Source organism: Pseudophryne corroboree, unplaced genomic scaffold (assembly GCF_028390025.1).
Source record: "Pseudophryne corroboree isolate aPseCor3 unplaced genomic scaffold, aPseCor3.hap2 scaffold_1009, whole genome shotgun sequence".
Lineage (NCBI taxonomy): Eukaryota > Metazoa > Chordata > Amphibia > Anura > Myobatrachidae > Pseudophryne > Pseudophryne corroboree.
The window spans coordinates 71,043-212,455 of NW_026967636.1; the positions used below are offsets into that span (position 1 = coordinate 71,043).

A 141,413-nucleotide genomic window follows, 5' to 3' on the forward strand; every position below is an offset into this window, starting at 1 on the left:
GGCGCTACCAGCAGGGTCTCGCAGTTTGTACATTCTATGCCGTAACACCCTTCTTTCCACCTTTTTCAAGACCCAGCCCAGCAGCCTCGCCGCTGCCACCACCGCTAGCTGCAGCACTGCCAGCGGTGGGGTGCCCCTGCTTCTTCTCACACCACAGATAGCTGGGCAGCACTGCAACTGCCTGCCTGATTGCTCCGCCCCCTTCCGGCTCCCAAGCACCTCTGCTGCCCAGTGATCCAGGAGCCTGCTGCTAGGAAGAAGTGGCCGAGCTTCAGCAAGCGAGTCTGGACAATGGCGGAGGAAGCCATGATAACCAGATAATGGGGAGTGGAGAGCCAGTTCCAAGGTAATACTTTATACAGCTGGTTGAGATCCTGGTCGGTGGATATGGATTCCAAGAAAACCCTGGAGGTGCTTCCTTTCAAGGGAGACACTCTCTTTGGAGAAGACCTCAATAAGATTGTAGCTGATCTGGCTACTGCTAAAACAGCTTGCCTACTTCGTATGACTCCTACCACGCAGAAGGCTAAAAGTACTTTCCCTTGGCCCTTTCATCCCTCAGGTAAAGCGTACCCAAGGTCAGGCATACCCAAAGCAAGCTCATGCTTCCAGACCTGCCAAGCCCAGACTGAAGCAAGCCTGGGCTGCCCATCAGCCTGCTTCCAAAACGGACAAGCCTGCCGCATGACGGTGCAGGCCTCCCTCTGGGGGATCCCAGGGTGGGGGGCCCGACTTCTAGGTTTGGCATAGAAAGGTATAATTCTAAGCTAGAGAATTCTGTTTGGAGCTCACCTTGTACTTTGTGAAGAAATAATCAGCATTGTGGCTGAGCAGATACATGTAGTGTGTGGCTGCAAACTGCATGGATCTGCTGCGTTGTAATGCTGATACTTTTTTTTTTGCAAAGTACCAATAGCTTCATATAATGTTCACAAATTTTATGCAGGATCAAATAGCTCAATAGGTAGGGTGTTTGATTAGAATTCAACAGGTTATAGGTTTGAATCCTGGGTATGGTAGTTTGAGATGTGTTATTTAATAAAGTATGTTGTTCTGACTGCTGGGATATCATACTAAATAAATGGAGTTGATCAATTTTTTTTTAATTTTTTTTTTAAACTAGGGACAATTTCCAGATACTTTTCTTTATAACTGAGATTGCCCCCTGGAACTTCACATCAGTTGACAACTATGCATGAGTGGGCAGTGCTTGCTCTGGATCTGCCCACCCATTTATGTGCCGTCATAAAAGAAAGCACAACTGACAGTTATCCTGGGCGTACACTACACAATTATCTGTCAGGCTATCTATCCAGTCTGGATGGATGGAATGAAAATCTGGTAATGTATAGTAGCAAATGTCAATTAACCATTTGCTCCCAAACACTAGAAAAGTGGTCAAAAATGGTCATTACACAAATTGGTTAAACCCAAAATTTAACCAATTTGTTTAGGGGACCATGCTTGTCCATTTTCTAGTGTTTGAGAGTAAATCGTTGATGGTCATTTGCTCACATAGATAACCGGATTTCTATTCCAACCAGCCAGTGTTGGAGATATGGTCTGCCAGATTACATAATGCATACCAGAGCCATAACTAGACTTTTTGGTGCCCTGTGACAGAGAATTATATGCCCGCCCCCTCCCCTCCCCATTTTTGCAATATGGACAAAAGGCGCATGCCTTGTGGGGAAGGGGCATAACAAGATTGGTCTCAGAGAAAGCACATGAGATATGAAGATATATCTAGTATACTTGACACTCAATGGTTTGTGGTATTGCCGGGGTGCCCTCCTTAAATGCATATACAGTCACACATGGCGTGTTTGTGCAAATGGCATATCAGCAGTCAGCACTAACTGGTGACATGCCATTTGTACAAGTAAGCCATGTGTGACTAATATATAAACATACTTTATTAAATAACACCTCAAACTGTCATACCCAGGATTCAAATCTATAACCTGTTGAATTCTAATCAAACACCCTACCCATTGAGCTACTTGATCCTGCATCTATTCTAACCTCCAAAAACAGATTCAGTTGCATTTTCCAGCGTGTTTTGTTTGCGCCTTTGCAAATGTCTTACATCGACAAACTTATTTAGTACTATTTTGCAAATAGGGTTACATTGTCGCAACATTGTGTTCCCTAATTGCTTGATTTTTTAAATGCAACAATTGATAAAGACACCTGATAATTGCTCTGTGGAGTGTTATTTTGTGTCTACTTCTTATCTACATTTAATTCCCTACCTCTAATCAAGGCATTTTTAAATGCTGGGGGCTGCCAGGACGTGAGGCCTACCTAGACTTTAGATCGGAATTTGAATGTACTTGTGAACTAACTTAATTTCCTACTTCTAAATTCATTCCTAAATTCACTACTTACATTAATCCTGTAGTTGGGCATTTTGAGCCTTCAATTGTGGGTATTGTTTTGTGTCCAGACCAGCAGCTGGTGGTGTGCATTTGCTGGAAAGGCATCGAAGACCTCCGATATGCTGCATCTCCTGATGTGTGTCTCCCTCAAGTGGCTGTCAGCAAATGCATGCTAGACACACCATTCCAAGCTGATAGTGACATCACGGAACATGCATCATAGAACAGGCATGCTAGAATATGGGTCTTCAACCTGCGACCCTCCAGCTGCTGTGGAACTACATATACCAGCATGCCCTGCCTCAGTTTTAGCATACCTTAATAGCAAAACTGTGGCAGGGCATGCTGGGATGTGTAGTTTCACAGCAGCTGGAGGGCCACAGGATGAAGACCCATGTGCTAGAGCCAAGCCGCAGGTACATTGAATGCTAGCAAGCTGAATGTTTAAATCCTTTTTGTTCCGCAGCATTCCAATGCGGAAGATTCCATGGAACCAGAGATTATTCCATTGAGAAGGACATGCTGCCTGGATGACTGCACTGTGCAAATTAAATCACGGAGCCAGTTGGCTTGTGGGTGGCTCTGGTGACTGGGTGGTTGGGTGGGCGGTGTGTCAGAGGTGGAGCACATGCAAATGAATGTGTATCATCCTGCTAGTGAGAGTTAAAACTCATGCAGGAGTGTGCCTGCTTGTCAGTGGGTTATGCACCTTGCCAGGCGTCAAATCTACATGGAGCAGCTGGAGGGGACAAGAGCAGGTTTGCAAAATATAGATAGAAGAGCATATATGCTGGCGCATTCTCCATGATTGTGTCAGCTTATGTTTTGGTGCACTGCACTTTCCTCCACTAAGTTTTAGCCATTTTGGTTAAACGCAAGTGTAGTTGCTTCTCGCCCTTTTGGCTGTGATCTTGTATCGTGGTTGAAGAGTCTGCTGGAGGGATTGTTTTCTTCATTGACGAGAGACTGAAGATATTACAGGATGGAAGGCTTGGGAACACTATCTGTTTTTCAGTTGTGGAAGAGTTGAAAGACAGCTTTTACTTGCCAATATCTCTCTTTTGCAAAGAGCTACGCATTGGAAAATTCAGGGCTATACCGTGTAGATGAAGCACTAACAGGAGGCTTTAAAATTTTCATTCTAGTTTCCTTCGTTTGGGAGAAAAATGCAAAGGTACAAGACAGCTTTTCCTTGCCAATATCTCTCTTTTGCAAAGAGCTGCACATTGGAAAATTCAGGGCTATGCCGTGTAGATGATGGCCTAACAGGAGGCTTTAAAATTTTCTTTCTAGTGTCCTTCGTTTGGGAGAAAAATGCAAAGGTACAAGACAGCTTTTCCTTGCCAATATCTCTCTTTTGCAAAGAGCTACGCATTGGAAAATACAGGGCTATGCCGTGTAGATGATGGCCTAACAGGAGGCTTTAAAATTTTCTTTCTAGTGTCCTTCGTTTGGGAGAAAAATGCAAAGGTACAAGACAGCTTTTCCTTGCCAATATCTCTCTTTTGCAAAGAGCTGCGCATTGGAAAATTCAGGGCTATGTCGTGTAGATGATGGTCTAACAGGAGGCTTTAAAATTTTCTTTCTAGTGTCCTTCGTTTGGGAGAAAAATGCAATGGTACAAGACAGCTTTTCCTTGCCAATATCTCTCTTTTGCAAAGAGCTACGCATTGGAAAATTCAGGGCTATACCGTGTAGATGAAGCACTAACAGGAGGCTTTAAAATTTTCATTCTAGTGTCCTTCGTTTGGGAGAAAAATGCAAAGGTAGCTTGTGCCATCGCCACTCTGCTCCTTGTGCCGCCTTGGCGGTTTACATGAGCCACTGCGGTGACGTTGTCTGACTGGATCAGAACCGGTTGGTCGCAAAGTAAGGTCTCCGCTTGACGTAGGGCATTGTATATGGCCCCTAGTTTCAGGATGTTGATGTGAAGACAAGTCTCTTGACTTGACCAAAGACCTTGGAAATTTCTTCCCTGTGTGACTGCTCCCCAACCTTGGAGGCTTGCATCTGTGGTCACCAGGATCCAGTCCTGAATGCCGAATCTGCGTCACTCGAGAAGGTGAGCACTCTGCAGCCACCACAGGAGTGATACCCTGACCCTGGGGGACAGGGTGATCAACCAATGCATCTGTAAATGTGACCCAGACCACTTGTCCAGTAGGTCCCATTGGAAAGTATTCGCATGGAACCTGCCGAATGGAATGGCTTTGTATGATGCCACCATCTTTCCCAGGACTCGAGTGCAGTGATGCACTGACACAAGTTTTGGTTTCAATAGGTTCCTGACAAGAGTCATGAGTTCCTGGGCCTTTTCTATCGGGAGATAAACCCTCTTCTGGTCTGTGTCCAGAATCATGCCCAAGAAAGACAGACGAGTCGTAGGAACCAACTGCGACTTTGGGATATTGAAAATCCAGCCGTGTTGCTGTAACACTTTCAGTGAAAGTGATACGCTGTTCAGCAACTGCTCTCTTGATCTCGCTTTTATGAGATCGCTCAAGTACGGGATAATTGTGACACCTTGCTTGCGCAGAAAAACCATCATTTCCACCATTACCTTGGTGAAAATTCTCTGGGCCGTGGAGAGACCAAACAGCAACGTCTGAAATTGGCAATGACAGTCCTGTACCTCAAATCTGAGGTACGACTGATGAGATGGATAAATTTGGACATGAAGGTATGCATCCTGTACACAAATGCGGACAACAGGTGTCAAGCCGTGTGTTGCCTTTGTCAAGCTGTAATAAGTAGGGGTAAGGACGTTAACCACCTCAGAACATCCTCCCTTATACGTCACCTGCAGCGCATTAATCATAAGTCAGTGACAAGTTCAAAAACTTTGGATGACAGCGGAAGCAGTCCACTGACCACTAAATCCCTTCCTCTTGTAACCAAGCTCCTGCAAACCACACCACCAACTCCCTCAGTGTCAATTTCCTCCTTAGACAGGAGAGCCAATAGTCCTGCAGGCCATGTCACTGGCAAGTCTGACGAGTCCTCTCCTGCCTGGGATTCCTCCGATGCATCCTTGAGTGTGTCAAAGTCAGAAAAATATCTCTATGCACACTACCATATTTGCACCTCACACAGGTCCGTGCTGCGCATGCGTACGCTCTCCCGTACGTGCGCATACTCACAGTCGCGGGCACCCGCAGGCGCATGGTATGCGTATTTACGGTAGAGTTTATGCGATCGTAGCGTGCGACTCAATCATTACATATTTTCACTTATAATGTATTTTGTAGATCATGGTCCCTTTGATAGATTCTGAAAGTTTGGTTAATATAGAATGTTTATGAACAGAGGAATCCCTCTTTGTTTGATACGAAGGGTCAGACAGGAGTAATACAGTGGTGTTTAGTATCCATCGGAAGAATATTTAATTAGAAATATTCCGGTGTTGGTTTGAAGCAGATCAATCGCTCGTGCGAATAGTTATGGACATAAGAAGTTTATGAACATTTACTTTATTTGCACTTTATTACCCATGCGGCGGGAAACCCAGTTTCCCTCCCACCTGAGCAGTTGGAAATAGTCACAGCCCACCTGTATGAATCAACCTATGACCTTTTGTTATAATGCGAAGCCGAATTCCTGTGTCCAATGAACAATGAGATTGTAGGGACCATTGAATTGTATTGTGTGTGGGGCATAAATAGGCAGGCCGACCGTATCCAGTTCACTCTCTTCAACGGTTCTCATTGCTGATAATCGGGAGCTGGATATCGAGGCGCATGCGATCGTTTCCCCTTGTGCGTAAGTGTTTCTCCGCAATCATATTGATGTTATTGTGAGCCATCTCTCTCTCTCCTTTCTCTTTCTCTCGTATTTTCCTTTAATTGTATTGTATGTTATTTCCTGTGTAGTTATCTGGTTAGTTGGTTTATGTTATATTGTAGTGTATCATTTGTACTGTGATTCCTTTTTGCAAGTATAATAGTCATAATACATATAATAGGTTTCGGACCCTAAGCCCAGGTATCTGTGTATTTCTTATAGTGTTAAGTATTCCCTGAGCGTCGGAGACGCTCAAGCAGCTTTGTAGTTAATCAGGTTACACCAGGTTGCACTTACACTCTATCACCACACTAAGGTTTACTGTGTATTTCATAGTTAAAGGTATAGATATAAAGGTTTAACGTTGGGAGCGTCTGCACCGCTGGTGATCTCCTCGTGGTCCCGAGCGTCCGCTACGCTATAGCGAATCATTACGTTAGTCGGCAGCCAATAGCGTGCCTGCCTGTGATCTCTGGGCCGTAAGCGAACGTGACGCTTGAGCGTCTCGACTACGGCTGAGCGATCGCTACGCAACTTGCGTACCCTTACGGTACTTCTTACGTAGATAGCGTACAGTGTTCTTAGACCTCTTAAAGTGTTTTATATACGATAAATATTCAGCTTTATCAATTGGGGGCCGTCCAGTCCTTCACATATCTGCACTAGGTAGATCAGCAGACATTATCCCTCAGCAAAGGGCGGGAGGTTGTATCTCTCGTAGTGCTGACGGGATAAGCGTCTGCTTCGCTTAGGTAAAGAGTGCTGAAGGAATCCGGGAACCGGAGGTAAGAGCAAAACGCTAGTGTCTTTTAAAACTGTTTATTTTTCTGTCTTGCGGACACGCACATATATATATCTGCATTTCTTTTTCATCTGTGTATTTTCGTATATCACTCTCCTGTCTGCTAGTTTTATAGTTGATAAACGTGCTGAGAGAGATTTGCCGCTATTTCAATAGTTTGAGTAAAGACAACATAGTTAAAGTGTAGACAAACACACAGTTTTTGCCTGGGAGATAAGGCGAAGTCAGTGTGGTGTGTGGTAGATGATCAAGGATCATCTACATTGATAAAAGTATAAATTGTGTTACGGTGGATCTTTGCTTTGCGTACACGTGTCTCTAACAAAGACTTGCGTACGCAATCCAAAGGCCGACGCACGCAGCGTATATTACGCAACGGAGCGTCTGGGTACGCCCACGTAACTCAAACAACAGGCGATAAATAGCGCAACGCGATAAATAACGCAAGGCGATAAGTAGCGCAACGCGGTAAATAACGCAAAGCGATAAATAGCACAAATTGATTTCAGCTTTCCAAAACTTAGTTTAAATACCTTACTTTACTGTAATACCTCTGGGGAGAGCTATCAGACTACGGGAAATGATTTTTCTGATCAGAAAACTATAAGAATGATATTGGGTTGAAAACGGTATGAGTGTATTGAATCCCGCTTTGTGGACTTTGTGATCTGTGTGATAATCCAGCTTTGTGAACTTTGTGATCTGTGTGGAACATGATGAGCACGATCTGAGTGAAAACGTGCAACAGAGTGTGATAAAATTACGCTCTGGCTGTTTTGGAGCACAGTAGATAGACTCCAATGATCCTACCATTTATGGGCAACAAGTGTCTATAAGTGGTACGATTGGACCGCACGGTTGTATGTGTGACCAATAACGCAACGTGATATGAGGTCGTATATCCATGCGTAAATCTTGCCCTCATACGTGTTGTAGGGAGCACATGCAAGCGTGATTTGTGTAAAGAAAAAGGAAGGGAATTTTCTCAGGAAAATCTCTAGAGATAGGGCCTGCAACGGCTACACGTGTCTGCTAGAAGGCGGAACGGAGATACCCGGAGCAGAAGAAGTTCAGTGGAAGAGCTTTAAGGATTTCCAACGAAGTTCTGTGTTTGGTGCATTTTAGGAAATTTTTCTGTGTTAAAAAGGTCCACAATGGCAGCCAAGTGCACAACACAGAGACGGTCGGAGGTCAGGATTCAGACTCCAGAGGCTTGCAGACCCCGAGGGTCTGCTCGGTTAGTAATGTGGGGGAAATATGGTCCCCACACTGAGACCTTTTGTGATGAATGGACACGAATGACTGCGGGGGATAAGGCACCATTTCCCGGGATAGGTAGTTTTAACTCAGAGGTGTTGCATAATTTAAGGCGAAGGATATGTCTCATTAAATCAGCAAAGAGACGAATCAAGCATTATGATTGTTTACAGTTATGGCAACAGGAGGGTGAAATGCAAAGAAATGTAACTTACTTACCTAACTTTCATCTTGAGAGGAGAGACATGGCAATGGAGGGGATTATGGTTGCGGAGAAAAGCACAAGGGTGAACAATAAAAACGCTCTTAGCAACAGTAGTATAGATAATAAGAATAAGTGTAATAAATGTAACAATGCTAATTGTAATACTGATGAATGTACAACTATTAACCCATGCAAGTCGCACCCCATGTTAAACTTTCCTCAGGAACACCAACAAGAAAGTGAGCCCAGAACGATGTCGGCACCATTTCCAGAAGCCATCACACAAGACATCCAGGTGGACGCGACCCAATCGGTAAAGACTGTAAACAAACCCCCTAATGGAGGGTCAGGTGAGGTCGTGTCCACAGGTACGTATGGTATTATACATCACGCACAAACAAATGTACCTTATATCGTAAAATCAATTCAGAATGACATTACTGGACTTAATCCTGTTAGGGTAATCGCAGTACCAAATGGGGAAACTGACTCTTCAGGAATCACTCCTGTCAGGAACATCGCCATGTACTGCCCCTTTTCCCGAACAGAATTAAGAACAATTCTGTCTGAATTTCCTGATCCCAGGAAAGACTTAGTTGCTTGTCAAAGATACATTAGAGTGCTAGGACATACTGCAGAGCCAAGTAACAAAGATTGGAGGACAGTTTTGAGGGCATGTTTACCCCCCGATGTTGATTCATTGAAATTTATCGCTGATTGTAAGCTAGATGAGGAAGTGCCACTAATAAACGAGTATAACCAAGATAATGTAAAAAGAATCAATCTACAGTTGAAAGAATATTTTCCTACAGTAGTAAAGTGGAATAAAATCTATACAATAAAACAAAAAGAAGATGAATCCGCAGAAGAGTATTTTCACCGGGCTCTGCAGGATATGGCTAGGTACACTGGTATAGATGACATTGAAACTAATGTACACCACAGAGAGGTAGCTGTGTCCGTATTAATGAACAACTTAAAAGACACACTAAAAATTAGGGTACAAACCTCAATACCTCATTGGAGAGGTATCTCGGTGGCGGCATTAAGAGAGTCCGCTATCGAGCATGACCGAAATATCCAAAGAACCAGGGAAGCGCAGGGAGAGCGGTTGATGACACTGAACATCCAAGCACTAGAGGATGCATCAAGTCGACCGGAACCCCAGGCCCCTAGCATATGGAGAAAGCCAAGGATTTGTTACCATTGTAGAAGAGAAGGGCATTATGCCAGCAACTGTAATAACCCACATAAAGTCAGACCCCCTAGACCAAGAAATGAGCAAAATTATAACACACACGATTATAATCAGGGATCACATAGGCAGGAAAGGTGATCATTAGGACTGATGGTAAGCCTGAGGTAACGGTTAATAAAATGGGAGGTCGTTCACTGAAGACACAGGAATGACCAGGTGAAACGTTGTAAATGTATTTGTGAAGAAAAATGTTTTTCTCTCTCTCTCTATCCCCATCTCTGACGATTATTGAAAGATCGCTGGTTAGGAAGGAATATTGCATCACCAGAATGTTCGTTTGGAAGACTGAGAGACAGCACCTTTGAGAGGACAGCAGAACAAGAAGAACAACAAGACGAGAGAACTTATTATCATAACAAGTTCTCTCCCCCACAAACTGTTTTCTTATACCCCCATTACAAATTTCTTCTTTTCTCCTCCTGTAAGATGGACTTGCCCCAAGAGACTGTGATATGGATTTTTCCTGTCGACCATGATGTTGACCAGAGCAGTCTGTTTCGGTGAAAGTACCAGTGAGGTCGAGAAAGGATCCAGAAAGGTTCTAATGACTGAGACGGAGGTGTAAATTTCCAATAGCAACCCAATCACCAGGCAAAGGCGAGTACCGGGCACGATCTAACAACCTTGTTATTTGCAAACGTTTTGAAGGATTGTTAGTTTAAGAAGAAAACTGTATCTGTAGGCTCTGTAACAATGTCATCAAGGATGGGTGCATTAAGAAATGCCAATCCAGTTTTAATATCCATATGGACCGGCATCCATTGAGTGACTATCACTCCTTAGTGGGTAATGTGTTAAACAAAACAGATTGTTGGGTATGCTCTCAAGTACCTCAAGGTCATAGCAAATCAGGGCTAGTACCATTTCCTTTAACGATAGGGGAGGTACTTGAGTTAAATGGTGGGAGACCGGTGGACAGGAGGTTTAATATCTCCAGCCCTCCTAGTTTGAAGCTCCACCAATACCATGTGGATAGGTCCCTATTATGTTTCAACATCTCCAATCCCAGAAAGCCGGGAAATTGGGAAGTGTCATGGAGTAACCACACCATGACCTTTTCGCATAGAGCAGATAGAATGCCTACAGATACAGAGCTTGTACGCCACATAGCCAGTAGAGGAAAATCTTTCCGGTATAGGTACACCTTAGGAAATAGGATTACGAGAGTTGGAGAAGTATCACCAGGATACTGTGCACATATCGTACAACCTGATACGTGTATTAAGCAGATGGAAGAATTAGGGTTAGGAGATTTCACCTGGAAGGTGTGTAATATGGTTATGTCCTTCTCCGTCCCATATGTTCTCCCCGATGATGCATATTTCATATGCGGGAGAAAGGCGTACAAGTGGCTTGCCCCAAACTCTGAAGGATTGTGTTATATTGGAAAAGTATTGCCTGAAGTAATGACTGTAACACATGATAAAATGAAAGACATACATCGTGGTGCCCAAGCTCCTTATACTCACACCCATTACGAGCACGTTGTTAAAAGGCACCTGATAGAGAAGACAGAGCATCCGGCCTCTGATCTGATAAGTGAATCCACCGGGATTCAATTCTTAATCGCGTTAGATTTCACCCGCACCGCTAGAGGAGTGCTGAATTATAAATACATATCGGCGCTCGCAAATTTGTTAGACAATATCACTGAAATGTATGATGACACGTTTAGATATACGGGAAGGGAACCTCAAGCTTATAAAACAGAACTGGTGCAGCATAGAATGGTTCTTAATTACCTCACAGCAGTGACAGGTGGATATTGTGTTACATTGGCAACACAGTACGGCGTGAAATGTTGCACGTATATCACGAATAGCACAGAGGATCCGGTCGAGGTCATAGACCAAAAGATGGACGATATTCTCCAATTGAAGTGGGAATTTCGCCGAAAACACAATCTCACTCTTGCTGCTGTAGGTAATGAGCTGACTGGTTGGGTGTCATGGTTGAACCCGCGAAATTGGTTCTCCGGTTTGGGAGACTGGGCTCAAGGAGTCATAATGGATGTTGGGAAGTTTCTCCTATGTATCTTAGGTGTTGTCATATCCATTGGCTTGATATTTAGATGCGGTCAGGCTTTAATGAAGTGCAAACATCGTACCAGGGTAATGAGTTTGAGGAGTGAGGAAACTGTAATTAACCTGGATTTGATTTATGACCCAATGATAGAAACAATGATGTAATGAAAATGCGATTATACGGTCCGTTTCTTTCACCTGTTTTTCTGGTTTTTCTCCAAGATAAAAAGACCCCCTTGGACGAGGAAGTTGACGAGACGCTATACAGACAACGGATAGACCAAAGAAGAAGTTTTGACCACTTGAGATATGGACATTTGATGAACTTTGCCATGGATCCCCAGTTTCCCTAGAATTCTTAAACTTACGCTAGCCCAACATTTTTTGTAAATCTAATGGCATTGACAAAGCTTTTTGCTCACACCTAATGGGCAACACAGCGCAAAGAAGACGACTTTCAACTGATACCGAACAAAACTTCAACCGACAAATGTACATTAACCTGACATAGAATACCACCGCATTTACCGTAATTATGTCTTTTCTTCATTTCTACAACCCTCAGGTAATGACACACATAGTATAGGGAATACAGGCACAGATATCAGCAATCACATATTCCCCCATTCATGTATCATCAACTAAAATGTGCTCCCCATTTTGTTCAAATCCGAAAAGAGCTCGGTAAAGTTTGACAGCCTATCCACAGACCCGTACCACGGGATAAGAAGGAATTCAAATGTATACTTCGCAATACCTCGAAGCTTGATTTACAACACGTACGGCACGATGATACATGACCCCCCAAACATGGACTCATACACACATGCTCCTGCTATCTCACTAGGTCATACCCTCTTCCCACCTACTCCTCTCTCCTCCCTTACCCAACCATGGAAATGAATTAACCCCTGACATATATTTTTCTCCTTTTGAAATGTTTTAGAAGGTGGCAGTTATTATTGACTGCCAAAGGGTGGACTGTCAAAGTCAGAAAAATATCTCTATGCACACTACCATATTTGCACCTCACACAGGTCCGTGCTGCGCATGCGTACGCTTTCCCGTACGTGCGCATAATCACAGTCGCGGGCACCCGCAGGCGCATGGTATGCGTATTTACGGTAGAGTTTATGCGATCGTAGCGTGCGACTCAATCATTACATATTTTCACTAATAATGTATTTTGTAGATCATGGTCCCTTTGATAGATTCTGAAAGTTTGGTTAATATAGAATGTTTATGAACAGAGGAATCCCTCTTTGTTTGATACGAAGGGTCAGACAGGAGTAATACAGTGGTGTTTAGTATCCATCGGAAGAATATTTAATTAGAAATATTCCGGTGTTGGTTTGAAGCAGATCAATCGCTCGTGCGAATAGTTATGGACATAAGAAGTTTATGAACATTTACTTTATTTGCACTTTATTACCCATGCGGCGGGAAACCCAGTTTCCCTCCCACCTGAGCAGTTGGAAATAGTCACAGCCCACCTGTATGAATCAACCTATGACCTTTTGTTATAATGCGAAGCCGAATTCCTGTGTCCAATGAACAATGAGATTGTAGGGACCATTGAATTGTATTGTGTGTGGGGCATAAATAGGCAGGCCGACCGTATCCAGTTCACTCTCTTCAACGGTTCTCATTGCTGATAATCGGGAGCTGGATATCGAGGCGCATGCGATCGTTTCCCCTTGTGCGTAAGTGTTTCTCCGCAATCATATTGTCTTGATGTTATTGTGAGCCATCTCTCTCTCTCCTTTCTCTTTCTCTCGTATTTTCCTTTAATTGTATTGTATGTTATTTCCTGTGTAGTTATCTGGTTAGTTGGTTTATGTTATATTGTAGTGTATCATTTGTACTGTGATTCCTTTTTGCAAGTATAATAGTCATAATACATATAATAGGTTTCGGACCCTAAGCCCAGGTATCTGTGTATTTCTTATAGTGTTAAGTATTCCCTGAGCGTCGGAGACGCTCAAGCAGCTTTGTAGTTAATCAGGTTACACCAGGTTGCACTTACACTCTATCACCACACTAAGGTTTACTGTGTATTTCATAGTTAAAGGTATAGATATAAAGGTTTAACGTTGGGAGCGTCTGCACCGCTGGTGATCTCCTCGTGGTCCCGAGCGTCCGCTACGCTATAGCGAATCATTACGTTAGTCGGCAGCCAATAGCGTGCCTGCCTGTGATCTCTGGGCCGTAAGCGAACGTGACGCTTGAGCGTCTCGACTACGGCTGAGCGATCGCTACGCATCTTGCGTACCCTTACGGTACTTCTTACGTAGATAGCGTACAGTGTTCTTAGACCTCTTAAAGTGTTTTATATACGATAAATATTCAGCTTTATCAAGTGTAACGCCTACTGCTGCTGGCGCTGCTGTTGTTGCTGCTGGGAGTCGATCGTCATCCCAGAGGGGAAGTCGGAAGACCACTTGTACTACTTCCAGTAGGCAATTGACTGTCCAACAGTCCTTTGCGAGGAAGATGAAATATCACAGCAGTCATCCTGCTGCAAAGCGGATAACTCAGGTCTTGTCAGCCTGGGTGGTGAGAAACGTGGTTCCGGTATCCATCGTTAATTCAGAGGCAACTAGAGACTTGATTGAGGTACTGTGTCCCCGGTACCAAATGCCATCTAGGTTCCATTTTTCTAGGCAGGTGATACCGAAAATGTACACAGACCTCAGAAAAAGAGTCACCAGTGTCCTAAAAAATGCAGTTGTACCCAATGTCCACTAGTCCACATGTCCGTGGTTAAGTGGAGCAGGGCAGACTCAGGACTATATGACTGTGACAGCCCACTGGGTAGATGTATTGCCTCCCGCAGCAAGAACAGCAGCGGCGGCACCAGTAGCAGCATCTCGCAAATGCCAACTCGTTCCGAGGCAGGCTACGCTTTGTATCACCGCTTTCCATAAGAGGCACACAGCTGACAACCTCTTACGGAAACTGAGGAACATCATCGCAGAATGGCTTACCCCAATTTGACTCTCCTGGGGATTTGTGACATCGGACAACGCCACCAATATTGTGCGTGCATTACATCTGTGCAAATTCCAGCACGTCCCATGTTTTGCACATACATTGAATTTGGTGGTGCAGAATTATTTAAAAAACGACAGGGGCATGCAAGAGATGCTGTCGGTGGCCCGAAGAATTGCGGGCCACTTTATGCATTCAGCCACCGCGTGCCGAAGACTGGAGCACCACCAAACATTCCTGAACCTGCCCTGCCATCCTCTGAAGCAAGAGGTGGTAACGAGGTGGAATTCAACCTAGAATATGCTTCAGAGGATGGAGGAGCAGCAAAAGGCCATTCAAGCCTATACATCTACCCACGATATAGGCAAAGGAGGGGGAATGCACCTGACTCAAGCGCAGTGGAGAATGATTTCAACGTTGTGCAAGGTTCTGCAATCCTTTGAACTTGCCACACGTGAAGTCAGTTCAGACACTGCCAGCCTGAGTCAGGTCATTCCCCTCATCAGGCTTTTGCAGAAGAAGCTGGAGACATTGAAGGAGGAGCTAAAACAGAGCGATTCCGCTAGGCATGTGGGACTTGTGGATGGAGCCCTTAATTCGCTTAACCAGGATTCAATCTGTTGAAATCAGAGCAATAAATTTTGGCCACCGTGCTCGATCCTAGATTTAAAACCTACATTGTATCTCTCTTTCCTGCAGACACAAGTCTGCAGAGGTTCAAAGACCTGCTGGTGAGAAAATTGTCAAGTCAAGCGGAACGTGACCCGTCAACAGCTCCTCCTTCACATTCTCCCGCAACTGGGGGTGCGAGGAAAAGGCTAAGAATTCCGAGCCCACCCGCTGGCGGTGATGCAGGGCAGTCTGGAGTGAGTGCTGACATCTGGTCCGGACTGAAGGACCTGGCAACGATTACTGACATGTCGTCTACTGTCACTGCATATGATTCTGTCACCTTTGAAAGAATGGTGGAGGATTATATGAGTGACCGCATCCAGGTAGGCACGTCAGACAGTCCGTATGTATACTGGCAGGAAAAAGAGGCAATTTGGAGGCCCTTGCACAAACTGGCTTTATTCTACTTAAGTTGCCCTCCCTCCAGTGTGTACTCCAAAAGAGTGTTTAGTGCAGCCGCTCACCTTGTCAGCAATCGGCGTACGAGGTTACTTCCAGAAAATGTGGAGAAGATGATGATCATCAAAATGAATTATAATCAATTCCTCCGTGGAGACATTCACCAGCAATTGCCTCCAGAAAGTACACAGGGATCTGAGATGGTGGATTCCAGTGGGGACGAATTAATAATCTGTGAGGAGGGCGATGTACACAGTGAAAGGGGTGAGGAATCGGAGGATGATGAGGTGGACATCTTGCCTCTGTAGAGCCAGTTTGTGCAAGGAGAGATTGATTGCTTCTTTTTTGGTGGGGGTCCAAACCAACCAGTCATTTCAGTCAGCCGTGTGGCAGACCCTGTTGCTGAAATGATGGGTTCGTCAATGTTTTTCTTTTCAATCTAAGCCCCAGCAGTTTTCTGTAAGAATCTGCTTCGCTATGATGATCAACAAGTCACAAGGGCAAACACTCAGGGCTGGAGGCGTAGATCTTAGGACCAGCTGCTACAAGCATGGCAAAGGTGTCACTATCATTGGTGACACCCAGAGAGGCAGCGAGGGAGATTGTAATGCAGTGCGCGCAGATAAGCAGCGCAATGGTAAAATGGAGGCATGGTCTCATAGGTAGGGGTGTGGCCTGTTGGCCTGAATCTCCATTTTGTTGCTCCGGGAATCCCGGGGGTTGAGTGCTGCACCCGGGGACTAGTGTGTGAGTGGTGCTGGCTCCTGCACAGTGACAGAAACTGGGTGTTGCACGTAATGTCACAGTGAAACACCCATATTCTGTCACTGAAGAGGAGCCGGCACTTTGGTGTCACCCCCCTTGGCGGGTGACACTCAGGTGTGGGCCGCAACCCCGTTGTGATGCCACTGACCCATGGGAAGCTTTACGTGGCTTACCCATGTGTTAGTAGCCCCAAGCATCTTTTGTGTTAGTCCCTGAAGAAAAACTTCAAATATTTACAAATAAATTTTGTAATCAATGGGCCTAATTCAGTAAGGATTGCAAATTCTGCTAAGTAACAGAATTTGCAATCCTTTGGTTCGCATGCTGGGGCCACCCAGCATGCCGCCTCCCTTCTTGACCACGCTGAAATTGCAGTCGCAGTGCAGTTCAGCGTGATCATAAAAAATGGGTTAGCCTCCTGTTGGTGCAGACTGTATGTGTGCGCAGGAAGCCGCCACCATTTTTGTGATCGCAGCTGCTGCATGTGATGTCATGCAACCGCTCTGACCACGCCTCCTGTTTCTCCGTTGCCGACCCCATTTTGAAGCCCTGCCCACGCACCGCTCCATCTCCGACTTGGAAATGGAGTGTTGCTGACCCCCCCCCCCAGCACCGATTGACAGTCAGAGGCGATCGCATTAACTGCGGGGTGCCGCAGAAAATGCAGGCGCATGCGTATGCTCTTAGCAATTTTTGCAGTTGGACTGCTTATTGCGATTGCAATCCAACCTGAATCAGGCTCTATTACCTATCACAATGCACTGCGGGTAGTACAAAATGGGGTTAATATAAGAGAAAACCCCCCAGAGCTGTGCTCCTTAACTGTCCCTGGTGGCTAGTGGAGCGGCTGCCCAGTAATCAGTGTCCACGCCAGTGCGCACATGGCCCGCCCCCTACAGCCACGCTGGATCACGGTATAGTGTGGGCACAGAAGTCCCTTACCTCCCTTTCATCAGCGGCCTCGTGATCCCGGAGGGCGGTGTGTGTGTGACTGACCTTAGGAAGAAACCGGAGCCTCCGCTGCAGTGACCCAGCAACCAGGGCGCGGGAGTATACTGCGCCGCTGGGAGTGATGGAGCTGCAGTAAAGATGTCTATTAGACCTAGCCTGCTGCAGCCCTTGTAGATTCTTATAAAAAAAAGTTCTTCTTTTCTTGTCAAAATTAATAGCTAAGAATAGGCTGCCTGAGGCAGCCCCCTCTTAAGTGGCCTGCTACTGAAGGCACCAACTACAAACTGAGCTCCCTGTTCATGGAAGCGAGGTTATAGAGGAGGGGGCGCTGAGCATCTTGGGAACAGTCAAAAGCTTTGAGCCTGTTGGTGCCTCAGATCAAGATCCTACTCTACACCCCAATGTGAATCCTTGTGGAGTCCAGTGTACCCCACAGAAGAAATGAATGTGTCACACCCATTGGCAGCAACATTAGAATAGCTGCTGATGGGCACAATTGAGAAAGGAAGGGGGGAAAACATTTGAATCCAGCACATATATGTAATTTGAATATGTAATTTGTACCTTCCTACTTTAAAATGTAATGGATGAACCTCACCCTGTGAGAACTATCTTCATGATCAAGAGATCTCATACGCAAGAAAAGCATGTGCTGGGATAGGGCTGTGGAGGGCGGCTGCTCGGGCACACACCGGTCAAGTTAAGGAGATTCAACTGAGGAAGCACAAGGGAACTGCAGGGAGACCACATATTTTCAGATGAACATGAGAGGGCGGAAGGCTGCCTAATACTGAAGCACCCTCAAACATCAAACCATATGCAACAACTAGTACAAGCATTCCTGGGGAAAGGTCTGCAGCAGATGGATTTGCATACGGTGATGTCATCCAAGCAATGGGCATAGTTGGCTGCAACCCTCGTCTGCATATGAAAAGAGAAAATGGTCACGCAGGGCATGGCGGCCTTTGTGGGGTTGCGCTTGGATGACCCCTAGATCGCTTTATACACCCCCATCAGTATAGGGCTCATGTTGGCCATGCCCAAGCCCCTGAAGCATTCAAGCTGATTTCTTGCAGCAGCTGGACCCAGTAACAGCTCCAGAGTTGCTCTACAAGACAAGTAAAAGGGTGTGAGCCCTGCAGCACCACCTGTAGTTTGCATACACACATATATAGGACAGCATCTCTTATATGCCCCAGGGGCAATAAAATAGTAGCCTTATCTAGGGTATCCGTCCATGCCGCTACAGCACTACACACCCAGGCCGACGCAATTGCCGGTCTGAGTAAGGTACCTGAATGTGTATAAATGGACTTCAGGGTAATCTCCTGTTTGCGGTCAGCAGACTCTTTGAGGGTAGCCGTATCCTGGGACGGGAGGGCTACCTTCTTGGATAAGCGTGTTAATGCTTTGTCCACCCAAGGGGAGGATTCCCATCGTAACCTATCCGTTGATGGGAAAGGGGAATCCTTTTGGAAATCTGCAGGAGATTCCCAAGCTTTTTCACATAACTCGTTCAGCTCGTGTGAGGGGGGAAAGGTTACCTCAGGCTTCTTTCCCTTGTACATATGTACCCTCTTGTCAGGGATAGGGGGCTCCTCTGTGATGTGCAAAACATCTTTTATTGCCATAATCATATATCAAATGTATTTTGCCAATTTTGGCTGTAACTTTGCATCATCGTAATCGACACTGGAGTCAGAATCCGTGTCGGTATCTGTGTCAACAATCTGGATAGTGGGCGCTTATGAGACCCTGACAGTCCCTGCGACATAGGATTAGGCATTGGGTGAGACCCTGACTGTCCCAAAGCTTCTGCCTTGTCTAATCTTTTGTGCAATGAGTTTACACTAGCATTTAAAACATTCCACATATCCATCCAATCAGGTGTCGGCGGAGACACCACGTTCATTTGCTCCCGCTCCTCTCTAATATAGCCTTCTTCCTCAGACATGTCGACACACGCGTACCGACACACCACACACACAGGGAATACTTTTACTGAAGACATTTCCCCCACAAGGCCCTTTGGAGAGACAGAGAGAGAGTATGCCAGCACATACCCCAGCGCTATATAACCCAGGAATAGCACAGTAACTTAATGTTTGAACAATCGGTGATTTGTGACAGGCAGTGCCAGATTAAGGACCACATGGGCCTGGAGCTGAAATTTCTGAAGGGCCTATTGTGTATCGTCGCAGGGGATGTGACCAACAACAGCGGGGTTGTGTCACGCAGCGCCCGCCACACATTGTTCCTTGCCTGAGTCAAAGCCGCTCTGGGTCCTAGGTGTAAATTTACTAAAGGTTCTAAAAATGAAAAGTGGTGATGTTGCCCACAGCAACCAATCCAATTCTGTCTATCATTTCTCTATTGCATCTTAGAAAATGATGGACAGAATCTAATTGGTTGCTATGGGCAACATCACCACTTTTAATTTTTAGAACCTTTAGTAAATTTACCCCCTAGTGTCTGCTTTCTGTAGCAGGTAAGCAAAGGCGCAGGATCAAATTTTCTGGTGGTGGCCCCACAACCTAATTGCCTCAGGGGCACACTGCACCAGGTAGCCCCTTATACACATTGCACCAGGTAGCCCATTATACACACTGCACGAGGTGGAGCTTATTATACACAGGTAGCCCCTTATACACATTGCACCAAGTTTCCCATTATACACATTGCACCAAGTTTCCCATTATACACATTGCACCAAGTTTCCCATTATACACATTGCACAAAGTAGCCCCTTATACACATTGTGCCAGGTAGCTCCTTATACACATTGCACCAGGTAGCCCATTATACACATTGTACCAGGGAGCCTATTATACAAATTGCACCAGCTAGCCCCTTATACACACTGCACCAGGTAGCCGTCACTCACCATCCGGCACCTGTGGTCACCCGGCTCTATGTTCTTCTCATACTTCTGCCCAGCGTGAAGCTGAGCGGGAGTGAGTAGTGGCAGGAGGCAAATGGCAGCGGTAAGTGGCCGGGGAGCAGCAGGCAGCGGCCAGAAGAGGATGGTGGGGTGGCCAGCAGGAGGAAGTGGCGGGGTGCAGGCAGCATGAAGTGGCCAGGACTAGGGGCGGCCGGCCGGAAGCAGGAAGCGACGGGGAGCATTGTGATGCAGCCAACAGATGGGTGCTGATGGTGCTGTTTGGGTGACTGTGGCGGTCGCCCGCACCTAAAATTGACAGTGACGGGATCCCCTGAGCCGAATGAGCAGCGACCCTCCCCACATTCCTTCCCCACAGCCAACAACGCAGCCAACAAAGCCCCTCTCAGTGCACATAGGGGGTATTTCAGACTAAATTTAGCACATCTATGATCACTTTCACAAACAGCCCAGCACAGCGCTAGTCCGTCCCGCATGTGTGGCTCTGCCCCCCCGCACAGGTACAAAAGCATTGCACAGCAACAATGCTTTTGTAGCTAAGTAGCTCCCTGCCAGCACAGTGTCCCAACAGTCCGGACACGCCTCTGTTGTCCGGACCGCGTCCCGCCAACGGCGTTCTAACGCCGTTGGCACGCCCCCTCACCCCACGACTGCCTCTGCCTGTCAATCAGGTAGAGGCAATCACACCAGTGAGATGCTGATAGCATCTCACTGGCTGCGCATGCCGCACGTGCGCACTACGCATAGTAATTCAGACTGCGATCACTGCGGCTGCAGCGATCCAGTCTGAATTACCCCCATAGTGCAGTTGAATGCACAAGAATCGAGCATCCACAGACATACCTGCCAACTTTGGTCCGGGCCAGGGAGGGACTTAATCGTGCGCCGAAGGCGCATGCATGAAATTAGGGGCGTATCCTCACGGCAAGTGCCGCAATCGCAAGCCACGCCTCTGTTTTCGTCATTATGGGGGCATGAACACAGCGCTCAGAGAGCTGCTGGTCATGCCCCCTGTCTCTCTCTGCCGTGAATAGACACTGTGCGCATGTGCACAGAATCTGTTCACTGCTGCTCTACTCGGAGCAGCGAGTGACAAGGGGGGATCTCCCAACTGCTCCCCCACCACCCCACCTCGGGACACTGCGACCCGTGGGTGGGACAGACTGTAAAAAACTGGACTTTCCCGCCAAAATCGGGACAGTTGGGAGGTATGCAAAGACGCAAAGATCACCCGCCTGAGCATAGCTTCCAATGTGAACAACCCAACCCAGCAACATGCCCATATAACCACACACGCCTGTCCCCACCCCCCTCCACTCACACACACACACACACACACACACACACACACACACACACACACACACACACAGTTTCCCCAGTCCCTATATGCACTGACACACACCCTGTCCCCTCCAGTCACACCACACACACACACACACACCCTGTTCACCCCAGTCACTCCCGACACACACACAGCCTGTCCTTTCCAACCCACACACCTGTTGTCCACTGCCCTTCCACTCTCCCCCGTTTCCCCCAGTCAGTCACTGAGCTTCCGGACACAGCAGGAGTAGGCAGGGACACATACAGACGACCAGGAAAAGTCGGGGGCGTGGCCTAATTACGGACTCATGACCACGCCCCCTTTGAGGAAACCCCCCTCCCTACCATTCAGCAGGAAGCACCGCACGAGCTGGCCAGGCAGGCAGGGGGGTCACGGGACAGGACAATCGGCTATGTCACCCGGCGTCCCAGCAGGCAAGTCCACCGCTGGCTGCTGCTGTTCTGCATGGTGGTGGGGAGGCGCTTGTGTCCATGTCACAGTGTGACATCAAGGCGCAGGGGAGGAGCACAGAAAACTTTTAGCGCACGGAGACCTTTTGAGGCTATCTGGTGATTTGCTGTAACAGGGAAAACATGTTTTCCTGTTTACAGCAGCATGGATCCTGTGGGCCTATTTTAATGGGGGGCTTGGAGCTGCAGCTCCACCCGCCCCATTGTTAATCCGGCTCTGGTGACAGGGCCCCGTGCAGAACAGGGGGTGACTCCCACTTTATTCTGTCCGCGGCGGGAAATGAATAAACAACCAGAATCCTTTTGGGGATTTGAAACCATCTTGTCGAGCTGGCCCAGACTTTCTCAAACAGAGATGGAGGAACGTTACATCAGCTTTCATTATATATCTATATATACATACATATAGACCCCTTTGTCAGGAACAGCAGGGTCTTCAGTGATTTTAATATGTCCTTAATATCCACAATCATGTACTGAATGCTCCTTGCCAATATTGGATCTAATCAGGAAACATTATGGTCGACATAAGTATCAGTATCCGTGTCAGTATCAGTGTGTAGTAACTGGGCAAAATAACATTTTTGCGACCCAGCGGGGCCTGAGGTGAAAGAAACATAGCCATGAATATCACATCTATTCTCTTCGTCTGTGTCTGGGACACAGATTTATCCAACCTTACTCTGATATTACTGAAACATTTACCCAGTCAGTTATTGGTGGTGCCAACAGGGCCACCATCATATGTCTGCATTCCTAATATAGTTTCCTCTTGGGAAAAACATTCAGCCACCGACATGTTGACACACATATACCAAGTACCCACAGACACACCGGCTTATGGGGGACAGACCGTCAGTAAATCTGTCAGAGGGACACAGAGGATTTTTCAGCTCACAATCCAGCGCCAAAAGTACACAGTCTGGGAAATAATAAACTCTATAGTGATAGACTTGTAATGCTCTAAAGATGTTCTGGTGAGGTGAGGAAGAAGCCCCGCCGCTGCAATGGCGCGTATCTGTCCCGCTCAGAAATAATTAATTACGCTAGCGGGGTAAGGACAGTGCCCAGGCACTAATGTCCACTTTTTCCAGGATTTTGTGAGGAATTTATGCTGCCCAGGGTGCCCCCCCCCACCCGTGCCCTGCACCCTGCAGTGCCTGTGTTTGTGTGGGAGCATGGCGCGCAGCGTTCCGCTCGCTGCTCGGTACCTCAGAATGCCGTCACTGAAGAAGAAGTCTTCTGTTCTTCTGCTACTCACCTGTCTTCTGGCTCTGTAAGGGGGTGACGGCAGGCTGCGGGAGTGTGCATCTAGGCGTACCCAGCGATCAGCACCCTCAGGAGCTAATGGTGTCCTGTCAGCCTGAAGCAGAGCCATTGAACTCACTAGAAGTTGGTCATACTTCTCTCCCCTAAGTCCCACGAAGCAGGGAGACTGTTGCCAGCAGCCTCCCTGAAAAAACTAAAAACTAACAAGTCTTTTCAGAGAAACTCAGTAGAGCTCCCCTGTAGTGCATCCAGTATCACTGCGCACAATACTAAAACTGGAGTCTGGAGGAGGGGCATAGAGGGAGGAGACAGTTCACACCATTTGAAAGTCTTAAAGTGCCCATGTCTCCTGCGGATCCCGTCTATACCCCATGGTTCTTAATGTGACCCCAGCATCCTCTAGGACGTATGAGAAAACAAATAACGCACACACGAGGAGGAGAGAACTAAGGAAGCTATAAGGAGAAGAGGGGAGGGAGGGGGGGTTGAAAGGTAAGGTAGTAAAGGCATATTGGATAAACTACAACCTTATACATATTCATTAATGTACCAGTAGTTAGAAGTAGAAGAGCTCTAACAGAAACCACAAAGCTTATCTAAAGCCACACCACACTGGATATGCCCAATCTCATTTGATTTTTGAAGCAAAGCAGTATTGGACTTTGTTAATACATGGATGGGAGACTGCTTGGTAGTATCAGATTCTTTAGGTGTTTTTAAACTACCAACACCATTTTCTTGGTACATTTAATTTTTACATGTATTCTTTTATGTACCAGAAGTTAGAAGTAGAAGAGCTGTAACAGAAACCACCAGCTCATCTACAGCCACAGCACACTGGATTTGCCCAATCTCTCCTGATCATGGAAGCTGAGCAGTGTTGGTCCTGGTTTTAGTACTTGGATGGGAGACCACAAGGAAATACCTGGAGCTGTGTGTATTTTTACAATACCAACACCGTTCTCTTGATGCATTCCATTTTGAAACATTGGGGCAGATCTATTAAGCCTGGTGAACTGATAAAGTGCAAGGTGATAAAGTACCAGCCAGTCAGCTCCTAACTGTCATTTTTCAAACCCAGCCTGTGACATGGCAATTAGGAGCTGATTGGCTGGTACTTTATCACCATGCAAATTATCATTTCACCAGGATTAATAAATCGGCTGCTTACTCATTTATGTACGAGTAGTTAGAAGTAGAAGAACTCTAACAGAAACCACTAAGCTCATCTACAGCCACACCACACTGTATATGCCCAATATCACCTGATTTTAGGCCTGGTTTGTTCTTGGATGTGAGACCACCTGGGAATACCAGGTGCTGTAGGTAGTTTTATACTACCAACACCGTTCTCTTGATGCATTATATTTTGAAACTTATTCATTGATGTACCAGTAGTTAGAAGTAGAAGTTAGAAACAGCAAAAATCATCTACAGCCGCATCACACTGGATATGTCCAATCTCATCTGATGTTGGAAGCTAAGCAGTGTTGTGCCTGGTTAGTTTTTGGATTTCAGGTCCTGCCTTCTGGTTTGGCCACGGCACCTCGGAAATTCACCAAGGTCATGGCCGTGATGACGACCCTTCACCATCGGTGGACCAGGGAGGAATCTCTCCTCCCGATAAACATTCTGGAATTTCGGGCAGTGTTCAATTCATTGACACTGGCCCTGCCTCTAGTACAGAACAGGCCTGTTCAAGTACAATCGGACAACGACACCACGGTAGTGTACACAAATCATCAAGGCGGCACTCGAAATTGCATGGCAAAGCTGGAAGTATCAAAAATCCTCAGTTGGGTAGAACGTCATCTGCCAGCAATATCGGCAGTGTTCATTCCCGGAGTCCTCAACTGGGAAGCGGATTTCCTCAGTCGTCAGTACGTTCACGCTGGAGAGTGGAGAGGCCGCAGCAGAAATGTCTGCACTGGTGTCAGTAGGTGACTGAGGCAGGGATGACTGGGAGATAGTGGGTGACTGAAGCATGTATGACTGGGAGATAGTGGGTGACTGAGGCCGGGGTGACTGGGAGATAGTCAGTGACTAAGGCAGGGGTGATAGGGATATAGTGGATGACTGTGGCAGGGGTGACAGGGACAGTAGGAGACTGAGGCAGGGGTGACAGGGATAGTGGGTGACTGAGGCAGGGGTGATAGGGTGACAGTGGGTGACTGAGGCAGAGGTGACAGGGATAGTGGGTGACTGAGGTAGGGGTGATATGGAGATAGTGGTTGACTGAGGCAGGGGTGACAGAGATAGTGGGTGACTAAAGCAGGGGTGACTGGTATAGTGGGTGACTGAGGCAGGGGTCACAGGTATAGTGGTTAACTGAGGCAGCGGTGACTGGGAGATAGTGGGTAACTGGGGCAGGGGTGACAGGGAAAGTGTGTGACTCAGGCAGGGGTGATAGGGAGATAGTGGGCAGCAGATCACTGCCTCGCTGACAGCAGCACATCCCTGCTTCACTGACAGCAGCACATCCCTGCCTCATTGACAGCAGCACATACCTGCCTCACTTATAGCAGCACATCCCTGCCTCACTGGCAGCAGCAGATCCCTGCCTCACTGGCAGCAGCAGATCACTGCTTCACTGACAGCAGCACATCCCTGCCTCACTGGCAGCAGCAGATCCCTGCCTTACTGACAGCTGTATATAGGGCCTAATTCAGACCTGATCTCTGCTGTGCATATTCACACAACAGGAGATCAGGTCTGAAGTGTGTGTGTGTGTGTGTGCTGGTGCCGCAGTGCACCGGCACATGCCAGAGATGCGATCAGCATCTCTGCCCAGTGAGCGCCTCTGCCAACACATACTTATCTTGCATATGAGATCTCTTGATCATGAAGATAGTTCTCACAGGGTGAGGTTCATCCATTACATTTTAAAGTAGGAAGGTACAAATTACATATTCAAATTACATATATGTGCTGGATTCAAATGTTTTCCCCCCTTCCTTTCTCAATTGTGCCCATCAGCAGCTATTCTAATGTTGCTGCCAATGGGTGTGACACATTCATTTCTTCTGTGGGGTACACTGGACTCCACAAGGATTCACATTGTGGTGTAGAGTAGGATCTTGATCTGAGGCACCAACAGGCTCAAAGCTTTTGACTGTTCCCAAGATGCTCAGCGCCCCCTGCTCTATAACCTCGCTTCCATGAACAGGGAGCTCAGTTTGTAGTTGGTGCCTTCAGTAGCAGGACACTTAACAGGGGGCTGCCTCAGGCAGCCTATACTTAGCTATTAATTTTGACAAGAAAAGAAGAACTTTTTTTATAAGAATGTACAAGGGCTGCAGCAGGCTAGGTCTAATAGACATCTTTACTGCAGCTCCATCACTCCCAGCGGCGCAGTATACTCCCGTGCCCTGGTTGCTGGGTCACTGCAGCGGAGGCTCCGGTTTCTTCCTAAGGTCAGTCACACACACACCGCCCTCCGGGATCACGAGGCCGCTGATGAAAGGGAGGTAAGGGGCTTCTGTGCCCACACTATACCGTGATCCAGCATGGCTGTAGGGGGCGGGCCGTGTGCGCACTGGCGTGGACACTGATTACTGGGCAGCCGCTCCACTAGCCACCAGGGACAGTTAAGGAGCACAGCTCTGGGGGGTTTTCTCCTATATTAACCCCATTTTGTACTACCTGCAGTGCATTGTGATAGGTAATAGAGCCTGATTCAGGTTGGATTGCAATCACAATAAGCAATCCAACTGCAAAAATTGCTAAGAGCATACGCATGCGCCTGCATTTTCTGTGACTGTCAATCGGTGCGGGGGGGGGGGGTCAGCAACACTCCTTTTCAAAGTCGGAGATGGAGCGGTGCGGGGGCAGGGCTTCAACGGAGAAACAGGAGGCGTGGTCAGAGCGGCTGCATGACATCACATGCAGCCGTTGCGATCACAAAAATGGTGGCGGCTTCCTGCGCACACGTACAGTCTGCACCAATAGGAGGCTAACCCATTTTTTATGATCACGCTGAACTGCACTGAGACTGCAATTTCAGCGTGGTCAAGAAGGGAGGCGGCATGCTGGGTGGCCATGCCCTGTGATGGGTGGCCCCAGCATGCGAACCAAAGGATTGCAAATTCTGTTACTTAGCAGAATTTGCAATCCTTACTGAATTAGGCCATTGATTACAAAATTGTAAACAATATTTGAAGTTTTTCTTCAGGGACTAACACAAAAGATGCTTGGGGCTACTAACACATGGGTAAGCCACGTAAAGCTTCCCATGGGTCAGTGGCATCACAACGGGGTTGCGGCACACACCCGAGTGTCACCCGCCAAGTGGGGTGACACCAAAGTGCCGGCTCTTCTTCAGTGACAGAATATGGGTGTTTCACTGTGACATTACGTGCAACACCCAGTTTCTGTCACTGTGCAGGAGCTAGCACCACTCACACACTAGTCACCGGGTACAGCCCCCAACCCCCGGGATACCCGCAGCAACAAAATGGTGATTCAGGCCACGCCCCTACCTATGAGACCATGCCTCCTTTTTACCATTGCGCTGCTTATCTGCGCGCACTGCATTACAATCTCCCTCGCCGCCTCTCTGGGTGTCACCAGTGATAGTGACACCTCTGCCATGCTTGTAGCAGCTGGTCCTAAGATCTACGCCTCCAGCCCTGAGTGTTTTCCCTTGTGACTTGTTGATCATCATAGCGAAGCAGATGCTTACAGAAAACTGCAGGGGCTTAGATTGAAAAGAAAAACATTGACGAACCCATCATTTCAGCGACAGGGTCTGCCACACGACTGACTGAAATGACTGGTTGGTTTGGGCCCCCACCAAAAAAGAATCAATCAATCTCTCCTTGCACAAACTGGCTCTACAGAGGCAAGATGTCCACCTCATCATCCTCCGATTCCTCACCCCTTTCACTGTGTACATCCCCCTCCTCACAGATTATTAATTCGTCCCCACTGGAATCCACCATCTCAGATCCCTGTGTACTTTCTGGAGGCAATTGCTGGTGAATGTCTCCACGGAGGAATTGATTATAATTAATTTTGATGATCATCATCTTCTCCACATTTTCTGGAAGTAACCTTGTACGCGGATTGCTGACAAGGTGAGCGGCCGCACTAAACACTCTTTCGGAGTACACACTGGAGGGAGGGCAACTTAGGTAGAATAAAGCCAGTTTGTGCAAGGGCCTCCAAATTGCCTCTTTTTCTCCACCATTCTTTCAAAGGTGACAGAATCATATGCAGCGACAGTAGACGACATGTCAGTAATCGTTGCCAGGTCCTTCAGTCTGGACCAGATGTCAGCACTCACTCCAGACTGCCCTGCATCACCGCCAGCGGGTGGGCTCGGAATTCTTAGCCTTTTCCTCGCACCCCCAGTTGCGGGAGAATGTGAAGGAGGAGCTGTTGACGGGTCACGTTCCGCTTGACTTGACAATTTTCTCACCAGCAGGTCTTTGAACCTCTGCAGACTTGTGTCTGCCGGAAAGAGAGATACAATGTAGGTTTTAAATCTAGGATCGAGCACGGCGGCCAAAATGTAGTGCTCTGATTTCAACAGATTGAATCCTGGTTAAGCAAATTAAGGGCTCCATCCACAAGTCCCACATGCCTAGTTGAATCGCTCTGTTTTAGCTCCTCCTTCAATGTCTCCAGCTTCTTCTGCAAAAGCCTGATGAGGGGAATGACCTGACTCAGGCTGGCAGTGTCTGAACTGACTTCACGTGTGGAAAGTTCAAAGGGTTGCAGAACCTTGCACAACGTTGAAATCATTCTCCACTGCGCTTGAGTCAGGTGCATTCCCCCTCCTTTGCCTATATCGTGGGCAGATGTATAGGCTTGAATGGCCTTTTGCTGCTCCTCCATCCTCTGAAGCATATAGAGGGTTGAATTCCACCTCGTTACCACCTCTTGCTTCAGATGATGGCAGGGCAGGTTCAGGAATGTTTGGTGGTGCTCCAGTCTTCGGCATGCGGTGGCTGAAGGCAGAAAGTGGCCCGCAATTCTTCGGGCCTCCGACAGCATCTCTTGCACGCCCCTGTCGTTTTTTAAATAATTCTGCACCACCAAGTTCAATGTATGTGCAAAACATGGGACGTGCTGGAATTTGCCCAGATGTAATGCACGCACAATATTGGTGGCGTTGTCCGATGTCACAAATCCCCAGGAGAGTTCAATTGGGGTAAGCCATTCTGCGATGATGTTCCTCAGTTTCCGTAAGAGGTTGTCAGCTGTGTGCCTCTTATGGAAAGCGGTGATACAAAGCGTAGCCTGCCTAGGAACGAGTTGGCAATTGCGAGATGCTGCTACTGGTGCCGCCGCTGCTGTTCTTGCTGCGGGAGGCAATACATCTACCCAGTGGGCTGTCACAGTCATATAGTCCTGAGTCTGCCCTGCTCCACTTAACCACAGACAAGTGGACATTGGGTACAACTGCATTTTTTAGGACACTGGTGACTCTTTTTCTGAGGTCTGTGTACATTTTCGGTATCGCCTGCCTAGAGAAATGGAACCTAGAGGGTATTTGGTACCGGGGACACAGTACCTCAATCAAGTCTCTAGTTGCCTCTAAATTAACGATGGATACCGGAACCACGTTTCTCACCACCCAGACCTGAGTTATCCGCTTTGCAGCAGGATGACTGCTGTGATATTTCATCTTCCTTGCAAAGGACTGTTGGACAGTCAATTGCTTACTGGAAGAAGTACAAGTGGTCTTCCGACTTCCCCTCTGGGATGACGATCGACGCCCAGCAGCAACAACAGCAGTGCCAGCAGCAGTAGGCGTTACACTCAAGGATGCATCGGAGGAATCCCAGGCAGGAGAGGACTCGTCAGACTTGCCAGTGACATGGCCTGCAGGACTATTGGCTCTCCTGTCTAAGGAGGAAATTGACACTGAGGGAGTTGGTGGTGTGGTTTGCAGGAGCTTGGTTACAAGAGGAAGGGATTTAGTGGTTAGTGGACTGCTTCCGCTGTCATCCAAAGTTTTTGAACTTGTCACTGACTTATGATGAATGCGCTGCAGGTGACGTATAAGGGAGGATGTTCCGAGGTGGTTAACGTCCTTAACCCTACTTATTACAGCTTGACAAAGGCAACACACGGCTTGACACCTGTTGTCCGCATTTGTGTACAGGATGCATACCTTCATGTCCCCATTTATCCACCTCATCAGGCGTAACTCAGATTTGCGGTACAGGACTGTCATTGCCAATTTCAGACGTTGCTGTTTGGTCTCTCCATGGCCCTGAGAATTTTCACCAAGGTAATAGCGGAAATGATGGTGCTCCTGTGCAAGCAAGGTGTCACAATTATCCCGTACTTGGGCGATCTCATAAAAGTGAGATCAAGAGAGCAGTTGCTGAACAGCGTATCACTTTCACTGAAAGTGTTACAGCAACACGGCTGGATTCTCAATATCCCGAAGTCGCAGTTGATTCCTACTACTCGTCTGTCTTTCTTGGGCATGATTCTGGACACAGACCAGAAGAGGGTTTATCTCCTGATAGAAAAGGCCCAGGAACTCATGACTCTTGTCAGGAACCTATTGAAACCAAAACAGGTGTCAGTGCATCACTGCACTCGAGTCCTGGGAAAGATGGTGGCATCATACGAGGCCATTCCATTCGGCAGGTTCCATGCGAGGACTTTCCAATGGGACCTACTGGACAAGTGGTCCGGGTCACATTTACAGATGCATTGGTTGATCACCCTGTCCCCCAGGGTCAGGGTATCACTCTTGTGGTGGCTGCAGAGTGCTCACCTTCTCGAGGGATGCAGATTCAGCATTCAGGGCTGGATCCTGGTGACCACAGACGCAAGCCTCCAAGGTTGGGGAGCAGTCACACAGGGAAGAAATTTCCAAGGTCTTTGGTCAAGTCAAGAGACTTGTCTTCACATCAACATCCTGGAACTAAGGGCCATATACAATGCCCTACGTCAAGCGGAGACCTTACTTTGCGACCAACCGGTTCTGATCCAGTCAGACAACGTCACCGCAGTGGCTCATGTAAACCGCCAAGGCGGCACAAGAAGCAGAGTGGCGATGGCACAAGCCACCAGAAATCTTCGCTGGGTGGAGAATCACGCAAGCGCACTGTCAGCAGTGTTCATTCCGGGAGTGGACAACTGGGAAGCAGACATCCTCAGCAGACACGACCTACATCCGGGAGAGTAGGGACTTCATCAGGAAGTCTTTGCACAGATTACAAGTCGGTGGGAACTGCCACAGATAGACATGATGCCGTCCCGGCTCAACAAAAAGCTACAGAGGTATTGCGCAATGTCAAGAGACCCTCAGGCAGTAGCTGTAGACGCCCTAGTGACACCGTGGGTGTTCCGGTCGGTCTATGTATTTCCTCCTCTTCCTCTCATACCCAAGGTGTTAAGGATAATAAGACAAAGAGGAGTGAGAACAATCCTCATTGTTCCAGATTGGCCACGGAGGACCTGGTATCCGGATCTGCAGGAAATGCTCACAGAAGATCTGTGGCCTCTCCCTCTAAGACAGGACCTGTTGCATCAGGGGCCCTGTCTGTTCCAAGACTTACCGCGGCTGCGTTTGACGGCATGGCGGTTGAATGCCGGATCCTAGCATTCCGGTTGAGGTCATCCCTACGCTGATAAAGGCTAGGAAGGATGTAACGTTAAAACATTACACCGTATATGGCGAAATTATGTTTCTTGGTGTGAGGCCAGGAATGCTCCTACGGAAGAATTCCATCTGGGCCGTTTCCTTCACTTCCTACAAACTGGAGTGAATTTGGGCCTAAAATTAGGCTCTATTAAGGTCCAGATTTCGGCCTTATCCATTTTCTTTCAAAAAGAATTGGCTTCTCTTCCAGAAGTTCAGACTTTTGTAAAAGGAGTGCTGCATATTCAGCCTCCTTTTGTGCCTCCGGTGGCACCTTGGGACCTTAACGTGGTGTTAAGTTTTCTAAAATTACACTGGTTTGAACCACTTAAAACAGTGGAGTTAAAATATCTCACATGGAAGGTGGTCATGTTATTAGCCTTGGCTTCGGCTAGGCGAGTGTCGGAATTAGCGGCTTTGTCACATAAAAGCCCATATTTGGTATTCCATGTGGATAGAGCGGAATTGCAGACCCGTCCTCAATTCCTACCAAAAGTGGTCTCATCTTTTCATATGAACCAACCTATTGTGGTGCCTGTGGCTACGCGTGACTTGGAGGATTCCGAGTTACTTGATGTGGTTAGGGCTTTGAAAATTTACGTGGCCAGGACGGCTAGAGTCAGGAAAACTGAAGCGCTGTTTGTCCTGTATGCAACCAACAAGATTGGTGCCCCTGCTTCAAAGCAGGCTATTGCTCGCCGGATTTGTAACACGATTCAGCAAGCGCATTCTATGGCTGGATTGCAGTAAATGAAATCGGTCAAGGCCCATTCCACGAGGAAAGTGGGCTCTTCTTGGGCGGCTGCCCGAGGGGTCTCGGCACTACAGCTGTGTCAAGCTGCTACTTGGTCGGGTTCACACACCTTTGCAAAATACTATAAGTTTGATACCCTGGCTGAGGAGGAACTCATGTTTGCTCAATCGGTGCTGCAGAGTCATCCGCACTCTCCCGCCCGTTTTGGAGCATTGGTATAATCCCCATGGTCCTTACGGAGTCCCCAGCATCCTCTAGGACGTTAGAGAAAATAAGATTTTAAACCTACTGGTAAATCTTTTTCTCGTAGTCCGTAGAGGATGCTGGGCGCCCGTCCCAAGTGCGGACTACTTCTGCAATACTTGTATATAGTTATTGCTTAAATAAGGGATATGTTATAGTTGCATCGGTCCTGCACTGATGCTATGTTGTTTTTTCATACTGATAACTGGGTAGTTTATCACAAGTTATACGGTGTGATTGGTGTGGCTGGTATGAATCTTGCCCTGGATTAACAAAATCCTTTCCTCATACTGTCCGTCTCCTCTGGGCACAGTTTCTCTAACTGTGGCATAGAGGGAGGAGCCAGTGCACACCCAGAACTAAAGTCTTTCTTAAAGTGCCCATGTCTCCTGTGGAGCCCGTCTATCCCCATGGTCCTTACGGAGTCCCCAGCATCCTCTACGGACTACGAGAAAAAGATTTACCGGTAGGTTTAAAATCTTATTTTCTACTTTATTCTTTTCTATCCTAGTTTATTACGACCAACTCTCATCCAAGGAGTTTGATATTCTACTACCTGCATGCAATTTAAATTGCTTAAATTGTTTATATGGTTGATTTGTCCTTCACAATCCATAATCTGCAACTTGGATGTACTTGTGTCATTGAAAATCTTATAATAAAAATGTATATACAGATACTCAACCTGTATATTGAAAAAAAAAAAAGTTATAAGACATATGCATTCAATATTTGAAGAAACAAAATAAAATAAAGCTATCTATTGGGTTTCACTAACAAGCACATTGGAAGACTTGACTACTGTTAAAAGACATGCATTACATGGTATTAAGCCACAAACCACAATGTAGTAAAATAAAAACAAACTTACATGTGTATCAAACCTATGTGAGGCTTACATTGATAGTGCAAGATCAACACTCTATCAACTGTGCAAACTAGACTGCACATAAATGCCATAAAATTTATCTGAGATTTTAGTAAATAAGGCCCGTTGCTGTCCGGGTCACGCAGCCGTCACGGCCCGCCCCCATACGGTCCGGTCATGTCTGCGTTGTCCTGACTGTGCCCCCAAAATGGCGGCACAACGCCGCTGGCCCGACTCCTCCTGCCCAGTGACCGCCTCTGCCTGTCAATCAGGCAGAGGCGCTCACTGGGCAGAGATGCTGATCGCATCTCTGGCATGTGCCGGTGCACTGCGGCACCAGCACACACGCACTTCAGACCTGATCTCCTGTTGTGTGAATATGCACAGCAGGGATCAGGTCTGAATTAGGCCCTATATACAGCTGTCAGTAAGGCAGGGATGTGCTGCTTCCAGTGAGGCAGGGATGTGCTGCTGGTAGTGAAGCAGTGATGTGCTGCTGTTAGCGAAGCAGTGCTGTGCTGCTGTCAACGAGACAGGGATGTGCTGCTGTCAGCGAGGCAGGGATGTGCTGCTGTCAGCGAAGCAGGGATGTGCTGCTGTCAGCGAGGCAGGGATGTGCTGCTGTCAGCGAGGCAGGGATGTGCTGCTGTCAGCGAGGCAGGGATGTGCTGCTATAAGTGAGGTAGGGATGTGCTGCTGTCATTGAAGCAGGAATGTGCTGCTGCAGTGAGGCAGAGATATGCAGCCCACTATCTCCCTATCACCCCTGCCTGAGTCACACACTTTCCCTGTCACCCCTGCCTCAGTTACCCACTATCTCCCAGTCACCGCTGCCTCAGTCAACCACTATATCTGCGATCCCTGCCTCAGTCACCCACTATACCAGTCACCCCTGCTTTAGTCACCCACTGTCACCCTATCACCCCTGCTTCAGACACCCACTATCCCTGTCAACCCTGCCTCAGTCACCCACTATCTCCCAGTCACCCCTGCCTCAGTCAGCCACTATCCCTGTCACCCCTGCCTCAGTCTCTTACTGTCCCTGTCACCCCTGCCACAGTCATCCACTATCTCCCTATCACCCCTGCCTTAGTCATTTATTATACCTGTCACCCACTTTCTTCCCATACTTACCCAACCCCTTCCTATCACCCCTCCCTCAGTAACCCACTATCTCCCTGTCACCCACTATCTCCCAGTCACCCCGGCCTCAGTCACCCACTATCTCCCACTCATACATGCTTCAGTCACCCACTATCTCCCAGTCATCCCTGCCTCAGTCACCTACTGACACCAGTGCAGACATTTCTGCTGCGGCCTCTCCACTCTCCAGCGTGAACGTCCTGACGACTGAGGAAATCCGCTTCCTAGTTGAGGACTCCGGGAATGAACACTGCCGATATTGCTGTCAGATGACTTTCTACCCAACGGAGGATTTTTGATACTTCCAGCTTTGCCATGCAGTTTCGAGTGCCGCCTTGATGATTTGTGTACACTACCGTGGTGGCGTTGTCAGATTGTACTTGAACAGGCCTGTTCTGTACTAGAGGCAGGGCCAGTGTCAATTAATTGAACACTGCCTGCAATTCCAGAATGTATATCAGGAGGAGACATTCCTCCCTGGTCCACCGACCCTGGAAAAAGTGTTGCTCCAACACCATGGCCCAGCCCAAAAGACTGGCATCCATTGTCAGGAGGACACAGTTGGTGATCCAGAAGGGATGGCCCCTGCTCAACTGTTGGTCCTGTAGCCACCAGCTCAGTGTCAGACGAACCTCCGGAGTCAAGGAGATCATTTGAGACATCATCCGATGAGGCAGGCCGTCCCACTTGGAGAGGATTAACCTCTGCAGAGGGCGGTAATGAAATTGAGCGTACTCTACCATATCGAAAGCCGACACCATGAGGTCTAGTACTTGCATCGCTGTGTGTATCAACACTCTTGGGCGAGAGAGGACGATACTGTCCTGAATTTTCAGGACTTTCTCTGGAGACAGAAACAATTGTTGGCTGTGTGTGTCCAGCAGTGCCCCTAGGTGCACAATGTTCCGAGCAGGGACCAGCGAGGACTTTTTTCAGTTGATGAGCCACCCGTGGACTTTTAGGAATTGGACCGCCAGTTCCAGATAACTGTGGAGAACCTCTTGGGAGTTCACCAGGATCAGCAAGTCGTACAGATTTGGCAGGATCCTGATTCTCTGATGGTGAAGGGTCGTCATCACGGCCATGACCTTGGTGAATATCCGAGGTGCCGTGGCCAAACCAGAAGGCAGGACTTGAAATCCAAAAACAAACCAGGCACAACACTGCTTAGCTTCCATCATCAGATGAGATTGGACCAGTGGCGTAACTACTGCCCCCGCAGTCCTCGCGGTGGCTTGGGGGCGAGGGGCTGCGGGGGCGCCACTGATTTACAGCAGACTGACATGCGGACGAGCGTCCGCATGTCAGTCTGCAGTCTCCTTCCCTCCGCCGCTTTTTGAAATTGGCAAATTGGCAAAATCCATTCGATATATGATTATGGCAATAAAAGATGTTTTGCACATCAGAGAGGAACCCCCTGTCCCTGACAAGAGGGTACATATGTACAAGGTGAAAAAGCCTGAGGTAACCTTTGAGGGGGTCACACGAGCTGAACGAGTTATGTGAAAAAGCTTGGGAATCTCCAGATAAAAGACTGCAGATTTCCAAAAGGATTCTTATGGCGTATCCTTTCCCATCAATGGATAGATTACGATGGCAATCCTCCCCTAGGGTGGACAAAGCATTAACACGCTTAACCAAGAAGGTAGCCCTCCCGTCCCAGTATACGGCTACCCTCAAAGAGTCTGCTGACCGCAAACAGGAGATTACCCTGAAGTCCATTTTTACACATTCAGGTACCTTACTCAGACCGGCAATTGCGTCGGCCTGGGTGTGTAGTGCTGTAGCGGCATGGACGGATACCTTATCTGAGGGGATGGATACCCTAGATAAGGATACTATTTTATTGACCCTGGGGCATATAAGAGATGCTGTCCTATATATGTGTGTATGCAAACTACAGGTGGTGCTGCAGGGCTCACACCCTTTTACTTGTCTTGTAGAGCAACTCTGGAGCTGTTTCTGGGTCCAGCTGCTGCAAGAAATCAGCTTGAATGCTTCAGGGGCTGGGGCATGGCCAACATGAGCCCACACTGATGGGGGGTGGGGGTGTATAAAGCGATTTAGGGGTCATCCAAGCGCAACCCCACAAAGGCCGCCATGCCCTGCGTGACTCTTTTCTCTTTTCATATGCAGACGAGGGTTGCAGCCAACTATGCCCACTGCTTGGATGACATCACTATATGCAAATCCATCGGCTGCAGGCCTTCCCCCAGGAATGCTTGCAGTAGTTGTTTCATTTGGTTTGTTGTTTGGGGGTGCTTCAGTATTAGGCAGCCTTCTGCCCTCCCACATTCGTCTGAAAATGTGTTCTCCCTGCAGTTGTTGTTCCCAGATGAGAGTTCCCTTGTGCTTCCTCAGTTGAATCTCCTTAACTTGACAGGGGTGTGCCCGAGCAGCCGCCCTCCACAGCCCTATCCCAACACATACTTATCTTGCATATGAGATCTCTTGATCATGAAGATAGTTCTCACAGGGTGAGGTTCATCCATTACATTTTAAAGTAGGAAGGTACAAATTACATATTCAAATTACATATATGTGCTGGATTCAAATGTTTTCCCCCCTTCCTTTCTCAATTGTGCCCATCAGCAGCTATTCTAATGTTGCTGCCAATGGGTGTGACGCATTCATTTCTTCTGTGGGGTACACTGGACTCCTCAAGGATTTACATTGTATATGTACACCAGAGTAGGATCTTGATCTGAGGCACCAACAGGCTCAAAGCTTTTGACTGTTCCCAAGATGCTCAGCGCCCCCTCCTCTATAACCTCGCTTCCATGAACAGGGAGCTCAGTTTGTAGTTGGTGCCTTCAGTAGCAGGCCACTTAACAGGGGGCTGCCTCAGGCAGCCTATTCTTAGCTATTAATTTTGGCAAGAAAAGAAGAACTTTTTTTATAAGAATCTACATGGGCTGCAGCAGGCTAGGTCTAATAGACCTCTTTACTGCAGCTCCATCACTCCCAGTGGCGCAGTATACTCCCGTGCCCCGGTTGCTGGGTCACTGCAGCGGAGGCTCCGGTTTCTTCCTAAGGTCAGTCACACACACACCGCCCTCCGGGATCACGAGGCCGCTGATGGGGGCGGGCCATGTGCGCACTGGCGTGGACACTGATTACTGGGCAGCGGCTCCACTAGCCACCAGGGACAGTTAAGGAGCACAGCTCTGGGGTTTTTTCTCCTATATTAACCCCATTTTGTACTACCCGCAGTGCATTGTGATAGGTAATGGGGCCTGATTCAGGTTGGATCGCAATCCAACTGCAAAAACTGCTAAGAGCATACGCATCCGCCTGCATTTTCTGCGGCACCCCGCAGATAATGCGATCACCTCTGCCTGTGAATCGGTGAAGGGGGGGGGGAGGGGGTCAACAACACTCCATTTCCAAGTCGGAGATGGAGCGGTGCGGGGGCACGGTTTCAAAATGGGGTCGGCAACGGAGAAACAGGAGGCGTGGTCAGAGCAGCTGCATGACATCACATGGGCCGGACTCTGCCAGTGGAGCCCCAGCGTCATGAGGTAGATTTTGTAGAGGCCGGGGAGGACTTCTGTTCCTGGGAACTAGCTGTGTTGTGCAGCTTTATTCCTCTGCCCCTACCTCTGGCAAGAAAGGACGCACCTCGCACTTTCTTGTTTCTTTGTGACCGAAAGGACTGCATTTGATAATGCGGAGCTTTCTTATGCTGTGAGGGAACATAAGGTAAAAAATTTGATTTTCCAACTGTAGCTGTGCGTGTTAATGCTTTGTCCATCCTACGGGAGGATTTCCATCGTAACCTATCCGTTGATGGAAAAGGATACGCCATAAGAATCCTTTTGGAAATCTGCAGTCTTTTATCTGGAGATTCCCAAGCTTTTTCACATAACTCGTTCAGCTCGTGTGACCCCCTCAAAGGTTACCTCAGGCTTCTTTCCCTTGTACATATGTACCCTCTTGTCAGGGACAGGGGGTTCCTCTGTGATGTGCAAAACATCTTTTATTGCCATAATCATATATCGAATGGATTTTGCCAATTTTGGCTGTAACTTTGCATCATCGTAATCGACACTGGAGTCAGAATCCGTGTCGGTATCTGTGTCAACAATCTGGGATAGTGGGCGCTTATGAGACCCTGACAGTCCCTGCAACATAGGATCAGGCATGGGTTGAGTCCCTGACTGTCCCAAAGCTTCAGCCTTGTCTAATCTTTTGTACAATGAGTTTACACTAGCATTTAAAACATTCCACATATCCATCCAATCAGGTGTCAGCGGAGACACCACATTCATTTGCTCCCGCTCCTCTCTAATATAGCCTTCTTCCTCAGACATGTCGACACACGTGTACCGACACACCACACACACAGGGAATACTTTTTCTGAAGACAGTTTCCCCACAAGGCCCTTTGGAGAGACAGAGAGAGAGTATGCCAGCACACTCCCCAGCGCTATATAACCCAGGAATAACACAGTAACTGAAAGTTTGTCCAGTAGCGCTGCTGTATGTAATTTGCGCCGAATTTTGTGCCCCCCCTCTCTTTTCAACCCTCTTCTCTACCGTGGTATAAGCAGGGGAGAGTCCAGGGAGCTTCCTCTCAGCGGTGCTGTGGAGAAAAAATGGCGCTGGTGAGTGCTGAGGGAGAAGCCCCGCCCCCTCGGCGGCGGGCTTCTGTCCCGCTTAAACTGTAAAATTGGTGGGGGCTCATACATATATACAGTGCCCAGCTGTATATATGTTATATTTTTGCCAAAAAGAGGTTTATATTGCTGCCCAGGGCGCCCCCCCTGCGCCCTGCACCCTTACAGTGACCGGAGTATGTGAGGTGTATGGGAGCAATGGCGCACAGCTGCAGTGCTGTGCGCTACCTCAGTGAAGATCATGAACTCTGTGGAGCCCGTCTATCCCCATGGTCCTTACGGAGTCCCCAGCATCCTCTAGGACGTTAGAGAAACTAGGATTTTAATACCTACCGGTAAATCCTTTTCTCTTAGTCTGTTGAGGATGCTGGGCACCCGTCCCAGTGTGTACTGTGTCTGCAGTTATTAAATGGCCCTTAACTCCAGAACATTTATGTGGAGACAACTTTCCTGACTTGACCATCTTCCTTGGACGTTTTCCCCCTGTGTGACTGCTCCCCAGCCTCGGAGGGTTGCATCTGTGGTCCCTAGGATCCAGTCCTGGATCCCGAACCATCGCCCCTCTAGGAGGTGAGAACTGTGCAGCCACCAATGGAGTGAGATTCTGGTCTTGGAAGACAGGATTATCCTCCGGTGCATGTGTAGGTGGGATCCGGACCAATTGTCCAACAGGTCCCACTGGAACACTCTGGCATGGAACCTGCCAAACTGAATGGCCTCGTAGGCCACAACCATCTTCCCCAGCAACTGAATGCATTGATGGATTAACACTCTTGCTGGTTTCAGAATTTGTTTGATCAGACTCTGGATCTCCATAGCCTTTCCACTGGAAGAAAACCTCTTCTGTGTCCAGTATGTGTTATGATTCCAGCACTCTGGTCAGAGAAGATCTTATGGCAAGGACCGGAGCACTGGAACGGAATGCTGGGGAAGGGAGCAGGACAGGAAAATAGCCCCTTGCGCCCTAACTCTGTTGTCTCACCCGTGTTGTCAGAAATCCCCTGCGAGACTATGGTTTCTTGAGCCCTTGGCAGCCGCGTTTGAAGGGCGGATTATGTCTGCCCAACTTCGATGCCCCCCGGTCTTAATGAGAGACAAAGGGAAACCCGAGACAGGGTGATAACAAGAGGCCCTCTAACTAAACAACCAGGCAAGGGGCTAAGCAAACTCAAAACTATAATATGTGCGGAGAAACCGCCAGGAAAAAGGACAACCAAAATATCCACTTGTCCAATTCTCCTACCCGGCACCGCCGAGTACCAGAGAGGACTTGTGGAAGCGGAACCCTCCGCAAATGCTCCAAACACAAAATATAAAAGGTAAAGCGGCTGAGCCGCAACACACGGCAGAGCCGCAACTCACGAACACCACTGGATATAAAACGGTGATCAGTCAGGACTCCAGGGAACCAAACGACCTCTTGGGATGAGATGACAACTCCCGAATACCGGACTTCTGCGGACTGGAATGACCGGATACAGCAGGACTGGAAACAGACTCTCAGCAAACAAAGGCAGCATGCAGGAAGCTATTACCGGCATCTGTGAGAAGCCCTGGGAGTGTATTTAACAAGGAGTCCTCCAATCAGCTGCTAATGGCTGATTAGAATAAATGCCGTGCAGCTGCCTTGCTGCACGGCCAGAGAGCAGGTGAATATCTTAATTTCCTAAAGCCTAGCAACGGGGAACGCGGTCCGCCAGTGGCGTCCCAGTTGCTAGGGTCCGTGCGGCTCAGCGCGCCCGGCGTCTAGCATTGCTAGGGAGCCGGCGGCTGTACGTGCACGGCATCTCTAGTTGCTAGGCGCCGGGCCGCGCAGACCATCAAGCGGACCCCGGCGCCTAACAGTACCCCCCCCTTGAGGAGGGGTCAAGGAACCCCTAAAGCCAGGTTTCTGAGGAAATTCCCGAAAAAATGCCCTCTTGAGCCTCGGGGCATGAAGATCCTTATCCAGGACCCAAGACCTTTCCTCCGGACCATAGCCTTTCCAGTGAACCAGAAAATACAGCCGATCCCGGGACAATTTGGAATCGAGAACCTTCTCTACCAGGAACTCCTGTTGTCCCTGTACATCCACTGGAGATCTACCCTGAGAGATCTTCCGAGGAAATCTACTGGAAGAAACGTATTGTTTCAACAGGGAACAATGAAACGTATTTCCAATCCTGAGAGATCTTGGTAAACGTAACCGAAAGGCAACTGGGTTGACTCTTTTAATAATAAGAAATGGCCCAATAAATTTGGGTCCCAGTCTAGCTGAGGATTGTCGAAGCCTGATGTTGCGAGTCGACAACCACACCCTATCTCCCACCTTAAAAGTGCAAGGACGTCGGAGCCTGTCAGAAAATTTCTTCTCTCGAAAGGCCGCTTTTCTGAGAGCAAGGTGCACCTTTTTCCAAATGGCTCTGAGATGGGAGGTTAAGGTAAGCGAGGAGACTGAGGAATGATGAAAAAAAGAATTAGCTCTGGGGTGAAAACCAAAAACTGAAAAGAATGGAGACTCTTTAGTGGAGGAATGACAAGAATTATTGTAAGCAAATTCAGCCAACGGAAGAAACTCGGACCAATCATTCTGGAGTTTGGCTGAATACAAGCACAAATATTGTTTCAATGATTGGTTAACTCGTTCGGTTTGCCCGTTGGATTGTGGGTGGTAACCGGATGTTAACGACAATTTCATCTTCAATGAGGCACAAAAACATTTCCAGAATTGTGCGATGAATTGTGGACCCCGATCAGAAACAATATCAGTAGGCAACCCATGAAGCCTGAATACATGGCGGAGAAACAAAACTGCCAACCCTTGGGCAGAAGGCAATCAGGGAAGAGCAATAAAATTAGCCATTTTACTAAAACGGTCCACTACCACCCATATGACTCGGAATCCGGCTGAAAGGGGAAGGTCAATCACAAAATCCATGGAAATATGAGACCACGGCCTGAGAGGAACATTTAAGGGCATAAGTTGCCCGATGGGCAAGGAACGGGGAACCTTATGCTGTGCACAAACCTGACATGAATAAACAAATTCCTTGACGTCTTTAGAAAGACCAGGCCACCATACTGAGCGAGAGACTTACTCCAATGTCTTAGAGACTCCTGGATGCCCTGAAACTTTGTTATCATGGAATTCCGTTAAAACAGTAACTCTTAAAAACTCAGGGACGTAAAGACGACCAGCAGGAGTAATTCTAGGAGCTTGGTGTTGAAGCTGTTTTAACTGGGTAAATAAATCTTGTGTGAGGCCCGCCCAGATGACCGAAGATGGAAGTATGGGGGTAACAGGATTGTTATTGTGAACCGGAAGAAAGCTATGTGACAGGGCATCAGCCTTAGTATTCTTGGAACCAGGCCTGAAAGTGATTATAAATTTGAAACGCGTAAAAAATAATGCCCAACGTGCCTGCCGGGCATTAAGCCGCTTAGCCGATTCAATGTATTGCAGGTTCTTATGGTCAGTCAATACCGAAATAGTATGTTTTGCTCCCTCCAGCCAATGCCTCCACTCCTCGAAAGCCCATTTTACCGCCAGTAACTCCCGATTACCAACGTCATAGTTGGATTCAGCGGAGGAGAATTTCCTGGACATAAAGGCACAAGGATGTAACTCCAGAGACTCCGGATCCTTTTGAGAAAGGATAGCCCCCACTCCAACCTCCGAGGCATCAACCGCCACCACAAAGGGCAATTCCGGATTAGGATGTCTGAGGACTGGAGCCGAGACAAAGGCTTGTTTCAAGGCCCGGAAGGACAACTCAGCTTCACGCGACCAGTTGGTAGGATCCGCTCCTTTCTTTGTCAGAGCTACAATGGGAGCAACCAGGTCAGAAAAAGAATGAATGAACCTCCTATAATAATTCGCAAACCCTAAAAAACGCTTAATTGCTTTTAAATTGGTGGGTTGCGCCCAACTAAGGATGGCCTGGAGTTTCTTTGGTTCCATGGAAAATCCCTGAGGGGAAATTATGTACCCTAAAAAATATACTTCCGTGACATGAAACTCACACTTCTCCAGCTTGGCATATAAATGATTCTCACATAACTTTTGAAGAACCAGACGCACCTGGGTAACATGTTGTTCCATTGATTTAGAAAAAATCAGGATGTCGTCTAAGTAAACGACCACGAATTTCCCTAGGAAGTCATGGAGCACATCGTTAATGAGGTCTTGAAAAACTGCCGGAGCATTGGACAGGCCGAACGGCATCACCAGGTATTCGTAGTGACCCGACTGAGTACTGAAGGCCGTTTTCCACTCATCTCCAGATTTAATTCGGATGAGGTTGTACGCTCCTCTAAGGTCAATTTTAGAAAAAATCACAGCAGAACGTAACTGATCAAAGAGTACAGAAATCAACGGCAAAGGATAGGTGTTTTTAACTGAGATCTTATTCAGGGCTCTAAAATCAATGCAAGGTCTAAGCGAGCCATCCTTTTTCTCCACAAAGAAGAAGCCTGCACTTAAAGGAGATTTTGATGGTCTAATAAATCCTTTCTCAAGGCTCTCCTTTACATAATCATTCATAGCCGCAGTTTCTGGCCCGGATAATGCATATAATCTTCCCTTTGGCAATGCGGCACCAGGAATTAACTCAATAGCACAATCATAAGGCCGATGGGGAGGCAGAATGTCCGCATTGCCTTTGGAGAAAACATCAGCAAACTCCTGGTATTCCACCGGAATGAGTTCTGGAATGATAGCTGCTACTCTGACTGGAAACGTGATACATTCCTTATCACAAAAAGTACCCCAATGTGAAATCTCCCCCGACCGCCAATCAATGGTGGGATTATGAAAGGCCAGCCAAGGGTGACCCAGAACAACTGGAACTGCTGGGCAATGTGTAAGAAAGAACTCGATTTTCTCGGAATGTAGAGCTCCTACTGTAAGTAGTACAGGGGGTGTACGGAGAGAAATAATCCCATTAGACAGCGGACTCCCATCTAAGCCATGCATGGTGACACACCTACCCAAAGGTAACTGAGGAATGCCTAAGGCCTTAGCCCAAGTTAAATCCATAAAGTTTCCTGCAGCTCCACTGTCAACAAAAGCCGACACCGAAGAACTGAGGCTGCCAAAGGAAACTTTAACTGGGACTAAAAGGGAGTTATTCGAGGAGATAAGCTGCAGACCTAGGTGAACCCCCTCACAATTCACCTGGTCAAAGCGTTTCCCGACTTGTTCGGACAATTACGAGCAAAATGTCCCTTACCCCCACAGTACAGACAAACAGTGGCGGATTTAGGGGGGGGACACCAAGGCACGTGCCCCCCCTGTCATTTTTAGTGCAGACTGACATGCGGACGAGTGTCCGCATGTCAGTCTGCGGTCTCGTTTCGTCCCCTGCTGTTAGGAGGGACACGGAGGGCACAGTGCGCGCCTCTCCTGTGTCCCTCCTGTGTCTCCGGCGGCCGCTGGTCTCATAAAGGAAGTGCCGTTCGTGAGCACTTCCTTTATTACAGTGACCCGCGGCCGCCGGAGACCCAGGAGGGACACAGGGAGGCGTGCACTGTGCCCTCCGTGTCCCTCCTAACAGCAGGGGAGCGGGGGGAGCAGCGGCGGCGGCGGAGGAAGGGGGGGGATGGGGGACGCACTGGGGGGGAATATCTGGCACTGGGGGCATATTTGCAGGGAGGGGGGGGGGCGAATATCTGGCACTGGGGACATATATGGCACTGGGGGGAATATCTGGCACTGGGGGCATATCTGGCACTGGGGGGAGGATATCTGGCACTGGGGGCATATGTGGCACTGGGGGGGGGGGGATATCTGGCACTGGGGGGAATAACTGGCAGGGAAGGGATATCTGGCACTGGGGCATTGTCTGGCACTGGGGGCATATGTGGCACTGGGGGGGGATATCTGGCACTGGGGCATATGTGGCAATGGGGGCATATATAGCACTGGGGGCATATGTGGCACTGTCGGGGAATATCTGGCACTGGGGGTATATGTGTACCTGGCACATGGGGGGGGCTATATTTGGCACTGGGGGCATGTGAGTACCTGGCACCGTGGGGGAATATCTGGCACTGGGGACACATGTGGCACTGGGAGCACAGCCCTAGCAACAAGGACTACCTCCTAGCAACGAGCATGACACCCAGTGCATGAAACCCCTGGCAACGAGCATGACACCCAGTGCATGAAACCCCTGGCAACGAGCATGACACCCAGTGCATGAAACCCCTGGCAACGAGCATGACACCAAGTGCATGAAACCCCTGGCAACGAGCATGACACCCTGAGCATGAAAACCCCTGGCACCGTGCATGGAACCAAGAGCATGAAACCCCTGGCAACGAGCATGACACCCAGTGCATGAAACCCCTGACAACGAGCAGGTATTTGAAAAGTAATTAGAAGCCTTACTGTAGGACTTAATGTGTAATGGGCATTACGGTGTGTGGCATAATGTATCACGGACATTGCGGTGTGTGTCATAATGTGTCGCAGGCATTACGGTGTATGGTATACTCTATCGCTGGCATTGTGATATGTGGTATAATGTCTCAGGGTCATTGCAGTGTGTGGCATAATGTATCACGGACATTGCGGTGTGTGTCATAATGTGTCAGGCATTACGGTGTGTGGTATACTATATCACGGGCATTGTGGTATGTGGTATAATGTCTCAGGGTTATTACAGTGTGGCATAATATATAACGGGCATTGCGGTGTGTGGCATAGGGTATAACGGGCATTGCGGTATGTGTCACAGGCATTACGGTGTATGGTATACTATATCACGGGCATTGTGGTATAATGTCTCAAGGTCATTGCAGTGTGTGGCATAATGTGTCCCAGACATTGTATGTGCTATAATGTATCAGGGGCAGTGCAGTGTGTAGCATAATGTATAACGGGCATTGCGATTCCTGTCATAATGTGTCACAGGCATTACGGTGTGTGGCATAATGTGTCTGGGGCATTACAGTGTGTGCATATTGTGTCATGTGCATTATTGTGTGTGGAATAATGTCTAAGGGCCATTGCAGTATGTGGAATAATGTATACTGGGCATTACTATAAGGAGGAAAAATGACAAATAATGTAAAGGGCATGAATCAGGATTATTTTTCTTTTCTGTGGTGGCCAACGTCTGGGCGTGCAGGTTGCAAAACTGGGGTATAAGGTAGTCTTTTCCTGCAATACCACGCCCATTCCAACGAAGCCACGCCCATTCCAACGAAGCCACGTCCCTTATGGTGCCCCCCCTGTAATTTTTTTCTGGATCCGCCCCTGCAGACAAAGACCAGAATTTTGCCTTCTGGCTCTTTCTTCAGGAGACAGCCGGGAGAGACCCATCTGCATGGTCTCCTCTACGTCTTCAGGAATGGAATATACACACGGACTTGACCTTACAGGTGCTCCTTTTTCAGCCCTCCGCTCTCTGAGACGACGATCAATCTTAATAGAAAGCTCCATGAGTTTATCGAGAGTCTCAGGAGCGGGGTACTGAAGGAGACTGTCTTTTATAGACTCTGATAAGCCGAGGCGAAACTGACTGCGCAGGGCTGGGTCATTCCAGCCACAGTCGTTCGACCAACGGCGAAACTCCGTACAATAAACCTCTGCAGGATTTCTACCCTGTCTGAGAGCGCGCAACTGACTTTCAGCGGACGCCTCTCTTTCAGGGTCATCATACAAGAGCCCTAAAGACTCAAAAAAAGCGTCAACTGACAACAATGCCGGATCCTCTGCTCTTAAACCAAATGCCCAGGTCTGAGGATCCCCCTGGAGCAAAGAAATAATAAACCCGAGCCGCTGAGATTCAGTACCCGAGGAAGTCGGTCTTAAACGAAAATAAAGTTTACAGGATTCTTTAAAATTAAAAAACTCTTTTCTATCACCAGAAAAACGGTCAGGCAAATGCATCTTTGGTTCAGGGACTACCCTTGGGGAAGCTCGCAAAAGATCTTCCTGCGACTTCACCCGAAGAGAAAGATCCTGAACCATCTGAGTAAGTTCTTGAATCTGGCTGACTAAGAGCTGACCAGGATATGGCCCTAAACCTGTTGGATTCATGAGGCCGATAAACTCTCACAAAACTGAATGAGAAAAAATTAAACCCCGTTTAATTTTAAGTTTTGGTATGGCCGGTAATAATGTTATGATTCCAGCACTCTGGTCAGAGAAGATCTTATGGCAAGGACTGGAGCACTGGAACGGAATGCTGGGGAAGGGAGCAGGACAGGAAAATAGCCCCTGGCGCCCTAACTCTGTTGTCTCACCCGTGTTGTCAGAAATCCCCTGCGAGACTATGGTTTCTTGAGCCCTTGGCAGCCGCGTTTGAAGGGCGGATTATGTCTGCCCAACTTCGATGCCCCCCGGTCTTAATGAGAGACAAAGGGAAACCTGAGACAGGGTGATAACAAGAGGCCCTCTAACTAAACAACCAGGCCAGGTGCTAAGCAAACTCAAAACTATAATATGTGCGGAGAAACCGCCAGGAAAAAGGACAACCAAAATATCCACTTGTCCAATTCTCCTACCCGGCACCGCCAAGTACCAGAGAGGACTTGTGGAAGCGGAACCCTCCGCAAATGCTCCAAACACAAAATATAAAAGGTAAAGCGGCTGAGCCGCAACACACGGCAGAGCCGCAACTCACGAACACCACTGGATATAAAACGGTGATCAGTCAGGACTCCAGGGAACCAAACGACCTCTTGGGATGAGATGACAACTCCCGAATACCGGACTTCTGCGGACTGGAATGACCGGATACAGCAGGACTGGAAACAGACTCTCAGCAAACAAAGGCAGCATGCAGGAAGCTATTACCGGCGTCTGTGAGAAGCCCTGGGAGTGTATTTAACAAGGAGTCCTCCAATCAGCTGCTAAAGGCTGATTAGAATAAATGCCGTGCAGCTGCCTTGCTGCACGGCCAGAGAGCAGGTGAATATCTTAATTTCCTAAAGCCTAGCAACGGGGAACGCAGTCCGCCAGTGGCGTCCCCGTTGCTAGGGTCCGTGCGGCTCAGCGCGCCCGGCGTCTAGCGTTGCTAGGGAGCCGGCGGCTGTACGTGCACGGCGTCTCTAGTTGCTAGGCGCCGGGCCGCGCAGACCATCAAGCGGACCCCGGCGCCTAACAGTATGACTCCCAAAAACAACAACCGCGTCATTGGGACCAACTGCGATTTTGGCAAGTTTAGGAGCCAACCATGTTGTTGAAGAACTGTCAGGGAGAGTGCAATGTTTTGCACCAACTGGTCCCTGGATCTCGCCTTTATCAGGAGATCATCCAAGTACGGGATAATTGTGACTCCTTGCTTGCGAAGGAGAACCATAATTTCCGCCATCACCCTGGTGAAAATCCTCGGAGCCGTGGACAGACCAAACGGCAATGTCTGAAATTGGTAATGACAATCCTGAATTGCAAACCTTAGGTAGCTTGAGGCAGTGGCTAAATGGGAACATGTAAGTAGGCATCCTTTATGTCTACCAAAACCATGAAATCTCCGTCCTCCGGACTGGAGATCACTGCCCTGAGAAATTCCATCTAGAAATTGAATTTCTTTAGGAAGAAATTGAGGGATTTCAGATTTAAGATTGGTCTGACTGAGCCGTCCGGCTTCGGGACCACGAAGAGGCTTGAATAAAAACCTTCTCCCTGCTGACTAAGGCCAATTTGAACAATCGGTGAGGGGGAACGTCTTGAAACCCCAGTTTGTACCCTTGGGACACTATTTGTAAAACCCACGAGTCCAGGTCCGAATGAATCCAGAACTGACTGAAGAGTTTTAGACGTGCCCCCACTGGTGTGGGCTCCTGCAAGAAAGCCCCAGTGTCATGCAGTGGATTTGGCAGAAGCAGAGGACAATCTCTGGTCCTGCGATCTTGAAGAGGCTACAGACCTCTTCCTTTTCCTTCCTCTACCTGCAAAGAAAGGGGAATCTAAACTTCTTGCATATCTATTGGGCCAAAATGACTGCGGTAGATAATGATGCGTCTTCATCCGTTGACAGGGAACATAGGGCAAGAAGGTTGACTTACCATTGAAATGAGGATGCATCTTGCTGCCTTTCCAATGAAGCAAGTTTAATTTAGTAATAGGTGAAAAACCATCCTTACAAAGGTGTTAATCAGAGACTTGGCTTTGTGGACACTTTTCAGAGAACAAATTTGTTAGCATAAAAATAAAGCCAGAAAATGAAGAGCTGTTTAATCACTCAATTGGATTTTTCTGCCAGCATATTTTTTTTCTCTGCAACCCACTGCTAAATTGTGCTTCCTAGCTGTTTTTATAAAATCACTGAATCAAATCTAACTCTGATTACATCAGAGAAGGCCAGGTACCCTACACCATAACAGGGGGTTTGAAATTTTGACTTGTCTACTTAAAGATCACCAAAATCTGATAACAAGGTCAATTAGGTCCCTGGGTGGGATTGAACCACCAACCTTATGGTTAATAGCCATACATACTAACTGATTGCGCCACAGAGACACTTTGCAAAAGTCCATACTGACAAAGGCTAATAAGCATTCATCTAAAACGTTTCCTAGAAAAACTTTAAAAAGTCAATAATCTGGAGAGTTTTTGTAAGATGTTTCTTCCATCAACCAACGAAGAAACACATTGGTACTTTCCCATGATGAGTGAGTGCTTCAGGATCTCTTGCACTTACATGTGCAGCAGAGTACTGCAATGGAAGCATGCTGGGCCCATAACCCAGAGATAGGCAGATTGAAACTATCCTCTGCTATATGCATTTTTTTTTGTTAATTAAAGTAATCCAAAACTGGGATTGATATTTTGTCTCTTTTATTTTTACTTAAAGTACAATAACTTTTACCATTTTAATTTGTTTTAATAGTATATTGACAGTATTGTTTTCTTTCAAAAATCCACTTCATTTTCTTTACCCTATTATTAAAATGGTAATTGACAAAAACAAACTACATTGTCACCAGAAGAGCAATACAAAATGTACAAGTGATATATTAAAATCATATTTCCAGCTTGAATTTCAATGATGCATTGGGGCAACGATTTTGTGAGAAACATCTTCACCCTTAAATAAAGATTTTCTTAATTCCTTACCTGTGTGCTAATTAGATATCACCTTGTTTTCATATTAAACAGACTTCCACATGAGAAAGCAGCAAGGATGCAGTGGCGTTAATGTTTCCTGGTGTCAACTTGTATTATTTCAGTAGACATTGAAATGAGGATGCATCTTGCTGCCTTTCCAATGAAGCAAGTTTAATTTAGTAATAGGTGAAAAACCATCCTTACAAAGGTGTTAATCAGAGACTTGGCTTTGTGGACATTTTTCAGAGAACAAATTTTTTAGCATAAAAATAAAGCCAGAAAATAAAGAGCTGTTTAATCACTCAATTGGATTTTTCTGCCAGCATATTTTTTTTCTCTGCAAACCACTGCTAAATTGTGCTTCCTAGCTGTTTTTATAAAATCACTGAATCAAATCTAACTCTGATTACATCAGAGAAGGCCAGGTACCCTACACCATAACAGGGGGTTTGAAATTTTGACTTGTCTACTTAAAGATCACCAAAATCTGATAACAAGGTCAATTAGGTCCCTGGGTGGGATTGAACCACCAACCTTTTGGTTAATAGCTGTACATACTAACTGATTGCGCCACAGAGACACTTTGCAAAAGTACATACTGACAAAGCCTAATAAGCATTCATCTAAAACGTTTCCTAGAAAAACTTTAAAAAGTCAATAATCTGGAGAGTTTTTGTAAGATGTTTCTTCCATCAACCAACGAAGAAACACATTGGTACTTTCCCATGATGAGTGAGTGCTTCAGGATCTCTTGCACTTACATGTGCAGCAGAGTACAGCAATGGAAGCATGCTGGGCCCATAACCCAGAGGTAGGCAGATTGAAACTATCTTCTGCTATATGCATTTTTTTTTGTTAATTAAAGTAATCCAAAACTGGGATTGATATTTTGGCTCTTTTATTTTTACTTAAAGTACAACAACTTTTACCATTTTAATTTGTTTTAATAGTATATTGACAGTATTGTTTTCTTTCAAAAATCCACTTCATTTTCTTTACCCTATTATTAAAATGGTAATTGACAAAAACAAACTACATTGTCACCAGAAGAGCAATACAAAATGTACAAGTGATATATTAAAATCATCTTTCCAGCTTGAATTTCAATGATGCATTGGGGCAACGATTTTGTGAGAAACATCTTCACCCTTAAATAAAGATTTTCTTAATTCCTTACCTGTGTGCTAATTAGATATCACCTTGTTTTCATATTAAACAGACTTCCACATGAGAAAGCAGCAAGGATGCAGTGGCGTTAATGTTTCCTGGTGTCAACTTGTATTATTTCAGTAGACATTGAAATGAGGATGCATCTTGCTGCCTTTCCAATGAAGCAAGTTTAATTTAGTAATAGGTGAAAAACCATCCTTACAAAGGTGTTAATCAGAGACTTGGCTTTGTGGACACTTTTCAGAGAACAAATTTGTTAGCATAAAAATAAAGCCAGAAAATGAAGAGCTGTTTAATCACTCAATTGGATTTTTCTGCCAGCATATTTCTTTTTCTCTGCAACCCACTGCTAAATTGTGCTTCCTAGCTGTTTTTATAAAATCACTGAATCAAATCTAACTCTGATTACATCAGAGAAGGCCAGGTACCCTACACCGTAACAGGGGGTTTGAAATTTTGACTTGTCTACTTAAAGATCACCAAAATCTGATAACAAGGGAAATTAGGTCCCTGGGTGGGATTGAACCACCAACCTTATGGTTAATAGCCGTACATACTAACTGATTGCGCCACAGAGACACTTTGCAAAAGTCCATACTGACAAAGGCTAATAAGCATTCATCTAAAACGTTTCCTAGAAAAACTTTAAAAAGTCAATAATCTGGAGAGTTTTTGTAAGATGTTTCTTCCATCAACCAACGAAGAAACACATTGGTACTTTCCCATGATGAGTGAGTGCTTCAGGATCTCTTGCACTTACATGTGCAGCAGAGTACTGCAATGGAAGCATGCTGGGCCCATAACCCAGAGGTAGGCAGATTGAAACTATCCTCTGCTATATGCATTTTTTTTTGTTAATTAAAGTAATCAAAAACTGGGATTGATATTTTGTCTCTTTTATTTTTACTTAAAGTACAATAACTTTTACCATTTTAATTTGTTTTAATAGTATATTGACAGTATTGTTTTCTTTCAAAAATCCACTTCATTTTCTTTACCCTATTATTAAAATGGTAATTGACAAAAACAAACTACATTGTCACCAGAAGAGCAATACAAAATGTACAAGTGATATATTAAAATCATCTTTCCAGCTTGAATTTCAATGATGCATTGGGTCAACAATTTTGTGAGAAACATCTTCACCCTTAAATAAAGATTTCTTAATTCCTTACCTGTGTGCTAATTAGATATCACCTTGTTTTCACATTAAACAGACTTCCACATGAGAAAGCAGCAAGGATGCAGTGGCGTTAATGTTTCCTGGTGTCAACCTGTATTATTTCAGTAGACATTGAAATGAGGATACATCTTGCTGCCTTTCCAATGAAGCAAGTTTAATTTAGTAATAGGTGAAAAACCATCCCTACAAAGGTGTTAATCAGAGACTTGGCTTTGAGGACACTTTTCAGAGAACAAATTTGTTAGCATAAAAATAAAGCCAGAAAATGAAGAGCTGTTTAATCACGCAATTTGATTTTTTTGCCAGCATATTTCTTTTTCTCTGCAACCCACTGCTAAATTGTGCTTCCTAGATGTTTTTATAAAATCACTGAATCAAATCTAACTCTGATTACATCAGAGAAGGCCAGGTACCCTACACCATAACAGGGGGTATGAAATTTGACTTGTCTACTTAAAGATCACCAAAATCTGATAACAAGGTCAATTACGTCCCTGGGTGGGATTGAACCACCAACCTTTTGGTTAATAGCCGTACACACTAACTGATTGCGCCACAGAGACACTTTGCAAAAGTACATACTGACAAATGCTAATAAGCATTCATCTAAAACGTTTCCTAGAAAAACTTAAAAAAGTCAATAATCTGGAGCGTTTTTGTAAGATGTTTCTTCTATCAACCAACGAAGAAACACATTGGTACTTTCCCATGATGAGTGAGTGCTTCAGGATCTCTTGCACTTACATGTGCAGCAGAGTACAGCAATGGAAGCATGCTGGGCCCATAACCCAGAGGTAGGCAGATTGAAACTATCCTCTGCTATATGCATTTTTTTTGTTTGTTAATTAAAGTAATCCAAAACTGGGATTGATATTTTGGCTCTTTTATTTTTACTTAAAGTACAATAACTTTTACCATTTTAATTTGTTTTAATAGTATATTGACAGTATTGTTTTCTTTCAAAAATCCACTTAATTTTCTTTACCCTATTATTAAAATGGTAATTGACAAAAACAAACTACATTGTCACCAGAAGAGCAATACAAAATGTACAAGTGATATATTAAAATCATCTTTCCAGTTTGAATTTCAATGATGCATTGGGGCAACGATTTTGTGAGAAACATCTTCACCCTTAAATAAAGATTTTCTTAATTCCTTACCTGTGTGCTAATTAGATATCACCTTGTTTTCACATTAAACAGACTTCCACATGAGAAAGCAGCAAGGATGCAGTGGCGTTAATGTTTCCTGGTGTCAACCTGTATTATTTCAGTAGACATTGAAATGAGGATGCATCTTGCTGCCTTTCCAATGAAGCAAGTTTAATTTAGTAATAGGTGAAAAACCATCCTTACAAAGGTGTTAATCAGAGACTTGGCTTTGTGGACACTTTTCAGAGAACAAATTTGTTAGCATAAAAATAAAGCCAGAAAATAAAGAGCTGTTTAATCACTCAATTGGATTTTTCTGCCAGCATATTTTTTTTCTCTGCAACCCACTGCTAAATTGTGCTTCCTAGCTGTTTTTATAATATCACTGAATCAAATCTAACTCTGATTACATCAGAGAAGGCCAGGTACCCTACACCATAACAGGGGGTTTGAAATTTTGACTTGTCTACTTAAAGATCACCAAAATCTGATCACAAGTTTAATTACGTCCCTGGGTGGGATTGAACCACCAACCTTTTGGTTAATAGCCAAACACACTAACCGATTGCGCCACAGAGACACTTTGCAAAAAGTGCATACTGACAAAGGCTAATAAGCATACATCTAGAACGTTTCCTAGAAAAACATTAAAAAATCAATAATCTGGAGAGTTTTTGTAAGATGTTTCTTCCATCAACCAACGAATAAACACATTGGTACTTTCCCATGATGAGTGAGTGCTTCAGGATCTCTTGCACTTACATGTGCAGCAGAGTACTGCAATGGAAGCATGCTGGACCCATAACCCAGAGGTAGGCAAATTGAAACTATCCTTTGCTATATGCATTTTTTTTGTTAATTTAAGTAATCAAAACTGGGATTGATATTTTTGCTCTTTTATTTTTACTTAAAGTACAATAACTTTTAGCATTTTAATTTGTTTTAATAGTATATTGACAGTATAGTTTTCTTTCAAAAATCCACTTAATTTTCTTTACCCTGTTATTAAAATGGTAATTGACAAAAAAAAACTACATTGTCACCAGAAGAGCAATACAAAATGTACAAGTGATATATTAAAATCATCTTTCCAGCTTGAATTTCAATGATGAATTGGGGCAACAATTTTGTGAGAAACATCTTCACCCTTAAATAAAGATTTTCGTAATTCCTTACCTGTGTGCTAATTAGATATCACCTTGTTTTCACATTAAACAGACTTCCACATGAGAAAGCAGCAAGGATGCAGTGGCGTTAATGTTTCCTGGTGTCAACCTGTATTATTTCAGTAGACATTGAAATGAGGATGCATCTTGCTGCCTTTCCAATGAAGCAAGTTTAATTTAGTAATAGGTGAAAAACCATCCTTACAAAGGTGTTAATCAGAGACTTGGCTTTGTGGACACTTTTCAGAGAACAAATTTGTTAGCATAAAAATAAAGCAAGAAAATTAAGAGCTGTTAAATCACACAATTTGATTTTTTTGCCAGCATATTTCTTTTTCTCTGCAACCCACTGCTAAATTGTGCTTCCTAGATGTTTTTATAAAATCACTGAATCAAATCTAACTCTGATTACATCAGAGAAGGCCAGGTACCCTACACCATAACAGGGGGTATGAAATTTGACTTGTCTACTTAAAGATCACCAAAATCTGATAACAAGGTCAATTACGTCCCTGGGTGGGATTGAACCACCAACCTTTTGGTTAATAGCCGTACACACTAACTGATTGCGCCACAGAGACACTTTGCAAAAGTACATACTGACAAAGGCTAATAAGCATTCATCTAAAACGTTTCCTAGAAAAACTTAATAAAGTCAATAATCTGGAGAGTTTTTGTAAGATGTTTCTTCTATCAACCAACGAAGAAACACATTGGTACTTTCCCATGATGAGTGAGTGCTTCAGGATCTCTTGCACTTACATGTGCAGCAGAGTACAGCAATGGAAGCATGCTGGGCCCATAACCCAGAGGTAGGCAGATTGAAACTATCCTCTGCTATATGCATTTTTTTGTTTGTTAATTAAAGTAATCCAAAACTGGGATTGATATTTTGGCTCTTTTATTTTTACTTAAAGTACAATAACTTTTACCATTTTAATTTGTTTTAATAGTATATTGACAGTATTGTTTTCTTTCAAAAATCCACTTAATTTTCTTTACCCTATTATTAAAATGGTAATTGACAAAAACAAACTACATTGTCACCAGAAGAGCAATACAAAATGTACAAGTGATATATTAAAATCATCTTTCCAGCTTGAATTTCAATGATGCATTGGGGCAACGATTTTGTGAGAAACATCTTCACCCTTAAATAAAGATTTTCTTAATTCCTTACCTGTGTGCTAATTAGATATCACCTTGTTTTCACATTAAACAGACTTCCACATGAGAAAGCAGCAAGGATGCAGTGGCGTTAATGTTTCCTGGTGTCAACCTGTATTATTTCAGTAGACATTGAAATGAGGATGCATCTTGCTGCCTTTCCAATGAAGCAAGTTTAATTTAGTAATAGGTGAAAAACCATCCTTACAAAGGTGTTAATCAGAGACTTGGCTTTGTGGACACTTTTCAGAGAACAAATTTGTTAGCATAAAAATAAAGCCAGAAAATAAAGAGCTGTTTAATCACTCAATTGGATTTTTCTGCCAGCATATTTTTTTTCTCTGCAACCCACTGCTAAATTGTGCTTCCTAGCTGTTTTTATAAAATCACTGAATCAAATCTAACTCTGATTACATCAGAGAAGGCCAGGTACCCTACACCATAAGAGGGGGTTTGAAATTTTGACTTGTCTACTTAAAGATCACCAAAATCTGATAACAAGGTCAATTAGGTCCCTGGGTGGGATTGAACCACCAACCTTTTGGTTAATAGCCGTACATACTAACTGATTGCGCCACAGAGACACTTTGCGAAAGTCCATACTGACAAAGGCTAATAAGCATTCATCTAAAACGTTTCCTAGCAAAACTTTAAAAAGTCAATAATCTGGAGAGTTTTTGTAAGATGTTTCTTCCATCAACCAACGAAGAAACACATTGGTACTTTCCCATGATGAGTGAGTGCTTCAGGATCTCTTGCACTTACATGTGCAGCAGAGTACTGCAATGGAAGCATGCTGGGCCCATAACCCAGAGGTAGGCAGATTGAAACTATCCTCTGCTATATGCATTTTTTTTTGTTAAAGTAATCCAAAACTGGGATTGATATTTTGTCTCTTTTATTTTTACTTAAAGTACAATAACTTTTACCATTTTAATTTGTTTTAATAGTATATTGACAGTATTGTTTTCTTTCAAAAATCCACTTCATTTTCTTTACCCTATTATTAAAATGGTAATTGACAAAAACAAACTACATTGTCACCAGAAGAGCAATACAAAATGTACAAGTGATATATTAAATTCATCTTTCCAGCTTGAATTTCAATGATGCATTGGATCAACAATTTTGTGAGAAACATCTTCACCCTTAAATAAAGATTTTCTTAATTCCTTACCTGTGTGCTAATTAGATATCACCTTGTTTTCACATTAAACAGACTTCCACATGAGAAAGCAGCAAGGATGCAGTGGCGTTAATGTTTCCTGGTGTCAACTTGTATTATTTCAGTAGACATTGAAATGAGGATGCATCTTGCTGCCTTTCCAATGAAGCAAGTTTAATTTAGTAATAGGTGAAAAACCATCCTTACAAAGGTGTTAATCAGAGACTTGGCTTTGTGGACACTTTTCAGAGAACAAATTTGTTAGCATAAAAATAAAGCCAGAAAATGAAGAGCTGTTTAATCACTCAATTGGATTTTTCTGCCAGCATATTTTTTTTCTCTGCAACCCACTGCTAAATTGTGCTTCCTAGCTGTTTTTTATAAAATCACTGAATCAAATCTAATTACATCAGAGAAGGCCAGGTACCCTACACAATAAGAGGGGGTTTGAAATTTTGACTTGTCTACTTAAATATCACCAAAATCTGATCACAACGTCAATTACGTCCCTGGGTGGGATTGAACCACCAACCTTTTGGTTAATAGCCAAACACACTAACTGATTGCGCCACAGAGACACTTTGCAAAAAGTACATACTGACAAAGGCTAATAAGCATACATCTAGAACGTTTCCTAGAAAAACATTAAAAAATCAATAATCTGGAGAGTTTTTGTAAGATGTTTCTTCCATCAACCAACGAATAAACACATTGGTACTTTCCCATGATGAGTGAGTGCTTCAGGATCTCTTGCACTTACATGTGCAGCAGAGTACTGCAATGGAAGCATGCTGGACCCATAACCCAGAGGTAGGCAGATTGAAACTATCCTTTGCTATATGCATTTTTTTTTGTTAATTTAAGTAATCAAAACTGGGATTGATATTTTTGCTCTTTTATTTTTACTTAAAGTACAATAACTTTTACCATTTTAATTTGTTTTAATAGTATATTGACAGTATAGTTTTCTTTCAAAAATCCACTTAATTTTCTTTACCCTATTATTAAAATGGTAATTGACAAAAAAAACTACATTGTCACCAGAAGAGCAATACAAAATGTACAAGTGATATATTAAAATCATCTTTCCAGCTTGAATTTCAATGATGCATTGGGGCAACAATTTTGTGTGAAACATCTTCACCCTTAAATAAAGATTTTCGTAATTCCTTACCTGTGTGCTAATTAGATATCACCTTGTTTTCACATTAAACAGACTTCCACATGAGAAAGCAGCAAGGATGCAGTGGCGTTAATGTTTCCTGGTTTCAACCTGTATTATTTCAGTAGACATTGAAATGAGGATGCATCTTGCTGCCTTTCCAATGAAGCAAGTTTAATTTAGTAATAGGTGAAAAACCATCCCTACAAAGGTGTTAATCAGAGACTTGGCTTTGTGGACACTTTTCAGAGAACAAATTTGTTAGCATAAAAATAAAGCCAGAAAATGAAGAGCTGTTTAATCACTCAATTGGATTTTTCTGCCAGCATATTTCTTTTTCTCTGCAACCCACTGCTAAATTGTGCTTCCTAGCTGTTTTTATAAAATCACTGAATCAAATCTAACTCTGATTACATCAGAGAAGGCCAGGTACCCTGCACCATAACAGGGGGTTTGAAATTTTGACTTGTCTACTTAAAGATCACCAAAATCTGATAACAAGGTCAATTACGTACCTGGGTGGGATTGAATCACCAACCTTTTGGTTAATAGCCGTACACACTAACTGATTGCGCCACAGAGACACATTGCAAAAGTATATACTGACAAGGGCTAATAAGCATTCATCTAAAACGTTTCCTAGAAAAACTTTAAAAAGTCAATAATCTGGAGAGTTTTTGTAAGATGTTTCTTCCATCAACCAACGAAGAAACACATTGGTACTTTCCCATGATGAGTGAGTGCTTCAGGATCTCTTGCACTTACATGTGCAGCAGAGTACAGCAATGGAAGCATGCTGGGCCCATAACCCAGAGGTAGGCAGATTGAAACTATCCTTTGCTATATGCTTTTTTTTTGTTAATTAAAGTAATCCAAAACTGGGATTGATATTTTGTCTTTTATTTTTACTTAAAGTACAATAACTTTTACCATTTTAATTTGTTTTAATAGTATATTGACAGTATTGTTTTCTTTCAAAAATCCACTTAATTTTCTTTACCCTATTATTAAAATGGTAATTGACAAAAATAAACTACATTGTCACCAGAAGAGCAATACAAAATGTACAAGTGATATATTAAAATCATCTTTCCAGCTTGAATTTCAATGATGCATTGGGGCAACGATTTTGTGAGAAACATCTTCACCCTTAAATAAAGATTTGCTTAATTCCTTACCTGTGTGATAATTAGATATCACCTTGTTTTCACATTAAACAGACTTCCACATGAGAAAGCAGCAAGGATGCAGTGGCGTTAATGTTTCCTGGTGTCAACTTGTATTATTTCAGTAGACATTGAAATGAGGATGCATCTTGCTGCCTTTCCAATGAAGCAAGTTTAATTTAGTAATAGGTGAAAAACCATCCCTACAAAGGTGTTAATCAGAGACTTGGCTTTGTGGACACTTTTCAGAGAACAAATTTGTTAGCATAAAAATAAACCAGAAAATGAAGAGCTGTTTAATCACTCAATTGGATTTTTTTGCCAGCATATTTTTTTTCTCTGCAACCCACTGCTAAATTGTGCTTCCTAGCTGTTTTTTATAAAATCACTGAATCAAATCTAACTCTGATAACATCAGAGAAGGCCAGGTACCCTACACAATAAGAGGGGGTTTGAAATTTTGACTTGTCTACTTAAATATCACCAAAATCTGACCACAAGGTCAATTACGTCCCTGGGTGGGATTGAACCACCTACCTTTTGGTTAATAGCCTTACACACTAACCAATTGCGCCACAGAGACACTTTGCAAAAGTACATACTGACAAAGGCTAATAAGCATTCATCTAGAACGTTTCCTAGAAAAACTTTAAAAAGTCAATAATCTGGAGAGTTTTTGTAAGATGTTTCTTCCATCAACCAATGAAGAAACACATTGGTACTTTCCCATGATGAGTGAGTGCTTCAGGATCTCTTGCACTTACATGTGCAGCAGAGTACTGCAATGGAAGCATGCTGGGCCCATAACCCAGAGGTAGGCAGATTGAAACTATCCTTTGCTATATGCATTTTTTTTTTGTTAATGAAAGTAATCCAAAACTGGGATTGATATTTTGGCTCTTTTATTTTTACTTAAAGTACAATAACTTTTACCATTTTAATTTGTTTTGATAGTATATTGACAGTATTGTTTTCTTTCAAAAATCCACTTAATTTTCTTTACCCTATTATTAAAATGGTAATTGACAAAAACAAACTACATTGTCACCAGAAGAGCAATACAAAATGTACAAGTGATATATTAAAATCATCTTTCCAGCTTGAATTTCAATGATGCATTGGGGCAACGATTTTGTGAGAAACATCTTCACCCTTAAATAAAGATTTTCTTAATTCCTTACCTGTGTGCTAATTAGATATCACCTTGTTTTCACATTAAACAGACTTCCACATGAGAAAGCAGCAAGGATGCAGTGGCGTTAATGTTTCCTGGTGTCAACCTGTATTATTTCAGTAGACATTGAAATGAGGATGCATCTTGCTGCCTTTCCAATGAAGCAAGTTTAATTTAGTAATAGGTGAAAAACCATCCCTACAAAGGTGTTAATCAGAGACTTGGCTTTGTGGACACTTTTCAGAGAACAAATTTGTTAGCATAAAAATAAAGCCAGAAAATGAAGAGCTGTTTAATCACTCAATTGTATTTTTTTGCCAGCATATTTTTTTTCTCTGCAACCCACTGCTAAATTGTGCTTCCTAGCTGTTTTTTATAAAATCACTGAATCAAATCTAACTCTGATTACATCAGAGAAGGCCAGGTACCCTACACAATAAGAGGGGGTTTGAAATTTTGACTTGTCTACTTAAATATCACCAAAATCTGATCACAAGGTCAATTACATTCCTGGGTGAGATTGAACCACCAACCTTTTGGTTAATAGCCTTACACACTAACCAATTGCACCACAGAGACACTTTGCAAAAGTACTTACTGACAAAGGCTAATAAGCATTCATCTAGAACGTTTCCTAGAAAAACTTTAAAAAGTCAATAATCTGGAGAGTTTTTGTAAGATGTTTCTTCCATCAACCAACGAAGAAACACATTGGTACTTTCCCATGATGAGTGAGTGCTTCAGGATCTCTTGCACTTACATGTGCAGCAGAGTACTGCAATGGAAGCATGCTGGGCCCATAACCCAGAGGTAGGCAGATTGAAACTATCCTTTGCTATATGCATTTTTTTTGTTAATTAAAGTAATCCAAAATTGGGATTGATATTTTGGCTCTTTTATTTTTACTTAAAGTACAATAACTTTTACCATTTTAATTTGTTTTGATAGTATATTGACAGTATTGTTTTCTTTCAAAAATCCACTTAATTTTCTTTACCCTATTATTAAAATGGTAATTGACAAAAACAAACTACATTGTCACCAGAAGAGCAATACAAAATGTACAAGTGATATATTAAAATCATCTTTCCAGCTTGAATTTCAATGATGCATTGGGGCAACGATTTTGTGAGAAACATCTTCACCCTTAAATAAAGATTTTCTTAATTCCTTACCTGTGTGCTAATTAGATATCACCTTGTTTTCACATTAAACAGACTTCCACATGAGAAAGCAGCAAGGATGCAGTGGCGTTAATGTTTCCTGGTGTCAACCTGTATTATTTCAGTAGACATTGAAATGAGGATGCATCTTGCTGCCTTTCCAATGAAGCAAGTTTAATTTAGTAATAGGTGAAAAACCATCCCTACAAAGGTGTTAATCAGAGACTTGGCTTTGTGGACACTTTTCAGAGAACAAATTTGTTAGCATAAAAATAAAGCCAGAAAATGAAGAGCTGTTTAATCACTCAATTGGATTTTTTTGCCAGCATATTTTTTTTATCTGCAACCCACTGCTAAATTGTGCTTCCTAGCTGTTATTTATAAAATCACTGAATCAAATCTAACTCTGATTACATCAGAGAAGGCCAGGTACCCTACACAATAAGAGGGGGTTTGAAATTTTGACTTGTCTACTTAAATATCACCAAAATCTGATCACAAGGTCAATTACATTCCTGGGTGGGATTGAACCACCAACCTTTTGGTTAATAGCCTTACACACTAACCAATTGCACCACAGAGACACTTTGCAAAAGTACATACTGACAAAGGCTAATAAGCATTCATCTAGAACGTTTCCTAGAAAAACTTTAAAAAGTCAATAATCTGGAGAGTTTTTGTAAGATGTTTCTTCCATCAACCAACGAAGAAACACATTGGTACTTTCCCATGATGAGTGAGTGCTTCAGGATCTCTTGCACTTACATGTGCAGCAGAGTACTGCAATGGAAGCATGCTGGGCCCATAACCCAGAGGTAGGCAGATTGAAACTATCCTTTGCTATATGCATTTTTTTTGTTAATTAAAGTAATCCAAAACTGGGATTGATATTTTTGCTCTTTTATTTTTACTTACAGTACAATAACTTTTACCATTTTAATTTGTTTTAATAGTATATTGACAGTATTGTTTTCTTTCAAAAATCCACTTAATTTTCTTTACCCTATTATTAAAATGGTAATTGACAAAAACAAACTACATTGTCACCAGAAGAGCAATACAAAATGTACAAGTGATATATTAAAATCATCTTTCCAGCTTGAATTTCAATGATGCATTGGGGCAACGATTTTGTGAGAAACATCTTCACCCTTAAATAAAGATTTTCTTAATTCCTTACCTGTGTGCTAATCAGATATCACCTTGTTTTCACATTAAACAGACTTCCACATGAGAAAGCAGCAAGGATGCAGTGGCGTTAATGTTTCCTGGTGTCAACCTGTATTATTTCAGTAGACATTGAAATGAGGATGCATCTTGCTGCCTTTCCAATGAAGCAAGTTTAATTTAGTAATAGGTGAAAAACCATCCCTACAAAGGTGTTAATCAGAGACTTGGCTTTGTGGACACTTTTCAGAGAACAAATTTGTTAGCATAAAAATAAAGCCAGAAAATGAAGAGCTGTTTAATCACTCAATTGGATTTTTTTGCCAGCATATTTCTTTTTCTCTGCAACCCACTGCTAAATTGTGCTTCCTAGCTGTTTTTATAAAATCACTGAATCAAATCTAACTCTGATTACATCAGAGAAGGCCAGGTACCCTACACCATAACAGGGGGTTTGAAATTTTGACTTGTCTACTTAAAGATCACCAAAATCTGATCACAAGGTCAATTACGTCCCTGGGTGTGATTGAACCACCAACCTTTTGGTTAGTAGCCGTACACACTAACTGATTGCGCCACAGAGACACTTTGCAGAAGTAAATACTGACAAAGGCTAATAAGCATTCATCTAGAACGTTTCCTAGAAAAACTTTAAAAAGTCAATAATCTGGAGAGTTTTTGTAAGATGTTTCTTCCATCAACCAACGAAGAAACACATTGGTACTTTCCCATGATGAGTGAGTGCTTCAGGATCTCTTGCACTTACATGTGCAGCAGAGTACAGCAATGGAAGCATGCTGGGCCCATAACCCAGAGGTAGGCAGATTGAAACTATCCTCTGCTATATGCATTTTTTTTTGTTAATTAAAGTAATCCAAAACTGGGATTGATATTTTGCTTCTTTTATTTTTACTTAAAGTACAATAACTTTTACCAATTAATTTGTTTTAATAGTATATTGACAGTATTGTTTTCTTTCAAAAATCCACTTAATTTTCTTTACCCTATTATTAAAATGGTAATTGACAAAAACAAACTACATTGTCACCAGAAGAGCAATACAAAATGTACAAGTGATATATTAAAATCATCTTTCCAGCTTGAATTTCAATGATGCATTGGGGCAACGATTTTGTGAGAAACATCTTCACCCTTAAATAAAGATTTTCTTAATTACTTGCTTGTGTGCTAATTAGATATCACCTTGTTTTCACATTAAACAGACTTCCACATGAGAAAGCAGCAAGGATGCAGTGGCGTTAATGTTTCCTGGTGTCAACTTGTATTATTTCAGTAGACATTGAAATGAGGATGCATCTTGCTGCCTTTCCAATGAAGCAAGTTTAATTTAGTAATATGTGAAAAACCATCCCTACAAAGGTGTTAATCAGAGACTTGGCTTTGTGGACACTTTTCAGAGAACAAATTTGTTAGCATAAAAATAAAGCCAGAAAAGAAGAGCTGTTTAATCACTCAATTGGATTTTTTTGCCAGCATATTTCTTTTTCTCTGCAACCCACTGCTAAATTGTGCTTCCTAGCTGTTTTTAGAAAAACACTGAATCAAATCTAACTCTGATTACATCAGAGAAGGCTAGGTACCCTACACAATAACAGGGGGTTTGAAATTTTGACTTGTCTACTTAAATATCACCAAAATCTGATCACAAGGTCAATTACGTCCCTGGGTATGATTTAACCACCAACCTTTTGGTTAATAGCCGTACACACTAACCAATTGCGCCACAGAGACACTTTGCAAAAAGTACATACTGACAAAGGCTAATAAGCATTCATCTAGAACGTTTCCTAGAAAAACTTTAAAAAGTCAATAATCTGGAGAGTTTTTGTAAGATGTTTCTTCCATCAACCAACAAAGAAACACATTGGTACTTTCCCATGATGAGTGAGTGCTTCAGGATCTCTTGCACTTACATGTGCAGCAGAGTACTGCAATGGAAGCATGCTGGGCCCATAACCCAGAGCTAGGCAGATTGAAACTATCCTTTGCTATATGCATTTTTTTTGTTAATTAAAGTAATCCAAAACTGGGATGGATATTTTTGCTCTTTTATTTTTACTTAAAGTACAATAACTTTTACCATTTTAATTTGTTTTAATAGTATATTGACAGTATTGTTTTCTTTCAAAAATCCACTTAATTTTCTTTACCCTATTATTAAAATGGTAATTGACAAAAACAAACTACATTGTCACCAGAAGAGCAATACAAAATGTACAAGTGATATATTAAAATCATCTTTCCAGGTTGAATTTCAATGATGCATTGGGGCAACGATTTTGTGAGAAACATCTTCACCCTTAAATAAAGATTTTCTTAATTCCTTACCTGTGTGCTAATTAGATATCACCTTGTTTTCACATTAAACAGACTTCCACATGAGAAAGCAGCAAGGATGCAGTGGCGTTAATGTTTCCTGGTGTCAACCTGTATTATTTCAGTAGACATTGAAATGAGGATGCATCTTGCTGCCTTTCCAATGAAGCAAGTTTAATTTAGTAATAGGTGAAAAACCATCCTTACAAAGGTGTTAATCAGAGACTTGGCTTTGTGGACACTTTTCAGAGAACAAATTTGTTAGCATAAAAATAAAGCCAGAAAATGAAGAGCTGTTTAATCACTCAATTGGATTTTTCTGCCAGCATACTTTTTTTCTCTGCAACCTACTGCTAAATTGTGCTTCCTAGCTGTTTTTATAAAATCACTGAATCAAATCTAACTCTGATTACATCAGGGAAGGCCAGGTACCCACACCATAACAGGGGGTTTGAAATTTTGACTTGTCTACTTAAATATCACCAAAATCTGATCACAAGGTCAATTACATCCCTGGGTGGGATTGAACCACCAACCTTTTGGTTAATAGCCAAACACACTAACCGATTGCGCCACAGAGACACTTTGCAAAAAGTTCATACTGACAAAGGCTAATAAGCATTCATCTAGAACGTTTCCTAGAAAAACTTTAAAAAGTCAATAATCTGGAGAGTTTTAGTAAGATGTTTCTTCCATCAACCAACGAAGAAACACGTTGGTACTTTCCCATGATGAGTGAGTGCTTCAGGATCTCTTGCACTTACATGTGCAGCAGAGTACTGCAATGGAAGCATGCTGGGCCGATAACCCAGAGGTAGGCAGATTGAAACTATCCTCTGCTATATGCATTTTTTTTAATTAAAGTAATCCAAAATCGGGATTGATATTTTAGCTCTTTTATTTTTACTTAAAGTACAATAACTTTTACCATTTTAATTTGTTTAATAGTATATTGACAGTATTGTTTTCTTTCAAAAATCCACTTAATTTTCTTTACCCTATTATTAAAATGGTAATTGACAAAAACAAACTACATTGTCACCAGAAGAGCAATACAAAATGTACAAGTGATATATTAAAATCATCTTTCCAGCTTGAATTTCAATGATGCATTGGGGCAACGATTTTGTGAGAAACATCTTCACCCTTAAATAAAGATTTTCTTAATTCCTTACCTGTGTGCTAATTAGATATCACCTTGTTTTCACATTAAACAGACTTCCACATGAGAAAGCAGCAAGGATGCAGTGGCGTTAATGTTTCCTGGTGTCAACCTGTATTATTTCAGTAGATATTGAAATGACGATGCATCTTGCTGCCTTTCCAATGAAGCAAGTTTAATTTAGTAATAGGTGAAAAACCATCCCTACAAAGGTGTTAATCAGATACTTGGCTTTGTGGACACTTTTCAGAGAACTAATTTGTTAGCATAAAAATAAAGCCAGAAAATGAAGAGCTGTTTAATCACTCAATTGGATTTTTTTGCCAGCATATTTCTTTTTCTCTGCAACCCACTGCTAAATTGTGCTTCCTAGCTGTTTTTTTTATAAAATCACTTAATCAAATCTAACTCTGATTACATCAGAGAAGGCCAGGTACCCTACACCACAAGAGGGGGGTTTGAAATTTTGACTTGTCTACTTAAAGATCACCAAAATCTGATAACAAGGTAAATTACGTCCCTGGGTGGGATTGAACCACCAACCTTTTGGATAATAACCGAACACGCTAACTGATTGCGCCACAGTGACACTTGGCAAACGTACATTCTGACAAACGCTAATAAGCATTCATCTAGAACGTTTCCTAGAAAAACTATAAAAAGTCAATAATCTGGAGAGTTTTTGTAAGATGTTTCTTCCATCAATCAACGAAGAACATTCAAGCTGATTTCTTGCAGCAGGTGGGCACTGTAACAGCTCCAGAGCTGCTCTGTAAGGCAACTAAAAGGGTGTGGGCCCTGCAGCACTACCTGTAGTTCGCATTGTGCGTTGGAAGGCACAAAGTAAGCAGACGGGAGAAGTCAGGATAGTGCGCAAGGGCATAGAAGGGAGCGGCTCAAAAAAAGAGAAGTGGAAACAGACAGCAAACTAGGCTGGAGAGAGACCTGAGACAAAGAGATCTTAATTATATGAGAGCCGACCAGGGGAAACACAAATTATGCAGTCGAGTGTCACAACTGAGGGCCTGAGCTGACGGGAGGCAGCCTCAGTTGTAGGGGCTGAGATGTAACGGAACCTGGGAGGTTGTATCAGACCCCTAGACATGTAAGTAACATGTAGAATAACTGCCCGAAGGCGTGAGCACGACAACCAGGATAAAAGTCAATGATGTTTATTATGACAAACTCCGTAACACAGCAGCAGTAAAGGAAACCTAAAAGTCAACAGAGGATAAATACAATTCCTGGGTACTACAGGGTGGCAAGGGCCACAGGCACTGGTAGTGTGAGACAGTTCTTATAATCTTCTAGTTGGAAAGTCCTTACCAGGCCTGACTGTAGCAATGGAGAGAACCCAGGATCGTACCAGCTGGTGTTCCAGGAAAGGCTGGGCTGCTGAAGATAAAACGGCTGCTGTGGATACTGGCTGGAACCAGACTGTTGTTGGTACGGAGTGGATACTGGCTGGAACCAGTTAAATAATAAACGAACTTGAGAGCGATGAAATAATAATGAAGTTTGGAGTTTGAGAACGGTGAAATAATAATACCGGTGGAGAGTGGTAAACTGCGGAAAGGACACCGGCCCTTTAAGAGAAGCTGTACACTGCTGGAAGCTGGGCTGGAAGCAGGTGATTGAAAATGAAGTTTGGAGTTTGAGAGCGGTGAAATAATAATACCGGTGGAGAGTGGTAAACTGCAGAAAGGACACCGGCCCTTTAAGAGAAGCTGTACACTGCTGGAAGCTGGGCTGGAAGCAGGTGATTGTTGTAACTGGAAACAGGTGAGTCCAGAATGGATCGGAGAGTCAGGCTACACCGCAGATGGAATGCTGGTGCGGGTCTCTATAGCAGAAGTCTGGAGACAGGAGCAGGAACCTGGAAGACAACCACAGGAGAGAGACAAACTGGAACTAGGTTAGACAACCAAAGCACTGACGCCTTCCTTGCTCAGGCACAGCTTACTTATACCTGCAGCAAGGAAGGGGTTGGCTAGGCAATTATGCAAATCAACAATACAGACAGCAGATTGGTGGAAATGATCAGATGACAAAAATCCAAGATGGCTGCGCCCATGCAGACACTTGGAGGGAAGTTTGGTTTGTAATCCATGTGAGAATTGAAACAGTAATGGCGACGCCGGCCACAGGAGACAGGAGACGCCAGACTGACAAGCGCACATTTAACCACGCGGGCACAGCGGAGGCCGCGGCTGATGAAATCACCACTCTGACATTCTGCATGTGGAAACTCAGGAACAGCGGAATCCGGTCCTGGAACGCTGAGCCAGCCTTAGGAGGCATCTGAAGGGTAAGTAATGGCGTCCAGATACTCGGATCGTGACAGCACCCCCCCTTTAGGAGTGGCCCCAGGACACTTCTTAGGCTTTAAAGGAAACTTTGCGTGGAAATTTCGGACCAAGGCAGGAGCATGGACGTCTGAGGCATTGGTCCAAGAGCGTTCTTCAGGACCATAGCCCTTCCAGTCAATGAGGTATTGTAACTGACCGTAACGGAAACGTGAGTCCAAAATCTTGGCCACCTCGTACTCGACTCCCCGTTGAGTCTGAACTTTGGGAGCTGGAGGAAGTGCGGAATGAAACCGATTCAGGATCAGCGGTTTCAACAAAGAAACATGAAATGTCCTGGGTATTTTCAAGAAGGATGGTAACTGTAACCTGTAGGCAACAGGATTGATGACTTGTTCAATCTTGAAGGGTCCGATGTAGCGAGGTGCAAATTTCATGCTGGGAACTCTCAACCTCAAATTCTTCGTGGACAGCCACACACGATCACCCACCTTGAGAGCAGGAACCGCTCTACGCTTCCTATCGGCAAACTTCTTATACCTGAATGAGGCTTTAAGCAGGGCTGCACGGACGTTCCTCCAGTTATTTGAAAACTGACGCAAGGTGACATCCACTGCTGGAACAGAAGTTGCGGGAAGCGGTTGGAATTCTGGGACTTTAGGGTGGAATCCATAATTAATGAAGAATGGTGTAGAAGAAGATGAGGAATGGTATTGATTGTTGTGGCTGAACTCGGCCCAAGGAAGGAGTTGAACCCAGTCATCTTGAGAGGAAGACACATATATACGGAGGAAGGCCTCCAAGTCCTGATTCACCCTCTCGGTTTGACCATTGGTCTGAGGATGGTAAGCCGTGGAAAACTTTAACTTGACTTGGAGGGCTTGACACAAACTTCGCCAAAATTTGGCTACAAATTGTACTCCGCGATCCGAGATGATCTCTTCAGGAAGACCGTGAAGTCGGAAGATCTCTTGTATAAACACTTGAGCCAACTTGGAAGCTGACGGAAGACCGGTGAGAGGGATGACATGTGCCATCTTGGTGAACCGGTCAACTACCACCCAGATGGTATTAAACTTGTTGCAGATAGGTAGATCGGAAACAAAGTCCATCGACAAATGGGTCCATGGTCGACGGGGAACAGATAATGGAACCAGTTGCCCCGCAGGCGACTGGCGGGAGACTTTGTGTTGGGCACACTTTGGGCAGGAGGCAATAAATTCCATAACGTCCTTCTTCAGAGTTGGCCACCAGTAGGACCTAGAAATAAATTCAAGGGTTTTCTGAATGCCTGTATGTCCAGCAAAACGGGAAGCATGGGCCCAATGCATGAGCTTCTTCCTTAGAACTGGCTTAACAAAACTTTTCCCTGGTGGAGGCGTAGAGTCCATCCCTACCGTGGAGAATGCCAACGGATTAATAATAGGATGCTTGTCTGCAGACTCGGACTCATTTTCTTGCTCCCATGAGCGGGAAAGGGCATCGGCCTTACGATTCTGAGAACCCGGACAGAACTGGAGTTTAAAGTCAAACCTAGAGAAGAAAAGTGCCCATCTGGCCTGACGAGGATTCAGACATTGTGCGCCTTTGAGATATAAAAGATTTTTGTGGTCGGTAAGTATGGTGATTGAGTGAGAAGCTCCCTCCAACAGGTATCTCCACTCCTCCAGAGCGAGCTTGATGGCTAGCAACTCCTGATCGCCAATGGCATAGTTGCGCTCAGCTGGGGAGAACTTCCGGGAGAAGAAACTGCAAGGATGTAGATGTCCATCTTTGGCCCTCTGGGATAACACTGCTCCTACTCCAACGGAGGAGGCATCTACCTCTAAGATAAAAGGAGAGTCGGTGTCGGGCTGTTTCAGAACTGGTGCAGAGATGAACCGTTGCTTCAGAAGGTGAAAGGCCTGTGTAGCTTCCTCAGACCACTTGGACGGATTAGCACCTTTCTTGATTAATGCAGTGATAGGCGCCACAATGGTGGAAAAGTCTCGTATAAATTTTCTATAATAATTGGCGAACCCTAAGAACCTCTGGACCCCTTTGAGGCTTAAGGGTATAGGCCAATTCTGGATTGCTTGGAGTTTCTCAGGATCCATCTCTAGTCCGGAACCGGACACAATGTAACCTAGAAACGGAATGGTTTTAACTTCAAACACACACTTCTCCAATTTACAATAGCGGTGATTGACACGGAGACGGGAAAGAACCTCTTTTACCCAGAAACGATGATCTTCGAGATTATTAGCAAAGATGAGGATGTCGTCTAGATAAACCACGACATGGCGGTACAAGATGTCCCTGAAGATCTCATTCACGAAGTGCTGGAAGACTGCTGGAGCGTTGCTCAATCCGAAGGGCATGACGAGGTACTCATAATGTCCGTCACGGGTGTTAAAGGCGGTCTTCCACTCTTCACCCTCACGGATTCGGATGAGATTGTAGGCACCCCTCAAGTCCAGCTTTGTGAAAATGGTTGCACCACTAACTCTATCAAAGAGCTCGGTAATGTCGTTCAGACCTCTGTAGTCGATGCACGGACGCAGACCACCGTCTTTCTTCTTAACGAAGAAGAAGCCTGCGCCGGCTGGAGAAGAAGATTGTCGGATGATTCCCTTCGCCAGGTTCTCTTTGATGTACTCTTCCATGGAGTGTGTCTCAGGCAGAGACAACGGATAAGTTCGGCCTCGCGGTGGAACCTTCCCTGGAATGAGGTCGATTGGGCAGTCCCATTCTCTATGAGGAGGAAGGATATCAGCAGAGGCTTTACTGAACACGTCCGTGAAGTCTTGATATGGAGGAGGCGGAACATCAGATGACCTGGGGAAGGAAGAACAAACAGGAAGAACTTTGGCTAAACAAGTCTCAGCACAGGAGGGACCCCATGCCAGTATTTGCGTAGTCGTCCAGTCAATTGATGGGTTGTGGAGACGGAGCCATGGAAGGCCTAAAACCACTGGATGTGTGGCTCTTGGAATCACTAAAAAAGAAATATACTCAGAATGAAGAACTCCCACTCTCAGACGAACTGGAAGAGTCCTTAAGGAAATGACTGCGTCAAAAATCTTGCTGCCATCCACGGCAGTCAAAGAGATGGACGAGGACAGTCTCTCGGTGGGTAGGGACCACCGTTTAACATAAGCTTCGGTTATGAAATTCCCAGCTGCTCCGGAATCAAGGAGGGCAATGACGTTCCTGTAACGTTGAGCAATTTGGAGCGACACTGGGAGGTTACAGTCATGAGGAGATGGAGAGGAGATCATTACTCCTAGCCGGCCCTCTCCTTGGCGAGCTAGGATCTGGAGTTTCCCGGACGTTTGGGACAGGCATTGATAGTGTGCGACGGAGCTGCACAGTAGAGACAGAGAGACTCAGAGAGACGTCTTCGGCGCTCAGCGGGAGATAGACGGGAACGACTAATTTGCATAGGCTCATCCTTGGATGGAGATGGTTGACGAGGAGGAGGAGCAGAAGATTTAGGAGTAGATGATCTTCCTCGCTCGGTTGCTCTCTCTCTGAAACGTAGATCAACCTTCGTGCAAAGAGAAATTAGCTCATCCAACTTAGAGGGCAAGTCTCTGGTAGCTAACTCATCCTTGATGCGTTCTGATAAGCCATGCCAGAATGCAGCATACAGGGCCTCGTCGTTCCATGCCAGTTCGGATGCCAGGATTTTAAACTGTATAAGATACTGTCCCACAGTACGTGTTCCCTGGCGTAAACGAAGAATCTCAGATGAAGCAGATGTTATCCGACCTGGCTCGTCGAAGATGCGCCTGAATGTAGCTTCAAAGTCAGTATAGGAGGATAGCAGGGGATCAGACTTCTCCCATAAAGGTGATGCCCAGTCAAGGGCTGAGCCACTGAGAAGGGAGATGATATAGGCAATTTTGGTACGGTCACTGAAGAAATTGCCAGGTAGAAGCTCAAAGTGGATTTCACATTGATTGAGAAATCCCCTGCAGAACCTTGGAGATCCATCAAATTTTGCTGGCGTTGGAAGATGAAGATGTGGACTGGAAATGGGTAAGGTGGGTGGGGTTACAGCTGGTGTCACTGTAGTGGACGCACCGGACGTGCCAGGTCCACGGAGGGTCGTTTGAATCCCATCCAGCCGTGTAGAGAGATCCTGGAGACAGCGGATGATGTGGCCCTGTGCAGCCTCCTGATGTTCAAGTCGGGCTGCCAGTTCTTGCATCGGCCTGGCCGCTTGATCCTGGTCTCCGGCTGGATTCATTAGGTCAGTGCTTACTGTCACAACTGAGGGCCTGAGCTGACGGGAGGCAGCCTCAGTTGTAGGGGCTGAGATGTAACGGAACCTGGGAGGTTGTATCAGACCCCTAGACATGTAAGTAACATGTAGAATAACTGCCCGAAGGCGTGAGCACGACAACCAGGATAAAAGTCAATGATGTTTATTATGACAAACTCCGTAACACAGCAGCAGTAAAGGAAACATAAAAGTCAACAGAGGATAAATACAATTCCTGGGTACTACAGGGTGGCAAGGGCCACAGGCACTGGTAGTGTGAGACAGTTCTTATAATCTTCTAGTTGGAAAGTCCTTACCAGGCCTGACTGTAGCAATGGAGAGAACCCAGGATCGTACCAGCTGGTGTTCCAGGAAAGGCTGGGCTGCTGAAGATAAAACGGCTGCTGTGGATACTGACTGGAACCAGACTGTTGTTGGTACGGAGTGGATACTGGCTGGAACCAGTTAAATAATAAACGAACTTGAGAGCGATGAAATAATAATGAAGTTTGGAGTTTGAGAACGGTGAAATAATAATACCGGTGGAGAGTGGTAAACTGCGGAAAGGACACCGGCCCTTTAAGAGAAGCTGTACACTGCTGGAAGCTGGGCTGGAAGCAGGTGATTGAAAATGAAGTTTGGAGTTTGAGAGCGGTGAAATAATAATACCGGTGGAGAGTGGTAAACTGCAGAAAGGACACCGGCCCTTTAAGAGAAGCTGTACACTGCTGGAAGCTGGGCTGGAAGCAGGTGATTGTTGTAACTGGAAACAGGTGAGTCCAGAATGGATCGGAGAGTCAGGCTACACCGCAGATGGAATGCTGGTGCGGGTCTCTATAGCAGAAGTCTGGAGACAGGAGCAGGAACCTGGAAGACAACCACAGGAGAGAGACAAACTGGAACTAGGTTAGACAACCAAAGCACTGACGCCTTCCTTGCTCAGGCACAGCTTACTTATACCTGCAGCAAGGAAGGGGTTGGCTAGGCAATTAAGCAAATCAACAATACAGACAGCAGATTGGTGGAAATGATCAGATGACAAAAATCCAAGATGGCTGCGCCCATGCAGACACTTGGAGGGAAGTTTGGTTTGTAATCCATGTGAGAATTGAAACAGTAATGGCGACGCCGGCCACAGGAGACAGGAGACGCCAGACTGACAAGCGCACATTTAACCACGCGGGCACAGCGGAGGCCGCGGCTGATGAAATCACCACTCTGACATTCTGCATGTGGAAACTCAGGAACAGCGGAATCCGGTCCTGGAACGCTGAGCCAGCCTTAGGAGGCATCTGAAGGGTAAGTAATGGCGTCCAGATACCCGGATCGTGACATCGAGTTTCCCACATTTGGGGAAATCGCTGGAGCAGCACACACAGAGTGCAATGGGTGAGCCTTGCCCTGGGAGAAGCACCTTCATGATCATAGTATCTCACCTGGCAGGTAAGTTGGAGTTAAGCAAGAGCTGAGGAGGGTCGCTGCTCGGGCACCCCCTGTCAAGTGAAGGAGATCCAACTGAGGCAGCACAAGAGAACTCTCGAAAGAAGAACAAGGCTAGAGGAAGATCTGAGACACAGAAATCTGGCTTTTACCAGAGCTGACCAGAGGAAAGCACAAACACAGTCCCCCACTACCACAAATAATGCAGTCGAGTTTCCCACATTTGGGGAAATCACAGGGGTCAGCATACCCAGAATGCAATGGATGAACCTCACCCTGGGAGAACAATCTTCATGACCATGGTATCTCCTATGCAAAATAAGTATGATTTGGGATAGGGCTGGGGAGGGCCGCTGCTCAGGCACATCTCTGTCAAGTAAAGGCGATTCAACTGAGGCAGCACAAGGGAACTCTCATCTGGGGACAACAACTGCAGGGAGAACACATATTTTCAGATGAACATGGGAGGGCAGAAGGCTGCCTAATACTGAAGCACCCCCAAACAACAAACCAAATGCAACAACTAGTACAAGCATTCCTGGGGGAAGGCCTGCAGCAGATGGATTTGCATATGGTGATGTCATCCAAGCAGTGGGTCAAAGTTGGCTTCAACCCTCGTCTGCATATGAAAAGAGAAAAGGGGCGTGCAGGGCATGGCGGCCTTTTGCGGCGCTTGGATGACCCCTAGTTCGCATTAAACACCTCCACCCTACTTCGGTGTGGGGCTCATGTTGGCTATGCCCCAGCCCCTGAAGCATTCAAGCTGATTACTTGCAGCAGCTGGGCACTGTAATAGCTCCAGAGCTGCTCTGTAAGGCAAGTAAAAGGGTGTGGGCCCTGCAGCACTACCTGTAGTTCGCATTGTGCGTTGGAAGGCACAAAGTAAGCAGATGGGAGAAGTCAAGATAGTGCGCAAGGGCATAGAAGGGAGCGGCTCAAGAAAAGAGAAGTTGAAACAGACAGCAAACTAGGCTGGAGAGAGACCTGAGACAAACAGATCTGAATTATACGAGAGCTGACCAGGGGAAACACAAATTATGCAGTCAAGTTTCCCACATTTGGGGAAATCGCAGGAGCAGCACACCCAGAGTGCAATGGGTGAGCCTTGCCCTGGGAGAAGCACCTTCATGATCATAGTATCTCACCTGGCAGGTAAGTAGGAGTTGGGCTTGAGCTGGGGAGGGTCGATGCTCGGGCACCCCCCTGTCAAGTGAAGGAGATCCAACTGAGGCAGCACAAGGAAACTCTCGAAAGAAGAACAAGGCTAGAGGAAGATCTGAGACAAATAAATCTGACTTTTACCAGAGCTGACCAGAGGAAAGCACAAACACAGTCCCCCACTACCACAAATAATGCAGTCGAGTTTCCCACATTTGGGGAAATCACAGGAGTCAGCATACCCAGAATGCAATGAATGAACCTCACCCTGGGAGAACAATCTTCATGACCATGGTATCTCCTATGCAAAATAAGTATGAGTTGGGATAGAGCTGGGGAGGGCCGCTGCTCAGGCACATCTCTGTCAAGTAAAGGAGATTCAACTGAGGCAGCACAAGGGGACTCTCATCTGGGGACAACAACTGCAGGGAGAACACATATTTTCAGATGAACATGGGAGGGCAGAAGGCTGCCTAATACTGAAGCACCCCCAAACAACAAACCAAATGCAACAACTAGTACAAGCATTCCTGGGGGAAGGCCTACAGCAGATGGATTTGCATATGGTGATGTCATCCAAGCAGTGGGTCAAAGTTGGCTTCAACCCTCATCTGCATATGAAAAGAAAAAAGGGATGTGCAGGGCATGGCGTCCTTTTGTGGCGCTTGGATGACCCCTAATTCACATTAAACATCTCCACCCTCCTTCGGTGTGGGGCTCATGTTGGCTATGCCCCAGCCCCTGAAGCATTCAAGATGATTTCTTGCAGCAGCTGGGCACTGTAACAGCTCCAGAGCTGTTCTGTAAAGCATGTAAAAGGGTGTGGGCCCTGCAGCACTACCTGTAGTATGCATTGTGCGTTGGAAGGCACAAAGTAAGCAGACGGGAGAGGTCAGGATAGTGCGCAAGGGCATAGAAGGGAGCGGCTCAAGAAAAGAGAAGTGGAAACAGACAGCAAACTAGGCTGGAGAAAGACCTGAGACAAAGAGATCTGAATTATACGAGAGCCGACAAGAGGAAACACAAATTATGCAGTCAAGTTTCCCACATTTGGGGAAATCGCAGGAGCAGCACACCCAGAGTGCAATGGGTGAGCCTTGCCCTGGGAGAAGCACCTTCCTGATCATAGTATCTCACCTGGCAGGTAAGTAGGAGTTGGGCTAGAGCTGGGGAGGGTCGCTGCTCGGGCACCCCCCTGTCAAGTGAAGGAGATCCAACTGAGGCAGCACAAGGGAACTCTCGAAAGAAGAACAAGGCTAGAGGAAGATCTGAGACAAAGAAATCTGACTTTTACCAGAGCTGAGCAGAGGAAAGCACAAACACAGTCCCCCACTACCACAAATAATGCAGTTGAGTTTCCCACATTTGGGGAAATCACAGGGGTCAGCATACCCAGAATGCAATGAATGAACCTCACCCTGGGAGAACAATCTTCATGACCATGGTATCTCCTATGCAAAATAAGTATGATTTGGGATAGGGCTGGGGAGGGCCGCTGCTCAGGCACATCTCTGTCAAGTAAAGGAGATTCAACTGAGGCAGCACAAGGGAACTCTCATCTGGGGACAACAACTGCAGGGAGAACACATATTTTCAGATGAACATGGGAGGGCAGAAGGCTGCCTAATACTGAAGCACCCCCAAACAACAAACCAAATGCAACAACTAGTGCAAGCATTCCTGGGGGAAGGCCTGCAGCAGATTGATTTGCATATGGTAATGCCATCCAAGCAGTGGGTCAAAGTTGGCTTCAACCCTCGTCTGCATATGAAAAGAGAAAAGGGGCGTGCAGGGCATGGCGGCCTTTTGCGGCACTTGGGTGACCCTTAGTTCGCATTAAACACCCCCACCCTCCTTCGGTGTGGGGCTCATGTTGGCAATGCCCCAGCCCCTGAAGCATTCAAGCTGATTTCTTGCAGCAGCTGGGCACTGTAACAGCTCCAGAGCTGCTCTGTGAGGCAAGTAAAAGGGTGTGGGCCCTGCAGCACTACCTGTAGTTTGCATTGTGTGTTGGAAGGCACAAAGTAAGCAGACGGGAGAAGTCAGGATAGTGCGCAAGGGCATAGAAGGGAGCGGCTCAAGAAAAGAGAAGTGGAAACAGACAGCAAACTAGGCTGGAGAGAGACCTGAGACAAAGAGATCTGAATTATACGAGAGCCGACCAGGGGAAACACAAATTATGCAGTCAAGTTTCCCACATTTGGGGAAATCACAGGGGCAGCACACCCAGAGTGCAATGGGTGAGCCTTGCCCTGGGAGAAGCAGCTACATGATCATAGTATCTCACCTGGCAGGTAAGTAGGAGTTGGGCTAGAGCTGCGAAGGGTCGCTGCTCGGGTACCCCCCTGTCAAGTGAAGGAGATCCAACTGAGGCAGCACAAGGGAACTCTCGAAAAAGGGAACAAGGCTAGAGGAAGATCTGAGACAAAGAAATCTGACTTTTACCAGAGCTGAGCAGAGGAAAGCACAAACACAGTCCCCCACTACCACAAATAATGCAGTTGAGTTTCCCACATTTGGGGAAATCACAGGAGTCAGCATACCCAGAATGCAATGAATGAACCTCACCCTGGGAGAACAATCTTCATGACCATGGTATCTCCTATGCAAAATAAGTATGATTTGGGATAGGGCTGGGGAGGGCCGCTGCTCAGGCACATCTCTGTCAAGTAAAGGAGATTCAACTGAGGCAGCACAAGGGAACTCTCATCTGGGGACAACAACTGCAGGGAGAACACATATTTTCAGATGAACATGGGAGGGCAGAAGGCTGCCTAATACTGAAGCACCCCCAAACAACAAACCAAATGCAACAACTAGTGCACGCATTCCTGGGGGAAGGCCTGCAGCAGATGGATTTGCATATGGTGATGTCATCCAAGCAGTGGGTCAAAGTTGGCTTCAACCCTCGTCTGCATATGAAAAGAAAAAAGGGATGTGCAGGGCATGGCGTCCTTTTGTGGCGCTTGGATGACCCCTAATTCGCATTAAACATCTCCACCCTCCTTCGGTGTGGGGTTCATGTTGGCTATGCCCCAGCCCCTGAAGCATTCAAGATGATTTCTTGCAGCAGCTGGGCACTGTAACAGCTCCAGAGCTGCTCTGTAAAGCATGTAAAAGAGTGTGGGCCCTGCAGCACTACCTGTAGTATGCATTGTGCGTTGGAAGGCACAAAGTAAGCAGACGGGAGAGGTCAGGATAGTGCGCAAGGGCAAAGAAAGGAACGGCTCAATAAAATAGAAGTGGAAACAGACAGCAAACTAGGCTGGAGAAAGACCTGAGACAAAGAGATCTGAATTATATGAGAGCCGACCAGAGGAAACACAAATTATGCAGTCAAGTGTCCCACATTTGGGGAAATCGCAGGAGCAGCACACCCAGAGTGCAATGGGTGAGCCTTGCCCTGGGAGAAGCACCTTCCTGATCATAGTATCTCACCTGGCAGGTAAATAGGAGTTGGGCTAGAGCTGGGGAGGGTCGCTGCTCGTGCACCCCCCTGTCAAGTGAAGGAGATCCAACTGAGGCAGCACAAGGGAACTCTCGAAAGAAGAACAAGGCTAGAGGAAGATCTGAGACAAAGAAATCTGACTTTTACCAGAGCTGACCAGAGGAAAGCACAAACACAGTCCCCCACTACCACAAATAATGCAGTTGAGTTTCCCACATTTGGGGAAATCACAGGGGTCAGCATACCCAGAATGCAATGAATGAACCTCACCCTGGGAGAACAATCTTCATGACCATGGTATCTCCTATGCAAAATAAGTATGATTTGGGATAGGGCTGGGGAGGGCCGCTGCTCAGGCACATCTCTGTCAAGTAAAGGAGATTCAACTGAGGCAGCACAAGGGAACTCTCATCTGGGGACAACAACTGCAGGGAGAACACATATTTTCAGATGAACATGGGAGGGCAGAAGGCTGCCTAATACTGAAGCACCCCCAAACAACAAACCAAATGCAACAACTAGTACAAGCATTCCTGGGGGAAGGCCTGCAGCAGATGGATTTGCATATGGTGATGTCATCCAAGCAGTGGGTCAAAGTTGGCTTCAACCCTCGTCTGCATATGAAAAGAGAAAAGGGGCGTGCAGGGCATGGCGGCCTTTTGCGGCGCTTGGATGACCCCTAGTTCGCATTAAACACCTCCACCCTACTTCGGTGTGGGGCTCATGTTGGCTATGCCCCAGCCCCTGAAGCATTCAAGCTGATTACTTGCAGCAGCTGGGCACTGTAATAGCTCCAGAGCTGCTCTGTAAGGCAAGTAAAAGGGTGTGGGCCCTGCAGCACTACCTGTAGTTCGCATTGTGCGTTGGAAGGCACAAAGTAAGCAGATGGGAGAAGTCAAGATAGTGCGCAAGGGCATAGAAGGGAGCGGCTCAAGAAAAGAGAAGTTGAAACAGACAGCAAACTAGGCTGGAGAGAGACCTGAGAATAACAGATCTGAATTATACGAGAGCTGACCAGGGGAAACACAAATTATGCAGTCAAGTTTCCCACATTTGGGGAAATCGCAGGAGCAGCACACCCAGAGTGCAATGGGTGAGCCTTGCCCTGGGAGAAGCACCTTCATGATCATAGTATCTCACCTGGCAGGTAAGTAGGAGTTGGGCTTGAGCTGGGGAGGGTCGATGCTCGGGCACCCCCCTGTCAAGTGAAGGAGATCCAACTGAGGCAGCACAAGGAAACTCTCGAAAACGGGAACAAGGCTAGAGGAAGATCTGAGACAAAAAAATCTGACTTTTACCAGAGCTGAGCAGAGGAAAGCACAAACACAGTCCCCCACTACCACAAATAATGCAGTTGAGTTTCCCACATTTGGGGAAATCACAGGGGTCAGCATACCCAGAATGCAATGAATGAACCTCACCCTGGGAGAACAATCTTCATGACCATGGTATCTCCTATGCAAAATAAGTATGATTTGGGATAGGGCTGGGGAGGGCCGCTGCTCAGGCACATCTCTGTCAAGTAAAGGAGATTCAACTGAGGCAGCACAAGGGAACTCTCATCTGGGGACAACAACTGCAGGGAGAACACATATTTTCAGATGAACATGGGAGGGCAGAAGGCTGCCTAATACTGAAGCACCCCCAAACAACAAACCAAATGCAACAACTAGTGCACGCATTCCTGGGGGAAGGCCTGCAGCAGATGGATTTGCATATGGTGATGTCATCCAAGCAGTGGGTCAAAGTTGGCTTCAACCCTCGTCTGCATATGAAAAGAAAAAAGGGATGTGCAGGGCATGGCGTCCTTTTGTGGCGCTTGGATGACCCCTAATTCGCATTAAACATCTCCACCCTCCTTCGGTGTGGGGTTCATGTTGGCTATGCCCCAGCCCCTGAAGCATTCAAGATGATTTCTTGCAGCAGCTGGGCACTGTAACAGCTCCAGAGCTGCTCTGTAAAGCATGTAAAAGAGTGTGGGCCCTGCAGCACTACCTGTAGTATGCATTGTGCGTTGGAAGGCACAAAGTAAGCAGACGGGAGAGGTCAGGATAGTGCGCAAGGGCAAAGAAAGAAACGGCTCAATAAAATAGAAGTGGAAACAGACAGCAAACTAGGCTGGAGAAAGACCTGAGACAAAGAGATCTGAATTATATGAGAGCCGACCAGAGGAAACACAAATTATGCAGTCAAGTGTCCCACATTTGGGGAAATCGCAGGAGCAGCACACCCAGAGTGCAATGGGTGAGCCTTGCTCTGGGAGAAGCACCTTCCTGATCATAGTATCTCACCTGGCAGGTAAATAGGAGTTGGGCTAGAGCTGGGGAGGGTCGCTGCTCGTGCACCCCCCTGTCAAGTGAAGGAGATCCAACTGAGGCAGCACAAGGGAACTCTCGAAAGAAGAACAAGGCTAGAGGAAGATCTGAGACAAAGAAATCTGACTTTTACCAGAGCTGACCAGAGGAAAGCACAAACACAGTCCCCCACTACCACAAATAATGCAGTTGAGTTTCCCACATTTGGGGAAATCACAGGGGTCAGCATACCCAGAATGCAATGAATGAACCTCACCCTGGGAGAACAATCTTCATGACCATGGTATCTCCTATGCAAAATAAGTATGATTTGGGATAGGGCTGGGGAGGGCCGCTGCTCAGGCACATCTCTGTCAAGTAAAGGAGATTCAACTGAGGCAGCACAAGGGAACTCTCATCTGGGGACAACAACTGCAGGGAGAACACATATTTTCAGATGAACATGGGAGGGCAGAAGGCTGCCTAATACTGAAGCACCCCCAAACAACAAACCAAATGCAACAACTAGTACAAGCATTCCTGGGGGAAGGCCTGCAGCAGATGGATTTGCATATGGTGATGTCATCCAAGCAGTGGGTCAAAGTTGGCTTCAACCCTCGTCTGCATATGAAAAGAGAAAAGGGGCGTGCAGGGCATGGCGGCCTTTTGCGGCGCTTGGATGACCCCTAGTTCGCATTAAACACCTCCACCCTACTTCGGTGTGGGGCTCATGTTGGCTATGCCCCAGCCCCTGAAGCATTCAAGCTGATTACTTGCAGCAGCTGGGCACTGTAATAGCTCCAGAGCTGCTCTGTAAGGCAAGTAAAAGGGTGTGGGCCCTGCAGCACTACCTGTAGTTCGCATTGTGCGTTGGAAGGCACAAAGTAAGCAGATGGGAGAAGTCAAGATAGTGCGCAAGGGCATAGAAGGGAGCGGCTCAAGAAAAGAGAAGTTGAAACAGACAGCAAACTAGGCTGGAGAGAGACCTGAGACAAACAGATCTGAATTATACGAGAGCTGACCAGGGGAAACACAAATTATGCAGTCAAGTTTCCCACATTTGGGGAAATCGCAGGAGCAGCACACCCAGAGTGCAATGGGTGAGCCTTGCCCTGGGAGAAGCACCTTCATGATCATAGTATCTCACCTGGCAGGTAAGTAGGAGTTGGGCTTGAGCTGGGGAGGGTCGATGCTCGGGCACCCCCCTGTCAAGTGAAGGAGATCCAACTGAGGCAGCACAAGGAAACTCTCGAAAGAAGAACAAGGCTAGAGGAAGATCTGAGACAAATAAATCTGACTTTTACCAGAGCTGACCAGAGGAAAGCACAAACACAGTCCCCCACTACCACAAATAATGCAGTCGAGTTTCCCACATTTGGGGAAATCACAGGAGTCAGCATACCCAGAATGCAATGAATGAACCTCACCCTGGGAGAACAATCTTCATGACCATGGTATCTCCTATGCAAAATAAGTATGATTTGGGATAGAGCTGGGGAGAGCCGCTGCTCAGGCACATCTCTGTCAAGTAAAGGAGATTCAACTGAGGCAGCACAAGGGGACTCTCATCTGGGGACAACAACTGCAGGGAGAACACATATTTTCAGATGAACATGGGAGGGCAGAAGGCTGCCTAATACTGAAGCACCCCCAAACAACAAACCAAATGCAACAACTAGTACAAGCATTCCTGGGGGAAGGCCTACAGCAGATGGATTTGCATATGGTGATGTCATCCAAGCAGTGGGTCAAAGTTGGCTTCAACCCTCATCTGCATATGAAAAGAAAAAAGGGATGTGCAGGGCATGGCGTCCTTTTGTGGCGCTTGGATGACCCCTAATTCACATTAAACATCTCCACCCTCCTTCGGTGTGGGGCTCATGTTGGCTATGCCCCAGCCCCTGAAGCATTCAATATGATTTCTTGCAGCAGCTGGGCACTGTAACAGCTCCAGAGCTGTTCTGTAAAGCATGTAAAAGGGTGTGGGCCCTGCAGCACTACCTGTAGTATGCATTGTGCGTTGGAAGGCACAAAGTAAGCAGACGGGAGAGGTCAGGATAGTGCGCAACGGCATAGAAGGGAGCGGCTCAAGAAAAGAGAAGTGGAAACAGACAGCAAACTAGGCTGGAGAAAGACCTGAGACAAAGAGATCTGAATTATACGAGAGCCGACAAGAGGAAACACAAATTATGCAGTCAAGTTTCCCACATTTGGGGAAATCGCAGGAGCAGCACACCCAGAGTGCAATGGGTGAGCCTTGCCCTGGGAGAAGCACCTTCCTGATCATAGTATCTCACCTGGCAGGTAAGTAGGAGTTGGGCTAGAGCTGGGGAGGGTCGCTGCTCGGGCACCCACCTGTCAAGTGAAGGAGATCCAACTGAGGCAGCACAAGGGAACTCTCGAAAGAAGAACAAGGCTAGAAGAAGATCTGAGACAAAGACATCTGACTTTTACCAGAGCTGAGCAGAGGAAAGCACAAACACAGTCCCCCACTACCACAAATAATGCAGTTGAGTTTCCCACATTTGGGGAAATCACAGGGGTCAGCATACCCAGAATGCAATGAATGAACCTCACCCTGGGAGAACAATCTTCATGACCATGGTATCTCCTATGCAAAATAAGTATGATTTGGGATAGGGCTGGGGAGGGCCGCTGCTCAGGCACATCTCTGTCAAGTAAAGGAGATTCAACTGAGGCAGCACAAGGGAACTCTCATCTGGGGACAACAACTGCAGGGAGAACACATATTTTCCGATGAACATGGGAGGGCAGAAGGCTGCCTAATACTGAAGCACCCCCAAACAACAAACCAAATGCAACAACTAGTGCAAGCATTCCTGGGGGAAGGCCTGCAGCAGATTGATTTGCATATGGTAATGCCATCCAAGCAGTGGGTCAAAGTTGGCTTCAACCCTCGTCTGCATATGAAAAGAGAAAAGGGGCGTGCAGGGCATGGCGGCCTTTTGCGGCGCTTGGGTGACCCCTAGTTCGCATTAAACACCTCCACCCTACTTCGGTGTGGGGCTCATGTTGGCTATGCCCCAGCCCCTGAAGCATTCAAGCTGATTACTTGCAGCAGCTGGGCACTGTAATAGCTCCAGAGCTGCTCTGTAAGGCAAGTAAAAGGGTGTGGGCCCTGCAGCACTACCTGTAGTTCGCATTGTGCGTTGGAAGGCACAAAGTAAGCAGATGGGAGAAGTCAAGATAGTGCGCAAGGGCATAGAAGGGAGCGGCTCAAGAAAAGAGAAGTTGAAACAGACAGCAAACTAGGCTGGAGAGAGACCTGAGACAAACAGATCTGAATTATACGAGAGCTGACCAGGGGAAACACAAATTATGCAGTCAAGTTTCCCACATTTGGGGAAATCGCAGGAGCAGCACACCCAGAGTGCAATGGGTGAGCCTTGCCCTGGGAGAAGCACCTTCATGATCATAGTATCTCACCTGGCAGGTAAGTAGGAGTTGGGCTTGAGCTGGGGAGGGTCGATGCTCGGGCACCCCCCTGTCAAGTGAAGGAGATCCAACTGAGGCAGCACAAGGAAACTCTCGAAAGAAGAACAAGGCTAGAGGAAGATCTGAGACAAATAAATCTGACTTTTACCAGAGCTGACCAGAGGAAAGCACAAACACAGTCCCCCACTACCACAAATAATGCAGTCGAGTTTCCCACATTTGGGGAAATCACAGGAGTCAGCATACCCAGAATGCAATGAATGAACCTCACCCTGGGAGAACAATCTTCATGACCATGGTATCTCCTATGCAAAATAAGTATGATTTGGGATAGAGCTGGGGAGGGCCGCTGCTCAGGCACATCTCTGTCAAGTAAAGGAGATTCAACTGAGGCAGCACAAGGGGACTCTCATCTGGGGACAACAACTGCAGGGAGAACACATATTTTCAGATGAACATGGGAGGGCAGAAGGCTGCCTAATACTGAAGCACCCCCAAACAACAAACCAAATGCAACAACTAGTACAAGCATTCCTGGGGGAAGGCCTACAGCAGATGGATTTGCATATGGTGATGTCATCCAAGCAGTGGGTCAAAGTTGGCTTCAACCCTCATCTGCATATGAAAAGAAAAAAGGGATGTGCAGGGCATGGCGTCCTTTTGTGGCGCTTGGATGACCCCTAATTCACATTAAACATCTCCACCCTCCTTCGGTGTGGGGCTCATGTTGGCTATGCCCCAGCCCCTGAAGCATTCAAGATGATTTCTTGCAGCAGCTGGGCACTGTAACAGCTCCAGAGCTGTTCTGTAAAGCATGTAAAAGGGTGTGGGCCCTGCAGCACTACCTGTAGTATGCATTGTGCGTTGGAAGGCACAAAGTAAGCAGACGGGAGAGGTCAGGATAGTGCGCAAGGGCATAGAAGGGAGCGGCTCAAGAAAAGAGAAGTGGAAACAGACAGCAAACTAGGCTGGAGAAAGACCTGAGACAAAGAGATCTGAATTATACGAGAGCCGACAAGAGGAAACACAAATTATGCAGTCAAGTTTCCCACATTTGGGGAAATCGCAGGAGCAGCACACCCAGAGTGCAATGGGTGAGCCTTGCCCTGGGAGAAGCACCTTCCTGATCATAGTATCTCACCTGGCAGGTAAGTAGGAGTTGTGCTAGAGCTGGGGAGGGTCGCTGCTCGGGCACCCACCTGTCAAGTGAAGGAGATCCAACTGAGGCAGCACAAGGGAACTCTCGAAAGAAGAACAAGGCTAGAGGAAGATCTGAGACAAAGAAATCTGACTTTTACCAGAGGTGAGCAGAGGAAAGCACAAACACAGTCCCCCACTACCACAAATAATGCAGTTGAGTTTCCCACATTTGGGGAAATCACAGGGGTCAGCATACCCAGAATGCAATGAATGAACCTCACCCTGGGAGAACAATCTTCATGACCATGGTATCTCCTATGCAAAATAAGTATGATTTGGGATAGGGCTGGGGAGGGCCGCTGCTCAGGCACATCTCTGTCAAGTAAAGGAGATTCAACTGAGGCAGCACAAGGGAACTCTCATCTGGGGACAACAACTGCAGGGAGAACACATATTTTCAGATGAACATGGGAGGGCAGAAGGCTGCCTAATACTGAAGCACCCCCAAACAACAAACCAAATGCAACAACTAGTGCAAGCATTCCTGGGGGAAGGCCTGCAGCAGATTGATTTGCATATGGTAATGCCATCCAAGCAGTGGGTCAAAGTTGGCTTCAACCCTCGTCTGCATATGAAAAGAGAAAAGGGGCGTGCAGGGCATGGCGGCCTTTTGCGGCGCTTGGATGACCCCTAGTTCGCATTAAACACCTCCACCCTACTTCGGTGTGGGGCTCATGTTGGCTATGCCCCAGCCCCTGAAGCATTCAAGCTGATTACTTGCAGCAGCTGGGCACTGTAATAGCTCCAGAGCTGCTCTGTAAGGCAAGTAAAAGGGTGTGGGCCCTGCAGCACTACCTGTAGTTCGCATTGTGCGTTGGAAGGCACAAAGTAAGCAGATGGGAGAAGTCAAGATAGTGCGCAAGGGCATAGAAGGGAGCGGCTCAAGAAAAGAGAAGTTGAAACAGACAGCAAACTAGGCTGGAGAGAGACCTGAGACAAACAGATCTGAATTATACGAGAGCTGACCAGGGGAAACACAAATTATGCAGTCAAGTTTCCCACATTTGGGGAAATCGCAGGAGCAGCACACCCAGAGTGCAATGGGTGAGCCTTGCCCTGGGAGAAGCACCTTCATGATCATAGTATCTCACCTGGCAGGTAAGTAGGAGTTGGGCTTGAGCTGGGGAGGGTCGATGCTCGGGCACCCCCCTGTCAAGTGAAGGAGATCCAACTGAGGCAGCACAAGGAAACTCTCGAAAGAAGAACAAGGCTAGAGGAAGATCTGAGACAAATAAATCTGACTTTTACCAGAGCTGACCAGAGGAAAGCACAAACACAGTCCCCCACTACCACAAATAATGCAGTCGAGTTTCCCACATTTGGGGAAATCACAGGAGTCAGCATACCCAGAATGCAATGAATGAACCTCACCCTGGGAGAACAATCTTCATGACCATGGTATCTCCTATGCAAAATAAGTATGATTTGGGATAGAGCTGGGGAGGGCCGCTGCTCAGGCACATCTCTGTCAAGTAAAGGAGATTCAACTGAGGCAGCACAAGGGGACTCTCATCTGGGGACAACAACTGCAGGGAGAACACATATTTTCAGATGAACATGGGAGGGCAGAAGGCTGCCTAATACTGAAGCACCCCCAAACAACAAACCAAATGCAACAACTAGTACAAGCATTCCTGGGGGAAGGCCTACAGCAGATGGATTTGCATATGGTGATGTCATCCAAGCAGTGGGTCAAAGTTGGCTTCAACCCTCATCTGCATATGAAAAGAAAAAAGGGATGTGCAGGGCATGGCGTCCTTTTGTGGCGCTTGGATGACCCCTAATTCACATTAAACATCTCCACCCTCCTTCGGTGTGGGGCTCATGTTGGCTATGCCCCAGCCCCTGAAGCATTCAAGATGATTTCTTGCAGCAGCTGGGCACTGTAACAGCTCCAGAGCTGTTCTGTAAAGCATGTAAAAGGGTGTGGGCCCTGCAGCACTACCTGTAGTATGCATTGTGCGTTGGAAGGCACAAAGTAAGCAGACGGGAGAGGTCAGGATAGTGCGCAAGGGCATAGAAGGGAGCGGCTCAAGAAAAGAGAAGTGGAAACAGACAGCAAACTAGGCTGGAGAAAGACCTGAGACAAAGAAATCTGAATTATACGAGAGCCGACAAGAGGAAACACAAATTATGCAGTCAAGTTTCCCACATTTGGGGAAATCGCAGGAGCAGCACACCCAGAGTGCAATGGGTGAGCCTTGCCCTGGGAGAAGCACCTTCCTGATCATAGTATCTCACCTGGCAGGTAAGTAGGAGTTGGGCTAGAGCTGGGGAGGGTCGCTGCTCGGGCACCCACCTGTCAAGTGAAGGAGATCCAACTGAGGCAGCACAAGGGAACTCTCGAAAGAAGAACAAGGCTAGAGGAAGATCTGAGACAAAGAAATCTGACTTTTACCAGAGCTGAGCAGAGGAAAGCACAAACACAGTCCCCCACTACCACAAATAATGCAGTTGAGTTTCCCACATTTGGGGAAATCACAGGGGTCAGCATACCCAGAATGCAATGAATGAACCTCACCCTGGGAGAACAATCTTCATGACCATGGTATCTCCTATGCAAAATAAGTATGATTTGGGATAGGGCTGGGGAGGGCCGCTGCTCAGGCACATCTCTGTCAAGTAAAGGAGATTCAACTGAGGCAGCACAAGGGAACTCTCATCTGGGGACAACAACTGCAGGGAGAACACATATTTTCAGATGAACATGGGAGGGCAGAAGGCTGCCTAATACTGAAGCACCCCCAAACAACAAACCAAATGCAACAACTAGTGCAAGCATTCCTGGGGGAAGGCCTGCAGCAGATTGATTTGCATATGGTAATGCCATCCAAGCAGTGGGTCAAAGTTGGCTTCAACCCTCGTCTGCATATGAAAAGAGAAAAGGGGCGTGCAGGGCATGGCGGCCTTTTGCGGCGCTTGGGTGACCCTTAGTTCGCATTAAACACCCCCACCCTCCTTCGGTGTGGGGCTCATGTTGGCAATGCCCCAGCCCCTGAAGCATTCAAGCTGATTTCTTGCAGCAGCTGGGCACTGTAACAGCTCCAGAGCTGCTCTGTGAGGCAAGTAAAAGGGTGTGGGCCCTGCAGCACTACCTGTAGTTTGCATTGTGTGTTGGAAGGCACAAAGTAAGCAGACGGGAGAAGTCAGGATAGTGCGCAAGGGCATAGAAGGGAGCGGCTCAAGAAAAGAGAAGTGGAAACAGACAGCAAACTAGGCTGGAGAGAGACCTGAGACAAAGAGATCTGAATTATACGAGAGCCGACCAGGGGAAACACAAATTATGCAGTCAAGTTTCCCACATTTGGGGAAATCACAGGGGCAGCACACCCAGAGTGCAATGGGTGAGCCTTGCCCTGGGAAAAGCAGCTACATGATCATAGTATCTCACCTGGCAGGTAAGTAGGAGTTGGGCTAGAGCTGCGAAGGGTCGCTGCTCTGGTACCCCCCTGTCAAGTGAAGGAGATCCAACTGAGGCAGCACAAGGGAACTCTCGAAAAAGGGAACAAGGCTAGAGGAAGATCTGAGACAAAGAAATCTGATTTTTACCAGAGTTGACCAGAAGAAAGCACAAACACAGTCCCCCACTACCACAAATAATGCAGTTGAGTTTCCCACATTTGGGGAAATCACAGGGGTCAGCATACCCAGAATGCAATGAATGAACCTCACCCTGGGAGAACAATCTTCATGACCATGGTATCTCCTATGCAAAATAAGTATGATTTGGGATAGGGCTGGGGAGGGCCGCTGCTCAGGCACATCTCTGTCAAGTAAAGGAGATTCAACTGAGGCAGCACAAGGGAACTCTCATCTGGGGACAACAACTGCAGGGAGAACACATATTTTCAGATGAACATGGGAGGGCAGAAGGCTGCCTAATACTGAAGCACCCCCAAACAACAAACCAAATGCAACAACTAGTGCAAGCATTCCTGGGGGAAGGCCTGCAGCAGATGGATTTGCATATGGTGATGTCATCCAAGCAGTGGGTCAAAGTTGGCTTCAACCCTCGTCTGCATATGAAAAGAAAAAAGGGATGTGCAGGGCATGGCGTCCTTTTGTGGCGCTTGGATGACCCCTAATTCGCATTAAATATCTCCACCCTCCTTCGGTGTGGGGTTCATGTTGGCTATGCCCCAGCCCCTGAAGCATTCAAGATGATTTCTTGCAGCAGCTGGGCACTGTAACAGCTCCAGAGCTGCTCTGTAAAGCATGTAAAAGAGTGTGGGCCCTGCAGCACTACCTGTAGTATGCATTGTGCGTTGGAAGGCACAAAGTAAGCAGACGGGAGAGGTCAGGATAGTGCGCAAGGGCAAAGAAAGGAACGGCTCAATAAAATAGAAGTGGAAACAGACAGCAAACTAGGCTGGAGAAAGACCTGAGACAAAGAGATCTGAATTATATGAGAGCCGACCAGAGGAAACACAAATTATGCAGTCAAGTGTCCCACATTTGGGGAAATCGCAGGAGCAGCACACCCAGAGTGCAATGGGTGAGCCTTGCCCTGGGAGAAGCACCTTCCTGATCATAGTATCTCACCTGGCAGGTAAATAGGAGTTGGGCTAGAGCTGGGGAGGGTCGCTGCTCGTGCACCCCCCTGTCAAGTGAAGGAGATCCAACTGAGGCAGCACAAGGGAACTCTCGAAAGAAGAACAAGGCTAGAGGAAGATCTGAGACAAAGAAATCTGACTTTTACCAGAGCTGACCAGAGGAAAGCACAAACACAGTCCCCCACTACCACAAATAATGCAGTTGAGTTTCCCACATTTGGGGAAATCACAGGGGTCAGCATACCCAGAATGCAATGAATGAACCTCACCCTGGGAGAACAATCTTCATGACCATGGTATCTCCTATGCAAAATAAGTATGATTTGGGATAGGGCTGGGGAGGGCCGCTGCTCAGGCACATCTCTGTCAAGTAAAGGAGATTCAACTGAGGCAGCACAAGGGAACTCTCATCTGGGGACAACAACTGCAGGGAGAACACATATTTTCAGATGAACATGGGAGGGCAGAAGGCTGCCTAATACTGAAGCACCCCCAAACAACAAACCAAATGCAACAACTAGTGCAAGCATTCCTGGGGGAAGGCCTGCAGCAGATTGATTTGCATATGGTAATGCCATCCAAGCAGTGGGTCAAAGTTGGCTTCAACCCTCGTCTGCATATCAAAAAAGAGAAAAGGGGCGTGCAGGGCATGGCGGCCTTTTGCGGCGCTTGGATGACCCCTAGTTCGCATTAAACACCTCCACCCTCATTCGGTGTGGGGCTCATGTTGGCTATGCCCCAGCCCCTGAAGCATTCAAGCTGATTTCTTGCAGCAGCTGGGCACTGTAACAGCTCCAGAGCTGCTCTGTAAGGCAAGTAAAAGGGTGTGGGCCCTGCAGCACTACCTGTAGTTCGCATTGTGCGTTGGAAGGCACAAAGTTAGCAGACGGGAGAAGTCAGGATAGTGCGCAAGGGCATAGAAGGGAGCGGCTCAAGAAAAGAGAAGTGGAAACAGACAGCAAACTAGGCTGGAGAGAGACCTGAGACAAAGAGATCTGAATTATATGAGAGCCGACCAGGGGAAACACAAATTATGCAGTCAAGTTTCCCACATTTGGGGAAATCAAAGGGGCAGCACACCCAGAGTGCAATGGGTGAGCCTTGCCCTGGGAGAAGCACCTACATGATCATAGTATCTCACCTGGCAGGTAAGTAGGAGTTGGGCTAGAGCTGGGGAGGGTCGCTGCTCGGGCACCCCCCTGTCAAGTGAAGGAGATCCAACTGAGGCAGCACAAGGGAACTCTCGAAAGAAGAACAAGGCTAGAGGAAGATCTGAGACAAAGAAATCTGACTTTTACCAGAGCTGACCAGAGGAAAGCACAAACACAGTCCCCCACTACCACAAATAATGCAGTCGAGTTTCCCACATTTGGGGGAATCACAGGGGTCATCATACCCAGAATGCAATGAATGAACCTCACCCTGGGAGAACAATCTTCATGACCATGATATCTCCTATGCAAAATAAATATGATTTGGGATAGGGCTGGGGAGGGCCGCTGCTCAGGCACATCTCTGTCAAGTAAAGGCGATTCAACTGAGGCAGCACAAGGGAACTCTCATCTGGGGACAACAACTGCAGGGAGAACACATATTTTCAGATGAACATGGGAGGGCAGAAGGCTGCCTAATACTGAAGCACCCCCAAACAACAAACCAAATGCAACAACTAGTGCAAGCATTCCTGGGGGAAGGCCTGCAGCAGATGGATTTGCATATGGTGATGTCATCCAAGCAGTGGGTCAAAGTTGGCTTCAACCCACGTCTGCATATGAAAAGAAAAAAGGGATGTGCAGGGCATGGCGGCCTTTTGCGGCGCTTGCATGACCCCTAATTCGCATTAAACACCTCCACCCTCCTTCGGTGTGGGGCTCATGTTGGCTATGCCCCAGCACCTGAAGCATTCAAGCTGATTTCTTGCAGCAGCTGGGCACTGTAACAGCTCCAGAGCTGCTCTGTAAGGCAACTAAAAGGGTGTGGGCCCTGCAGCACTACCTGTAGTTCGCATTGTGCGTTGGAAGGCACAAAGTAAGCAGACGGGAGAAGTCAGGATAGTGCGCAAGGGCATAGAAGGGAGCGGTTCAAGAAAAGAGAAGTGGAAACAGACAGCAAACTAGGCTGGAGAGAGACCTGAGACAAAGAGATCTGAATTATACGAGAGCCGACCAGAGGAAACACAAATTATGCAGTCAAGTGTCCCACATTTGGGGAAATCGCAGGAGCAGCACACCCAGAGTGCAATGGGTGAGCCTTGCCCTGGGAGAAGCACCTTCCTTATCATAGTATCTCACCTGGCAGGTAAGTAGGAGTTGGGCTAGAGCTGGGGAGGGTCGCTGCTCAGGCACCCCCCTGTCAAGTGAAGGAGATCCAACTGAGGCAGCACAAGGGAACTCTCGAAAGAAGAACAAGGCTAGAGGAAGATCTGAGACAAAGAAATCTGACTTTTACCAGAGCTGAGCAGAGGAAAGCACAAACACAGTCCCCCACTACCACAAATAATGCAGTCGAGTTTCCCACATTTGGGGAAATCACAGGGGTCAGCATAACCAGAATGCAATGAATGAACCTCACCCTGGGAGAACAATCTTCATGACCATGGTATCTCCTATGCAAAATAAGTATGATTTGGGATAGGGCTGGGGATGGCCGCTGCTCAGGCACATCTCTGTCAAGTAAAGGAGATTCAACTGAGGCAGCACAAGGGAACTCTCATCTGGGGACAACAACTGCAGGGAGAACACATATTTTCAGATGAACATGGGAGGGCAGAAGGCTGCCTAATACTGAAGCACCCCCAAACAACAAACCAAATGCAACAACTAGTGCAAGCATTCCTGGGGGAAGGCCTGCAGCAGATTGATTTGCATATGGTAATGCCATCCAAGCAGTGGGTCAAAGTTGGCTTCAACCCTCGTCTGCATATGAAAAGAGAAAAGGGGCGTGCAGGGCATGGCGGCCTTTTGCGGCGCTTGGGTGACCCTTAGTTCGCATTAAACACCCCCACCCTCCTTCGGTGTGGGGCTCATGTTGGCAATGCCCCAGCCCCTGAAGCATTCAAGCTGATTTCTTGCAGCAGCTGGGTACTGTAACAGCTCCAGAGCTGCTCTGTGAGGCAAGTAAAAGGGTGTGGGCCCTGCAGCACTACCTGTAGTTTGCATTGTGTGTTGGAAGGCACAAAGTAAGCAGACGGGAGAAGTCAGGATAGTGCGCAAGGGCATAGAAGGGAGCGGCTCAAGAAAAGAGAAGTGGAAACAGACAGCAAACTAGGCTGGAGAAAGACCTGAGACAAAGAGATCTGAATTATACGAGAGACGACCAGGGGAAACACAAATTATGCAGTCAAGTTTCCCACATTTGGGGAAATCACAGGGGCAGCACACCCAGAGTGCAATGGGAGAGCCTTGCCCTGGGAGAAGCACCTACATGATCATAGTATCTCACCTGGCAGGTAAGTAGGAGTTGGGCTAGAGCTGGGGAGGGTCGCTGCTCGGGTACCCCCCTGTCAAGTGAAGGAGATCCAACTGAGGCAGCACAAGGGAACTCTCGAAAGAGGAACAAGGCTAGAGGAAGATCTGAGACAAAGAAATCTGATTTTTACCAGAGTTGACCAGAAGAAAGCACAAACACAGTCCCCCACTACCACAAATAATGCAGTCGAGTTTCCCACATTTGGGGAAATCACAGGGGTCAGCATACCCAGAATGCAATGAATGAACCTCACCCTGGGAGAACAATCTTCATGACCATGGTATCTCCTATGCAAAATAAGTATGATTTGGGATAGGGCTGGGGAGGGCCGCTGCTCAGGCACATCTCTGTCAAGTAAAGGAGATTCAACTGAGGCAGCACAAGGGAACTCTCATCTGGGGACAACAACTGCAGGGAGAACACATATTTTCAGATGAACATGGGAGGGCAGAAGGCTGCCTAATACTGAAGCACCCCCAAACAACAAACCAAATGCAACAACTAGTGCAAGCATTCCTGGGGGAAGGCCTGCAGCAGATGGATTTGCATATGGTGATGTCATCCAAGCAGTGGGTCAAAGTTGGCTTCAACCCTCGTCTGCATATGAAAAGAAAAAAGGGATGTGCAGGGCATGGTGTCCTTTTGTGGCGCTTGGATGACCCCTACTTCGGTGTGGGGCTCATGTTGGCTATGCCCCAGCCCCTGAAGCATTCAAGATGATTTCTTGCAGCAGCTGGGCACTGTAACAGCTCCAGAGTTGCTCTGTAAAGCATGTAAAAGGGTGTGGGCCCTGCAGCACTACCTGTAGTATGCATTGTGCGTTGGAAGGCACAAAGAAAGCAGACGGGAGAGGTCAGGATAGTGCGCAACTGCATAGAAGGGAGCGGCTCAAGAAAAGAGAAGTGGAAACAGACAGCAAACTAGGCTGGAGAAAGACCTGAGACAAAGAGATCTGAATTATACGAGAGCCGACCAGAGGAAACACAAATTATGCAGTCAAGTGTCCCACATTTGGGGAAATCGCAGGAGCAGCACACCCAGAGTGCAATGGGTGAGCCTTGCCCTGGGAGAAGCACCTTCCTGATCATAGTATCTCACCTGGCAGGTAAATAGGAGTTGGGCTAGAGCTGGGGAGGGTCGCTGCTCGTGCACCCCCCTGTCAAGTGAAGGAGATCCAACTGAGGCAGCACAAGGGAACTCTCGAAAGAAGAACAAGGCTAGAGGAAGATCTGAGACAAAGAAATCTGACTTTTACCAGAGCTGACCAGAGGAAAGCACAAACACAGTCCCCCACTACCACAAATAATGCAGTCGAGTTTCCCACATTTGGGGAAATCACAGGGGTCAGCATACCCAGAATGCAATGAATGAACCTCACCCTGGGAGAACAATCTTCATGACCATGGTATCTCCTATGCAAAATAAGTATGATTTGAGATAGAGCTGGGGAGGGCCGCTGCTCAGGCACATCTCTGTCAAGTAAAGGAGATTCAACTGAGGCAGCACAAGGGAACTCTCATCTGGGGACAACAACTGCAGGGAGAACACATATTTTCAGATGAACATGGGAGGGCAGAAGGCTGCCTAATACTGAAGCACCCCCAAACAACAAACCAAATGCAACAACTAGTGCAAGCATTCCTGGGGGAAGGCCTGCAGCAGATTGATTTGCATATGGTAATGCCATCCAAGCAGTGGGTCAAAGTTGGCTTCAACCCTCGTTTCATATGAAAAGAGAAAAGGGGCGTGCAGGGCATGGCGGCCTTTTGCGGCGCTTGGATGACCCCTAGTTCGCATTAAACACCTCCACCCTCCTTCGGTGTGGGGCTCATGTTGGCTATGCCCCAGCCCCTGAAGCATTCAAGCTGATTTCTTGCAGCAGCTGGGCACTGTAACAGCCCCAGAGCAGCTCTGTAAGGCAAGTAAAAGGGTGTGGGCCCTGCAGTACTACCTGTAGTTTGCATTGTGCATTGGAAAGCACAAAGTAAGCAGACGGGAGAAGTCAGGATAGTGCGCAAGGGCATAGAAGGGAGCGGCTCAAGAAAAGAGAAGTGGAAACAGACAGCAAACTAGGCTGGAGAGAGACCTGAGACAAAGAGATCTGAATTATACGAGAGCCGACCTGGGGAAACACAAATTATGCAGTCAAGTTTCCCACATTTGGGGAAATCGCAGGAGCAGCACACCCAGAGTGCAATGGGTGAGCCTTGCCCTGGGAGAAGCACCTTCATGATCATAGTATCTCACCTGGCAGGTAAGTAGGAGTTGGGCTAGAGCTGGGGAGGGTTGCTGCTCGGGTACCCCCCTGTCAAGTGAAGGAGATCCAACTGAGGCAGCGCAAGGGAACTCTAGAAAAAAGAACAAGGCTAGAGGAAGATCTGAGACAAAGAAATCTGACTTTTACCAGAGCTGACCAGAGGAAAGCACAAACACAGTCCCCCACTACCACAAATAATGCAGGCGAGTTCCCACATTTGGGGAAATCATAGGGGTCAGCATACCCAGAATGCAATGAATGAACCTCACCCTGGGAGAACAATCTTCATGACCATGGTATCTCCTATGCAAAATAAGTATGATTTGGGATAGAGCTGGGGAGGGCCGCTGCTCAGGCACATCTCTGTCAAGTAAAGGAGATTCAACTGAGGCAGCACAAGGGAACTCTCATCTGGGGACAACAACTGCAGGGAGAACACATATTTTCAGATGAACATGGGAGGGCAGAAGGCAGCCTAATACTGAAGCACCCCCAAACAACAAACCAAATGCAACAACTAGTGCAAGCATTCCTGGGGGAAGGCCTGCAGCAGATGGATTTGCATATGGTGATGTCATCCAAGCAGTGGGTCAAAGTTGGCTTCAACCCTCGTCTGCATATGAAAAGAGAAAAGGGGCGTGCAGGGCATGGCGGCCTTTTGCGGCGCTTGGATGACCCCTAGTTCGCATTAAACACCTCCACCCTCCTTCGGTGTGGGGCTCATGTTGGCTATGCCCCAGCCCCTTAAGCATTCAAGCTGATTTCTTGCAGCAGCTGGGCACTGTAACAGCTCCAGAGCTGCTCTGTAAGGCAAGTAAAAGGGTTTCTGTGGCGCAATCAGTTAGTATGTACGGCTATTAACCAAAAGGTTGGTGGTTCAATCCCACCCAGGGACCTAATTGACCTTGTTATCAGATTTTGGTGATCTTTAAGTAGACAAGTCAAATTTCATACCCCCTGTTATGGTGTAGGGTACCTGGCCTTCTCTGATGTAATCAGAGTTAGATTTGATTCAGTGATTTTATAAAAACATCTAGGAAGCACAATTTAGCAGTGGGTTGCAGAGAAAAAGAAATATGCTGGCAAAAAAATCAAATTGCGTGATTAAACAGCTCTTCATTTTCTGGCTTTATTTTTATGCTAACAAATTTGTTCTCTGAAAAGTGTCCACAAAGCCAAGTCTCTGATTAACACCTTTGTAGGGATGGTTTTTCACCTATTACTAAATTAAACTTGCTTCATTGGAAAGGCAGCAAGATGCATCCTCATTTCAATGTCTACTGAAATAATACAGGTTGACACCAGGAAACATTAACGCCACTGCATCCTTGCTGCTTTCTCATGTGGAAGTCTGTTTAATGTGAAAACAAGGTGATATCTAATTAGCACACAGGTAAGAAATTACGAAAATCTTTATTTAAGGGTGAAGACGTTTCTCACAAAATTGTTGCCCCAATGCATCATTGAAATTCAAGCTGGAAAGATGATTTTAATATATCACTTGTACATTTTGTATTGCTCTTCTGGTGACAATGTAGTTTTTTTTGTCAATTACCATTTTAATAATAGGGTAAAGAAAATTAAGTGGATTTTTGAAAGAAAACAATACTGTCAATATACTATTAAAACAAATTAAAATGGTAAAAGTTATTGTACTTTAAGTAAAAATAAAAGAGACAAAATATCAATCCCAGTTTTGGATTACTTTAATTAACAAAAAAAAATGCATATAGCAGAGGATAGTTTCAATCTGCCTACCTCTGGGTTATGGGCCCAGCATGCTTCCATTGAAGTACTCTGCTGCACATGTAAGTGCAAGAGATCCTGAAGCACTCACTCATCATGGGAAAGTACCAATGTGTTTCTTCGTTGGTTGATGGAAGAAACATCTTACAAAAACTCTCCAGATTATTGACTTTTTAAAGTTTTTCTAGGAAACGTTTTAGATGAATGCTTATTAGCCTTTGTCAGTATGAACTTTTGCAAAGTGTCTCTGTGGCGCAATCAGTTAGTATGTACGGCTATTAACCAAAAGGTTGGTGGTTCAATCCCACCCAGGGACCTAATTGACCTTGTTATCAGATTTTGGTGATCTTTAAATAGACAAGTCAAAATTTCAAACCCCCTGTTATGGTGTAGGGTACTTGGCCTTCTCTGATGTAATCAGAGTTAGATTTGATTCAGTGATTTTATAAAAACAGCTAGGAAGCACAATTTAGCAGTGGGTTGCAGAGAAAAAAAATATGCTAGCAGAAAAATCCAATTGAGTGATTAAACAGCTCTTTATTTTCTGGCTTTATTTTTATGCTAACAAATTTGTTCTCTGAAAAGTGTCCACAAAGCCAAAGTCTCTGATTAACACCTTTGTAAGGATGGTTTTTTCACCTATTACTAAATTAAACTTGCTTCATTGGAAAGGCAGCAAGATGCATCCTCATTTCAATGTCTACTGAAATAATACAGGTTGACACCAGGAAACATTAACGCCACTGCATCCTTGCTGCTTTCTCATGTGGAAGTCTGTTTAATATGAAAACAAGGTGATATCTAATTAGCACACAGGTAAGGAATTAAGAAAATCTTTATTTAAGGGTGAAGATGTTTCTCACAAAATCGTTGCCCCAATGCATCATTGAAATTCAAGCTGGAAAGATGATTTTAATATATCACTTGTACATTTTGTATTGCTCTTCTGGTGACAATGTAGTTTGTTTTTGTCAATTACCATTATAATAATAGGGTAAAGAAAATGAAGTGGATTTTTGAAAGAAAACAATACTGTCAATATACTATTAAAACAAATTAAAATGGTAAAAGTTATTGTACTTTTTTTTTTAATCAATAGTTTTTATTTATTTTTTGAACAATAATATACCCAGCCGGGCACGGCAGCACACCCATGTTCCAATATAAGTATGCATTGACTGAACAAAATAACAAGCAGAGATGTTACCATGCATTAACAGTGCAACAATGTTTACAATGTCATAATCATGTACCGCCGAATCCGGCCGAACACATATATAGAACTAAAATCTAACAGATAGAGAAAAAGAAGATAGAGTAGAACAAGAAGAGAGACAACACATTGAGACACATAGGGGACAACAAAGACACGGGTTATGTTCCACTGATGAGAACGTTCCCAAGACATCTGATCAAATATCGATCCTAATTAACAGTGAAATATGTACTAAATATAGCAGTAATACTCAGGCATCCGCTGATTGTGGGGAGTGTAACTGTGACCAGGTTATAGGGTTAGCAACGACCATAGGTAGCCCTGCCCGTTCCCGAAATATTTTCCACTTCAGCCAGTGATTCAGTACTGAGGGTGGTGAGATGACACCGTAACCCCCCGATGTTTCAAACAAATAGTGTTTATGTGTGCTGTTGACAATAGCGTGGAGCGTGGGTACATTTGGTGTTTTCCAAAGCTGTCCTATTGCGGCCTTTGTAGATATGAGGATATGGCCAGCAATATATCTGTCGCAGCGCATAAGGTCGGGTGAGGAATAATGAAATAGGGCGAACATAGGGGTCATAGGGATCTCCACCCCCAACACTTCTCGGAGAAGGGAGAACACTTCAGTCCACAGCGACCCCAAAACAGGGCACTCCCAGAAAACATGTAGGATATTACCCACGAGGCCGCAATTCCTCCAGCATAACCTGGAAACAGAAGGCCAAATGGTATGGAGTGGCTGTGGAGTAAAGTACGCCCTTTGGCACAGTTTGAAGTACATCTCCGAGTGCTGGAGGCATCTCGATATCCCAAAGCACCTCGAGGAGATGGAATCCCACTCCTCCTCCCGCAGATCAATGGAGAGATCCCTCTCCCACTTCAGCTGTGAAGGAAACTTACCCCTTTTAGAGAGGAGGGTTATATACTGGTACCATTTTGATATTCCACCCCTATGGTCTGGAGAAGATAGCCGGAGGCGGAGGGAGGCCGGAAGGGGGACGGGCGCCCCCCCTCTTTCCCACAGGACTGCAGCCAGTGCCGAACCTGCAAGTATTTGAAGAAGTCCTGCCTCGGGATACCCGATTTACTTAATAACTTAGAAAAGGGCACCAACCCTCCCCCCGAGTATAGGTCTCCCAAATGCACAACCCCAGCGCGGATCCAATTGTCCAATCCCAGGTTGGGTATGAGATTAGTAATAGTCTTGATTTCTAAGTCAGCCGCAGGCAATGCAATTTTCGGATCAGACGCAGCAACATTATGCCAGAGCTTCAGGGTACATCTAACCGATTCCCCCGGGCCTGGTCGCTTAGGGACACTTTGAGCAGGCAGCAGAAACAAATCTCTCAAGTCTATCGAACCCAAAAAGGACCGTTCTATAAGGACCCATGGTTTGGGGCTGTGCAAGTTGAACCAATCTCGAGCCTGGCTGAGAAGGCACGCGGAGTGGTACGCTTCCAGGTTAGGGTATGCCACCCCCCCCACCATTTTAGGCAACATCAGGACCTGTCTAGCTATGCGGGGCCTCGCCCCCTTCCATATATACTGCGAAAAAATTGCATTAGCTTTCACCAGGAGGGGTCTGGGGAAGTTGCGAGGTATAGCTCGGAACAAATAAAGAAGTTTAGGGAGTAGTATCATCTTGGTCGCGGAGATTCTTCCTAGCCAAGATATTTCATGGAGGGACCATTCTTTTATTAATTTTCCAAAGGCGCTAAGAAGGGGTACATAATTACAGTCATACAGGTCTCTGTCCAAGGAGAGGTGGATACCCAAGTACTTAATGGATCTGACCTGCCAAGCATAACGGTATAGATCTTTAAGTCGGGTCACCGTACGTGGTGGTATGTGAAGCGGTAGGGCCTCCGTCTTGGTCGTGTTCAACTTATAATATGAAATATTAGAGTAACGGTTCAGCACGTCATGTAGCGCAGCCAATGAGGTATCAGGGCTGGTTAAGCAGAGCAAGATGTCGTCAGCAAATAAATTGATCTTGTGGGTTAAACCCCCAATTTCTGGGCCAGTAATCTTCGATTCAGTCCTAATTCTCTCAGCTAGTGGCTCAATAGCTAAAGCGAATATAAGGGGTGACAGGGGACAGCCCTGTCTGGTTCCATTTGTGATATTAAAAGTCCCTGACATACAACCGTTAACAAACACCCTTGCAGAAGGGGCGGAGTACAGAGCAAAGACAGAATCCAAGAACCTCCCAGCGAACCGATATTTATCTAAAACAGCTCTGAGATATCCCCAATGGAGTCTATCAAACGCCTTTTCGGCATCTAGAGAGAGAATAAGGAGGGGTGTTTCCTGTGCGTCACAGTGTTCGAGAATGTTAAACACCCTCCGGGTGTTGTCCGGAGCCTGTCTGCCCGGGACAAAGCCCACTTGGTCAGCCGCTATGAGAGAAGGGAGTAGAGGGGAAAGACGGTTGGCAATTAATTTTGCAAAGAGCTTAACGTCTGTGTTCAACAAGGCTATAGGCCGGTAATTTTGTACTGCTGTGGGGGGTTTGCCGGGTTTTGGAATGGCAACTATCTGTGCCTCCAGCATTTCTTTGGGAAATTTTCCCACGTCCGATGCCTCGTTGAAAACAGACAGCAGTAGGGGAGCCAAGTCATTCTTATATACTTTATAGAAATTGGGGGGGAAGCCATCAGGGCCTGGGGCTTTGTCCTTCGGGAGACCAGAGACAGCTGTGTCTAATTCTTCTAATGTCCAGGGGGCGCTTAGGAACAGGCTAGTCGCGGAGTCTACTGTTGGCAGGGAAATTTCTTTCAGAAACGACTGAATATCAACCGCTCTGGGTTGGGGGGTGGACGGGTCAGATCTTAAGTCATATAGCTGGGAGTAATACTCTGCAAAGGTGTGTGCTATAGCATAGGGGTCAGATACTCTAGATCCCGACGCAGAACAGACATAGTGTATCCTGGCTCTAGCTCGTTTAGACTGTAGCTTCCGAGCCAAAAGGCGTCCCGCTTTATTACCTAGTGCATAGAACCTCTGATTTAATCTAGTAATATTGCGCTGGACCTCCCTAAGGGAGAAAATGTTCACTTTTTCCCGGGCGGCTAATAAAAGCTTATGGGTAGTCTTATTGAGCGGGTTCGCTTTATGTAATGATTCCAGTCTGGCAGCCTCCTTATCAGCAGCCAGGCGTTCCGCCTGTTGGGAGCGTTTAAGTCTGGCAGCAGTCTGGATGGCTATGCCTCGAATCACCGCTTTAAAAGAGCACCAGTTGTTAAAGGTCGATGTATCTTCTGATTTATTTGTGTCAAGATAAATTTGTATAGATTGTCGAATAGTGCTAAGGGCGTCAGGATTATTGAGCAGGAACCTCCCCAGTCTCCAAGGCCCTGGGGGAGTCCCACCAGTCTCCAATTCCCATACCACCAGTACCGGGGAATGATCAGACCAGGTCATTGGCAATATTTTGATTTCCCTGATAGCCGTCAGAGTCTCTTTGTTTGTCAGAGCCAGGTCTATCCTGGAGTATGTGCTGTGTACATGTGAGTAGAAGGAATAATCCTTCTCTGTGGGATGCCTAGTCCTCCATGCATCATATAGGTCAAATTCCCCAAGTAACTGGCGGAGGCTAGGCCTCCCGTCCCAAGCATTCCGACCCCCCAACCGAACACCTCCAATAGAACTAGATCTGTCTAATAGGGGGTCGACCACTAGGTTGAAATCCCCCAAAATCATAACCGACCCCTTAGTATGTTTCTGTATCAGAGCACATAGTTTCCTGCAGAAAGTGAGCTGACCGGTGTTAGGGGCATAGCATGATACTAGAGTGACCATAATATTCTCCAGCAACCCTATCAAAATGAGATATCGACCCTCTGTATCTGAAATTTGGGACTCTAAAGTGAAAGTGCAGTTTGAAGAAAAAAGTATCGCCACTCCAGCCTTTTTTGTAGGGCCATTGGCAAGTAGGGAAGCGGTTATCTTGAAATCTAGGGGGATCTAATTTTTTGAAGTGGGTTTCTTGAACCGCAACTACATTTGCCTTCATTTTATAGAAGGAGGACAGCGCTAATTTACGTTTCTGTGGGGAATTTAATCCCTTAACATTGAGTGAGACTAACCTGACCATGACAGAGCAGTGCAGGAGCCATCAACCGCTGAGTCCATCGTCTAGGAACAGAACCCTGGGGAAGACAAGACACATAGGGGAAACAAACTGGGGTAGACAAAGGAGAATTATGAGAAAAAAAGAAAAGAAACAGACCCCATAAAGATATGGGGCCGCAGTAAGGCGCCAAAACATCCAGCGCCCCACCTAATGGAATAGAGAGGTTGGTGGCCAACCTCCCCGCAACCTAACAGACGAGGATTGTACATCTCGGTGTAAATACACCCACACGGCCTATCATTCCCATAGCCTTAGGGTCCAGTGCCACATAGATATACAACGCCAATCATTATATGAAAACTGTGATAATAAGAATATCAAGCTGAAAATTAGTAGGAAAAAAGACAGCAAATTAATTCTGTACTGCTCATACATTAATGTCTACTATAATACTGTGAGTAACAAACAGAGTATAACTCTTTCTGCGGCATTAGCCGGCTTAAATCTCTCTCGTAGCCGTCTTTGCCGTCGACTACCAAGGCCCGGGACTTCAATCCAGGCAAAGGCACCCATGGCTTGTAAGAGTGACCGGTGTACCATTACTTCTCAACCGTCGACCAGTCCTGCTGAAGTCGATGGTCAGGAGAACTGGGCCCGGGGTCTCCCCCCAGGTTCCATTTACGAAGGAGCTTCAGGCCCTCGTCAGCCGACGAGACGGCTATGGTAGAACCGTCTCTGGAGATCAACAGGCGAGTAGGGAAGCCCCACCTATAAAGGATACCAGACTTCCGAAGGATAGTAGTGACCGGTTGGAAGGAGCGTCTTTTATTGAGAGTGTATTGCGACAAGTCCCCATATAGTTGAAGTTTTCCCAAGGCTTCTGCCGTATCGGAGGATGGTCGAGCCGCCTTAAGCAAGGATTCCTTTATATGGTAGAAGTGTACCCTCATCAGAACATCTTTAGACGATCCTTCTGGGGCACCACGGGCCTTGGGGATTCGATGTATTCGATCCAACAAAAGATCTGAGGAGCTGGCAGTAGGCAACAGTTTTTTGAAGATCTCCATGGTGTAATCGTGGAGACTACTGTTAGAGATCGAGTCTGGGACCCCTCTGAGTTTCAGATTGTTCCTACGCGAGCGATCTTCCAAGTCCGCTACTTTATCACGCAAGAAATTCACTTCACCCTCCAGGGTATCATGAGAGTCTATCAGCGAATTGTGTGAACCGACTACCTCGCCCATCTTAGTTTCCAGTTGGTTTGTTCTCTCACCCAGGTCATCGATGGAGCTCTGGCAGGATTTCAGCATGGCTCTAAATTCAGATGTCACGTCATCCTTAAATTGATGTAGCAAGAGCTTCATACTGCCGACTGTTAAAGCTTCACCGTCTTCAAGCCGCATTGAAGGAGATGCGTCGCTGGAAGGAGGCTCAGTGGGTAAAAGAGAGGACCGCTTGGGCTGAGGAGAGGGGCCCCCCCCAGGGGTTTCAGCTTCTGAGGGTTTGTTACGGAAAGAGGAGGGTTTGAAAAAGGCGACTTGATTGACCGTTTTGGAGGCTTTATTCTTCTTCGGAGCCATGGCTTCTGTCTACACGAAGATTGGACGGATGCGGTATTAAGGTAGCCCAGGTGTCTTCAATCTCTCAATATGGCGACCCGGTGTAGGTATGTATTAGCTAAAATGGTTGCGGGGAGGTATTAGGAGGACATTGTAGCGAAGAAATCACATCTCAGTGCCGCACGGGCAGGGTGAGTGCACCAGGTCGGGTAGCGATGTATTCCCCTGTCCGGGAGATATCAATCGTAATAATCAGTTCCTGTTCAGGTGTGCAGGTATGTACTGTACTACGGAGCCAACCCCAAGAGCGTGACTACCAGCGGCCCATTCAGCCGATACTCCTCAGTAGACTGTTTAGTACTCTTGGTCGGAGTTTATAACCTGTCAGACACAGGTCCCAGGGCACTACTGCTAGTATGTCTGTATTATGGCCCCTCCGACACCCCGCTTATAGCTCTTTATTGCGGTCGTCCGCCTATGATGAGTGCGGGCTGCGTTAAGGAGGGTCAGGCCAGTGAGATAGCTCACCAAGTCCGGCGTCTACAGGCCTCCTGTTATACGTCGCTGCGGGGGTCCCAAGACCTAAGATGTCCGCCGCACAGTAGCCTGCAACAGGAGGGTTTTTTTTTTTGTTTTTTTTTCCCTCTCACTGCACCCCTGACTCCAGCTCAATTGATTGATCCCGGGCCCCAGATGTATATAGGAGCGCACACAGAGCTGTTTTTTGTCTGATTGGTAGGCGAGAGGGGGTCCCAGTCGGGCCGGCTATCCTCAACAGCAGCGGCCGAGTTATATAAGGGGGGAGAGGTGCAGCCACCCCCTAGGGGTCTAGGCTGCAGGTCGCTCACCTCCGCGGGCCTCCGCACGTCTCCTCCGGGTCACCGCCGCCTCTCCTCCCGTTTCCCGTCTTCCAAGATGGCCGCCGCGTTTACTCTGGAGCCTGCGTCTCGGCCCCCGTCGCGTCTCGGGTCCCCCTCGTCAGCCAACGAGGTCCGTCCGGGGAGCTGTACTGAGTCCCAGCACAGGACAAGGTCTGGGTGACTTCCTCCGACGTCCCGAGACTTCCGTCCGCCCGGCCCGGGGACAGTGTGAAAATTTAGGTCCCGGCTTCAGTGCAGCGAGTAGGCCGCAATCCGCGGGAGCCAGAAAACCGGCTCCCCGATTCCGCAGCTCACACTCACTGCCTGCTCCGCTGTCCTGGGGAGGCTAATAGGGCTGTGTAGGGGTAAAAAGTTGGTGTTGTTCTGTGCTTTATATTAGTGAAACTCCCAGATCCCTAGGAGCTCACTGGAAACGCAGCTTGTTCAGTCAGCCTCCAGGCCACGCCCCAAAAGTTATTGTACTTTAAGTAAAAATAAAAGAGCCAAAATATCAATCACAGTTTTGGATTACTTTAATTAACAAACAAAAAAATGCATATAGCAGAGGATAGTTTCAATCTGCCTACCTCTGGGTTATGGGCCCAGCATGCTTCCATTGCAGTACTCTGCTGCACATGTAAGTGCAAGAGATCCTGAAGCACTCAATCATCATGGGAAAGTACCAATGTGTTTCTTCGTTGGTTGATGGAAGAAACATCTTACAAAAACTCTCCAGATTATTGACTTTTTAAAGTTTTTCTAGGAAACGTTTTAGATGAATGCTTATTAGCCTTTGTCAGTATGAACGTTTGCAAAGTGTCTCTGTGGCGCAATCAGTTAGTATGTACGGCTATTAACCAAAAGGTTGGTGGTTCAATCCCACCCAGGGACCTAATTGACCTTGTTATCAGATTTTGGTGATCTTTAAGTAGACAAGTCAAATTTCATACCCCCTGTTATGGTGTAGGGTACCTGGCCTTCTCTAATGTAATCAGAGTTAGATTTGATTCAGTGATTTTATAAAAACATCTAGGAAGCACAATTTAGCAGTGGGTTGCAGAGAAAAAGAAATATGCTGGCAAAAAAATCAAATTGCGTGATTAAACAGCTCTTCATTTTCTGGCTTTATTTTTATGCTAACAAATTTGTTCTCTGAAAAGTGTCCACAAAGCCAAGTCTCTGATTAACACCTTTGTAGGGATGGTTTTTCACCTATTACTAAATTAAACTTGCTTCATTGGAAAGGCAGCAAGATGCATCCTCATTTCAATGTCTACTGAAATAATACAGGTTGACACCAGGAAACATTAACGCCACTGCATCCTTGCTGCTTTCTCATGTGGAAGTCTGTTTAATGTGAAAACAAGGTGATATCTAATTAGCACACAGGTAAGAAATTACGAAAATCTTTATTTAAGGGTGAAGATGTTTCTCACAAAATTGTTGCCCCAATGCATCATTGAAATTCAAGCTGGAAAGATGATTTTAATATATCACTTGTACATTTTGTATTGCTCTTCTGGTGACAATGTAGTTTTTTTTGTCAATTACCATTTTAATAATAGGGTAAAGAAAATTAAGTGGATTTTTGAAAGAAAACTATACTGTCAATATACTATTAAAACAAATTAAAATGGTAAAAGTTATTGTACTTTAAGTAAAAATAAAAGCAAAAATATCAATCCCAGTTTTGATTACTTAAATTAACAAAAAAAATTCATATAGCAAAGGATAGTTTCAATCTGCCTACCTCTGGGTTATGGGTCCAGCATGCTTCCATTGCAGTACTTTGCTGCACATGTAAGTGCAAGAGATCCTGAAGAACTCACTCATCATGGGAAAGTACCAATGTGTTTATTCGTTGGTTGATGGATGAAACATCTTACAAAAACTCTCCAGATTATTGATTTTTTAATGTTTTTCTAGGAAACGTTCTAGATGTATGCTTATTAGCCTTTGTCAGTATGTACTTTTTGCAAAGTGTCTCTGTGGCGCAATCGGTTAGTGTGTTTGGCTATTAACCAAAAGGTTGGTGGTTCAATCCCACCCAGGGACGTAATTAACCTTGTGATCAGATTTTGGTGATATTTAAGTAGACAAGTCAAAATTTCAAACCTCCTCTTATGGTGTAGGGTACATGGCCTTCTCTGATGTAATCAGATTTGATTCAGTGATTTTATAAAAAACAGCTAGGAAGCACAATTTAGCAGTGGGTTGCAGAGAAAAAAAATATGCTGGCAGAAAAATCCAATCGAGTGATTAAACAGCTCTTCATTTTCTGGCTTTATTTTTATGCTAACAAATTTGTTCTCTGAAAAGTGTCCACAAAGCCAAGTCTCTGATTAACACCTTTGTAAGGATGGTTTTTCACCTATTACTAAATTAAACTTGCTTCATTGGAAAGGCAGCAAGATGCATCCTCATTTCAATGTCTACTGAAATAATACAGGTTGACACCAGGAAACATTAACGCCACTGCATCCTTGCTGCTTTCTCATGTGGAAGTCTGTTTAATGTGAAAACAAGGTGATATCTAATTAGCACACAGGTAAGGAATTAAGAAAATCTTTATTTAAGGGTGAAGATGTTTCTCACAAAATCGTTGCCCCAATGCATCATTGAAATTCAAGCTGGAAAGATGATTTTAATATATCACTTGTACATTTTGTATTGCTCTTCTGGTGACAATGTAGTTTGTTTTTGTCAATTACCATTTTAATAATAGGGTAAAGAAAATTAAGTGGATTTTTGAAAGAAAACAATACTGTCAATATACTATTAAAACAAATTAAAATGGTAAAAGTTATTGTACTTTAAGTAAAAATAAAAGAGCCAAAATATCAATCCCAGTTTTGGATTACTTTAATTAACAAACAAAAAAATGCATATAGCAGAGGATAGTTTCAATCTGCATACCTCTGGGTTATGGGCCCAGCATGCTTCCATTGCAGTACTCTGCTGCACATGTAAGTGCAAGAGATCCTGAAGCACTCACTCATCATGGGAAAGTACCAATGTGTTTCTTCGTTGGTTGATAGAAGAAACATCTTACAAAAACTCTCCAGATTATTGACTTTTTAAAGTTTTGCTAGGAAACGTTTTAGATGAATGCTTATTAGCCTATGTCAGTATGGACTTTTGCAAAGTGTCTCTGTGGCGCAATCAGTTAGTATGTACGTCTATTAACCGATTGGTTGGTGGTTCAATCCCACCCAGGGACCTAATTGACCTTGTTATCAGATTTTGGTGATCTTTAAGTAGACAAGTCAAAATTTCAATCCCCCTGTTATGGTGTAGGGTACTTGGCCTTCTCTAATGTAATCAGAGTTAGATTTGATTCAGTGATTTTATAAAAACAGCTAGGAAGCACAATTTAGCAGTGGGTTGCAGAGAAAAAGAAATATGCTGGCAAAAAAATCCAATTGAGTGATTAAACAGCTCTTTATTTTCTGGCTTTATTTTTATGCTAACAAATTTGTTCTCTGAAAAGTGTCCACAAAGCCAAGTCTCTGATTAACACCTTTGTAAGGATGGTTTTTCACCTATTACTAAATTAAACTTGCTTCATTGGAAAGGCAGCAAGATGCATCCTCATTTCAATGTCTACTGAAATAATACAGGTTGACACCAGGAAACATTAACGCCACTGCATCCTTGCTGCTTTCTCATGTGGAAGTCTGTTTAATATGAAAACAAGGTGATATCTAATTAGCACACAGGTAAGGAATTAAGAAAATCTTTATTTAAGGGTGAAGATGTTTCTCACAAAATCGTTGCCCCAATGCATCATTGAAAATTCAAGCTGGAAAGATGATTTTAATATATCACTTGTACATTTTGTATTGCTCTTCTGGTGACAATGTAGTTTGTTTTTGTCAATTACCATTTTAATAATAGGGTAAAGAAAATGAAGTGGATTTTTGAAAGAAAACAATACTGTCAATATACTATTAAAACAAATTAAAATGGTAAAAGTTATTGTACTTTAAGTAAAAATAAAAGAGCCAAAATATCAATCCCAGTTTTGGATTACTTTAATTAACAAAAAAAAATGCATATAGCAGAGGATAGTTTCAATCTGCCTACCTCTGGGTTATGGGCCCAGCATGCTTCCATTGCAGTACTCTGCTGCACATGTAAGTGCAAGAGATCCTGAAGCACTCACTCATCATGGGAAAGTACCAATGTGTTTCTTCGTTGGTTGATAGAAGAAACATCTTACAAAAACTCTCCAGATTATTGACTTTTTTAAGTTTTTCTAGGAAACGTTTTAGATGAATGCTTATTAGCCTTTGTCAGTATGAACTTTTGCAAAGTGTCTCTGTGGCGCAATCAGTTAGTATGTACGGCTATTAACCAAAAGGTTGGTGGTTCAATCCCACCCAGGGACCTAATTGACCTTGTTATCAGATTTTGGTGATCTTTAAGTAGACAAGTCAAATTTCATACCCCCTGTTATGGTGTAGGGTACCTGGCCTTCTCTGATGTAATCAGAGTTAGATTTGATTCAGTGATTTTATAAAAACATCTAGGAAGCAGAATTTAGCAGTGGGTTGCAGAGAAAAAGAAATATGCTGGCAAAAAAATCAAATTGCGTGATTAAACAGCTCTTCATTTTCTGGCTTTATTTTTATGCTAACAAATTTGTTCTCTGAAAAGTGTCCACAAAGCCAAGTCTCTGATTAACACCTTTGTAGGGATGGTTTTTCACCTATTACTAAATTAAACTTGCTTCATTGGAAAGGCAGCAAGATGCATCCTCATTTCAATGTCTACTGAAATAATACAGGTTGACACCAGGAAACATTAACGCCACTGCATCCTTGCTGCTTTCTCATGTGGAAGTCTGTTTAATGTGAAAACAAGGTGATATCTAATTAGCACACAGGTAAGGAATTAAGAAAATCTTTATTTAAGGGTGAAGATGTTTCTCACAAAATCGTTGCCCCAATGCATCATTGAAATTCAAGCTGGAAAGATGATTTTAATATATCACTTGTACATTTTGTATTGCTCTTCTGGTGACAATGTAGTTTGTTTTTGTCAATTACCATTTTAATAATAGGGTACAGAAAATTAAGTGGATTTTTGAAAGAAAACAATACTGTCAATATACTATTAAAACAAATTAAAATGGTAAAAGTTATTGTACTTTAAGTAAAAATAAAAGAGCCAAAATATCAATCCCAGTTTTGGATTACTTTAATTAACAAAAAAAAAAAGCATACAGCAGAGGATAGTTTCAATCTGCCTACCTCTGGGTTATGGGTCCAGCATGCTTCCATTGCTGTACTCTGCTGCACATGTAAGTGCAAGAGATCCTGAAGCACTCACTCATCATGGGAAAGTACCAATGTGTTTCTTCGTTGGTTGATGGAAGAAACATCTTACAAAAACTCTCCAGATTATTGACTTTTTAAAGTTTTGCTAGGAAACGTTTTAGATGAATGCTTATTAGCCTTTGTCAGTATGGACTTTTGCAAAGTGTCTCTGTGGCGCAATCAGTTAGTATGTACGGCTATTAACCAAAAGGTTGGTGGTTCAATCCCACCCAGGGACCTAATTGACCTTGTTATCAGATTTTGGTGATCTTTAAGTAGACAAGTCAAATTTCATACCCCCTGTTATGGTGTAGGGTACCTGGCCTTCTCTGATGTAATCAGAGTTAGATTTGATTCAGTGATTTTATAAAAACATCTAGTAAGCACAATTTAGCAGTGGGTTGCAGAGAAAAAGAAATATGCTGGCAAAAAAATCAAATTGCGTGATTAAACAGCTCTTCATTTTCTGGCTTTATTTTTATGCTAACAAATTTGTTCTCTGAAAAGTGTCCACAAAGCCAAGTCTCTGATTAACACCTTTGTAGGGATGGTTTTTCACTTATTACTAAATTAAACTTGCTTCATTGGAAAGGCAGCAAGATGCATCCTCATTTCAATGTCTACTGAAATAATACAGGTTGACACCAGGAAACATTAACGCCACTGCATCCTTGCTGCTTTCTCATGTGGAAGTCTGTTTAATGTGAAAACAAGGTGATATCTAATTAGCACACAGGTAAGGAATTAAGAAAATCTTTATTTAAGGGTGAAGATGTTTCTCACAAAATTGTTGACCCAATGCATCATTGAAATTCAAGCTGGAAAGATGATTTTAATATATCACTTGTACATTTTGTATTGCTCTTCTGGTGACAATGTAGTTTGTTTTTGTCAATTACCATTTTAATAATAGGGTAAAGAAAATGAAGTGGATTTTTGAAAGAAAACAATACTGTCAATATACTATTAAAACAAATTAAAATGGTAAAAGTTATTGTACTTTAAGTAAAAATAAAAGAGCCAAAATATCAATCCCAGTTTTGATTACTTAAATTAACAAAAAAAATGCATATAGCAAAGGATAGTTTCAATCTGCCTACCTCTGGGTTATGGGTCCAGCATGCTTCCATTGCAGTACTCTGCTGCCCATGTAAGTGCAAGAGATCCTGAAGCACTCACTCATCATGGGAAAGTACCAATGTGTTTATTCGTTGGTTGATGGAAGAAACATCTTACAAAAACTCTCCAGATTATTGATTTTTGAATGTTTTTCTAGGAAACGTTCTAGATGTATGATTATTAGCCTTTGTCAGTATGTACTTTCTGCAAAGTGTCTCTGTGGCGCAATCGGTTAGTGTGTTTGGCTATTAACCAAAAGGTTGGTGGTTCAATCCACCCCAGGGATGTAATTAACCTTGTGATCAGATTTTGGTGATATTTAAGTAGACAAGTCAAAATTTCAAACCTCCTCTTATGGTGTAGGGTACATGGCCTTCTCTGATGTAATCAGAGTTAGATTTGATTCAGTGACTTTATAAAAAACAGCTAGGAAGCACAATTTAGCAGTGGGTTGCAGAGAAAAAAAATATGCTGGCAGAAAAATCCAATCGAGTGATTAAACAGCTCTTCATTTTCTGGCTTTATTTTTATGCTAACAAATTTGTTCTCTGAAAAGTGTCCACAAAGCCAAGTCTCTGATTAACACCTTTGTAAGGATGGTTTTTTACCTATTACTAAATTAAACTTGCTTCATTGGAAAGGCAGCAAGATGCATCCTCATTTCAATGTCTACTAAAATAATACAAGTTGACACCAGGAAACATTAACGCCACTGCATCCTTGCTGCTTTCTCATGTGGAAGTCTGTTTAATGTGAAAACAAGGTGATATATAATTAGCACACAGGTAAGGAATTAAGAAAATCTTTATTTAAGGGTGAAGATGTTTCTCACAAAATTGTTGACCCAATGCATCATTGAAATTCAAGCTGGAAAGATGATTTTAATATATCACTTGTACATTTTGTATTGCTCTTCTGGTGACAATGTAGTTTGTTTTTGTCAATTACCATTTTAATAATAGGGTAAAGAAAATGAAGTGGATTTTTGAAAGAAAACAATACTGTCAATATACTATTAAAACAAATTAAAATGGTAAAAGTTATTGTACTTTAAGTAAAAATAAAAGAGACAAAATATCAATCCCAGTTTTGGATTACTTTAATTAACAAAAAAAAAATGCATATAGCAGATTATAGTTTCAATCTGCCTACCTCTGGGTTATGGGCCCAGCATGCTTCCATTGCAGTACTCTGCTGCACATGTAAGTTCAAGAGATCCTGAAGCACTCACTCATCATGGGAAAGTACCAATGTGTTTCTTCGTTGGTTGATGGAAGAAACATCTTACAAAAACTCTCCAGATTATTGACTTTTTAAAGTTTTTCTAGGAAACGTTTTAGATGAATGCTTATTAGCCTTTGTCAGTATGGACTTTTGCAAAGTGTCTCTGTGGCGCAATCAGTTAGTATGTACGGCTATTAACCAAAAGGTTGGTGGTTCAATCCCACCCAGGGACCTAATTGACCTTGTTATCAGATTTTGGTGATCTTTAAGTAGACAAGTCAAAATTTCAAACCCCCTGTTATGGTGTAGGGCAGTGTTTCCCAACCGCGGTCCTCAAGGCACACTAACAGTCCTGGTATTAGTGATATCCAGGCTTGAACACAGGTGACTTAATTAGTACCTCAGTTTTTTTGATTTAACCACCTGTGCTGAAGCCTGGATATCACTAAAACCTGCACTGTTGGTGTGCCTTGAGGACCGCGGTTGGGAATGCCTGGTGTAGGGTACCTGGCCTTCTCTGATGTAATCAGAGTTAGATTTGATTCAGTGATTTTATAAAAACAGCTAGGAAGCACAATTTAGCAGTGGGTTGCAGAGAAAAAAAATATGCTGGCAGAAAAATCCAATTGAGTGATTAAACAGCTCTTTATTTTCTGGCTTTATTTTTATGCTAACAAATTTGTTCTCTGAAAAGTGTCCACAAAGCCAAGTCTCTGATTAACACCTTTGTAAGGATGGTTTTTCACCTATTACTAAATTAAACTTGCTTCATTGGAAAGGCAGCAAGATGCATCCTCATTTCAATGTCTACTGAAATAATACAGGTTGACACCAGGAAACATTAACGCCACTGCATCCTTGCTGCTTTCTCATGTGGAAGTCTGTTTAATATGAAAACAAGGTGATATCTAATTAGCACACAGGTAAGGAATTAAGAAAATCTTTATTTAAGGGTGAAGATGTTTCTCACAAAATCGTTGCCCCAATGCATCATTGAAAATTCAAGCTGGAAAGATGATTTTAATATATCACTTGTACATTTTGTATTGCTCTTCTGGTGACAATGTAGTTTGTTTTTGTCAATTACCATTTTAATAATAGGGTAAAGAAAATGAAGTGGATTTTTGAAAGAAAACAATACTGTCAATATACTATTAAAACAAATTAAAATGGTAAAAGTTATTGTACTTTAAGTAAAAATAAAAGAGCAAAAATATCAATCCCAGTTTTGATTACTTAAATTAACAAAAAAAATGCATATAGCAAAGGATAGTTTCAATCTGCCTATCTCTGGGTTATGGGTCCAGCATGCTTCCATTGCAGTACTCTGCTGCCCATGTAAGTGCAAGAGATCCTGAAGCACTCACTCATCATGGGAAAGTACCAATGTGTTTATTCGTTGGTTGATGGAAGAAACATCTTACAAAAACTCTCCAGATTATTGACTTTTTTAAGTTTTTCTAGGAAACGTTTTAGATGAATGCTTATTAGCATTTGTCAGTATGAACTTTTGCAAAGTGTCTCTGTGGCGCAATCAGTTAGTGTGTACGGCTATTAACCAAAAGGTTGGTGGTTCAATCCCACCCAGGGACGTAATTGACCTTGTTATCAGATTTTGGTGATCTTTAAGTAGACAAGTCAAATTTCATACCCCCTGTTATGGTGTAGGGTACCTGGCCTTCTCTGATGTAATCAGAGTTAGATTTGATTCAGTGATTTTATAAAAACATCTAGGAAGCACAATTTAGCAGTGGGTTGCAGAGAAAAAGAATTATGCTGGCAAAAAAATCAAATTGCGTGATTAAACAGCTCTTCATTTTCTGGCTTTATTTTATTGCTAACAAATTTGTTCTCTGAAAAGTGTCCACAAAGCCAAGTCTCTGATTAACACCTTTGTAGGGATGGTTTTTCACCTATTACTAAATTAAACTTGCTTCATTGGAAAGGCAGCAAGATGTATCCTCATTTCAATGTCTACTGAAATAATACAGGTTGACACCAGGAAACATTAACGCCACTGCATCCTTGCTGCTTTCTCATGTGGAAGTCTGTTTAATGTGAAAACAAGGTGATATCTAATTAGCACACAGGTAAGGAATTAAGAAAATCTTTATTTAAGGGTGAAGATGTTTCTCACAAAATTGTTGACCCAATGCATCATTGAAATTCAAGCTGGAAAGATGATTTTAATATATCACTTGTACATTTTGTATTGCTCTTCTGGTGACAATGTAGTTTGTTTTTGTCAATTACCATTTTAATAATAGGGTAAAGAAAATGAAGTGGATTTTTGAAAGAAAACAATACTGTCAATATACTATTAAAACAAATTAAAATGGTAAAAGTTATTGTACTTTAAGTAAAAATAAAAGAGACAAAATATCAATCCCAGTTTTGGATTACTTTAATTAACAAAAAAAATGCATATAGCAGAGGATAGTTTCAATCTGCCTACCTCTGGGTTATGGGCCCAGCATGCTTCCATTGCAGTACTCTGCTGCACATGTAAGTGCAAGAGATCCTGAAGCACTCACTCATCATGGGAAAGTACCAATGTGTTTCTTCGTTGGTTGATGGAAGAAACATCTTACAAAAACTCTCCAGATTCTTGACTTTTTAAAGTTTTTCTAGGAAACGTTTTAGATGAATGCTTATTAGCCTTTGTCAGTATGGACTTTTGCAAAGTGTCTCTGTGGCGCAATCGGTTAGTGTGTTTGGCTGTTAACCAAAAGGTTGGTGGTTCAATCCCACCCAGGGACGTAATTAACCTTGTGATCAGATTTTGGTGATATTTAAGTAGACAAGTCAAAATTTCAAACCTCCTCTTATGGTGTAGGGTACATGGCCTTCTCTGATGTAATCAGAGTTAGATTTGATTCAGTGATTTAATAAAAAACAGCTAGGAAGCACAATTTAGCAGTGGGTTGCAGAGAAAAAAAATATGCTGGCAGAAAAATCCAATCGAGTGGTTAAACAGCTCTTCATTTTCTGGCTTTATTTTTATGCTAACAAATTTGTTCTCTGAAAAGTATCCACAAAGCCAAGTCTCTGATTAACACCTTTGTAAGGATGGTTTTTCACCTATTACTAAATTAAACTTGCTTCATTGGAAAGGCAGCAAGATGCATCCTCATTTCAATGTCTACTGAAATAATACAAGTTGACACCAGGAAACATTAACGCCACTGCATCCTTGCTGCTTTCTCATGTGGAAGTCTGTTTAATGTGAAAACAAGGTGATATCTAATTAGCACACAGGTAAGGAATTAAGAAAATCTTTATTTAAGGGTTAAGATGTTTCTCACAAAATTGTTGACCCAATGCAACATTGAAATTCAAGCTGGAAAGATGATTTTAATATATCACTTGTACATTTTGTATTGCTCTTCTGGTGACAATGTAGTTTGTTTTTGTCAATTACCATTTTAATAATAGGGTAAAGAAAATTAAGTGGATTTTTGAAAGAAAACAATACTGTCAATATACTATTAAAACAAATTAAAATGGTAAAAGTTATTGTACTTTAAGTAAAAATAAAAGAGCCAAAATATCAATCCCAGTTTTGGATTACTTTAATTAACAAACAAAAAAATGCATATAGCAGAGGATAGTTTCAATCTGCCTACCTCTGGGTTATGGGCCCAGCATGCTTCCATTGCTGTACTCTGCTGCACATGTAAGTGCAAGAGATCCTGAAGCACTCACTCATCATGGGAAAGTACCAATGTGTTTCTTCATTGGTTGATAGAAGAAACATCTTACAAAAACTCTCCAGATTATTGACTTTTTTAAGTTTTTCTAGGAAATGTTTTAGATGAATGCTTATTAGCATTTGTCAGTATGAACTTTTGCAAAGTGTCTCTGTGGCGCAATCAGTTAGTGTGTACGGCTATTAACCAAAAGGTTGGTGGTTCAATCCCACCCAGGGACGTAATTGACCTTGTTATCAGATTTTGGTGATCTTTAAGTAGACAAGTCAAATTTCATACCCCCTGTTATGGTGTAGGGTACCTGGCCTTCTCTGATGTAATCAGAGTTAGATTTGATTCAGTGATTTTATAAAAACATCTAGGAAGCACAATTTAGCAGTGGGTTGCAGAGAAAAAGAAATATGCTGGCAAAAAAATCAAATTGCGTGATTAAACAGCTCTTCATTTTCTGGCTTTATTTTTATGCTAACAAATTTGTTCTCTGAAAAGTGTCCACAAAGCCAAGTCTCTGATTAACACCTTTGTAGGGATGGTTTTTCACTTATTACTAAATTAAACTTGCTTCATTGGAAAGGCAGCAAGATGCATCCTCATTTCAATGTCTACTGAAATAATACAGGTTGACACCAGGAAACATTAACGCCACTGCATCCTTGCTGCTTTCTCATGTGGAAGTCTGTTTAATGTGAAAACAAGGTGATATCTAATTAGCACACAGGTAAGGAATTAAGAAAATCTTTATTTAAGGGTGAAGATGTTTCTCACAAAATCGTTGCCCCAATGCATCATTGAAATTCAAGCTGGAAAGATGATTTTAATATATCACTTGTACATTTTGTATTGCTCTTCTGGTGACAATGTAGTTTGTTTTTGTCAATTACCATTTTAATAATAGGGTAAAGAAAATGAAGTGGATTTTTGAAAGAAAACAATACTGTCAATATACTATTAAAACAAATTAAAATGGTAAAAGTTATTGTACTTTAAGTAAAAATAAAAGAGCCAAAATATCAATCCCAGTTTTGGATTACTTTAATTAACAAAAAAAAAAGCATACAGCAGAGGATAGTTTCAATCTGCCTACCTCTGGGTTATGGGTCCAGCATGCTTCCATTGCTGTACTCTGCTGCACATGTAAGTGCAAGAGATCCTGAAGCACTCACTCATCATGGGAAAGTACCAATGTGTTTCTTCGTTGGTTGATAGAAGAAACATCTTACAAAAACTCTCCAGATTATTGACTTTTTAAAGTTTTGCTAGGAAACGTTTTAGATGAATGCTTATTAGCCTATGTCAGTATGGACTTTTGCAAAGTGTCTCTGTGGTGCAATCAGTTAGTATGTACGTCTATTAACCGAAAGGTTGGTGGTTCAATCCCACCCAGGGACCTAATTGACCTTGTTATCAGATTTTGGTAATCTTTAAGTAGACAAGTCAAAATTTCAAACCCCCTGTTATGGTGTAGGGTACTTGGCCTTCTCTAATGTAATCAGAGTTAGATTTGATTCAGTGATTTTATAAAAACAGCTAGGAAGCACAATTTAGCAGTGGGTTGCAGAGAAAAAGAAATATGCTGGCAAAAAAATCCAATTGAGTGATTAAACAGCTCTTTATTTTCTGGCTTTATTTTTATGCTAACAAATTTGTTCTCTGAAAAGTGTCCACAAAGCCAAGTCTCTGATTAACACCTTTGTAAGGATGGTTTTTCACCTATTACTAAATTAAACTTGCTTCATTGGAAAGGCAGCAAGATGCATCCTCATTTCAATGTCTACTGAAATAATACAGGTTGACACCAGGAAACATTAACGCCACTGCATCCTTGCTGCTTTCTCATGTGGAAGTCTGTTTAATATGAAAACAAGGTGATATCTAATTAGCACACAGGTAAGGAATTAAGAAAATCTTTATTTAAGGGTGAAGATGTTTCTCACAAAATCGTTGCCCCAATGCATCATTGAAAATTCAAGCTGGAAAGATGATTTTAATATATCACTTGTACATTTTGTATTGCTCTTCTGGTGACAATGTAGTTTGTTTTTGTCAATTACCATTTTAATAATAGGGTAAAGAAAATGAAGTGGATTTTTGAAAGAAAACAATACTGTCAATATACTATTAAAACAAATTAAAATGGTAAAAGTTATTGTACTTTAAGTAAAAATAAAAGAGCCAAAATATCAATCCCAGTTTTGGATTACTTTAATTAACAAAAAAAAAATGCATATAGCAGAGGCTAGTTTCAATCTGCCTACCTCTGGGTTATGGGCCCAGCATGCTTCCATTGCAGTACTCTGCTGCACATGTAAGTGCAAGAGATCCTGAAGCACTCACTCATCATGGGAAAGTACCAATGTGTTTCTTCGTTGGTTGATAGAAGAAACATCTTACAAAAACTCTCCAGATTATTGACTTTTTTAAGTTTTTCTAGGAAACATTTTAGATGAATGCTTATTAGCCTTTGTCAGTATGAACTTTTGCAAAGTGTCTCTGTGGCGCAATCAGTTAGTATGTACGGCTCTTAACCAAAAGGTTGGTGGTTCAATCCCACCCAGGGACCTAATTGACCTTGTTATCAGATTTTGGTGATCTTTAAGTAGACAAGTCAAAATTTCAAACCCCCTGTTATGGTGTAGGGTACCTGGCCTTCTCTGATGTAATAAGAGTTAGATTTGATTCAGTGATTTTATAAAAACAGCTAGGAAGCACAATTTAACAGTGGGTTGCAGAGAAAAAAAATATGCTGGCAGAAAAATCCAATTGAGTGATTAAACAGCTCTTTATTTTCTGGCTTTATTTTTATGCTAACAAATTTGTTCTCTGAAAAGTGTCCACAAAGCCAAGTCTCTGATTAACACCTTTGTAAGGATGGTTTTTCACCTATTACTAAATTAAACTTGCTTCATTGGAAAGGCAGCAAGATGTATCCTCATTTCAATGTCTCATCTTCACCCTTAAACCCTTAAATAAAGATTTTCTTAATTCCTTACCTGTGTGCTAATTAGATATCACCTTGTTTTCATATTAAACAGACTTCCACATGAGAAAGCAGCAAGGATGCAGTGGCGTTAATGTTTCCTGGTGTCAACTTGTATTATTTTAGTAGACATTGAAATGAGGATGCATCTTGCTGCCTTTCCAATGAAGCAAGTTTAATTTAGTAATAGGTGAAAAACCATCCTTACAAAGGTGTTAATCAGAGACTTGGCTTTGTGGACACTTTTCAGAGAACAAATTTGTTAGCATAAAAATAAAGCCAGAAAATGAAGAGCTGTTTAATCACTCAATTGGATTTTTCTGCCAGCATATTTTTTTTCTCTGCAACCCACTGCTAAATTGTGCTTCCTAGCTGTTTTTATAAAATCACTGACTCAAATCTAACTCTGAATACATCAGAGAAGGCCAGGTACCCTACACCATAACAGGGGGTTTGAAATTTTGACTTGTCTACTTAAAGATCACCAAAATCTGATAACAAGGTCAATTATGTCCCTGGGTGGGATTGAACCACCAACCTTATGGTTAATAGCTGTACATACTAACTGATTGCGCCACAGAGACACTTTGCAAAAGTCCATACTGACAAAGGCTAATAAGCATTCATCTAAAACGTTTCCTAGAAAAACTTTAAAAAGTCAATAATCTGGAGAGTTTTTGTAAGATGTTTCTTCCATCAACCAACGAAGAAACACATTGGTACTTTCCCATGATGAGTGAGTGCTTCAGGATCTCTTGCACTTACATGTGCAGCAGAGTACTGCAATGGAAGCATGCTGGGCCCATAACCCAGAGGTAGGCAGATTGAAACTATCCTCTGCTATATGCATTTTTTTTGTTAATTAAAGTAATCCAAAACTGGGATTGATATTTTGTCTCTTTTATTTTTACTTAAAGTACAATAACTTTTACCATTTTAATTTGTTTTAATAGTATATTGACAGTATTGTTTTCTTTCAAAAATCCACTTCATTTTCTTTACCCTATTATTAAAATGGTAATTGACAAAAACAAACTACATTGTCACCAGAAGAGCAATACAAAATGTACAAGTGATATATTAAAATCATCTTTCCAGCTTGAATTTCAATGATGCATTGGGTCAACAATTTTGTGAGAAACATCTTCACCCTTAAATAAAGATTTTCTTAATTCCTTACCTGTGTGCTAATTAGATATCACCTTGTTTTCACATTAAACAGACTTCCACATGAGAAAGCAGCAAGGATGCAGTGGCGTTAATGTTTCCTGGTGTCAACCTGTATTATTTCAGTAGACATTGAAATGAGGATACATCTTGCTGCCTTTCCAATGAAGCAAGTTTAATTTAGTAATAGGTGAAAAACCATCCCTACAAAGGTGTTAATCAGAGACTTGGCTTTGTGGACACTTTTCAGAGAACAAATTTGTTAGCATAAAAATAAAGCCAGAAAATGAAGAGCTGTTTAATCACGCAATTTGATTTTTTTGCCAGCATATTTCTTTTTCTCTGCAACCCACTGCTAAATTGTGCTTCTAGATGTTTTTATAAAATCACTGAATCAAATCTAACTCTGATTACATCAGAGAAGGCAAAGTACCCTACACCATAAAAGGGGGTATGAAATTTGACTTGTCTACTTAAAGATCACCAAAATCTGATAACAAGGTCAATTACGTCCCTGGGTGGGATTGAACCACCAACCTTTTGGTTAATAGCAGTACACACTAACTGATTGCGCCACAGAGACACTTTGCAAAAGTACATACTGACAAATGCTAAAAAGCATTCATTTAAAACGTTTCCTAGAAAAACTTTAAAAAGTCAATAATCTGGAGAGTTTTTGTAAGATGTTTCTTCTATCAACCAACGAAGAAACACATTGGTACTTTCCCATGATGAGTGAGTGCTTCAGGATCTCTTGCACTTACATGTGCAGCAGAGTACTGCAATGGAAGCATGCTGGGCCCATAACCCAGAGGTAGGCAGATTGAAACTATCCTCTGCTATATGCATTTTTTTGTTTGTTAATTAAAGTAATCCAAAACTGGGATTGATATTTTGGCTCTTTTATTTTTACTTAAAGTACAATAACTTTTACCATTTTAATTTGTTTTAATAGTATATTGACAGTATTGTTTTCTTTCAAAAATCCACTTCATTTTCTTTACCCTATTATTAAAATGGTAATTGACAAAAACAAACTACATTGTCACCAGAAGAGCAATACAAAATGTACAAGTGATATATTAAAATCATCTTTCCAGCTTGAATTTCAATGATGCATTGGGTCAACAATTTTGTGAGAAACATCTTCACCCTTAAATAAAGATTTTCTTAATTCCTTACATGTGTGCTAATTAGATATCACCTTGTTTTCACATTAAACAGACTTCCACATGAGAAAGCAGCAAGGATGCAGTGGCGTTAATGTTTCCTGGTGTCAACCTGTATTATTTCAGTAGACATTGAAATGAGGATACATCTTGCTGCCTTTCCAATGAAGCAAGTTTAATTTAGTAATAGGTGAAAAACCATCCCTACAAAGGTGTTAATCAGAGACTTGGCTTTGTGGACACTTTTCAGAGAACAAATTTGTTAGCATAAAAATAAAGCCAGAAAATGAAGAGCTGTTTAATCACGCAATTTGATTTTTTTGCCAGCATATTTCTTTTTCTCTGCAACCCACTGCTAAATTGTGCTTCCTAGATGTTTTTATAAAATCACTGAATCAAATCTAATTCTGATTACATCAGAGAAGGCCAGGTACCCTACACCATAACAGGGGGTATGAAATTTGACTTGTCTACTTAAAGATCACCAAAATCTGATAACAAGGTCAATTACGTCCCTGGGTGGGATTGAACCACCAACCTTTTGGTTAATAGCCGTACACACTAACTGATTGCGCCACAGAGACACTTTGCAAAAGTACATACTGACAAATGCTAATAAGCATTCATCTAAAACGTTTCCTAGAAAAACTTAAAAAAGTCAATAATCTGGAGAGTTTTTGTAAGATGTTTCTTCTATCAACCAACGAAGAAACACATTGGTACTTTCCCATGATGAGTGAGTGCTTCAGGATCTCTTGCACTTACATGTGCAGCAGAGTACAGCAATGGAAGCATGCTGGGCCCATAACCCAGAGGTAGGCAGATTGAAACTATCCTCTGCTATATGCATTTTTTTTGTTTGTTAATTAAAGTAATCCAAAACTGGGATTGATATTTTGGCTCTTATTTTTACTTAAAGTACAATAACTTTTACCATTTTAATTTGTTTTAATAGTATATTGACAGTATTGTTTTCTTTCAAAAATCCACTTAATTTTCTTTACCCTATTATTAAAATGGTAATTGACAAAAACAAACTACATTGTCACCAGAAGAGCAATACAAAATGTACAAGTGATATATTAAAATCATCTTTCCAGCTTGAATTTCAATGATGCATTGGGGCAACGATTTTGTAAGAAACATCTTCACCCTTAAATAAAGATTTTCTTAATTCCTTGCCTGTGTGCTAATTAGATATCACCTTGTTTTCACATTAAACAGACTTCCACATGAGAAAGCAGCAAGGATGCAGTGGCGTTAATGTTTCCTGGTGTCAACCTGTATTATTTCAGTAGACATTGAAATGAGGATGCATCTTGCTGCCTTTCCAATGAAGCAAGTTTAATTTAGTAATAGGTGAAAAACCATCCTTACAAAGGTGTTAATCAGAGACTTGGCTTTGTGGACACTTTTCAGAGAACAAATTTGTTAGCATAAAAATAAAGCCAGAAAATAAAGAGCTGTTTAATCACTCAATTGGATTTTTCTGCCAGCATATTTTTTTTCTCTGCAACCCACTGCTAAATTGTGCTTCCTAGCTGTTTTTATAAAATCACTGAATCAAATCTAACTCTGATTACATCAGAGAAGGCCAGGTACCCTACACCATAACAGGGGGTTTGAAATTTTGACTAGTCTACTTAAAGATCACCAAAATCTGATAACAAGGTCAATTAGGTCCCTGGGTGGGATTGAACCACCAACCTTTTGGTTAATAGCCGTACATACTAACTGATAGCGCCACAGAGACAATTTGCAAAAGTCCATACTGACAAAGGCTAATAAGCATTCATCTAAAATGTTTCCTAGAAAAACTTTAAAAAGTCAATAATCTGGAGAGTTTTTGTAAGATGTTTCTTCCATCAACCAACGAAGAAACACATTGGTACTTTCCCATGATGAGGGAGTGCTTCAGGATCTCTTGAACTTACATGTGCAGCAGAGTACTGCAATGGAAGCATGCTGGGCCCATAACCCAGAGGTAGGCAGATTGAAACTATCCTCTGCTATATGCATTATTTTTGTGTTAATTAAAGTAATCCAAAACTGGGATTGATATTCTGTCTCTTTTATTTTTACTTAAAGTACAATAACTTTTACCATTTTAATTTGTTTTAATAGTATATTGACAGTATTGTTTTCTTTCAAAAATCCACTTCATTTTCTTTACCCTATTATTAAAATGGTAATTGACAAAAACAAACTACATTGTCACCAGAAGAGCAATACAAAATATACAAGTGATATATTAAAATCATCTTTCCAGCTTGAATTTCAATGATGCATTGGGTCAACAATTTTGTGAGAAACATCTTCACCCTTAAATAAAGATTTTCTTAATTCCTTACCTGTGTGCTAATTAGATATCACCTTGTTTTCACATTAAACAGACTTCCACATGAGAAAGCAGCAAGGATGCAGTGGCGTTAATGTTTCCTGGTGTCAACCTGTATTATTTCAGTAGACATTGAAATGAGGATACATCTTGCTGCCTTTCCAATGAAGCAAGTTTAATTTAGTAATAGGTGAAAAACCATCCCTACAAAGGTGTTAATCAGAGACTTGGCTTTGTGGACACTTTTCAGAGAACAAATTTGTTAGCATAAAAATAAAGCCAGAAAATGAAGAGCTGTTTAATCACGCAATTTGATTTTTTTGCCAGCATATTTCTTTTTCTCTGCAACCCACTGCTAAATTGTGCTTCCTAGATGTTTTTATAAAATCACTGAATCAAATCTAATTCTGATTACATCAGAGAAGGCCAGGTACCCTACACCATAACAGGGGGTATGAAATTTGACTTGTCTACTTAAAGATCACCAAAATCTGATAACAAGGTCAATTACGTCCCTGGGTGGGATTGAACCACCAACCTTTTGGTTAATAGCCGTACACACTAACTGATTGCGCCACAGAGACACTTTGCAAAAGTACATACTGACAAATGCTAATAAGCATTCATCTAAAACGTTTCCTAGAAAAACTTAAAAAAGTCAATAATCTGGAGAGTTTTTGTAAGATGTTTCTTCTATCAACCAACGAAGAAACACATTGGTACTTTCCCATGATGAGTGAGTGCTTCAGGATCTCTTGCACTTACATGTGCAGCAGAGTACAGCAATGGAAGCATGCTGGGCCCATAACCCAGAGGTAGGCAGATTGAAACTATCCTCTGCTATATGCATTTTTTTTGTTTGTTAATTAAAGTAATCCAAAACTGGGATTGATATTTTGGCTCTTATTTTTACTTAAAGTACAATAACTTTTACCATTTTAATTTGTTTTAATAGTATATTGACAGTATTGTTTTCTTTCAAAAATCCACTTAATTTTCTTTACCCTATTATTAAAATGGTAATTGACAAAAACAAACTACATTGTCACCAGAAGAGCAATACAAAATGTACAAGTGATATATTAAAATCATCTTTCCAGCTTGAATTTCAATGATGCATTGGGGCAACGATTTTGTAAGAAACATCTTCACCCTTAAATAAAGATTTTCTTAATTCCTTGCCTGTGTGCTAATTAGATATCACCTTGTTTTCACATTAAACAGACTTCCACATGAGAAAGCAGCAAGGATGCAGTGGCGTTAATGTTTCCTGGTGTCAACCTGTATTATTTCAGTAGACATTGAAATGAGGATGCATCTTGCTGCCTTTCCAATGAAGCAAGTTTAATTTAGTAATAGGTGAAAAACCATCCTTACAAAGGTGTTAATCAGAGACTTGGCTTTGTGGACACTTTTCAGAGAACAAATTTGTTAGCATAAAAATAAAGCCAGAAAATAAAGAGCTGTTTAATCACTCAATTGGATTTTTCTGCCAGCATATTTTTTTTCTCTGCAACCCACTGCTAAATTGTGCTTCCTAGCTGTTTTTATAAAATCACTGAATCAAATCTAACTCTGATTACATCAGAGAAGGCCAGGTACCCTACACCATAACAGGGGGTTTGAAATTTTGACTAGTCTACTTAAAGATCACCAAAATCTGATAACAAGGTCAATTAGGTCCCTGGGTGGGATTGAACCACCAACCTTTTGGTTAATAGCCGTACATACTAACTGATTGCACCACAGATACACTTTGCAAAAGTCTATACTGACAAAGGCTAATAAGCATTCATCTAAAACGTTTCCTAGAAAAACTTTAAAAAGTCAATAATCTGGAGAGTTTTTGTAAGATGTTTCTTCCATCAACCAACGAAGAAACACATTGGTACTTTCCCATGATGAGTGAGTGCTTCAGGATCTCTTGAACTTACATGTGCAGCAGAGTACTGCAATGGAAGCATGCTGGGCCCATAACCCAGAGGTAGGCAGATTGAAACTATCCTCTGCTATATGCATTTTTTTGTGTTAATTAAAGTAATCCAAAACTGGGATTGATATTCTGTCTCTTTTATTTTTACTTAAAGTACAATAACTTTTACCATTTTAATTTGTTTTAATAGTATATTGACAGTATTGTTTTCTTTCAAAAATCCACTTCATTTTCTTTACCCTATTATTAAAATGGTAATTGACAAAAACAAACTACATTGTCACCAGAAGAGCAATACAAAATGTACAAGTGATATATTAAAATCATCTTTCCAGCTTGAATTTCAATGATGCATTGGGGCAACGATTTTGTGAGAAACATCTTCACCCTTAAATAAAGATTTTCTTAATTCCTTACCTGTGTGCTAATTAGATATCACCTTGTTTTCATATTAAACAGACTTCCACATGAGAAAGCAGCAAGGATGCAGTGGCGTTAATGTTTCCTGGTGTCAACTTGTATTATTTTAGTAGACATTGAAATGAGGATGCATCTTGCTGCCTTTCCAATGAAGCAAGTTTAATTTAGTAATAGGTGAAAAACCATCCTTACAAAGGTGTTAATCAGAGACTTGGCTTTGTGGACACTTTTCAGAGAACAAATTTGTTAGCATAAAAATAAAGCCAGAAAATAAAGAGCTGTTTAATCACTCAATTGGATTTTTCTGCCAGCATATTTTTTTTCTCTGCAACCCACTGCTAAATTGTGCTTCCTAGCTGTTTTTATAAAATTACTGAATCAAATCTAACTCTGATTACATCAGAGAAGGCCAGGTACCCTACACCATAACAGGGGGTTTGAAATTTTGACTAGTCTACTTAAAGATCACCAAGATCTGATAACAAGGTCAATTAGGTCCCTGGGTGGGATTGAACCACCAACCTTTTGGTTAATAGCCGTACATACTAACTGATTGCACCACAGATACACTTTGCAAAAGTCCATACTGACAAAGGCTAATAAGCATTCATCTAAAACGTTTCCTCGAAAAACTTTATAAAGTCAATAATCTGGAGAGTTTTTGTAAGATGTTTCTTCCATCAACCAACGAAGAAACACATTGGTACTTTCCCATGATGAGTGAGTGCTTCAGGATCTCTTGAACTTACATGTGCAGCAGAGTACTGCAATGGAAGCATGCTGGGCCCATAACCCAGAGGTAGGCAGATTGAAACTATCCTCTGCTATATGCATTTTTTTTGTGTTAATTAAAGTAATCCAAAACTGGGATTGATATTCTGTCTCTTTTATTTTTACTTAAAGTACAATAACTTTTACCATTTTAATTTGTTTTAATAGTATATTGACAGTATTGTTTTCTTTCAAAAATCCACTTCATTTTCTTTACCCTATTATTAAAATGGTAATTGACAAAAACAAACTACATTGTCACCAGAAGAGCAATACAAAATGTACAAGTGATATATTAAAATCATCTTTCCAGCTTGAATTTCAATGATGCATTGGGGCAACGATTTTGTGAGAAACATCTTCACCCTTAAATAAAGATTTTCTTAATTCCTTACCTGTGTGCTAATTAGATATCACCTTGTTTTCATATTAAACAGACTTCCACATGAGAAAGCAGCAAGGATGCAGTGGCGTTAATGTTTCCTGGTGTCAACTTGTATTATTTTAGTAGACATTGAAATGAGGATGCATCTTGCTGCCTTTCCAATGAAGCAAGTTTAATTTAGTAATAGGTGAAAAACCATCCTTACAAAGGTGTTAATCAGAGACTTGGCTTTGTGGACACTTTTCAGAGAACAAATTTGTTAGCATAAAAATAAAGCCAGAAAATAAAGAGCTGTTTAATCACTCAATTGGATTTTTCTGCCAGCATATTTTTTTTCTCTGCAACCCACTGCTAAATTGTGCTTCCTAGCTGTTTTTATAAAATCACTGAATCAAATCTAACTCTGATTACATCAGAGAAGGCCAGGTACCCTACACCATAACAGGGGGTATGAAATTTGACTTGTCTACTTAAAGATCACCAAAATCTGATAACAAGGTCAATTACGTCCCTGGGTGGGATTGAACCACCAACCTTTTGGTTAATAGCAGTACACACTAACTGATTGCGCCACAGAGACACTTTGCAAAAGTACATACTGACAAATGCTAAAAAGCATTCATTTAAAACGTTTCCTAGAAAAACTTTAAAAAGTCAATAATCTGGAGAGTTTTTGTAAGATGTTTCTTCTATCAACCAACGAAGAAACACATTGGTACTTTCCCATGATGAGTGAGTGCTTCAGGATCTCTTGCACTTACATGTGCAGCAGAGTACTGCAATGGAAGCATGCTGGGCCCATAACCCAGAGGTAGGCAGATTGAAACTATCCTCTGCTATATGCATTTTTTTGTTTGTTAATTAAAGTAATTAAAAACTGGGATTGATATTTTGGCTCTTTTATTTTTACTTAAAGTACAATAACTTTTACCATTTTAATTTGTTTTAATAGTATATTGACAGTATTGTTTTCTTTCAAAAATCCACTTCATTTTCTTTACCCTAAAATTAAAATGGTAATTGACAAAAACAAACTACATTGTCACCAGAAGAGCAATACAAAATGTACAAGTGATATATTAAAATCATCTTTCCAGCTTGAATTTCAATGATGCATTGGGTCAACAATTTTGTGAGAAACATCTTCACCCTTAAATAAAGATTTTCTTAATTCCTTACATGTGTGCTAATTAGATATCACCTTGTTTTCACATTAAACAGACTTCCACATGAGAAAGCAGCAAGGATGCAGTGGCGTTAATGTTTCCTGGTGTCAACCTGTATTATTTCAGTAGACATTGAAATGAGGATACATCTTGCTGCCTTTCCAATGAAGCAAGTTTAATTTAGTAATAGGTGAAAAACCATCCCTACAAAGGTGTTAATCAGAGACTTGGCTTTGTGGACACTTTTCAGAGAACAAATTTGTTAGCATAAAAATAAAGCCAGAAAATGAAGAGCTGTTTAATCACGCAATTTGTTTTTTTTTCCAGCATATTTCTTTTTCTCTGCAACCCACTGCTAAATTGTGCTTCCTAGTTGTTTTTATAAAATCACTGAATCAAATCTAACTACATCAGAGAAGGCCAGGTACCCTACACCATAACAGGGGGTTTGAAATTTTGACTAGTCTACTTAAAGATCACCAAAATCTGATAACAAGGTCAATTAGGTCCCTGGGTGGGATTGAACCACCAACCTTTTGGTTAATAACCGTACATACTAACTGATTGCGCCACAGAGACACTTTGCAAAAGTCCATACTGACAAAGGCTAATAAGCATTCATCTAAAATGTTTCCTAGAAAAACTTTAAAAAGTCAATAATCTGGAGAGTTTTTGTAAGATGTTTCTTCCATCAACCAACGAAGAAACACATTGGTACTTTCCCATGATGAGTGAGTGCTTCAGGATCTCTTGCACTTACATGTGCAGCAGAGTACAGCAATGGAAGCATGCTGGGCCCATAACCCAGAGGTAGGCAGATTGAAACTATCCTCTGCTATATGCATTTTTCTGTTTGTTAATTAAAGTAATCCAACACTGGGATTGATATTTTGGCTCTTTTATTTTTACTTAAAGTACAATAACTTTTACCATTTTAATTTGTTTTAATAGTATATTGACAGTATTGTTTTCTTTAAAAAATCCACTTAATTTTCTTTACCCTATTATTTAAATGGTAATTGACAAAAACAAACTACATTGTCACCAGAAGAGCAATACAAAATGTACAAGTGATATATTAAAATCATCTTTCCAGCTTGAATTTCAATGATGCATTGGGGCAACGATTTTGTGAGAAACATCTTCACCCTTAAATAAAGATTTTCTTAATTCCTTACATGTGTGCTAATTAGATATCACCTTGTTTTCACATTAAACAGACTTCCACATGAGAAAGCAGCAAGGATGCAGTGGCGTTAATGTTTCCTGGTGTCAACCTGTATTATTTCAGTAGACATTGAAATGAGGATACATCTTGCTGCCTTTCCAATGAAGCAAGTTTAATTTAGTAATAGGTGAAAAACCATCCCTACAAAGGTGTTAATCAGAGACTTGGCTTTGTGGACACTTTTCAGGGAACAAATTTGTTAGCATAAAAATAAAGCCAGAAAATGAAGAGCTGTTTAATCACGCAATTTGATTTTTTTGCCAGCATATTTCTTTTTCTCTGCAACCCACTGCTAAATTGTGCTTCCTAGATGTTTTTATAAAATCACTGAATCAAATCTAATTCTGATTACATCAGAGAAGGCCAGGTACCCTACACCATAACACTACACCATAACAGGGGGTATGAAATTTGACTTGTCTACTTAAAGATCACCAAAATCTGACAACAAGGTCAATTACGTCCCTGGGTGGGATTGAACCACCAACCTTTTGGTTAATAGCCATACATACTAACTGATTGCGCCACAGAGACACTTTGCAAAATTCCATACTGACAAAGGCTAATAAGCATTCATCTAAAACGTTTCCTAGAAAAACTTTTAAAAGTCAATAATCTGGAGAGTTTTTGTAAGATGTTTCTTCCATCAACCAACGAAGAAACACATTGGTACTTTCCCATGATGAGTGAGTGCTTCAGGATCTCTTTAACTTACATGTGCAGCAGAGTACTGCAATGGAAGCATGCTGGGCCCATAACCCAGAGGTAGGCAGATTGAAACTATCCTCTGCTATATGCATTTTTTTTGTTAATTAAAGTAATCCAAAACTGGGATTGATATTTTGTCTCTTTTATTTTTACTTAAAGTACAATAACTTTTACCATTTTAATTTGTTTTAATAGTATATTGACAGTATTGTTTTCTTTCAAAAATCCACTTAATTTTCTTTACCCTATTATTAAAATGGTAATTGACAAAAACAAACTACATTGTCACCAGAAGAGCAATACAAAATGTACAAGTGATATATTAAAATCATCTTTCCAGCTTGAATTTCAATGATGCATTGGGTCAACAATTTTGTGAGAAACATCTTCACCCTTAAATAAAGATTTTCTTAATTCCTTACCTGTGTGCTAATTAGATATCACCTTGTTTTCACATTAAACAGACTTCCACATGAGAAAGCAGCAAGGATGCAGTGGCGTTAATGTTTCCTGGTGTCAACCTGTATTATTTCAGTAGACATTGAAATGAGGATACATCTTGCTGCCTTTCCAATGAAGCAAGTTTAATTTAGTAATAGGTGAAAAACCATCCCTACAAAGGTGTTAATCAGAGACTTGGCTTTGTGGACACTTTTCAGAGAACAAATTTGTTAGCATAAAAATAAAGCCAGAAAATGAAGAGCTGTTTAATCACGCAATTTGATTTTTTTGCCAGCATATTTCTTTTTCTCTGCAACCCACTGCTAAATTGTGCTTCAAAGATGTTTTTATAAAATCACTGAATCAAATCTAACTCTGATTACATCAGAGAAGGCCAGGTACCCTACACCATAACAGGGGGTTTGAAATTTTGACTAGTCTACTTAAAGATCACCAAAATCTGATAACAAGGTCAATTACGTCCCTGGGTGGGATTGAACCACCAACCTTTTGGTTAATAGCCGTACATACTAACTGATTGCGCCACAGAGACACTTTGCAAAAGTCCATACTGACAAAGGCTAATAAGCATTCATCTAAAATGTTTCCTAGAAAAACTTTAAAAAGTCAATAATCTGGAGAGTTTTTGTAAGATGTTTCTTCCATCAACCAACGAAGAAACACATTGGTACTTTCCCATGATGAGTGAGTGCTTCAGGATCTCTTGCACTTACATGTGCAGCAGAGTACAGCAATGGAAGCATGCTGGGCCCATAAAACAGAGGTAGGCAGATTGAAACTATCCTCTGCTATATGCATTTTTCTGTTTGTTAATTAAAGTAATCCAAAACTGGGATTGATATTTTGGCTCTTTTATTTTTACTTAAAGTACAATAACTTTTACCATTTTAATTTGTTTTAATAGTATATTGACAGTATTGTTTTCTTTAAAAAATCCACTTAATTTTCTTTACCCTATTATTAAAATGGTAATTGACAAAAACAAACTACATTGTCACCAGAAGAGCAATACAAAATGTACAAGTGATATATTAAAATCATCTTTCCAGCTTGAATTTCAATGATGCATTGGGGCAACGATTTTGTAAGAAACATCTTCACCCTTAAATAAAGATTTTCTTAATTCCTTACCTGTGTGCTAATTAGATATCACCTTGTTTTCACATTAAACAGACTTCCACATGAGAAAGCAGCAAGGATGCAGTGGCGTTAATGTTTCCTGGTGTCAACCTGTATTATTTCAGTAGACATTGAAATGAGGATGCATCTTGCTGCCTTTCCAATGAAGCAAGTTTAATTTAGTAATAGGTGAAAAACCATCCTTACAAAGGTGTTAATCAGAGACTTGGCTTTGTGGACACTTTTCAGAGAACAAATTTGTTAGCATAAAAATAAAGCCAGAAAATAAAGAGCTGTTTAATCACTCAATTGGATTTTTCTGCCAGCATATTTTTTTTCTCTGCAACCCACTGCTAAATTGTGCTTCCTAGCTGTTTTTATAAAATCACTGAATCAAATCTAACTCTGATTACATCAGAGAAGGCCAGGTACCCTACACCATAACAGGGGGTTTGAAATTTTGACTAGTCTACTTAAAGATCACCAAAATCTGATAACAAGGTCAATTAGGTCCCTGGGTGGGATTGAACCACCAACCTTTTGGTTAATAGCCGTACATACTAACTGATTGCACCACAGATACACTTTGCAAAAGTCCATACTGACAAAGGCTAATAAGCATTCATCTAAAACGTTTCCTAGAAAAACTTTAAAAAGTCAATAATCTGGAGAGTTTTTGTAACATGTTTCTTCCATCAACCAACGAAGAAACACATTGGTACTTTCCCATGATGAGTGAGTGCTTCAGGATCTCTTGAACTTACATGTGCAGCAGAGTACTGCAATGGAAGCATGCTGGGCCCATAACCCAGAGGTAGGCAGATTGAAACTATCCTCTGCTATATGCATTTTTTTTGTGTTAATTAAAGTAATCCAAAACTGGGATTGATATTCTGTCTCTTTTATTTTTACTTAAAGTACAATAACTTTTACCATTTTAATTTGTTTTAATAGTATATTGACAGTATTGTTTTCTTTCAAAAATCCACTTCATTTTCTTTACCCTATTATTAAAATGGTAATTGACAAAAACAAACTACATTGTCACCAGAAGAGCAATACAAAATGTACAAGTGATATATTAAAATCATCTTTCCAGCTTGAATTTCAATGATGCATTGGGGCAACGATTTTGTGAGAAACATCTTCACCCTTAAATAAAGATTTTCTTAATTCCTTACCTGTGTGCTAATTAGATATCACCTTGTTTTCATATTAAACAGACTTCCACATGAGAAAGCAGCAAGGATGCAGTGGCGTTAATGTTTCCTGGTGTCAACTTGTATTATTTTAGTAGACATTGAAATGAGGATGCATCTTGCTGCCTTTCCAATGAAGCAAGTTTAATTTAGTAATAGGTGAAAAACCATCCTTTCAAAGGTGTTAATCAGAGACTTGGCTTTGTGGACACTTTTCAGAGAACAAATTTGTTAGCATAAAAATAAAGCCAGAAAATGAAGAGCTGTTTAATCACTCAATTGGATTTTTCTGCCAGCATATTTTTTTTCTCTGCAACCCACTGCTAAATTGTGCTTCCTAGCTGTTTTTATAAAATCACTGAATCAAATCTAACTCTGATTACATCAGAGAAGGCCAGGTACCCTACACCATAACAGGGGGTTTGAAATTTTGACTTGTCTACTTAAAGATCACCAAAATCTGATAACAAGGTCAATTAGGTCCCTGGGTGGGATTGAACCACCAACCTTATGGTTAATAGCCGAACATACTAACTGATTGCGCCACAGAGTCACTTTGCAAAAGTCCATACTGACAAAGGCTAATAAGCATTCATCTAAAACGTTTCCTAGAAAAACTTTAAAAAGTCAATAATCTGGAGAGTTTTTGTAAGATGTTTCTTCCATCAACCAACGAAGAAACACATTGGTACTTTACCATGATGAGTGAGTGCTTCAAAAATTGCTTTCTAGTGTCCTTCGTTTGGGAGAAAAATGCAATGGTACAAGAAAGCTTTTCCTTGCCAATATCTCTCTTTTGCAAAGAGCTGCGCATTGGAAAATTCAGGGCTATGTCGTGTAGATGATGGCCTAACAGGAGGCTTTAAAATTTTCTTTCTAGTGTCCTTCGTTTGGGAGAAAAATGCAAAGGTACAAGACAGCTTTTCCTTGCCAATATCTCTCTTTTGCAAAGAGCTACGCATTGGAAAATTCAGGGCTATGTCGTGTAGATGATGGCCTAACAGGAGGCTTTAAAATTTTCTTTCTAGTGACCTTCGTTTGGGAGAAAAATGCAAAGGTACAAGACAGCTTTTCCTTGCCAATATCTCTCTTTTGCAAAGAGCTGCGCATTGGAAAATTCAGGGCTATGTCGTGTAGATGATGGCCTAACAGGAGGCTTTAAAATTTTAATTCTAGTGTCCTTCGTTTGGGAGAAAAATGCAAAGGTACAAGACAGCTTTTCCTTGCCAATATCTCTCTTTTGCAAAGAGCTGCGCATTGGAAAATTCAGGGCCATGTCGTGTAGATGATGGCCTAACAGGAGGCTTTAAAATTCTCTTTCTAGTGTCCTTCGTTTGGGAGAAAAATGCAAAGGTACAAGACAGCTTTTCCTTGCCAATATCTCTCGTTTGCAAAGAGCTGCGCATTGGAAAATACAGGGCTATATCGTGTAGATGATGGCCTAACAGGAGGCTTTAAAATTTTAATTCTAGTGTCCTTCGTTTGGGAGAAAAATTCAATGGTACAAGACAGCTTTTCCTTGCCAATATCTCTCTTTTGCAAAGAGCTGCGCATTGGAAAATTCATGGCTATGTCGTGTAGATGATGGTCTAACAGGAGGCTTTAAAATTTTAATTCTAGTGTCCTTCGTTTGGGAGAAAAATGCAAAGATACAAGACAGCTTTTCCTTGCCAATATCTCTCTTTTGCAAAGAGCTGCGCATTGGAAAATTCAGGGCTATGTCGTGTAGATGATGGCCTAACAGGAGGCTTTAAAATTTTAATTCTAGTGTCCTTCGTTTGGGAGAAAAATGCAAAGGTACAAGACAGCTTTTCCTTGCCAATATCTCTCTTTTGCAAAGAGCTGCGCATTGGAAAATTCAGGGCCATGTCGTGTAGATGATGGCCTAACAGGAGGCTTTAAAATTCTCTTTCTAGTGTCCTTCGTTTGGGAGAAAAATGCAAAGGTACAAGACAGCTTTTCCTTGCCAATATCTCTCGTTTGCAAAGAGCTGCGCATTGGAAAATACAGGGCTATATCGTGTAGATGATGGCCTAACAGGAGGCTTTAAAATTTTAATTCTAGTGTCCTTCGTTTGGGAGAAAAATTCAATGGTACAAGACAGCTTTTCCTTGCCAATATCTCTCTTTTGCAAAGAGCTGCGCATTGGAAAATTCATGGCTATGTCGTGTAGATGATGGTCTAACAGGAGGCTTTAAAATTTTAATTCTAGTGTCCTTCGTTTGGGAGAAAAATGCAATGGTACAAGACAGCTTTTCCTTGCCAATATCTCTCTTTTGCAAAGAGCTGCGCATTGGAAAATTCAGGGCTATGTCGTGTAGATGATGGTCTAACAGGAGGCTTTAAAATTTTCTTTCTAGTGTCCTTCGTTTGGGAGAAAAATGCAAAGGTACAAGACAGCTTTTCCTTGCCAATATCTCTCTTTTGCAAAGAGCTGCGCATTGGAAAATTCAGGGCTATGTCGTGTAGATGATGGCCTAACAGGAGGCTTTAAAATTTTCTTTCTAGTGACCTTCGTTTGGGAGAAAAATGCAAAGGTACAAGACAGCTTTTCCTTGCCAATATCTCTCTTTTGCATAGAGCTGCGCATTGGAAAATTCAGGGCTATGTCGTGTAGATGATGGCCTAACAGGAGGCTTTAAAATTTTAATTCTAGTGTCCTTCATTTGGGAGAAAAATGCAAAGGTGCAAGACAGCTTTTCCTTGCCAATATCTCTCTTTTGCAAAGAGCTACGCATTGGAAAATTCAGGGCTATGCCGTGTAGACAAAGCACTAACAGGAGGCTTTAAAATTTTCATTCTAGTGTCCTTCGTTTGGGAGAAAAATGCAAAGGTACAAGACAGCTTTTCCTTGCCAATATCTCTCTTTTGCAAAGAGCTGCGCATTGGAAAATTCAGGGATATATCGTGTAGATGATGGCCTAACAGGAGGCTTTAAAATTTTAATTCTAGTGTCCTTCGTTTGGGAGAAAAATGCAAAGGTACAAGACAGCTTTTCCTTGCCAATATCTCTCTTTTGCAAAGAGCTGCGCATTGGAAAATTCAGGGCTATGTCGTGTAGATGATGGCCTAACAGGAGGCTTTAAAATTTTCTTTCTAGTGTCCTTCGTTTGGGAGAAAAATGCAATGGTACAAGAAAGCTTTTCCTTGCCAATATCTCTCTTTTGCAAAGAGCTGCGCATTGGAAAATTCAGGGCTATGTCGTGTAGATGATGGCCTAACAGGAGGCTTAAAATTTTCTTTCTAGTGTCCTTATTTGGGAGAAAAATGCAAAGGTACAAGACAGCTTTTCCTTGCCAATATCTCTCTTTTGCAAAGAGCTACGCATTGGAAAATTCAGGGCTATGTCGTGTAGATGATGGCCTAACAGGAGGCTTTAAAATTTTCTTTCTAGTGACCTTCGTTTGGGAGAAAAATGCAAAGGTACAAGACAGCTTTTCCTTGCCAATATCTCTCTTTTGCAAAGAGCTGCGCATTGGAAAATGCAGGGCTATGTCGTGTAGATGATGGTCTAACAGGAGGCTTTAACATTTTCTTTCTAGTGTCCTTCGTTTGGGAGAAAAATGCAATGGTACAAGACAGCTTTTCCTTGCCAATATCTCTCTTTTGCAAAGAGCTGCGCATTGGAAAATTCAGGGCTATGTCGTGTAGATGATGGCCTAACAGGAGGCTTTAAAATTTTCTTTCTAGTGTCCTTCGTTTGGGAGAAAAATGCAAAGGTACAAGACAGCTTTCCTTGCCAATATCTCTCGTTTGCAAAGAGCTGCGCATTGGAAAATTCAGGGCTATATCGTGTAGATGATGGCCTAACAGGAGGCTTTAAAATTTTAATTCTAGTGTCCTTCGTTTGGGAGAAAAATGCAATGGTACAAGACAGCTTTTCCTTGCCAATATCTCTCTTTTGCAAAGAGCTGCACATTGGAAAATTCATGGCTATGTCGTGTAGATGATGGTCTAACAGGAGGCTTTAAAATTTTCTTTCTAGTGTCCTTCGTTTGGGAGAAAAATGCAATGGTACAAGACAGCTTTTCCTTGCCAATATCTCTCTTTTGCAAAGAGCTGCGCATTGGAAAATTCAGGGCTATGTCGTGTAGATGATGGCCTAACAGGAGGCTTTAAAATTTTAATTCTAGTGTCCTTCGTTTGGGAGAAAAATGCAAAGGTACAAGACAGCTTTTCCTTGCCAATATCTCTCTTTTGCAAAGAGCTGCGCATTGGAAAATTCATGGCTATGCCGTGTAGATGATGGTCTAACAGGAGGCTTTAAAATTTTCTTTCTAGTGTCCTTCGTTTGGGAGAAAAATGCAAAGGTACAAGACAGCTTTTCCTTGCCAATATCTCTCGTTTGCAAAGAGCTGCGCATTGGAAAATTCAGGGCTATATCGTGTAGATGATGGCCTAACAGGAGGCTTTAAAATTTTAATTCTAGTGTCCTTCGTTTGGGAGAAAAATGCAATGGTACAAGACAGCTTTTCCTTGCCAATATCTCTCTTTTGCAAAGAGCTGCGCATTGGAAAATTCATGGCTATGTCGTGTAGATGATGGCCTAACAGGAGGCTTTAAAATTTTAATTCTAGTGTCCTTCGTTTGGGAGAAAAATGCAAAGGTACAAGACAGCTTTTCCTTGCCAATATCTCTCTTTTGCAAAGAGCTGCGCATTGGAAAATTCAGGGCTATGTCGTGTAGATGATGGCCTAACAGGAGGCTTTAAAATTTTCTTTCTAGTGTCCTTCGTTTGGGAGAAAAATGCAATGGTACAAGAAAGCTTTTCCTTGCCAATATCTCTCTTTTGCAAAGAGCTGCGCATTGGAAAATTCAGGGCTATGTCGTGTAGATGATGGCCTAACAGGAGGCTTAAAATTTTCTTTCTAGTGTCCTTATTTGGGAGAAAAATGCAAAGGTACAAGACAGCTTTTCCTTGCCAATATCTCTCTTTTGCAAAGAGCTACGCATTGGAAAATTCAGGGCTATGTCGTGTAGATGATGGCCTAACAGGAGGCTTTAAAATTTTCTTTCTAGTGACCTTCGTTTGGGAGAAAAATGCAAAGGTACAAGACAGCTTTTCCTTGCCAATATCTCTCTTTTGCAAAGAGCTGCGCATTGGAAAATGCAGGGCTATGTCGTGTAGATGATGGTCTAACAGGAGGCTTTAACATTTTCTTTCTAGTGTCCTTCGTTTGGGAGAAAAATGCAATGGTACAAGACAGCTTTTCCTTGCCAATATCTCTCTTTTGCAAAGAGCTGCGCATTGGAAAATTCAGGGCTATGTCGTGTAGATGATGGCCTAACAGGAGGCTTTAAAATTTTCTTTCTAGTGTCCTTCGTTTGGGAGAAAAATGCAAAGGTACAAGACAGCTTTCCTTGCCAATATCTCTCGTTTGCAAAGAGCTGCGCATTGGAAAATTCAGGGCTATATCGTGTAGATGATGGCCTAACAGGAGGCTTTAAAATTTTAATTCTAGTGTCCTTCGTTTGGGAGAAAAATGCAATGGTACAAGACAGCTTTTCCTTGCCAATATCTCTCTTTTGCAAAGAGCTGCACATTGGAAAATTCATGGCTATGTCGTGTAGATGATGGTCTAACAGGAGGCTTTAAAATTTTCTTTCTAGTGTCCTTCGTTTGGGAGAAAAATGCAATGGTACAAGACAGCTTTTCCTTGCCAATATCTCTCTTTTGCAAAGAGCTGCGCATTGGAAAATTCAGGGCTATGTCGTGTAGATGATGGCCTAACAGGAGGCTTTAAAATTTTAATTCTAGTGTCCTTCGTTTGGGAGAAAAATGCAAAGGTACAAGACAGCTTTTCCTTGCCAATATCTCTCTTTTGCAAAGAGCTGCGCATTGGAAAATTCATGGCTATGCCGTGTAGATGATGGTCTAACAGGAGGCTTTAAAATTTTCTTTCTAGTGTCCTTCGTTTGGGAGAAAAATGCAAAGGTACAAGACAGCTTTTCCTTGCCAATATCTCTCGTTTGCAAAGAGCTGCGCATTGGAAAATTCAGGGCTATATCGTGTAGATGATGGCCTAACAGGAGGCTTTAAAATTTTAATTCTAGTGTCCTTCGTTTGGGAGAAAAATGCAATGGTACAAGACAGCTTTTCCTTGCCAATATCTCTCTTTTGCAAAGAGCTGCGCATTGGAAAATTCAGGGCTATGTCGTGTAGATGATGGTCTAACAGGAGTCTTTAAAATTTTCTTTCTAGTGTCCTTCGTTTGGTAGAAAAATGCAATGGTACAAGACAGCTTTTCCTTGCCAATATCTCTCTTTTGCAAAGAGCTGCGCATTGGAAAATTCAGGGCTATGTCGTGTAGATGATGGCCTAACAGGAGGCTTTAAAATTTTCTTTCTAGTGTCCTTCGTTTGGGAGAAAAATGCAAAGGTACAAGACAGCTTTTCCTTGCCAATATCTCTCGTTTGCAAAGAGCTGCGCATTGGAAAATTCAGGGCTATATCGTGTAGATGATGGCCTAACAGGAGGCTTTAACATTTTAATTCTAGTGTCCTTCGTTTGGGAGAAAAATGCAATGGTACAAGACAGCTTTTCCTTGCCAATATCTCTCTTTTGCAAAGAGCTGCGCATTGGAAAATTCAGGGCTATGTCGTGTAGATGATGGTCTAACAGGAGGCTTTAAAATTTTCTTTCTAGTGTC

The 141,413-nt window shown here is 43.6% G+C and overlaps 37 non-coding genes and 7 pseudogenes across 37 annotated transcripts; 2 read left to right on the plus strand and 42 right to left on the minus strand.

Annotated features, from left to right (window-relative positions):
* Window positions 1-54,736: 54,736 nt before the first annotated feature.
* TRNAN-AUU (transfer RNA asparagine (anticodon AUU)) lies at window positions 54,737-54,810 on the minus strand. The gene has a single exon. It is a non-coding gene; the product is annotated as a tRNA-Asn (tRNA).
* An 11,595-nt stretch (window positions 54,811-66,405) lies between these two features.
* On the minus strand, window positions 66,406-66,479 carry TRNAN-AUU (transfer RNA asparagine (anticodon AUU)). The gene has a single exon. It is a non-coding gene; the product is annotated as a tRNA-Asn (tRNA).
* An 8,459-nt stretch (window positions 66,480-74,938) lies between these two features.
* On the minus strand, window positions 74,939-75,065 carry LOC134987605 (U1 spliceosomal RNA; annotated as a pseudogene).
* Window positions 75,066-75,216: 151 nt separating this feature from the next.
* LOC134987596 (U1 spliceosomal RNA) lies at window positions 75,217-75,380 on the minus strand. Its single transcript, XR_010193203.1, has one exon. It is a non-coding gene; the product is annotated as a U1 spliceosomal RNA (small nuclear RNA).
* A 671-nt stretch (window positions 75,381-76,051) lies between these two features.
* On the minus strand, window positions 76,052-76,214 carry LOC134987583 (U1 spliceosomal RNA). Its single transcript, XR_010193195.1, has one exon. It is a non-coding gene; the product is annotated as a U1 spliceosomal RNA (small nuclear RNA).
* A 152-nt stretch (window positions 76,215-76,366) lies between these two features.
* Window positions 76,367-76,530, minus strand: LOC134987575 (U1 spliceosomal RNA). The gene has a single exon (XR_010193188.1). It is a non-coding gene; the product is annotated as a U1 spliceosomal RNA (small nuclear RNA).
* Window positions 76,531-77,229: 699 nt separating this feature from the next.
* Window positions 77,230-77,364, minus strand: LOC134987589 (U1 spliceosomal RNA; annotated as a pseudogene).
* Window positions 77,365-77,516: 152 nt separating this feature from the next.
* On the minus strand, window positions 77,517-77,680 carry LOC134987606 (U1 spliceosomal RNA). Its single transcript, XR_010193211.1, has one exon. It is a non-coding gene; the product is annotated as a U1 spliceosomal RNA (small nuclear RNA).
* A 671-nt stretch (window positions 77,681-78,351) lies between these two features.
* LOC134987603 (U1 spliceosomal RNA) lies at window positions 78,352-78,514 on the minus strand. Its single transcript, XR_010193209.1, has one exon. It is a non-coding gene; the product is annotated as a U1 spliceosomal RNA (small nuclear RNA).
* A 153-nt stretch (window positions 78,515-78,667) lies between these two features.
* On the minus strand, window positions 78,668-78,831 carry LOC134987573 (U1 spliceosomal RNA). The gene has a single exon (XR_010193186.1). It is a non-coding gene; the product is annotated as a U1 spliceosomal RNA (small nuclear RNA).
* A 671-nt stretch (window positions 78,832-79,502) lies between these two features.
* LOC134987597 (U1 spliceosomal RNA) lies at window positions 79,503-79,665 on the minus strand. The gene has a single exon (XR_010193205.1). It is a non-coding gene; the product is annotated as a U1 spliceosomal RNA (small nuclear RNA).
* A 152-nt stretch (window positions 79,666-79,817) lies between these two features.
* LOC134987563 (U1 spliceosomal RNA) lies at window positions 79,818-79,981 on the minus strand. The gene has a single exon (XR_010193177.1). It is a non-coding gene; the product is annotated as a U1 spliceosomal RNA (small nuclear RNA).
* A 671-nt stretch (window positions 79,982-80,652) lies between these two features.
* Window positions 80,653-80,815, minus strand: LOC134987584 (U1 spliceosomal RNA). The gene has a single exon (XR_010193196.1). It is a non-coding gene; the product is annotated as a U1 spliceosomal RNA (small nuclear RNA).
* Window positions 80,816-80,968: 153 nt separating this feature from the next.
* LOC134987565 (U1 spliceosomal RNA) lies at window positions 80,969-81,132 on the minus strand. Its single transcript, XR_010193178.1, has one exon. It is a non-coding gene; the product is annotated as a U1 spliceosomal RNA (small nuclear RNA).
* A 671-nt stretch (window positions 81,133-81,803) lies between these two features.
* Window positions 81,804-81,966, minus strand: LOC134987601 (U1 spliceosomal RNA). The gene has a single exon (XR_010193208.1). It is a non-coding gene; the product is annotated as a U1 spliceosomal RNA (small nuclear RNA).
* A 152-nt stretch (window positions 81,967-82,118) lies between these two features.
* On the minus strand, window positions 82,119-82,282 carry LOC134987566 (U1 spliceosomal RNA). Its single transcript, XR_010193179.1, has one exon. It is a non-coding gene; the product is annotated as a U1 spliceosomal RNA (small nuclear RNA).
* A 671-nt stretch (window positions 82,283-82,953) lies between these two features.
* Window positions 82,954-83,116, minus strand: LOC134987585 (U1 spliceosomal RNA). The gene has a single exon (XR_010193197.1). It is a non-coding gene; the product is annotated as a U1 spliceosomal RNA (small nuclear RNA).
* Window positions 83,117-83,268: 152 nt separating this feature from the next.
* LOC134987576 (U1 spliceosomal RNA) lies at window positions 83,269-83,432 on the minus strand. Its single transcript, XR_010193189.1, has one exon. It is a non-coding gene; the product is annotated as a U1 spliceosomal RNA (small nuclear RNA).
* Window positions 83,433-84,131: 699 nt separating this feature from the next.
* On the minus strand, window positions 84,132-84,266 carry LOC134987590 (U1 spliceosomal RNA; annotated as a pseudogene).
* A 152-nt stretch (window positions 84,267-84,418) lies between these two features.
* Window positions 84,419-84,582, minus strand: LOC134987567 (U1 spliceosomal RNA). Its single transcript, XR_010193180.1, has one exon. It is a non-coding gene; the product is annotated as a U1 spliceosomal RNA (small nuclear RNA).
* Window positions 84,583-85,253: 671 nt separating this feature from the next.
* Window positions 85,254-85,416, minus strand: LOC134987586 (U1 spliceosomal RNA). The gene has a single exon (XR_010193199.1). It is a non-coding gene; the product is annotated as a U1 spliceosomal RNA (small nuclear RNA).
* Window positions 85,417-85,568: 152 nt separating this feature from the next.
* On the minus strand, window positions 85,569-85,732 carry LOC134987577 (U1 spliceosomal RNA). Its single transcript, XR_010193190.1, has one exon. It is a non-coding gene; the product is annotated as a U1 spliceosomal RNA (small nuclear RNA).
* A 699-nt stretch (window positions 85,733-86,431) lies between these two features.
* Window positions 86,432-86,566, minus strand: LOC134987592 (U1 spliceosomal RNA; annotated as a pseudogene).
* Window positions 86,567-86,718: 152 nt separating this feature from the next.
* Window positions 86,719-86,882, minus strand: LOC134987568 (U1 spliceosomal RNA). The gene has a single exon (XR_010193181.1). It is a non-coding gene; the product is annotated as a U1 spliceosomal RNA (small nuclear RNA).
* A 671-nt stretch (window positions 86,883-87,553) lies between these two features.
* On the minus strand, window positions 87,554-87,716 carry LOC134987587 (U1 spliceosomal RNA). The gene has a single exon (XR_010193200.1). It is a non-coding gene; the product is annotated as a U1 spliceosomal RNA (small nuclear RNA).
* Window positions 87,717-87,868: 152 nt separating this feature from the next.
* Window positions 87,869-88,032, minus strand: LOC134987578 (U1 spliceosomal RNA). Its single transcript, XR_010193191.1, has one exon. It is a non-coding gene; the product is annotated as a U1 spliceosomal RNA (small nuclear RNA).
* A 699-nt stretch (window positions 88,033-88,731) lies between these two features.
* On the minus strand, window positions 88,732-88,866 carry LOC134987593 (U1 spliceosomal RNA; annotated as a pseudogene).
* A 152-nt stretch (window positions 88,867-89,018) lies between these two features.
* Window positions 89,019-89,182, minus strand: LOC134987569 (U1 spliceosomal RNA). Its single transcript, XR_010193182.1, has one exon. It is a non-coding gene; the product is annotated as a U1 spliceosomal RNA (small nuclear RNA).
* A 671-nt stretch (window positions 89,183-89,853) lies between these two features.
* LOC134987604 (U1 spliceosomal RNA) lies at window positions 89,854-90,016 on the minus strand. Its single transcript, XR_010193210.1, has one exon. It is a non-coding gene; the product is annotated as a U1 spliceosomal RNA (small nuclear RNA).
* A 153-nt stretch (window positions 90,017-90,169) lies between these two features.
* LOC134987574 (U1 spliceosomal RNA) lies at window positions 90,170-90,333 on the minus strand. Its single transcript, XR_010193187.1, has one exon. It is a non-coding gene; the product is annotated as a U1 spliceosomal RNA (small nuclear RNA).
* Window positions 90,334-91,004: 671 nt separating this feature from the next.
* LOC134987598 (U1 spliceosomal RNA) lies at window positions 91,005-91,167 on the minus strand. The gene has a single exon (XR_010193206.1). It is a non-coding gene; the product is annotated as a U1 spliceosomal RNA (small nuclear RNA).
* A 152-nt stretch (window positions 91,168-91,319) lies between these two features.
* Window positions 91,320-91,483, minus strand: LOC134987570 (U1 spliceosomal RNA). The gene has a single exon (XR_010193183.1). It is a non-coding gene; the product is annotated as a U1 spliceosomal RNA (small nuclear RNA).
* Window positions 91,484-92,177: 694 nt separating this feature from the next.
* LOC134987599 (U1 spliceosomal RNA) lies at window positions 92,178-92,319 on the minus strand (annotated as a pseudogene).
* A 152-nt stretch (window positions 92,320-92,471) lies between these two features.
* LOC134987582 (U1 spliceosomal RNA) lies at window positions 92,472-92,635 on the minus strand. The gene has a single exon (XR_010193194.1). It is a non-coding gene; the product is annotated as a U1 spliceosomal RNA (small nuclear RNA).
* Window positions 92,636-93,306: 671 nt separating this feature from the next.
* LOC134987595 (U1 spliceosomal RNA) lies at window positions 93,307-93,469 on the minus strand. Its single transcript, XR_010193202.1, has one exon. It is a non-coding gene; the product is annotated as a U1 spliceosomal RNA (small nuclear RNA).
* Window positions 93,470-93,621: 152 nt separating this feature from the next.
* Window positions 93,622-93,785, minus strand: LOC134987572 (U1 spliceosomal RNA). Its single transcript, XR_010193185.1, has one exon. It is a non-coding gene; the product is annotated as a U1 spliceosomal RNA (small nuclear RNA).
* A 671-nt stretch (window positions 93,786-94,456) lies between these two features.
* On the minus strand, window positions 94,457-94,619 carry LOC134987600 (U1 spliceosomal RNA). Its single transcript, XR_010193207.1, has one exon. It is a non-coding gene; the product is annotated as a U1 spliceosomal RNA (small nuclear RNA).
* Window positions 94,620-94,771: 152 nt separating this feature from the next.
* LOC134987579 (U1 spliceosomal RNA) lies at window positions 94,772-94,935 on the minus strand. The gene has a single exon (XR_010193192.1). It is a non-coding gene; the product is annotated as a U1 spliceosomal RNA (small nuclear RNA).
* A 646-nt stretch (window positions 94,936-95,581) lies between these two features.
* On the minus strand, window positions 95,582-95,744 carry LOC134987594 (U1 spliceosomal RNA). The gene has a single exon (XR_010193201.1). It is a non-coding gene; the product is annotated as a U1 spliceosomal RNA (small nuclear RNA).
* Window positions 95,745-95,896: 152 nt separating this feature from the next.
* LOC134987571 (U1 spliceosomal RNA) lies at window positions 95,897-96,060 on the minus strand. Its single transcript, XR_010193184.1, has one exon. It is a non-coding gene; the product is annotated as a U1 spliceosomal RNA (small nuclear RNA).
* A 681-nt stretch (window positions 96,061-96,741) lies between these two features.
* On the minus strand, window positions 96,742-96,893 carry LOC134987588 (U1 spliceosomal RNA; annotated as a pseudogene).
* A 152-nt stretch (window positions 96,894-97,045) lies between these two features.
* LOC134987581 (U1 spliceosomal RNA) lies at window positions 97,046-97,208 on the minus strand. Its single transcript, XR_010193193.1, has one exon. It is a non-coding gene; the product is annotated as a U1 spliceosomal RNA (small nuclear RNA).
* An 11,121-nt stretch (window positions 97,209-108,329) lies between these two features.
* Window positions 108,330-108,403, plus strand: TRNAN-AUU (transfer RNA asparagine (anticodon AUU)). The gene has a single exon. It is a non-coding gene; the product is annotated as a tRNA-Asn (tRNA).
* An 8,294-nt stretch (window positions 108,404-116,697) lies between these two features.
* TRNAN-GUU (transfer RNA asparagine (anticodon GUU)) lies at window positions 116,698-116,771 on the plus strand. Its single transcript has one exon. It is a non-coding gene; the product is annotated as a tRNA-Asn (tRNA).
* The last annotated feature ends 24,642 nt before the right edge of the window (window positions 116,772-141,413 follow it).